The 121,896-nt window shown below is 41.9% G+C and overlaps 8 protein-coding genes and 2 pseudogenes across 10 annotated transcripts; 8 read left to right on the forward strand and 2 right to left on the reverse strand.

The window, feature by feature from the left end:
- Positions 1-1,107: 1,107 nt before the first annotated feature.
- Positions 1,108-2,317, reverse strand: LOC115638376 (olfactory receptor 6N1-like). Its single transcript, XM_030539968.1, has 2 exons — positions 1,400-2,317; positions 1,108-1,119 (listed from the first exon to the last, which is right to left on the reverse strand). The coding sequence occupies exons 1-2, from the start codon at positions 2,315-2,317 to the stop codon at positions 1,108-1,110; spliced, it is 930 nt and encodes a 309-aa protein (XP_030395828.1).
- Positions 2,318-14,922: 12,605 nt separating this feature from the next.
- Positions 14,923-26,279, forward strand: LOC115638377 (olfactory receptor 10A7-like). The gene is made up of 6 exons (XM_030539970.1): positions 14,923-14,946; positions 18,180-18,333; positions 23,282-23,407; positions 24,398-24,474; positions 24,665-25,693; positions 26,250-26,279. The coding sequence occupies exons 1-6, from the start codon at positions 14,923-14,925 to the stop codon at positions 26,277-26,279; spliced, it is 1,440 nt and encodes a 479-aa protein (XP_030395830.1).
- Positions 26,280-31,869: 5,590 nt separating this feature from the next.
- LOC115638321 (olfactory receptor 10C1-like) lies at positions 31,870-32,823 on the forward strand. The gene has a single exon (XM_030539913.1). The coding sequence runs from the start codon at positions 31,870-31,872 to the stop codon at positions 32,821-32,823; it is 954 nt and encodes a 317-aa protein (XP_030395773.1).
- A 22,965-nt stretch (positions 32,824-55,788) lies between these two features.
- Positions 55,789-59,873, forward strand: LOC115638378 (olfactory receptor 10C1-like). Its single transcript, XM_030539971.1, has 2 exons — positions 55,789-56,698; positions 59,743-59,873. Exons 1-2 carry the CDS (start codon positions 55,789-55,791, stop codon positions 59,871-59,873), a joined length of 1,041 nt encoding a protein of 346 aa, XP_030395831.1.
- A 5,947-nt stretch (positions 59,874-65,820) lies between these two features.
- LOC115638379 (olfactory receptor 10C1-like) lies at positions 65,821-66,756 on the forward strand. The gene has a single exon (XM_030539972.1). The coding sequence runs from the start codon at positions 65,821-65,823 to the stop codon at positions 66,754-66,756; it is 936 nt and encodes a 311-aa protein (XP_030395832.1).
- Positions 66,757-78,968: 12,212 nt separating this feature from the next.
- LOC115638181 (olfactory receptor 10C1-like) lies at positions 78,969-79,904 on the forward strand. The gene has a single exon (XM_030539748.1). It carries the CDS (start codon positions 78,969-78,971, stop codon positions 79,902-79,904), a length of 936 nt encoding a protein of 311 aa, XP_030395608.1.
- Positions 79,905-86,734: 6,830 nt separating this feature from the next.
- On the forward strand, positions 86,735-89,014 carry LOC115638182 (olfactory receptor 10C1-like). 3 transcript variants are annotated; one of them, XM_030539749.1, is made up of 2 exons: positions 86,735-86,745; positions 88,093-89,014. In XM_030539749.1, exons 1-2 carry the CDS (start codon positions 86,735-86,737, stop codon positions 89,012-89,014), a joined length of 933 nt encoding a protein of 310 aa, XP_030395609.1. The 3 variants fall into 3 exon arrangements, with proteins under 3 accessions (XP_030395609.1, XP_030395610.1, XP_030395611.1); XM_030539750.1 differs by lacking the exon at positions 86,735-86,745 and adding an exon at positions 87,285-87,292; XM_030539751.1 differs by lacking the exon at positions 86,735-86,745 and having other exon boundaries at positions 88,079-89,014.
- Positions 89,015-90,678: 1,664 nt separating this feature from the next.
- Positions 90,679-93,644, forward strand: LOC115638380 (annotated as a pseudogene).
- A 10,245-nt stretch (positions 93,645-103,889) lies between these two features.
- LOC115637932 (olfactory receptor 10A4-like) lies at positions 103,890-104,639 on the forward strand. Its single transcript, XM_030539516.1, has one exon. The coding sequence runs from the start codon at positions 103,890-103,892 to the stop codon at positions 104,637-104,639; it is 750 nt and encodes a 249-aa protein (XP_030395376.1).
- A 9,163-nt stretch (positions 104,640-113,802) lies between these two features.
- LOC115638381 lies at positions 113,803-114,749 on the reverse strand (annotated as a pseudogene).
- Positions 114,750-121,896: the final 7,147 nt, after the last annotated feature.

Raw genomic sequence — 121,896 nt, forward strand, 5'->3', positions numbered from 1 at the left:
AATCTGTTTTTTCTTATCCTCCCTTTCCCCATTCCTCCCTTTTTTTCCAGTTTTTTTTAAAAGAAACAAGAAAAATCTAATTTTGCTTAATTGAAAAACTGAACAAATTCCATGAAAAATATCCCAAACAGATAATTTCATCTGAAAATTTTTCATGTAAAATCCATAACAATTTTTTATTAGACTCAGCTGTAGCCATTTGAAGATCTCTTCATGGTCATTTTTTTGCAAGCTATTCTTTTCACCTGGGAATACTAGCTTTTTTAAAAAAATCTTTCCCTTTTCCACTTAAATAAACAGAAAGAAAAATCCATTGTTGTTTCACTGAAAAATTGAAATAAAAAGTCCATGAAAAATATCCCATATATATTATTTCACTGGAAATTTTTCATGGAATACTTTCAAAAGCCATACAACATAAGATTTGCGGGTCTACGGTTAATGAAAATACAGCCCATTGTGTTTATCACTTTTATTTAAGATTAGGAATCTGCTAACATAAAGAAATATTAATATACGATTGGTAAAACGCAGAGAAATTATCCTTTGCTATTAAGCATCCCTGACTTAGCACCTATCCCTTTATATTAACTTGGCTTGAAACATTCTCAGAATTTAACAACTTTCTCTACCGCTATCTGAATTTACCACCACTACCAAGAAAAAAAAATCAGACTGTAAATATAAGGACCAAAATTTAAACAGTTTGAAAAATAGTAAAGAATGTCTGGTGAAAGTTTTGGAATAAGTTTCATTTTGCAGCTTTCAGAAAGAAGGGATTTTTCATGTATTTGAAACATTTTGGACTTTTTTTTTAACATCTGGTGTTTTTTGTTTGTTTCTCCACTTTGTTCTCCTCTTATTCCCCCTGCTTTCTCAACCCTTAATTCTTTTTTTTTTCATGTTACCACTGGAAATAAGGGAAAAAGAGGTGAAAAATGAGAGAGTGGAACACAAAGAAAGAGCAAACACTGATATAAAAAAAAGCCCAAACTTGAAAACACACACACTTTAATTTTGGGGTGTCAGGAAAAGATTGGAAAAATAATAAAGTATAAAATTTCTGTTTCAAAAAGAAAATTTTCCATGTTGTGTGGGGGTAGACATTCAGTATCTGCTCTGCCAAAAGAGAACACATGTCAGAAATTCTCAGTGTGTCATCACTTTAGTAACTCATCTTTAATTTGGCCTAAGATAGAGATGAAATAATGTGAAATCCAGCCCCACTGAAGCCAAGGGGGGTATTTACCATTGACATCAATAAGGCTAAGATTTTATTTCATAGACTTTGTGCCGATAACTCAGTAAATCAGCTCAGGTCATCTTGGTTTGTTTTCAGCCTAAAAGAACTGGCTAGGGATGTCTGATTTATTGAGAAAGCTACACATTTATGCATCACTCTACTCAGGGCCTCCTTGACCTCCTTGTTTTTCAGGCTGTAGATGAGGGGGTTGATCAGCGGGGTCAGAACAGAATAGAAGACAGAGAACACTTTGTTCAGGTCTCTCAATGTGTCAGATTTCGGTAGCATGTAGACAATAATGATAGTCCCATAGAATGTCGTCACCACAATGAGGTGCGAGGAGCAGGTAGAAAAAGCCTTTTGTCTGCCGCCGGTGGAAGGGATTCTCAGGATGGTAACAATGATATAAACATAAGACAACAGGGTTAACAGAAACGGGAAGAGTGTGCAAAGAGAAGCCAGGAGAAAATCCAACACCAAGATCAGGTTGGTGTCACTGCAGGCCAGTTTTATTACTGGGGTGAAGTCACAGAAGAAATGGTCAATTTCATTGGGGCCACAGAACGTTAGTTGTGACATCAAGCATGATATTATGAGAGTGGCCAGACAGCCGCTTAGCCAAGATCCAGCTGCTAGCTGGAGGCAGAGCCTGCCGTTCATAAGGGCTGCGTAGCGCAGGGGGTTACATATTGCTAAATACCTGTCATAAGACATCGCGGTCAAGAGACAACATTCTGTAGCTGCCAGTGAAGCAAAAAAATAAAATTGTGCTATACACCTAGGAACAGAAATGGTCCTGTCCCTAGTCAAGAGACTGGCCAGCATCTTGGGCAGGATGGCTGAGCTGTAGCAGGTCTCCAAGCAGGACAAGTTCCCCAGGAAGAAGTACATGGGGGTGTGAAGGTGCTGATCAGCCACAACTAGAGCAATGATGAGGATGTTCCCAGCCATGGTCACAACATAGATCACTAGGAACAAAGGGAAGAGAAGGATCTGTAGTTCAGGGACCTTCCCAAATCCCAGGAGGACGAACTCCATGATGGACGTTTTATTTCCCCAGCCTGTGTCTGCCATGGGGTGAATGCAGAGACAATTAAAAAACACCTGCAGTATAATCACAAGAACAAAGTTAAAACAGGACTCAAGTGTCGGCAATTAATCTCATAAATGTTTAAAAACTCATCTACCCCGCATCGTTACCAGTCCATCTTTTGAATCCAAATCACAGAGGCAAATGCTGACTATCTCGTGTCTAGAAACCAAACCTTTATTACCACCTCTATCTCATCAGATCATGAATCAGTGTAACAGCAGCCAAATTCTCTGGTGGCCCAAGTACAGACCTGGCAGCTTAGACCATTTATTGATCATATCCTATTTATTCTGCCATACTGGAGAAGGACAATAATAGTTCAAGCCTGAATAGCTACCTCTCTCAGTGAGTGGAATGTGATGGGCTAGGGAAAGAACAAAACCAATGAATATTAAATGGTAAGAACCATTTTTTTAAAGTATTTAGGCTCCTAACACCTATTAAAATCCATAGACATTAGGTGTCCGAATACCTGTAAAAATCTGATCGTAAGTGACTCTCAATCTGGAGTTACAGCAGAGGTACCCCTCAGCTATAATACCAAATAAGATGAAGATTTTCAAAAGAACCTATGGGAGTTGGGTGTCAAGTTTCACATGACTATTAAGGGAATTTGTGCTGTTAACTCACTTAGGCACCTTTGATATCTCATCTTAAAAAATTTGGATGAACTTTTCTATGTAATCTAGTGGATTTAGACCATTTCTTCCTTGGAAATGAATAGGAATTAATATCTGCCTATAGCTTCTTGGTCAATATGTCACTGTTCTTCTGGAAAGAGTTAATTCCATCCATACTCTCACTAGAGATCATCTTAACATAGAATCATAGGACTAGAAAGGACCTCGAGAGGTCATCTAGCCCAGTCCCCTGCATTCATTGCAGGACTAAGTATTACCTACATAAGAATGGCCATACTGGGTCAGACCAAAGGGCCTTCTAGCCCAGTATCCTGTCTGTCAACAGCAACCAAAGACAGAGGACCAAGAAGGAATGAACAGAACAAGTGAACATGAAGTGGTCCATGCCCTGTCGCTCATTCCCAGTTTCTGGCAAACAGAGGCTAATAGCCATAAACAGAGCCAAAAATCTAGACCATCCATGGCAAGTGTTTGTCTAACCTGCTCTTAAAAATCTCTAATGATGGAGATTCCACAACCTCCCTGGGCAATGTATTCCAGTGTTTAACCACTTTGACAGTTAGGAAGTTTTTCGTAATGTCCAGCGTAAACTGCCCTTGCTGCAATTTTAGCCCATTGCTTCTTGGTCTATCCTCAAAGGTTAAGAAGAACAGTTCTTCTCCCTCCTCCTTATAACAACCTTTTATGGACTTGAAAAATATTATCTTGTCTGTTATCATGACTTATGAGGAGAGGCTGAAGGAACTGGGGTTATTTAGTCTGTAAAAGATAAGAGTGAGGGGGGATTTGATAGCAGCCTTCAATTACCTGGAGGAGGCTTCCAAAGAGGAAAGAACTCAGCTGTTCTCAGTGGTAGCAGATGACAGAACAAAGAGCAATGGTCTCAAATTGCAGTGGAAGAGGTCTGAGTTGGATATTAGGAAACACTATTTCACTAGGAAAGTGGTGAAGCACTGGAATAGGTTACCTGGGGAGGTGGCGAAATCTCCTTCCTTAAAGGTTTTTAAGTCCGGGCTTGACATAGCCCTGGCTGGGATGATTTAGTTGCGGTTGGTCCTGCTTTGAGCAAGGGGTGGGACTAGATACATCCTGAGGTCTCTTCCAACCCTCATATTCTGATTCTATGTCCTCTCTCAGTCTTTTTTTCTCCAGATTATGGAAGCCCATTTTTTTCAATCTTCCCTCATAGGTCTTCTTTTCTAGACCTTTAATCATTTTTGTTGCTCTTCTCTGGCCTTTTTCCCGTTTGTCCGCATCTTTCCTGAAGTGTGGCACCCAGAAGTGGCCACAATACTCCAGATGAGGCCTAATCAGCTCAGAGTAGAACAGAAGAATTACTTCTCATGTCTTGCTTACAACACTCCTGCTAATACATCCCAGAATGATGTTTAGGTTTTTTGCAACGTTAAGAAAGTTTTTGTAATGTCCCAGCTAAAAAGTCAGGTGAAGAATGTTTTCCCCACATGATCACAACCATCTTTAGCATTATTTGAGGGAGAGTTTCTGATGTGTCACCTTTACACTGAAGGAATAAGCATGGCTATTCCCCTCTGCCCCGATTTTGGCCATGAGCAAAATTGGGTTCATTTATTATTTTAACTCTAGAATATCAGTCACTGTTTCAAAATCAGCATCAGCTGCTAAAATACAGACATGAAGATGACAATGGGAAGGAGACATACTGCCCCTAACATCACAGCTGCAGAGATAGTACAGATTTGTTACACTATGGCTTTGATCTAGAAAAAAAATGTATGTTTGGGCTGCACTTCCATCATGTGAAGGGTTTAAATGCTTTGCTAGCGACACTCTTCATTAGAGTTTAAGCCAGAAGGAACCATTGTGATCATGCAGTCTGACTTCCTGCATAAGACAGCCAGAGAACTTCCCCCAAATAATTCCTAGAGCAGAGCTTTCAGATAAACATCCAATCTTGATTTAAAAATTGTCAGTGATGGAGACTCATCCACAACCCTAGGTAAATTTTCCAATGGCTAATTACTCTCACAGTTATAATGTGTGTCTTAATTTCCAGTCTAAATTCTATCTTTAACTTCTAGCCGTTGGATCATATTAGACCTTTCGCTGCTAGATTATAGAGACCATTATCAAATATTTGTTCCCCACATTGCTCCTTAAAGATTGTAATCAAGTAACCTCTTGACTTTCTCTTTGTAAAGCTAAATAGAGTAAGCTCTTTGGGTCTCTCAGTCTCTCACTATAAATCAGGTTTTCTAATCTTTTAACCATTCTTGCGGCTCTTTGAACTGTCTCCAATTTATCAACATCTGTCTTGAATTGTGGACACCGTAACTGACACAGGATTCCAGGAGCAGTCACACCAGTGCACAATACAGAGCTAAAATAACTTCCCTACCCCTACTCGAGGTTCCTTATTTAATTGATTACATCAGTTTTATGGAAATCGATTTAAAAACTGACATAATTAAGCCCTATATGGGCACATCTCTGTTTAAAGCTGTTATTGGTTTGCTTTGCATCTATAAGTACCAACGCAAGCTAAAAAGATATAAGTCAGGGTTTAAATTGAGTTAAAAGTGTCTGTAGTGCACAGGCTGTCTTGTCAAGGAAAATTGGTTGAGTTTAGGTTGTTATGAGCTAACAGATGCTAGCCAAACCTGACCGAAATGTATTGTTTTTTCCTGGAGTAGATGCAAGCTAGAACATTTAGCTCAAATATATACCTGCCCCTGGATATTTCCACTACATGCATCCAACGAAGTGGGTATTCACCCACGAAAGCTCATGCTCCAATACGTCTGTTAGTCTATAAGGTACCACAGGACTCTTTGCTGCTTTTATTTAGCTCTAAGTTATTTTTGTCATATTCTAGCCTAGGCATGGCATGTGTTCAGGAGATAGCGCTAGAGCGTATGTCTGTTAAACCCAGCCACTTTCCCTACTCAATACAAACAGAGGTTTTGCACCAAATTAACTAAATTGATTTTAATTCACACCTGGCACTAAAACAATGCAACTTTTGTGAGTAGAACAGACCTTAATGAGTCAAATTTTTAAAGGTATTTAAAATTATTTCAATGGGTAAATGCTTTTGAAAATTGCACTGGGTGCCTATTGCCTTTAAAAATCTGGCCCGGTGTTGTTAGTTCTTTCAGGTTGCAATTTCTTAATGCTTAGTGATTTAGACCTGTGCAGATAATTCAGATTACTGAGTCAGATTTCCCCAGGCTCTTGCTCTGGTGGAAGGCTTTTCTGAACTCCCGCAGTAAAAGCAAGAACAGCTCAATAAAGTAGAGTGTATTGGAAGATAAAGCTTTTCCCTACCTATTGCATGTTGTTTAATGGCAAAATAAGGTGTGACATGGGCATCAAATCAAATCAAATTTTAAAAAAAGGAAGACATCTATAACTGTATTCTAGGCTCCACCATGAACTTTTGATCAATATCTTCACTTTAAAGCTTGATAATAACAATAACAGGCAGCTGAACTAAAATTGCTAATGTCCCTAAATCTCTTAGTGAGAATGTGTTTTATCAATGCAGTGTCAGGGTAGGGATCATGATTACCTTGAAGCCAATATCAGCTGAGGTTTTTATCTCTTGCTGTTCCTCAAAAAGTCGGATTCTGGTAGTAAAGATACTTACGTATTCCTGACGGATGAACAGGCGCTGCAATCTTGTGTGAAAGATACTCTATTTACAAAGGGCAGAATGCCTTCCTGTATTTGTACCCTTGACAGGCGATAGTGGTGCCTTCCTTGAGTCTACCCCTGAAGGGAACTTGCAGTGCTGGAGTCTGGGGAATTACTGCTCTGTTTCCTGTGCAAACAAGACAAACAACGGCCCTGATGCAACCAGCCTCCCACACTTACAGCACACCTGACATCTGCTGCCTAATGTGCATGACGATTGCTTTGTATGAACATGAGTCAGGCCTGAAGAATCAAGTGCTCAGGGCTTCACAGTGCAATCAACACATAGTACGTGTGACAAAGTTCCTCCTCTGCCTTGGTGGGTCCTGCGCTTTCTGGTGGATTTGCTCATCTCAGAGGTCCATGGCAGCCTTCTGCTAGAGGCTCAGACCTGCCATTCACTCAGCTCACCTCATCACTGCCCAGCATGGGGGAAAGGAAGAACAATCTCCACAGTGTCTGTTGTCCCACCTAGTGTGTCGGGGACAAGCCAGATCCCTTTCCAAATTACACCTTCCCCTATGGTGTTTCTCACAGACCAGGTCAATTCATCCTGTGTCTGATCAGGAGTTGTGGGGGGGAGGGGAACTCGGCCTCTCACTCTACACCGGGTTCCAGCTCAGGGCCCCGTGAATAGCAGCTGTCTACAATGTCTCCTGTATCAGCTGCGTGACAGCTACAACTCCCTAGGCTACTTCTCCATGGCCTTCCCCCAGCACCTTCTTTGTCCTCAGTGCAGGATCTACCTCCTGAAGCCTGATCATGCTTGTACTCCTCAGTCCTCCAGCAGCACGCCTTCTCACTTCCTGCTCCTTGCACACCCTCCATTGACTGATGGGAGGTCCTTTTTAAACCAGATGTCCTGATTAGCCTGCCTGCCATAATTGATTCTAATAAGTTCTAATTGGCTCCAGGTGTCTTAATCATCTTGCCTGTATTAACTGGTTCTAGCAGGTTTCTGATTGCTCTAGGGCAGCCTCTGCCCTGGTCACTCAGAAAACAGAAAACTATTCATCCAGTGGTCAGTATATTTGCCTTCTACTAGAATCCTGTACGCCGCTGGTCTGGGTCTGTCACATAAGTTAAATGTGGTCAATTTAATCCAAGGAACACTCTGCAAACAGACTTTCCCAGCATCAGCTCCAATTCCAGCTTTGTCTTGGTTGTTTACCAGGCTTCATGCCTTGCCTGGGACTCTAGACAGAAACATCTAGTGGGGAACAATGAAAAAATATATTTTCCCTATTTGACTCTGATCTCATTAATATTTATTTATTCCTTCATTCAAGCAGCTCATTAGCTTGCAGCACATTTGCAGTGCATTCCTTAGGCCTGGTCTGAACTATGAGTTTAGGTCAAATTTAGCAGCATTAAATCGAATTAACCTTGCACTCGCCCACACAATGAAGCCATTTACTTCGACATAAAGGGCTCTTAAAATCGATTTCTATACTCCTCCCCGAGGAGGAGAGTAGCACTGAAATCAATGTTGCTTATTCGAATTAGGGTTAGTGTAGGTGCAATTTGACGGTATAGGCCTCTGGGAGCTATCCCACAGTGCACTGTTGTGACCACTCTGGACTGCAATCTGAACTTGGATGCACTGGCCAGGTAGACAGGAAAAGCCCCACAAACTTTTGAACTTCATTTCCTGTTTGCCCAACGTGGAGAGCTGATCAGTACAGGTAACCATGCAGTCTGAGAATCGAAAAAGAGCACCAGCATGGGCTGTATGGGAGGTACTGGATATGATCGTTGTATGGGTAGACAATTCCATGCTAGCAGAACTACATTCCCAAAGACAAAATGCTAAAACATTTGAAAAAATCTCCAAGGGCATGATGGATAGAGGACACAATAGGGATCCACTACAGTGCTGCGTGAAAGTTAAGGAGCTCAGACAAGCATGCCAGAAAACCAAAGAAGCAAATGGATGCTCCGGGGCAGAGCCACAGACATGCTGCTTCTACGCTGAGCTGAATGCAATTTGGGGAACGGGACACCACCACTACCCCACCCCGACTGTGGATTCCGAGGAGGTGTTACTCTCAGCCATGCCTGAGGATTTTGCGGACAGGGAAGATGATGATGATGAGGAGGATGAGCTTGAGGAGAGTACACAGCACACCATTCTTCCCAACAGCCAGGATCCTTTTCTCACCCTGACTGAAATAACCAAGGGGACATTCAGAGGTGGCTGTTCCTACTGGGCTGTTTGCCTGTGGCTGAAGAGAAATCCTTCCTGCAGTTAGCCAAGTGTGCGTGTGTGAATTGGTGCTAAGCTGTTCACGTTTTGCTAGCAGGGACCTTTCCTGATACCAGCCAGGTGGTGAGGGGAGAGTTAAAGAGCTCATCCCAGAGAATTGGATGGGGCAGGGGGTTAGTTTGGTTTCTGCTGCTGCACGTTAACAGAAAAGCCGCAGCACTCAATGGGCTTTGCTTGGTATGTGAAGGAGGGCGCTGCTTTTATGAAGGTTGCAGAAGCCAAAAGACTATGGCTTACAATGGCCACATGCAAGCTGAATTCTGTTGACTGGCCCTGCATCTGTGATCTCTAACACCAAAGCCGCAGGGACTCAATATTAAGATGCAAAATGCGACCTTGTACCAAAATCACATGTGCTATATAATGTGAATAATGTTGTTCACCATGAAAGAATATACCCATTGTTCTGTAAAATGAATCTTTTTAAATACTTCTCTCCCTTTTTTCCCTCTTGCAGCTGCAAATTTTTCAAGCCTCCCTCCTCTGTCCCAAAGGCTGTCTCAGATAAGACGGCAAAAAAACCACATGCCCGATGAAATGTTCTCTGAGATCATGCAGTCTATCCGCAATGAAAGAGGTCATCTGAATAAGTGCAAGGGCACAGTGTCACAGTACAGGAAAGTGGCCAGTGAACGTGAGGACAGGAGGGAAGCTCGAGATGAGAGGTGGCAGCAGGAAGATCAGAGGAAACATTATGCAACACTGGTGCCACTGTGGGAACAAACGGACATGCTCTGGCATCTGGCGGAGCTTCAGGAACGGCAGCAGGATCACAGAGTGCCTCTGCAGCCCCTGTTTAACGGCCCTCCCTCCTCTCCAAGTTCCATAACCTCCTCACCCAGACGGCCAAGAACGTGGTGCCAGGGGAGGCTCTGTGAACCCTGCCACTCCACCCCGGTGGACAGCCCAAGCAAAAGGCTGTCATTCAACAAGATTTGAAGACGCCTTTTCCTTCCCTCCTCTCTGCCCTCCAGGTGTCAGTTCTCTCCCTATTTTTATAATCAATTAATAAAGAGTACATAGTTTTTGAATGAGAGTGACTTTATTTCCTTAGAAAACAAGCTGTGATTGAAGGGGGGAGGGTGGGTGGTTTACAGGGAATGAGTCAACCAAGGGGGAGAGTTTTCATCAAGCAGAAACAAACAGAATGGTCACACTGTACCCTGGCCAGTGATGAAACTGGTTTTCAAAGCTTCTCTGTTGCGCAGCACTTCCTGATGTGCTCTTCTAATCACCCTAGTGTCTGGCTGCATGTAATCAGCGGCCAGGTGATTTGCCTCAATCTCCCACCCTGCCATAAATGTCTCCCCCTTACTCTCACAGAGATTGTGGAGCACACAACAAGCAGCAATAACAACGGGGATATTGGGTTCGCTGAGGTCTGAGCAAGTCAGTAAAGTGTGCCAGTGAGCTTTTAAATGTCCAAATGCACATTCTACCACCATTCTGCACTTGCTCAGCCTATAGTTGAACAGCTCATGACTACTGTCCAGGCTGCCTGTGTATGGCTTCATAAGCCATGGCATTAAGGGGTAGGCTGGGTCCCCTCCCCCATAGGATAACTATAGGCATGTCAACATCCCCAACAGTTATTTTCTGGTCTGGAAAGTAAATTCTTTGCTGCAGCCATTTAAACAGACTAGTGTTCCTTCCCGGCCATCCCACGTTGATGTTGGTGAAATGTCCCTTGTGATCCACCAGTGCTTGCAGCAGCATTGAAAAATACCCATTGCAGTTTATGTATTGGCTGCCCTGGTGGTCCGGTGCCAAGATAGGGATATGGGTTCCATCTATCGCCCCACCACAGTTAGGGAATCCCATTGCAGCAGAGCCATCCACTATGACCTGCACATTTCCCAGAGTCACTACCTTTGGTAGCAGCAGTTCAGTGATTGCTTTGGCTACTTGCATCATAGCAGCCCCTACAGTAAATTTGCCCACTCCCAATTGATTCCTGACTGACCGGTAACTGTCTGGTGCTGCAAGCTTCCAGAGGGCTATAGCAACTCACTTATCAGCTGTGAGGGCTGCTCTCATCTTGATATTCTGCAGCTTCAGGGCAGGGGAAAGCAAGTCACAAAGTTCCGTGAAAGTGCCCTTATGTATGCGAAAGTTTCTCAGCCACTGGGAATCGTCCCACAGCTGCAACACTATGTGGTCCCACCAGTCTATGCTTGTTTCCTGGACCCAGAATTGGCATTCCACGGCATGAACCTGCCCCATTAACACCATGATCTCCAGAGCGCTGAGGCCTGCGCTTTGAGAGAATTCTGTGTCCATGTCCTCATCACTCTCGTCACCGTGCTGCCGTTGCCTCCTCCTCGCCTGGTTTCCCAGGTTCTGGTTCAGCATAGACTGCACAATAATGAGCAAGGTGTTGACAATGTTCATGACTGCTGCATTGAGCTGAGCAGGCTCCATATTTGCTGTAGTATGGCATCTGAACAGGTAACCCAGGAAAAAAGGCATGAAACGGTTGTCTGCCATTGCTTTCATGGAGGGAGAGGGGTGCCTGATAACATGTACCCAGAACCACCCGTGACAATGTTTTTTGCCCCATCAGCCATTGGGGTCTCAATCCAGAATTCAAATGGGCAGGGGAGACTGCAGGAACTATGAGATAGCTATGGGATAGATACTCACAGTGCAGCACTCCAGAAGTTCACGCTAGCCTATGGATGGACACCTCCAAATTAATGTGCTTAGTGTGGCCGCATGCACTCGACTTTATACAATCTTTGCCAAAAATCAAATTCTGTAAAATCAGAGTAATCCCGTAGTGTAGACATACCCTCAGTTTCAAAGCTTGCAAAGACATGGGCATCTGCTACATGAGGCTCCATTTTGAACCAGACACCTGTCAATACAATGAGTCCTTGGGACAAGACCTTGATGGCAGCACAATCTGTAAATCCTTGGACTACTCTTGTTCCACAAGCAAAGACAATCAACATTAGCTTTTAACAGCAGAGAACATGCTTACATGGTATATCTTATGCTGCTAACAGGTCATGCTGATTCTCTTTAGGAGTTGAAGGCAGATCGTCACATGCACAGACTAATCATTTATTTAAAATATTTTGATGTTGTCTGTATAGCCATTGCATTCATCATGGGATTTTCTCCAGAAACTGGTGATCCAGGAGCTGATCTATTTAGCTTAACCAGAGCCATCCCATGATTACCTTGAGAAAAATGTTGGTCTAACCTCTGCAGAATAATAAGATTATACCCATGTATTTTTGACTGTAAAATAAAGTTCTATTATTCCCTCCCCTTTTCAGAGAAGATTTTATTGCAATGGCCTCAAACCTTTCGATAAGTTTCCATTTCAGCCTACCTCCCATTTGAATGATTATTGGTCTCCGAAGCTTTGTTGTTAACAATGTCCAGTGTGGCCTATTTAATTTCATCTCTTTTTTTTAAAGTCTAATAGTCTTTGCGGGGAAAATACTTCAGATAAATGTTTCAGGGATGCTGGTCCAAGTTGCAGTCTCTTATGAAATACTGCTAATCAATACCTAGTGGACATTCCTGAGTAATAATATCTCCCTTCTCATGACATGGCCAAACTGAACTATAATGGTCTCTAAATAACATATCCAACGACTTCACAGTCCTTTACCCTTCCCATTCGCTCCCATAGTGCCTCTGATCCCCAAACAGTGACCAGTATTCCATTGGGCCAGACACTATACAGAAACAGAACCAAAAAATAGCCCCTGCTCCAATGAACTTACAAATTAAAACAAGAGATGGACACAAACAGGCCAATGGGGGAGCACAGAAAGAAAGACAATCTTGGTCTTATCTACTTATACCACTCCCATCACCATGGCATATCAACAACTTCTGGCAATGCATTCAACAACATGAGTAATACACCTTTCTTTCTTTCTTTCTTTCTTACTTTCTTTCAGCAGTGGTTTTCAATGTTGGGTCCGTGGACCCCAGAGGTCCATAGACTATGTCTGAGGGGTCTATGAAAGGTTGTAGTTACCATAGAACAGCAGTTTTCAATCTGTGGTCTGAAGCTTCCCAAAGGTCTATGTCTAAGATTTTCAAAGGGGTCCGCACCTCCATTCAAAAATGTTTAGGGGTCTGCAAATGAAAAAGTCTGAAAATCGCTATATTAAAGTAATAGGCAGGGACCCCAGTCATGGACCAGCAACCCCCATGGCACTATGCACTGTACAAACACAGAACAAAATGATGGCCTCTCCATCAGAGAGCTTCCAGTCTAAGCAAACAGTTATGAGATTGGACTTATTTCCTGAGCGTACTTCTCCATCTGTGTCCTGCAAACCGAGTGGTTGTTGGATCAGCCACGGTGGCTGTTGCTTCACATTGCCTTTCATCAGACCACTGGCGTGCTTCTTCCAGTTTGAGACAGAACAGAAATGTATTGAAAGTATTATCTCTTATGTATGTTCATTGACCCAACCTACATTTATTACCTAAAATAAAGATACCCTGTGTGGTTATGATTGTCACAGTTCCCCTGCACCTGTCCAAGAAAGAACATCTATTCTAGGCTTCCAGCTCCTCAGCCATCACCTCTCTTGGGTGGAGGTTTGTGTCTCTCTCCCTTCTGATTGGGGAATTTCCAGGCTGCACAGATCTTGGCTATATTGTGATATCTCCAGCAAAAGATGAGCTATCTAAGCAGGTCTGCTTCGTTTCTCTCCTCAGAGACGGTACACAGTGTAGTTGCCCACAGAAGTTACCAGACATCTCTTTCTAAGGAAGCTCTTTTATTCTTAAGGTGAAAGCATTACAGAGAAAACACGTTAAAGGCTGCCAAAGAACCTACACCAATGCTAATCAGCAGAGATCACCCCAACTCCAACCAGGCTCCTGTTGGTGGCAGGTCCCTCAAAGCCCATACAGGCCCTCAGTCTTATGGGACGTCAATGGTTTAAAGTCCTACCAATTCTTCACTAAGGATTGGGTTCCCTTTGGAGCAGAGGTCCTGCCCAGGTGCTGGGTCAGGAAGGTGGCCTAACTCAGGCTGTTTAGTTAAAAGTCCTTTCTTGGTCTAGTGGTTCCTGGAGTATTCAGTTTGACCACCCTCTGTGGAAGCTCTATGGAGGTGTACCAGCCTGAGCAAATTTGCCTAATCATTTATCTGACCCTGCCCCCGCCCCGGGCACCCACCCATCCACCATTGTTCTTAGTTCCTGGAAGATCTGTGGTCATCCTCTCCCAAGGAATTACACAGAGTCTCTCAATAGTACACACACATCTGCATTTTTAACACAGTGCACTGTTAAAATACTATAAAATAATAATTCAAAAAGGTTTGTCCAGGATATTGTTGTACCCGTCACAATGGTCTTTTAGCACCAGAACTTCCTCACGTTGCCCCTTCTTATATCAAGGGGGTGTATTTACACCCAATCACAGCAAAATCCCATATTTAGGCACCATTGCGATCCTTAAAACTCCTGCTTGGCTGACACTGAGCCCTGTAGATGCCTAAACTTCATGGGTGCTGAAATTTCCACCTTAAGAGTTTCCTGTTGCTCTATGTTTCTGCCTGTGGGCATGTGTGTTCCTGCCTCACTCTAGATGGCCAGGTGCCTGTTTCCCACCTAAACCCCAGGATGATCCTCAAACCCAGGGAAAGATCGTGGTCCCTCCGCCTACCTCATGTGTGGGGCCTGATCAGGTACACATGTTCTGAGCATGTTTAATGGTCCATAAAACAGCATGGAGCTGGAGGGTGGGGAATAGAGTTAAGAAGACCGACTTAGACTATAATTTCCTAGGCACAATGACTATCTTTTTCTTATGTTAGTACATTGGGTTACTAGGATTCTACTGTCATAATAAAATAATAAGAATAATAATTCATAGTTTCATAGATTCCAAGCCCAGAAGAGACCAATGTGATCACCCAGTCTGACCTCCTGTATATCACAGGCTAGAGAACTACCCCAAAATAAATTCTAGAGAAGATCTTTTAGGAAAGCATCCAATATAGGCTTAAAAATTGCCCATGATGGAGACTCTACCAAGACCATTGGTAAATAGTTCCAATCATTAATTACTCTCTGTTAAAAATTAACGTCCTCTTTCCAGTCTGAATTTGTTTACCTTCAACTTCCAGCCTTGAGATTCCAAAATTGATATAGTTTTACTAGGATCCACTTTTTCTTGTCTTCCATACTTTGGAGCAATTGTTGATGCTGGCATCATCATTGCCATTATTGGGCATCTGAGCTAAAACCCGATAGAAATGCACGGGAAAATTTACCCCTTAAAGAGCTATCTTTGAATGTAGGACTTTTCAAAGCAGCCTAAGCCAGTTCGATACTCAACTTCTATTGAATTTCATTTATCTTTGGTTCCCTGCCGTAGGCTCTCTGCAAAATCAAAACCTGAACTTTGTTACTGAAAATGAAAATCTTGCTGTTTTTTTTTTTAATTAAGATTCCAGTTTTTCTATATAAAACCAGAACATTTTGATCAAATGAAATTTTTCTGTGAATATTTTTGGTTCCATCAAAAATTTTCAAATACAAAAAAAAAAGAGCGTGATGAATAAATTTTACCACTTCTACTCCCAAGACCTATAAAATGTTGTCTAGATGAAGTTACTATAATGCAGTAGGAAGAGAAACTGAGACATAAGCCCTTATATTAGAGGCCTGGTGTGATTCAGGACCTGCTCACAGAATCTGGCAAGAACAGGGCTGATATTGCAGAAATAAACATTCCTAAGAAGCGCTAGTCACAGAGTACTTACGCAAACACATCCTGATATTAAGTGGTACCAGAACATCCCGTTATCAAGGAGGGTACAAAAACATTCCCCAAGGATAACAGGAACATACTGACCCTTCCTAGAAGATAACTTTAGGATGACAGTAGATAATAAAGATGTTTTGACTGAACCAAGGGGACAGAAACTAACTATGTTGAAGGGGTAGTACTAACTAGTTTCTATTGTGGTGTAAAAATGTATTTCAAATGCACTGTCTAGCCTAGGGAGGAATGGAAAGTCCCAATGTTCACTGAGCTGGTCCATTGTTACGGGCATACATGTATTAGTGGTCTGGTAGAGTCTGCAGCATACTAATACCGTGCTTCATTGACAATTAACCTGGCTGTGTGCCTTCATCTCTTAACAGATCATGTGGTCATTGGGTGGTTTGCTCAAGATCTGCCATGCCATCTGTCTGCGCAGGGCTGGGGTGGCACACAAAGGGAACACACACATGCAGCAAAACATCTATCAGCATCTAACCACAGTCGGTACACAAATGATTGACTATACAAAGAGTAGTTATCAATGATTCTCTGTCCAACTGGGAGGGTATATCTAGTGGGATATGCAGGGTTCAGTCCTTGGTCTGGTATAGTCAATATTTTCATTAGTGACTTGGATAATGGAATGGAGACTCTGTTTATAAAATTTGCAGATGACCTGAAGCTGCAAGGCATTGCAAGGTCTTTGGAGGACAGGATTACAATTCAAAACAACTTTGAAAAATTAGAGGACAGATTTGTAATCAACAAGATGAAATTCAATAAAGAGAAGTGCAAAGTACTGCACTTAGGAAAATAGGGAATAACTGGAGAGGTGGTAGTAGTGCTGACAAGGAGCTGGAGGTTCCAATGGATCACAAATTGAATATGAGCCAACAATGCAATGTAGTTATGAAAAGGGATACTATCATTCTGGGGTGCATGACTGACAGGGGTATATGTAAATTTTGAGAAGTAAGCATCCTGCTTTCCTGGACATTGGTGAAACCTCAGCTGGAGCACTGTGCCCCTTTATGGTCACGATGTGGATGACCTGGAGAGAGTTCCAAGGAGAGCAACAAAAATGATAAAATGTTTAAAACACCTGTCCTAAGAGGAAAGGTTTTAAAAAACGGCCATGTTCAGTCTTGAGAAAAGAAAACTGAGGGGGAACCTGATAACACTTTTCAAATATGTTAAGGGCTACCATAAAGCCAATGGTGATCAATTGCTTTCCATGTCCACTAAAGCCAGGACAAGAGGTAATGGGCTTAACCTGCAGCAAGGCAGATTGAGGTTAAATATTAGGAAAAGCTTTCTAACTCTAAGGATAGTTCAGCACTGGAACAAGTAACCTAGGGAGGCTGTGGAATCCCCATTACTGGAGGAGTTTTCAGCACAGGTTGGACAAACACCTGTCAGGGAGGGTCTAGGGTTACTTGGTCCTGTGGTGGGAGGCCTGGACTTCATGATATTTCCAGGTTTCTTTCAGCCCTATATTTCTATGAAAATGCCAGGGGGATCTGGGTTTTGAACTCCCTGAGGGCTTGTCTACACTTACTGGGGGATCAACAAGTGGCGATCAGTGGTCAATTTAGTGGGTCTAGTGAAGACCTGTTAAATTGACCACAGATCACTCTACTGTTGACTCCTGTGATCCACCAGAACGAGAAGAGTAAGGGGAGTCAATATAGCATAGTGCAGACCCGTTGGTAAGTAAATCTACGCTACATTGACTTGAGTTACGCTACTAATGTAACTCAAATTGCATAGCTTAGATCGATTACCCCCTTAGCGTAGAGAAGGCCTTAGTCTCCTTTGGAATCCCAGCCTCTAAGCAGATGAGCAGTGAAGAAGACATCACCAGGGTCCAGTCCTTGTTCATTCCAGGAGAGACACAGGAATACCTCAAGTGGTGATACAATGGTGCACAGGGTGTGTAAATGTCTCAGGTCCAGAGATACACTGGGTCTGTCTGTGTCCAGCTGCTATTATATATTCAATACCATGAGGAGCAGTTCAGTGAAGTTTTGGTCAAAGGACATTTAATTAAAAGGTGGTAAATTCAATGTTAATCAAAGGAAATACTTCTTTACAGAACACATTATTAAACTGTGGAACTCTTCACCACATGATGTTCTTGAGGCCAAGAGTTTAGCAAGATTCAAAGAGGCATTGGACATTTATGTGGATGATGAGAATATCCAGAGTTAATGCAAAGCAAAGGTTTTGGAAGGTTTAAGCTCATGCTTCATGGTTTAAGCCCGTCTCTATTGGGAATTAGGATGAGACCTTCATGGGGGACAGATTTCCTCACACCTTCCTATGGTGGGGTTCTTTCACCTTCTTCTGAAGCAGCTGATGTTGAGCATGGGTAGAGCAAGGATGTTGGAGAAGATAGGCCGTGGGTTTGCAATTCCTATGCTCCTATGTCACAGTCCTCTTTCAAGGGCGAATTCTACCACATATTTTCTATTTAATCCCCTCTCTCTTTTTTTGTGGAATTAGGTTGTTCATGAGTCCTGTGTTGGTCCAAAGGGAATGCCCAACAGACTAATGGTCAAGATTACTCAGCAGATACTGACAGATATTGACAAATATATTCACAGGAATCCAGGTGATGGGGAATGGGAACTGAGGAGTTACTGGGAGAAGAAGAATGGTAGGGCAAACCAAATAATCTTTTCCACAATGCGCCTGCTAATCAGGTATCTTAGAATGCAGTTTTGAAAAGCACCTAAGACATGGGGTTTGAAATATATTTAAGTAACTAAAATGGAGCTAGGTGCCTAGTGGGATTTTGATTTCCAGAAGTATAGGTTCTTAATTCTCATATTAGGTGGCAAGGAGTTTTTGAAAATCCCATTGGGCCTCTATCAGCTCCTTTAGACACCAAAATGCCTTTGAAAAGCTGGTCCTTAGGAATCTAAGTCTTATTGAAAATAAATTGGAGTCAGGTGCCTAACTCACTTAGGGACTTTTGAAAATCACACTCAGTTTATATCTGTATCTTTAGATGTCCAAAGACCTTTAAAAATCAGGCCCTCCATCAGGTTTGAAACCATCCTGCAGTTTGCATGGTCCCCTCTACCAAAAACTGTGCATAACAAAAGCTAATAACAACATAGCATATCCTCCCAACACTGAACATTTGCTCATACACTGAGAAAAATAACTTTGAATACTATGTGTAACAGCACTACTAATGATGTCCGCCATAACACTATTACTCCTTATTGAAAGTCAACAGGATTTAGGCCTAAGTGCTTAACGGCCAGATTTGTAAATGTTAAGGTGCCTAAAGATGTAGATAGACACCTAACTCCTTTTGATTTCAGTGGGAGGCATCTCAGGCTAGACTCACAAAAGGTTTTAAGAACATAACAGCCTCTTTAGGCACCTAAATATCAGAATCAGGTCCCAATGGGATCCACAAAGTCCTTGCTCAGCTGCACCCAAACTCTGTAGCTGCCTAACCTGGTGCAGTGTCTACATGGTCTAGATAAAACTTAGTCCTGCCATGAATGCAGAGGACTGGACTAGATCATGTCCCTTCCAGTTCTATGATTCTATGATTTTTGCAGCAATTTTCCCTACGTGCCTATGTTTCTACCTCTGAGTATGTGCACTGCAGTCCCATACTGGGCATCCAGATGCCTAAGCCCCAGAGGGATTCACAAACCAGAGGAAAATAGCTGTTCCTCTGCCTAACTTGCCTGCGGGCTCGATCTGGTAGACATTCTCAGAGCTTACCTACCGAATCAGCGCCCTGTAGATGAGCATAGACAAAAGGGTGGTAGTGGTGGTGGAGGGGAAGGATCTCCCTCAGAACTTTTAGCCCAGTGGGTAGGGTTCTTACCTGGGATGTGAAAAGCCTCCGATGGAATTTCTTGCTCTACCTGAGGGAGAAAAAGGATCTACCACCACTCACACAAGTACCCTAACCATTTGGGATATTCTGTTTGGGGGCTCCCTGAATGTATCTGGTTGAAGCATTATTTATCCACTGTGGATAAATAATGAAAGAATCCTTGGGACAGAGAGAGGAAGTCTACCCATGCACAAGAATAACTCCATATCCTGTTGGTCGGACTTGACAGCCAGAGGTGGTAGACCCGGAATCCAGTCCCCTGATCTAATGAAGTTTTAAATGATATATCCACAGTGGCACAGCTTCAAGAGGAAAGATTGTGGTAGGATGACCAGATAGAAAGCGTGAAAAATTGGGACACTTTTTTTTCAGGGGTGGGGTATAGTAGTGTCTATAAGACAAAGCCCCTGATATCAGGATGGTCTGGATAATATCAGGACATATGGTCATGCTAGGTTGAGGGAGCCCTGCATAAGAATATCCCATAGTTCAATAGCTAGGACATGTACTTGAAAGGTGATAGGCTCCCGTTCAAATCCCTTCTCCCACTCTGCCAGAGGAAAGGCCTTGAACCAGGCATTGCCCACATCCTGAATGAGCACCCTAATCCCAGATCTAAGGATTAGCTGCTTCCAGTATAGGCAACACCAAGAGCGGGTTTGTATTTGAGCATCTCAAGCAGAAGGAGGCGCCTATCTCCAAGATAGGGGCATCTTCCACTGGCTAGCTTAGGCAAGGAGCTGCCCAGAGTGCTGTTTTTTGTGGATCGAAATCTAAGGCACAAATTTGTCCCGTTTCATTGTACAGGGAGCTAGTTGAGTGTTACCTTGATGAAGTTTCTTTGAGACTCTAGCCAACAGTTCCCAAACTTTTTGCCAGCACCAGCCCCCATTTTAATGAATTATTTCTTCCTGGTACCCCAGACAGCATGAAAGATGCCTTTCTGGGGGGCAAAATGGCATCTTTCACACAGTACGACCTCACAGAGAATTTTGCTCTACAAAATGAATTCCTCCACATGATTGGGATGACCATGACTCCCTCTGCTTAATGACATGACCCCACTGGAGGTCACAAGTCAAAGTTTGGGAACCATACCTAGGTGCTCTTGAAAATCTGCCCCCAGGAAAATTTTACCCTTAATGTTAATGTTCTTTGTATTAGCTAAATTTTTCATGGGGAAAATATCTCATCTATTCCAGCCTACTCTAATTCCACATTCCAGTTGAATCAAGGTGATTGTTCCTCTACATTATCAAATCAAGCAATGATGTCATGAAGACTGGGACCAACCTAAGGAAGGTGCACTGAACTGGGAGCCAGGAGATTCTGATTTCACCTCTAATAACTGATGTTGTGACAAAGTTCCTTCTCTACCTTGGTGAGTCCTGCACTTATTGGTGGATTTGCTCACCTCAGTGATCTTCCCCACAGTCTGGATCAACTCCTCCTGTGTCTGATCAGGAGTTGGGAGGTTTAGGGGGAACCCAGGCCCGCCTTCTACTCCAGGCTCCAGCCCAGGGCCCTGTGGATTGCAGCTGTCTATAGTGCCTCTTGTAACAGCTGCATGACAGTTACAACTCCGTGGGCTACTTCCCCATATCCTCCTCCAAACACCTTCTTTATCCTCACCACAGGACCTTCCTCCTGGTGTCTGATAACGCTTGTACTCCATAGTCCTCCAGCAGCACACCCTTTCACTCTCAGCTCCTTGCACCTCTTGCTCCCAGCTCCTCACATGCACTTCCTCTCCTCTAGCTCCTCCCTTTCTAACTAGAGTGAGCTCCTTTTTAAACCCAGGTGCCCTGATTAGCCTGCCTTGATTGGCTGCAGGTGTTCTAATCAGCCTGTCTGCCTTAATTGGTTCTAGCAGGTTCCTGATTACTCCAGTACAGCCCTTGCTCTTGTCACTCAGGGAACAGAAAACTATTCAGCCAGTGACTAATATGTTTGCCCTCTACCAGACTCCTGTACTACACTGGCCTGGATCTGTCACAATATCTCTATGCACTTAAGGGACTTTGTTGAGGGATAAGGCCTCAGGCCATTTCCTAGAAGGCAGTCAAATATCAGCACCTTGGGTCACTCATGTACTTTATTAATAACTAATTGAGATGTTTCAAAAGGCCATTCCTGGGAAAGTAGAGACTTGATCCCAGATCTCTCAAATGACAAACCCAAGCTTCATCTTTTTAGCCACACTAAAGAAGCTGAGAATGAGTGACACGAGCAGGATCATTTGATGATTACCTGTTCTGTTCATTCCCTCTGAATTACCTGGCATTGGCCATGGTCAGAAGATAGGATACTGGGCTAAATGGACCATTGGTCTGACCCAGTATGGCTGTTCTTATGTTCACACTATCTTTCAAAAGGTGGACTCCGAGCCAATGGGAGCTGGGTGCCTATCCTGCTTAGTCACCTTTGCAAACCTCACTGGGCACCTTTCTGAATCTCTTGGCACTGAAATACTTTTGAAAATCTGGTCTTCCTCTCTAAACATCCTCTGTCTTGTCCACAATATCCTCCATACCACCTTCCAGATACCTGATGTACAGAACTCTATTGCTGTCTAAAAAAACATTCATGCTTCACTAGTAGAGATCTGTGTTGAGGACCTGAAAGCCCAGGGTTCAAACCCTGTTAAAAATATGTGCAAGGAGTCCTACTAGATCCACATGATGGAATTTGCTTCACGAGTTTTTGTTGTTAAATGTTTGGTTGTGTGTGTCCTCCCTGTGTGCTGTCCCAGCTCTGTGTAGACAGCTGGCATAGCAGACCTCAAGTGAACCGCCCAATGACCACAAGATCCATTAAGATTCAAAGGTGCCCAGCCAGGTTTATTGTCAGTGAAGCACAGTAATAGCAAGTGGTAGACTCTATGAGGATACTAAGACTTGTATGCCTGTGACAATGAATGCAGCTCACTGAATAGCAGGACATTCCACTGCTCCCTTGGCTGGACAAAGATACTCTCTCAGAGTTACCGTATTATACTCTGATACAAGCAAGTTTGTACTGCCCCTCTGACGTAGTTAGTTACTGCCCCCTAATATGGCTAGTTATTACCCATCTCCTTGTACATGTTGGTTGGATGAAAACATCTCTATTTATTACACTGTCATCATGACCTTATCTTTAAGGAGGGGTCAGTGTGCTCCTGTTATTCTTGGGGAATGTTTTTTTCTTTACCATCTTTGATACTGAGTTGTTCCGGTACCTCTCTTCTGGAATGTGATTTTCTGCAAGATCAGCCCTGTTCTTGCCAGATTCTGTGAACTTGCAAGCAGGCAGAGCCTAATGTTTGTTCACAGCCTGACTTTTGTTAACTTTGCTTTATATCAGTAAAGCTTGCCCACTGCTTTAGCACAGGCCTCATAGCAGGCCTTTGACACAAGTTATATCTCAGGCTCTCTTCCTCCTAGTGTTTTCTTTTGAAAATCTGGTATATTTAATGTGCACAGTGAGAAGACGTACCTAAAAACAACTGCATAGTTTAAAACAGCTATGTTGAGACACACAACAACAACCACAACAACAACTATGTTGAGACACACAACAAAAACCAAGTGTTTTGTATTTCATCACCAATTTGGATTGCTTGTTTCAACGTTGAAAGGTCAGACCATGGTGGAAAACTCTAAATTTATGACTTGTGTTGAGTTACTCTCTATTAAGCTGATGTACTTGAAAATCATGCCACTTGGTTACATATTTAGAACACGTTTTGTTCCTTTAGTATTGGAGTGTAAAATGATCGTGGTGTCATTTCCCAAGAGTACATCTAGCATGATTAAAAGAACTGTGCCTGTACACAGATACCGTGCAAAGTCAGTGAAGATGTTTCCCTGTGATCCAGAGGAAGGTAAGGAATATTATATTTTGGGGAACCCAAGCAAATGCTAGTTATGGGTAACACTTTTAAAAGCACCTGATGTAATTAAGCACCCATTTCCCATTGATTTTCAATGAAAGCAAGTGATTCAATGATTTACAAACCACAGTCAATTTCAGGAAGACTGTCATTATGTAGATGCCATTCCATCATCTATGTCTGAATGTCTCACACTGTTATAGGGTCGCTGATGCAGAACAATCTTCATTCACTAGTAAAAAGTAAAGGTAGTTATATTTTTCTTTCTTTCTTTCTTTCTTTCTTTCTTTCTTTCTTTCTTTCTTTCTTTCTTTCTTTCTTTCTTTCTTTCTTTCTTATAAAAAAAGGCACTCATCACACAACCCTGGATCTCCCTGACATAAGTGGCCAGCAAATGCAATTTCTGATCTTTCCCCATGCTGAAGCTAGGAGGGACGATAGTCAGAGGATGATGAAAATGACAAGCAGGGACCCATATTGTGTGGAAACCAAGGACGGAACTGACAAATGGACCTGATTCCTGTGCTGAAGCCAGGATATGGGGGAATTAACTATAGTAACTCTCTGCCTTCATATCTACCTACTGTGACAGAGTATCTCTCTATCTTTTATAATATATATATTTTCTATAATATCTAGATGCCTTACAAAGAAATAACTTCCATAGTTGGAAAATGAACTAATTTCACCCCTACTCCCCAGTGGCAATTTAACTAAGAGAAGAATGTTCTTTCCTCTTCAGACAGTTGCTATTGAACAAGGTAAGGTAAGAACTGATCCAAGTAATTTATCATGCACATTTTGCCTCTTTTTCTTCTTAAGCAGTATCTGGGAGCAGACTGTGCTTTCCTGGAGTGGCTTTAAGATTTAAATGTGTCAAATGAATTATTTTATTTGGATGACTCACTCTGACAGGGCCTGATTCCTATGTACAGAATAGTTTAATAGATTCAGAGTTTAAGGCCATATGGTCCCCTACAGTTTTTGCAGGTGCCAGTATGGATGATGACTATAAGAAAGATGACCACCATTTTCCATTATTGATAATAGAAGTGAAGGTAAACTGCCCTGAGTCAAGATGGCTTTGATGACCAAGTGTGGCCCAGGAAGGGCACAGGGGAAGATTCAGGCTGAGGGGAAGGGAGATAAGCAAGGGGATAGGGAAAGAAAGGGACAGAATGGAGCTCCCTGCTTGTATAAGTTATCTAAGCAGCTTTGCTGTTTTTCCCTATCTGTCACTACATTCAGAAATCTGTACTATATTGGCTTCTATCTTTCCTCAGCAATAAATACTGTCCTGAGGAACTCAGAGCCCAAATGGCAGGAAGGAATCACACCGTTATCACTCAGTTCATTCTCCTGGGACTTTCTGACCTTCCAGAGATACAAGCTTTATTCTTCCTGGTGTTTCTAGCTACCTACGTGATCACTCTGACTGGAAATCTTCTTATATTCACCCTGACATTGGCTGATCCTACCCTCCACACCCCTATGTATTTCTTCCTCATAAACCTGTCCTTTCTGGAGATCTGCTACACCTCGGTCACCCTGCCTAAGATGCTGGCCAACCTCCTCTCGGAGGATAAAACTATTTCCTTCACTGGCTGTGCTGTGCAGATGTATTTCTTTCTATTTCTAGGGGGCACAGAATGTTTTCTTTTGGGGGCGATGGCTTATGACCGCTATGTTGCGATATGCTACCCGTTACGCTATATGCACATTATGAACAATACCAGATGCTCAGAGATGGCTGCTGTGTCATGGATCAGTGGTCTCCTCACGTCCTTGGGACATACCTCAGTGATATTCAGCTTGCCTTTTTGTGGATCCAATGAAATTAACCATTTCTTCTGTGACATCCCCCCAGTACTGAAGCTGGCCTGTGGGGTCACTTACATGAATGAAATCGCTGTCTTTATGGTTGCCCTGCTATTCATAACATTTCCTTTTGTGTTGATTCTGGTCTCCTACCTTCTCATCCTCCTGACCATCCTGAAGATGCCCTCGGCTCAGAGTAGGCATAAGGCCTTCTCCACCTGTTCCTCACATCTTCTGGTGGTAACATTGTTCTACGGGACAGGGATTGTCACATATATGTGCCCCAATTCTGCATATACACCAGTTACCAACAAAGTACTCTCTCTCTTCTACACAGTCATCACTCCCATGTTCAACCCCCTTATCTACAGCCTGAGAAACAAGGAGGTGAAGGGGGCTCTCAGGAGAACAATGGCCAGAAATTGCTTTCTTAAAGGAAACAAAGCAGCAAAGAATCCTGTGGCACCTTATAGACTAACAGACGTTTTGGAGCATGAGCTTTCGTGGGTGAATACCCACTTCCTCAGATGCTTTTACAGATCCAGACTAACACGGCTACCCTCTGATACTTAAAGGAAACACATGTATTACAATTATGGGGCCAGGTCCTCAAAGAGTACAAATAGGTATGTGTTTACAACATCTGAGGGTCTGACCCATAGTTCAGAAAAGTCAGCAATTATGTAGAAATTTTCAAACAAAGGGGATTACAGAGCATGCTTGCACAAAGCCTGTAGATATAATGATGAAGATATAGAGATGAGGGCTATACAGTCAGTATCAGTCCTTTACATGTCTGCTTTGTTCAAGACAGGATTAAGAGATATCCCTCTTGATAAAACCAGTAGAGCTGAGTGTCAACATTTTTCTGCTAAAATGTTTCTCTCCCTGCCAATTGGAAATGGCATTTCTTTTAAAGAGAAATTTTCACTCCTACCCAAAAATATTTCCACCACAATAGGGGGTCAGTGGAAAAGCCTAAAATATGAAAATGTTTCTCTTTCCTGTTACCAAGTTGCAAAATATCAAAATCTACAACAAATAAAGAAATATATTTTTCGGTTGCCAAAAGTACAACAAAAAATGTATTTTAGAGTTTTCAGTTTCTCAATAAAAAAATAAAAACAATTATTGAACAAAAAGTTTATTTTTGGTATTTCCCACAGAACCCCTCCCCCTTCTCTGCAATAAATATATACAATTTGTGACCAACTCTTGAAAGCTGGCAGCAGAGATAGGGAGCCAGAAAGTCAGCAGAAACTGTAGGGTCTGTCTGTGTCCCGCAGTATCAATAAAGAATCTTTTCTACTGTGAAGTTCATTATGGTGGGAGGAAGTTTTGGGCAAAAGAGGGTATGAAAGAGGTGGAAGATGCCTGTAATATGTAATAAATAAAATATGTACATCTCTGCATTAGATTTTTATTGCATTGTTTGCTAGATAGTTATTAAGAGTTAAATCAGAAACAGCCACAGGAAAGGAGGTCACATCTAAGGGCTTGTCTACATCACAAAGTTGCAGCGCTGGTGAGGGGGTTACAGCGCTGCAATTTAGGAGGTGTACACATCTGCAGGGCATCACCAGCGCTGCAACTCCCTGTTTGCAGCGCTGGCCGTACTCCCATTTTGTCTCGGGTGTAGAGGATCCAGCGCTGGTGATCCAGCGCTGGTAATCAAGTGTAGACACTTACCAGCGCTTTTCTTGACCTCCGTGGAATAAGCAGGTATCCCAGCATACCTGAGGAAGCCTCTGGTAATCAAGCTGGTCTCCTTCCCCGGTTTGCTCTCGCGTTCCCTGAACCCCTAGCAAGCAGGTCTCCTTCCCTGCGGTTTGCAGGGTGGTTCGGGGAATGCGAGAGCAAACCGCGGCGAAGCTGGTCTCCTTCCCTGGTTTGCTCTCGCGTTCCCCGAACAAGCAGGTCTCCTTCCCTGCGGTTTGCAGAGTGGTTCGGGGAACGCGAGAGCAAACCGCGGCGAAGCTGGTCTCCTTCCCCGGTTTGCTCTCGCGTTCCTCGAACCTCCGTGCAAGCAGGTCTCCTTCCCTGCGGTTTGCAGGGTGGTTCAGGGAACGCGACAGCAAACCGCGGCGAAGCTGGTCTCCTTTCCCGGTTTGCTCTCGCGTTCCCCGAACCCCCCTTGAAGCCGCCCAACAGCGCTGCAGTGTGGCCACATCTAACACCACTTGCAGCGCTGGTTGCTGTAAGTGTGGCCACTCTGCAGCGCTGGCCCTATACAGCTGTACTAATACAGCTGTAACAACCAGCGCTGCAAAATTTTAGATGTAGACATACCCTAAGATAGGAATTCCTCAGTAACACTCTACATTCATTTTCTATGATATGTTATGTCTGCTTAAACTGGTTTGCTCAGGCTAAAGAGACACAGGGACTACTGAGACAACCCCGTTTCCCAGAAGTGGGGGTGTCTGGCTAAGTCAAGTGAAGTCATGATTATTAATAGCCGCTCAGCCGTAGGCAAATGCACCAATAGCAAAATATATTAAAATAAGACTTAAAAACTAACTCCAGTATTAAAAAAAATATTAATATATATCTAAAACCAACATAAAGCATTATATCATATATTATCACCATGCTACTTGCTTTTTCTTGATTTTAGTGGCTGACCATGCAAAACAGGCAACCACTTGGATCACAGATATATTGCCAGTACCTAGTAAATATTCCATTTTCTGAGCAGTCGAAAAACATGGAAAGTCATTTGATCTCAAGTGGCAATACAAAGTATAATCCAATAAAAAAATTCAGTAGGTTTTCCACCTGCCCAGAGTCTGAGGGACAGAAGTAGTTTCATTCCTCAGTGTCTGTATATCAGCCTCCTAAGTAAGCTGACCGCATAGATTGAAAGCAGATAGCTGTAACTTGACTTTAGCAAAGCTTTTGATATGGTCTCCCACAGTATTCTTGCCAGTAAGTTCAAGAAGTATGGGCTGGATGAATGGACTATAAGATGAATAGTAAGCTGGCTAGTTCCTCTGGCTCAACGGGTAGTGATCAATAGCTCCATGTCTAATTGGCAGCTGGTATCAAGCAGAGCACTCCAAGGGTCAGTCCTGGGGCTGGTTTTGTTCAATATCTTCATTAATGATTTGGAGGATGGCATGGATTGCACCCTCAGCAAGTTTGCAGATGACACTAAACTGGGAGGGGTGGTAGATATGCTGGAGGGTAGGGATGGGATTCAGAGGGACCTAGACAAATTAGAGGATTGAACCAAAAGAAATCTGATGAGGTTCAACAAGGACAAGTGCAGAATCCTGCACTTAGGAAGCAAGAATCCCATGCACTGCTACAGACTAGGGACCAAGCAGCTAGGCAGCAGTTCTGCAGAAAAAGGCCTAAGGGTTACAGTGGATGAGAAGCTGTGTATGAGTGAACAGTATGCCCTTGTTGCCAAGAAGGCTAATAGCATTTTGGGCTCTATAAGTAGGAGCAATGCCAGCAGATTGAGGGACATGATCATTCCCCTCTATTTTGCATTGGTGAGGTCTCATCTGGAGTACTGTGTCCAGTTTTGGACCCCACACTACAAGAAGGATGTGGAAAAATTGAAAAGAGTCCAGCAGAGGGCAACAAAAATTATTAGGGGGCTGGAGCACATGACTTATGATGAGAGGTGGAGGGAACTGGGATTGTCTAGTCTGCAGAAGAGATGAATGAGGGGGAGATTTGATAGCTAGTTTCAACTACCTGAAAGGGAGTTCCAGAGAGGATGGATCTAAACTGTGGTACCAGAAGACAGAAGAAGAATAATGGTCCAGTTGCAGTTTGGGAGTTTTAGGTTGTATATTAGGAAAAACTTTTTCCCTAGGAGGGCGGTAAAGCACTGGAATGGGTTACCTAGGGAGGTGGTGGAATCTCCTTCCTTAAGGTTATTAAGGTTAGGTTTGACAAAGCCCTGGCTGGGATGACTTAGCTGGGGATTGGTCCTGCTTTGAGCAGGGGGCTGAACTAGATGACTTCCTGATGTCCCTTTCAACTCTGATATTCTTTGATTCTAAGGGAATGAGGCATCTCTCATTTAATTTCATATACATACTGGTTATTGTTATGACTGTGAGAATAAGAAGGAAGAGAAGATGATCATGGTACATTTTATTTTTTTCTCATCTTCATTTTGTCTCTAATCCTGATATTTATTCCCATATGTTTTGTGCAAATAAGAAATTGCGCCCTACTGGAAGGAATGAGACCTGCTCTCTGTATGTGTGCATGATATTTTCTTGATGTGTATGGATGTCTCATTTCTGTACCTGTGGGGAGAGAGAGGGGACTGGGAAATCAGAGAGCTGTAAATAAGCAAAGACTTAGAGCCACAAAGGGTTCACATGAGCAATTCCATCAGGGACAACAGGAATAAACACAAGCGTTTACACATGAATGTCCTGAATCTGGCTGGTGCTGGTAGCACGATGTTCCCATTGAGGTCAGTGGGAGATGAAGGCCCTCCATCCAACCACTCAGAGTATAGTATCTTCTTATCTGTTGGGTTTATTTTTAAAGCTGAAGGATAAACGACAATTTACCTTTATAAGATACCTAATTAAACCCAAAGTATTTAAGGGAACCTGTCCCTGGAGACTCAGAAAACAGCTGAAATACCTCTAATCTACCCAGACCTTCATTCACAGCAGACGCAGGAGTGCTGCCTGGATGTAGAGGTAAATCTGTGGTGGTTTGAATTTTATCTGAGGGTTTGATATTCAGGGATCTGTTCTGTTCTGCTCCTAGTTAGACCGATTCAACCTTGCTAGGATTGTCCTAGTCACCCGTGTAGCTGGGAGGAGAACACGGGACATTTAATTGAGAATGAAACACAGTGAAATCAATGACAAAGCCTCAGCCTCTGCTCTTAGTTATTCGAGTGTGTTGCATGTTCTAAGTCAATGACGACTCGCAGTTGCTGAACTGGGATTATTTAAGCAAAGATTTATCAGTCAGAGATTATTACAGCACAATACAAAAGGGTAGTTACATCACCACCCTTGATGTAAAATCAAGAGCTGGGTCTGTGTCTGTTCTTCACTGTAACTGGAATGACACCCACATCCCATACCTGTTCCATTATATAGGGCATCCAAACAAAGAAAACCTCTTTGCTAAAAGAAACACACATTCTGATGTTATTTCTATACATTCTTAGATTACCTGATTTATGTGTGAAGGCATAATTATTTACAGCTGAGAGGACTAACTCTTCAAGATAATATCTTTCAATGGGTCTTTCTTCCCTCATAATCATTCTTCCCTATCTGAGGTAATGATATGTTAGTATTTTATACGTGTGTGTGTGTGTGTGTGTGTGTGTGTGTGTGTGTGTGTGTGTGTGTGTGTGTGTTAAGGGGATGGTTCCCATGAATATCTGGAGTTTTATAGAGATAGAGACACTATGGATTATTATATTCAATCTAATGCACAGAATTCCTTAACAGGGTTACATATCAGCCAGGGAGCAGTGTTCTATGCCTTAGAATTCAACATACTCTTTGTTAATATCTGAAAAAATATAAAGAACAGTTAATCTAGAAATGAATCAATTATAGAGAAAAACAGGACTAAAAGGGTTAATGTTTACTAACAGATATTCACAAAGGTAATCACTGAGTAACTACTCTGAATTGGTGTCAAATATCAGAGGGGCAGCCCTGTTAGTCTGGATCTGTAAAAGCAGCAAAGAGTTCTATGGCACCTTATAGATTAACACATGTTTTGGAGCATGAGCTTTCATGAATGAATACCCACTTTGTCGGACACATGAATCTGACGAAGTGGGTATTCACCTATGAAAGCTCATGCTCCAATATGTTTGTTAGTCTATAACATGCCATAGAACTCTTTGCCGCTCCCACTCTGAATTGAAATGTCTGATTCCAGATTTACACTGTGGCAATGTGAGTCTCAGAGCAGGGTTTGTATTTTTCTTTTAATGGCATGTTGTTAACTAGCTAGATGTACACATGGCTAGCTAGCTAGCTAGCTAGCTCGATGGTGATGTACATAGGCACAGCTTTCTTGAAGTCAATGGGGCTACACCAGTGTATCCCAGTTTATGAAACTAAAAAGACCGAGGGCTAGATTTTTAATGATATGTAGGTGCTGAGTGGGATTTTCTAAAGTACCTAGGCACCAAACACTTCTTGATTTCAGTAGCTGTTGGGTGCACAGCTGCTTTTGAAAATCCCACCAAGCAACTCAATAGCTTTAAAAAATCCAGCTATAAAAGACTAAGACAGCTTGGCTTGTTTAGCTTAGTAAAATGCATGCTGAGAAGGGTTCTGATTGCCCTCTATAAATGCACATAAACATGAGGCAGAGCAAATGCTGGCACAAGAACAAATGGAGATCAACTGTCTGTGAGTACATTTAGTCCGGAAATTAGAAGAATATTTCTAACCATCAGAGGAGGGAGGTTCTGGAACAGCCTCCCAATAGGGCCAAACAATCTAATTAGTGTTAACACGGAGCTGGATCCTTTTATGATTGGGATTGTACAATGTGGCTCCCAGTGAAAGCAGGGAACTGGACTTAATGAGCCAGGAGGTCTCTTCCAGTCCTATGTTCCTATGAGTTGGCCCATAATGACCATATGGAAATTCTTTTTTCTCCTTCTTCCACAGATGAGCTATACCAGTGAAAGTGCACAGCGGAATCACAGCATGCTGACTTCCTTCATTTTCTTCAGATTCTGGAGACATCCAGAGACCCGAGCAATACTTTGTGTAAGTTTCTCAATTATCTATACCATTGCCCTGACAGGAAACATCCTCATCATCTTCATGACAGTACTGGACCCAGCCCTCCACACTCCCATGTATTTCTTCCTTCGGAACCTATCCTTCCTGGAGATCTGCTACACTTCAGTCACCATCCCCAAGATGCTGGTCAATTTAATCTCTGAGGAGAGGGCCATCTCCTTCAGTGGATGTGCTGCCCAGATGTATTTCCTCCTTTCTCTTGGGACGACAGAATGCTACCTGCTGGCTGCCATGGCGTATGACCGCTACAGAGCCATCTGCTCCCCTCTGCACTACACCCTCCTTATGAACCATAGGGTCTGTGCCAAGATGGCCGCTGCCTGCTGGCTCTGCGGAATTCTGATGCCTCTGGGCAATGTGGCTTGGATCTTTTCCTTGCCCTACTGCGGGCCCAATGAGGTCAACCACTTCTTCTGTGATATCTACCCAGTGCTGAAGCTGGCCTGTGGGGACACCTCGAGGAACGAGGCCTCCATCCTAGCCCTCAGTGTTTTGATAAATCTGTCCCCCTTCTTGCTGGTTGTGGTGTCCTATGCTCAAATACTTTCTAGCATCCTGAAGACCCCATCAGCTGAGGGAAGGCAGAAGGCCTTCTCGACCTGCTCCTCTCATCTCACCGTGGTCACCTTATTCTATGGCTCAGCCTGTGCTATTTACCTGCGGCCGAAGTCCAACCACACAGTGGAGGTCGATATGTTGATCTCTCTTTTTTATTCTGTCCTTGCTCCAGTGCTAAACCCCGTGATCTACAGTCTGAGGAACAAAGAGGTGAAGAGTGCCCTGAGCAGACTCAGGGGCAGAAGGAAGTTTTCATAAGTCATGGAAAAATATTGGGGCTGTCCAGTTCAAAATAGGGCTTTAAAAATAAAGTTACCAAATTATTGAATCTGCCCAGGTTTTTCTATGAAATGCATCATAGGTTCACTTCTCAGTTCAGCCACAGACTCCCTGTGAGATATATAGCTCCACAGGGAGACATGGTGGGGGAGGTGATATCTTTTATTGCACCAGGTTCTGTTGAGGAGAAAGGTAATCTTTCAAGCTCACACAGAGCTGTTCTTCAAATCCTAAAGAGACAGGCAAAGAACATATGCAACTCTAAAGCTCTATCCACTAGGCCACATTGCTTATCTAGTTGTATGCTGGCCTCCTTGTCTACCTGAAGTGTCCTTCTAGTGATGACTAGAGATCCAGAACAGCCCAGAGAGTGGTTCCAACATGGTCTTCTGGTAAATTTATCAGTGGGCTTGATCCCAAAACTAAATTGCTGTCCTTCTCCTTTGTGATGTCAATGTCAGATTCACTATTGGTTTCCATGGAGCAAGCTGAGTTTACAGAGATCAAATCAAATGTCAGTTAAACCAAGTTCTTAACCAGATATCGAGACCTCCTGTAATCACACACCTTCCCCTAATCCCCTGACATGTGCCTCAGAAATGTTTGTGAATACACTACAATAACCCTCCATATGTACACCTTCACACAGCTGCGGCCCCTTAACATTTGTACCATGTGTGCAAACAAAAATGCCCCGGCACTTCTACAAACGTGTACATACATAAATTAATCAGCTGTATACATGTCAAGAAATGCACACACATGTATTCGTGCTGGTGTTCAGAAATGTAGCCACAGTTCCCCTAAAACACACACACACATTATCCCTCTCCCAATTCTTCAAACACCACACCCCCTGCAGCCCACGCAAATACATCCCTGAGTGCACTCTCTCTCACACATGCCTTATTAAAACAAAAAATTAGAGGAGGGTGTGAGGTGCTAAATTTGCAACTGGATATCCAATAATCCAAAGGCTGTGGGGGTATTTGCATCTCCAGGTTTAGTTTTGTATATTGTAGTTATAAGGGCCAGCTGTGAATCTCAGATCTAGTTCCAGGTGTAGGATGCAGCCTCCCTAAAATTTCAGAGCTGGCATTTTGGTTAAGCCTCATGAATATTTGTCCAAGAAAACGTGTACACCTGTGCTAGACATGAATGTGTTTCTGTATATGGCATGGCCCTGAAATGATGCGATCTAAATTAGCTGTTCCCACTCAAGGAAGATTTTGGAGTCATTGTGGATAATTCTCTGAAAACATCCACTCAATGTGCAGTGGCAGTCAAAAAAGGTGAACAGAATGTTGGGAATCATTTGGAAAGGGATAGATAAAACAGAAAATATCATATGGCCACTATATAAATCCATGGTATGCCCACATTTTGAATACTGTGTGAAGATGTGATAGTCCCATCTCAAAAAAGATATATTGGACTTGGAAATGGTTCAGAAAAGAGCAACACAACTGATGAGGGGGTATGGAATAGCTTCCTTATGGGAATGATTAATAAGATTGGGACTTTTCAGCTTGGAAAACAGAAGACAAAGTGGGGATATGATAGAAGTCTATAAAATCACAAGGAGTTTTATTTACTCTGTCTCATAATATAAGAACTAGGGGTCACCAAATGAAATTAATAGGCAGAAGGTTTAAAACAAACAAAAGGAAATATTTCTTCACACCGCACATAATCAACCTGTGGAAATCTTTGTAAGAGGATATTGGGAAGGCCAATTCTATACCAGGGTTCAAAAGAGAACTCCATAAAACTGTTGGAAAATAGGTCCATCAATGGCTATTAGCCAGGATGGGCAGGGAAGGTGTCCCTAGCCTCTGTTTGCTGGAAGCTGGGAATAGGCAACAAGGGATGGATCACTTGATGATTACCAAAGACAAGGTCCTTATGGCACCTTGGAGACTAACACATTTATTTGGGCATAAGCTTTCATGGGCTAAAACCCACTTCATCAGATGCATGGAGTGTAAAATACAGTAAGCTGTATAAATATTACAGCACATTGATGATTACCTGTTCTGTTCATTCTTTCTGGGGCACCTGGCAAAGAGAGAATCAGGGAACTGAATAATCGTAAATAATATCAATGCATTTGACATCAAGAGAAAAAACTGGCAGCTAGTCTAGTGCAGAAGGAACTGGACTGGAATTCAGAAGAATGGGATTAAATTCCCAACTCTGCTACTGCCGTGTGACCTGGAGCAAACTTCATTCCCTTTACATGCTACTATTTCACTTCCTAGTCTCACACTTTGTCTCTTAGATTGTCCGCTCTTTCTGTGGGGGCATCTTTTTGTTCTATGTTTGTACAACTCCTAGGATGATAGCATCCCACTCCATGACTGGAGTTCCTAGGATCTACCACAAAACAAATACTAAATAATAACAAACAATAGTTTGATTGTAAAGCCTATCTCTCCCTATGTATTTGGAGAGTGAACTCGGTTGAGGTTAGAGCTAGAGAAAGCTTTTTGATTGTAAGGAATTCCTGAGGATGTATGGGGCTCTATGTAAATTGATTTTTTAAATGGGAAAAGGTTGATTTCTATTAACTATTCCATTTTATTAATGGGCAAATTCATACCAAAAGGTTTCAGTTTTAATTGACTCTTTGGAAGTGCGGTCTGGTTTACATAGAAAATTTCAGAATATTCCACTGTGACATTTCCAAATTGAACCATTACTGAACGTTTAATTCTGCAAAGCATTTTTGATATTTTGACTCTTTGGGATGAAAGCAAATGCCAGAATATTTCCCATGGGACAGAAATTTCCAGCTAGCTCCAGGTTGGGTTGCTAGGTGGTATCGTCATACAAATAAGAACAACAATAATAAAAGAGAGAGGTTGGCATTATTCAAAGCAGCAGAAAGATATTTGAATTTCAGTTCATTCTGGGTGCCTTACGCCCTTTGACCACTTTGAAAATTTCAGCCTGACTCAATATAGGTAGGATTAACCCAAATACACCTATGTATACTTATGTGTAGGAAGGTAAACAGCCACTTAATGAGTTATTGTGCTGTCCTAATTAATAGTAGAAGGGGGCATAATGCTGGAGCTGTCCCAATGGTGACTTGTTAGATCTTGAATAAGGCAACTAAATCTTCTCTGCATTGGAGTTAGTGAAGAACCTTTATTCACTGAGAGGTAGGTAAGGGGTTCCTGGGTTGGGCTCAGCAAAATTCTCTTCATACAGGATCAGATTGTGGTACTCTTACACAGGTGAGCAGCCCTCTTGACTTCCATGAGGATACATACATGAAGAAGTACCTCATCAATAAGAGTAAAGGTGTCACAGGTTGCCTACAGAAGATTTTGCAGGTTTCAACATTATAAGAGCCATTGGCATCATCTAGTGTTAAATCAGTGATTTACCTTATTAAACAAGAGAAATCATTCCAATTTACCACACATTTATATTTTCCACCATCTTTAACTTACCTCTTTATTGTTATGACTGTTTGCAGTGATGTTGTAGCCATGGTGGTGCCAGGATATGAGAAAGACAAGAAAGGTAAAGAAATATATTTTCTTAGAAAAACTTCTGTTGGTGGATGGTACAGGCTTTTGAGCTACACGATGCTCTGCTTCTGCTCTGGGGAACTGCCCACTTCATTTCAAGTGCCCGCTTCCAACATGTGCTACCCCTTCTGCTTGATAATCTGCCCCAACTTGTATTTAGCTCAGACACTATGCTTCCTTCCCCAGACTGGAAGAATTGTTTTATGTAGCTCAGAAACTCATACCTTCCACCAACTGAAGTTGGTCCAATAAAAGATACTACTTTCTCTATCTATTGTGATAGACCCAAGCCAGTTGGGTACAGCAGAGTAGTAGAAGGCAGATATACTGGCCACTGGATAAGCAGTTTTCTGTTCTCGACCAGAGCAGGGGCTGCTCCAGGCTATGGTAGACACACGACTGCAATTAGCCTGCAAAGAGTCAGGTGAGGCTGTTAAGCTAATGTAAACACCTGATTCTAATTAAGGCCCCTCTGATACTGTAAAAAGGCTCCTTCTGGTCAGGCCAGGGAGAGCCAGGGAACAGAGGAGAGGAAGTGGGACTGAAGGGCTGGGTAATAAAGACACCCTCAAACCACTGGAAAGGGAGGCCTAAGGTAAGAGTGAAGAAGTAATTAAGAGAGAGAAGCGGGAAAGCTGTGGGGAACTGACACAGGGAAGTGATGCAGCTTTGGCGGTGAAAAGTTGGCTGCCAACAGCTGCTACCATTAGGGTCCCTGGGCTGGAAGCTGGAGTAGAGGGCGGGCCCGGGTTCCCCCCAATCCGCCACTACAGAAACACCTTCTGGGAGGGGAAGTCAGGCCCCTGTCAGGACAGGAGGCTAAACTGTTCTGAAACAAGCCACTAGGGACAACAGAGACTGTGGGAGTTCTGTCACCAACATCCTTGCTGGATTATGATGAAAAGGGCTCAGTAGATTGTAATCTTGACCCTAGAGAGAGAAGGGCTATATAGAGGGTTGCAGTGAGGCTAGCATAAACTGCCTGGAAGTGAGGGACCCACAGGGACAAGTTCAGAGCACTGCCACCCTATCTATCTATCTATCTATCTATCTATCTATCTATCTATCTATCTATCTATCTATCTATCTATCTATCTATCTATCTAATCTCCCCCTCCCCCCTACTCCTGCCCCCACTCTGCCCCCGCTTACCCTTACTTAGAGCAGGATGGGGACAGGACAGGGCTCAGAACAGAGAGAGCTCGCTGGCCACATCTGCTGTCTCATCTTCCTGAATTTTTTAAAGGCAATATACTTAGAATGGGGTCAGCATGCTTAAAGGGGCAATGGATATCTCTCTCTCTCCCACACACAGGGTATGTGTCTCTGTTTCTGTCTGCCATGCTGTCTCCCTTCCCTCCATTTGTGCTGCCTTGTAGAGTGTAATGTAGAGGCTACATTAACAACGTGTTAGCCTTTGAGGGCTCAGCTGAATGCTAGTTGTCTTTTTGCAGTAAGGTATTCCCTGGGAAATATTCCACCCTCTTCTACCCTCTGACTTCACCTCAACCAAGCTTCACAATCATTATTGCTGTGTACAGTATTAAATTGTATGTTTAAAACTTATACTCTGTGTGTGCGTGTGTATATACATATATATAAAAATAGTTTTTTTGTCTGGTGAAAAAAATTTCCCTGGAACCTACCCCACCCCCATTTACATTAATTCTTATGGGAAACTGGATTTGTATAACATCATTTTGCTTAAAGTCACATTTTTCAGGAACAGCAACAAAGAGTCCTGTGGCATCTTATAGACTAACAGACGTTTTGGAGCATGAGCTTTCGTGGATGAATACCCACTTCGTTGGATGCACGGGTATTCACCCACAAAAGCTCATGCTCCGAAACGTCTGTTAGTCTACAAAGTGCCACAGGACTCTTCGCTGCTTTTACAGATCCAGACTAACACGGCTACCCCTCTGATATTTTTCAGGAACATAACTACAATGGTAAGCGAGGAGTTACTGAATGTGGTTGCTTCGAATAACTGGAATCTACCTCTGTTTGCAATGTATTTTAAGATCGAGGCTATGGTATACCCGTTAGTGAGTACATATGTTTTGTCTTTCAGTAGATAAGTAACATAATGAAGTCTGCAGGATTTTAGCATCCATGTTAAGTAATGATGCATTGGAAATTGATTTATTATTGTTATGATTATTGTTATTATTATTGCATAACCCAAAACTAACAAGAAGATTGTCGATCTTTCCAAATGTCAAAATTTTGTTAGCATATAGGCCTAAACTCCAAGATGCTAATGGAACTGTTATCATATAGGTAAGACTTCCTGAAGCTTTGGAAAAGTAATATGGAGAGAAGTAATAAATACTTTACTAATAAGTCGAAAGATATTGCTTATAGAGGAAAAATATGTTTAAGAGCCAATTTCATAACAGAATTTTAAGATTGTTTTCATGACTGGGATTGGCTAATAAAGCTGTAACTGAAACCACGATGTAAGTGATAAGTAGGTAGACACATTATAAAAGGAGAAGCAATGGAAATTGCTAGCCAAAGAGTTTTATTATTGGGACTTGAATCGTCTTGTGGAAAATGTTAAGTAGAAACTGGGAATGCCTGAGACATTACACACATTTAATCTATTTCCTGGATGTTAAGTATCCTCACAGCTTCTTCTCAAACTGTCTTAAATGGGCTATCTTGATTATCACTACAAAAGTTCTTCTTCTCCTGCTGACAACAGTTCATCTTAATTAATTAGCTTCTTAGAGTTGGTTGGGCAACTCCCACCTTTTCATGTTCTCTGTATGTATATGTATTGTAGCTAATGAAGTTAATCTGAGGCGCGATTAGTGCTAGTTGAAATATCTCCTCACTATATGTTCCATTCTATGCGTCCAATGTAGTGGGCCATAGCCCATGAAAGCTTATGCTCAAATAAATTTGTTAGTATCTAAGGTGCCACAAGTACTCCTGTTCTTTTTGTTAAATTTTAGTTTATTACCAACCATAAAGAGCAAAATCAAATGAGTGATTAAGGCTCTTGTTTTGAATCCATGCTAAGCTCTTGATAAATACATCAAAGTAGTTCCAGTTCTTTGGAATTGGAAATTGAAGTCAATCCTATCTTTCAGGATGTCACAGTTCAAGGCGAGATGCACTTTCAACTCCTTTCAGTCTCCCTGAATGCATTCTTTCAGGTGGAAAATCCTGATCCTTCATCTCTATGGAGCAAATCACACAATTCTCCCACTCTTTAGACAGGATCCTTGGGATGCATCCTCTGTGTACCAACCAGGATTACTCTGCAGAGCTTACCGGATTTGGCTTCACTGCAACACTTCCCTTTGGGAGCTGTGACCAATGTGAACAGAATGACAGAAAATAGCTTTTTCCAAAGAGTGTACTCTTTAAAATCAAGAGTAAGAAAACAGGCGTTTCAACACAACAAACAGCCTACAGGCATATGTGTGAACTTAGGGTGGCTTTGTTTATCCAGAGGGCACCGCTCCTCCCACCTTTCTGGTACTGTTGGAGACAGATTCACTTGCTCAAATATGGGTATAAGAAATCTTTATTAAAGAAAAACACTCAGAAAGTGATGATCAAATATTTACAAGTGGAATGCAAGTCAGGACTATCTTATTACAGTTGCAGGCAGCACCAGATAATACAGCTTCACAATCTCTCTTTGTTACACTGACGTATTTATGCTTTTTATAATTTTTTCTTTTCTTTTATGTATGTATTAGTCTCTCATTTCCATATTAATTCTTCACCCCTGTCAGGACAGGTTTAGTGTGAATTCACACCACTTTTTTCTGGCTTTTTAGTTATTTTATCTTTTATTTTCCTCACAGACATGATTACTATGCCATATCTTACACATATGGAGTTCTGCTTATGGTTATACTGCTAAATATTATTAGAACAGTCTCTTGAAATTCACGGCAGGCTTCTTTCAGGCCTATATTTGCTTTCACTCCCAACATTTTCAGTCTGCTGTCCCACAGTTCCTGTGTTTCCTGCCTTCTGTTTTCAGGAGAAGAAATGTTATCCCCTTCAAGTTCCTTTGTCTGTGTAGAGCCTCCTGAACTTGGTCAGATGAGTTTATTTAACCCAAGAGGTGGTAAGGGATAGACTAGACTTCACAGTTCTAAGCAGTGTTCCTGTTGAATTTCAATGAGAGTTGGATACCTAGTTCACCTCCTTTGAAAACCCCAGTCTTAATCTCTCAGTGCCCTCCTCCATTCCCCATTGATGGGGTAGACTTCTTTCTCCAGTGCTTCCGCTTGTCTTGCAGATTATCGTTTCTCAGGGACTCTCATTATCTAGATCAGGTATTATCCACATTTACCACAGTATCTGAGTACTTTGTGATCTATAATGATTTTCAGAACATAAAAACTGACATACTGGGTCCATACAGCCCAGCATGCTGTCTTCCCACAGTGGCCACTGCCAGGTCCTTCAGAGAGAATGAACAGAATAAGCAATCATTGAGTGGCCCATCCCATTGCCCATACCCAACTTCTGGCAAATAGAGGCCAGAAGCCATTGATGGACCTATCCGCCATGACTTTAGCTAGTTCTTTTTTGAACCCTGTTATAGTCTTGCCATCCTCTGGCAAAGAGTTCCACAGGTTAACTCTGCGTTGTGTGAAGAAATATTTCCTTTTATTTGTTTTAAAAATGCTGCCTATTAATTTCATTTGGTGGCCCCTAGTTCTTGTGTTATTAGAAGGACTAGATAAAACTTTCTTATTTACTTTCTCCACATCAGTCATGCTTTTATAGACCTCTATCGTATTCCCCCCTTAGTTTTCTCTTTTCCAAGCTGAGATAAAAACTGGGGAGATAGAACATCCCTGGCCCCAGTGTGTGATCTTGGGGGGTGGGGTAGCTGGGCAGTCACCCTGTTCTGGCCCTGAAAGAGTTAAAATCCAGCCCTGTGAGAGGGCTGGGGCTGAGGGCCAATAGGAGAAGGCTGAGAGGCAGCCAATCAGGACCAGGCTGGGCCCTATAAAAGAGGTAGAAGGCAGAGGTCAGTTTCACTCCAGCCTTGGAGTGGGAAGGACCTAGGATCACAGGGTACCTCAGGACAAGCAGTGCTGGGGAGCTCCAGCCTGGCAACTTCCCAGGTTGAGGTCTTGTTAAAGGCGTAAGGAGGTACTGGGACTGCAGAGATGCAGCCTTGGGACAGTTGGTCCCACCCCCTTGCCAATGATGAGTGGGCATTACAGATTCCAGTGGGCTCCAGAGAAAGAGGGCTAGATGACAACTGGCAGTAGCCACTGAGACAAGGTAGTCATAGGAGGAGGGGGTTCCCTTGAGAGAGGAGACCCAGAGAGTGGGGGTACTGCAGTGGGCAAGGAAAAGGGTAAGTGGAGGCAGGTAGGCTCTCCCAGGCTGGAAAAGAGAGAATTCCCAGACTGACCAGCAGGAGGTGCTGCAGCAGTGAGTCAGTGACCTACTACACTGATAATTCTGTTGATTACTATAATTTCTACCATTTTGCCTGGTACTGAAGTTAGGCTTACTGGTCTGTAATTGCCACGGTCACCTTCTGAGCCTTTTTAAAAAATTGGTGTCATATTTGCTATCCTCCAATCATCTGGTACAGAAACTGATTTAAATGATAGGTTACATAACACTATTAGTCATTTTCCAATTTCACATTTGAGTTCCTTTAGAATGTTTGGGTGAATCCCATCTGATCCTTGTGATTTATTATTGTTAAATTTATCAATTTGTTCCATAATCTCCTCTAAGGACACCTCAGTCTTGGGCAGTTCCTCAGATTTATCACCTAAAAAGAATGACTCAGGTTCAGGAATCTCCCTCACATCGTTTCTGAACCCAGTTATAGTGTTGGCCTTCCGAACACTGCCTGACAATGAGCTCCACAGGTTAACTGTTGTGTGAAGAAGTTCTTCTTTTTGTTTGCTTTATCCTCACAACAGGCCTATGTGCTATGGCAGTGCTGCTATTATCCTCATTGTACAATTGTGGAACTGAGCCTGAGGGTCAGCTTTCTAAAGATATTTAGGTGCCTAGTAAGATTTTCAAAAGCACCTAGCTTCCTATCTGTGGATGAGCAGACTCACTTCTGCAGCGCCTCCTGCTGATGACTTCCAGGAATTAGCTTGATTCAGCTCCGGAGCGCCCTCTGCAGGCCGGTGATCCACCTGTCCTCTGGCTCCCGTGTCCCTCCCTGGACCCGGTGCTCTTTTACATGGGGTGTTTCCCCTTGGCAGTAACCCCTTTCTCTCAGGGTCTCCCCTCCCCGGGAAACCCCCATCCTCTATCCCCACCTCATCTCAGTATATGGCTACTGCCAGTCATTGTCTAGCCCCACGCCCTGGGGCAGATTGCAGTATCAGCCTACTCATCACTGGCAAGGAGGGTTTGGACCCTGCCTACCCTTGGGCTGCCTTCTGCAACCCCCTGTACCTTTTAGCCCAATGCTAGGCTGCAGCTTGGGGCTTTCCAGGCTGGAGCTTCCCAGCACCTCAGCCTGTCCTCAGCCCTGCTCCACTCAGGTACTTTGTCTCTAGCTCCCTGCAGCCAGGCCCTTCTCCCTTTACAGGCAGAGGGAGACTGTTTGTGCTTCTGGCTCACAGCCTCTTACAGGGGCCAGCTGGGCCTGACTGGGGCATGGCCACAGCTGAGCCTACTTGCCCCAATCAGCCCAGGCTTCTTGCCCCAGCAACAGCCCTCTCCTCGGCTGTTTCAAGCCCTTCAGGGCAGGAGCAGGGGACCACCCTGCAACACCATCTCATGGACATTTAATGGGAATTAGAAACCTAGGTAGATGCCATTGAAAATCCCATTAGGCACCTGGCTGCATCTTTAGGCACCTGAATCCTTAAAAAAAATCTGTCTCATACATAAGTTGCCCAAAGTCAGAAAGGGAGCCTCTGGTAGAGAAGAAACTTGATCTGAGGTCTCTCAAAGCTTAGGCAAATGCCCTAATTACTGGGCAAGCCTTCCTCTCTAGAACAGACTGCCCCCAGTCTCTACTGGAGCATTTAGGCGCCACTGCAATGTGAAGGAATAATACGAAGTCTTCATCATGCAGCAAAGCAGGATGTCGTCCTTAGGATGGCAAGAGCAGAGCATGGAAGCAGCGAGCCTTTAAAGAGTTGAACCAGTTTTCTGCAGTATGAAATAAGTGCCCCACAAGATCTACACTACATCCAAGCCAAGAATCCATTCCACAAAGGCCACCAAAACCTAGCCTGGTTCTACCACCAGCCCCACCAGCCAGATGTTGCCCCTTGGCAACATCACATGTGGAGTAGTATCTTTCTCCATTGGTAGTCCTGTTGAAATCAGTAGGACTAATCACAGAGTGAGGTGCTATTCCATGTGAGTAAGGAAGGCAGAACTGGACCTTTAAATTGCTTGTGGCTGCAGTGCTAAATAAAGGCCAGATTGTTAATCCTTTGCTCAAACTGGTAAACAATTACTCTCATCATTAGCTCCCTTGATTTCAAAGGGACTATTTGCCTGAGTAACTATTCTCCAGTATGCAGAAGGGTTTGACAATCTAACCCTCAGCTAGCACCGACAACTGGTCACTAGCATCCTAGTAGACAGATATTAACCAGTGTGACGTAGATTTGAAATACCATGTGCAACCTGTTCCCTGAGCCGTGCAGCCGCTTAGCTGTTCTGAGGGCTCTCCTGAAAGCATTACGGCCAAACTCATCTCTGGTGTAATCCCACTACCTAGAATGGCGTCACTCCAGGGATGATTTTGGCCCTTTGATGTTTACATAGATCTGTCTAGATTCCCCTTGCTGCCCTTTGGAGTAATGATTATCCATAGTTAATAACTGTTTTGGCTCTTCTAAAGACTAATTGTCCATCTCCAAAGACAGCTCCACCACTTGCTACTCTGGGACTCAGTGAGGAGGTGCGTTGGGGATATTCCTCTTGTGAGAATGAAGTCTTCTATCAATTCTACTACACTTAATGGGTCAGATCCTCAGATGATGAAAATTAACATAGCTCCATTGACTACCATGGGGCAATACCAAGACCAGCTAATGATCTTGTCCAGATAGTTTTGTGCTTCTTGTTTCTCAGAAGGTCACTTTTGGTTGCTTAATGTTACATCAATTTTGTTTTAACATTAATTACCACCGGAAAGTCCATAAGCATCGTCTGTTGCTAGCCATTTAATGCCATGGGCCAAATTCATCCTGGATGCAACTTTGTGGACTTCAGTAGTGCTACACCAATTCAGCCTGCTGAGTTTTAACAATCCCCTCTTTGATCTGTTTGAAGCTGAAACTCTGTTTCAGGATCTCAGCAAAGACTTTTTAATAATGCCCAGTGGGAGCCATTATAATTAACCTCCATTCATTGTTAGCTGATTAGCAGAGCTTAATTTTGAAAGGTTACATTGATACAAGTTGTACAGATCAATAAAAGTATTAATAAAAGTCCACATGGACATTAGATCAGGTAGCTATTAAGCTTAGATACCAAGGTGATGGGCACATTATATATACCTAAGCTGGATAGATAAGAAGCCTTTTTCCAGTACATCAATCCTAATTTCAAATGCTGACTGCAGAGCCATTATCTCTGAGGCTATGTGGCTCAGGAGAATGCTAATTTGTCATTTGAACAGGGCACGGCAGCAGTGAAGTTTGTAGAATTGCTCATGTGAGATGAATTGCAGGGTCTCAGACTAGTTCACAGTGGAATGATGGAGTTCGTGAAGGATATTTCCAACAATGGCTATTGGCCAATATGGTTAGGGATGCAACCCCATGTCCGAGGTGACCCTAAACTTCTGGCTACCACAAGCCGAGAGTGAAAGAGAGGGGTAATGCCCCTTTTCTTTACACTCCGTATGATTGGGGGAAACAGGGTACTGGGCAAGATGAACCATAGACTGACCCAATATAGCATCGCTTATGTTTTTATAGAGATGTCTACATAAAAAAAAAGAGACTGGGATTTTTTCAATGGATTAAGGGAATTAAGCATCTGTTTCCCATTGACTTGCAATGATGCTGGGTGCCATACTCCCTTTGGTCTCTTGGAAAAGCCCAGGTTAATTTGACATCACAGTTGACTCTAATTAAACAGCCTTGCATGCAGGTTTAACTGAGAAGCCAGGAGCGCAGCTCAGAGACACAGCTCCCCTCCCACCCTGAAGCTCTGTCCACTTCATGGTCACCATAGTCAGTTCCACCTGTTACATGATTCATTGTGTGCCCACACTTTAGCCATCACAACTGTTTGTTGCACAGTGTGTGTATGTACTAGTCCATTATGGGAAAAATTGTGCAGCTATCCATAATGTCTGAGATGGGGCAGGTATTCCAGAAGGATTCACACGTAGATCTGTACATGGGGTAAACTCTTATGAGATGACTTAATGCACAGAGAGCTGGAAGGAAGGACTGGACATATGGTCAAGGATATGATTAGAAAATGCTTTCTCCACTGCAGAAAATCAGTGTGACAGATCACTTACAGGATGAAAAGCACTGGGCAGCTCATGCATCAGACAGGGGTGACATAATGCTAGCAGTCATTGGCCTGGGTTCTCAGAAGTGACTAGTGATTAAGGGGGCCTCAGAAATTGGCAGCCTATCCTGAGATACCTGAAAAGGATCCTGATCCCCAGAGGATAAGGCCCCTTTAAGGTGTCTCCATTAAGGTACTCCAAATCTCTTGTCACTTTTGAATATATAGGGTGGGATTTTCAAAATGGCAAAGGAAGGCCAATGGGATTTGGACTCCAAAATCCCCTTGGCTCAATTGAAAATCCCAGCCTAAGCATGGAGCATGCAGGTACAAACCATATTTAGAAATACCCATGTCATCAACTCTGTTAGAAGTTGTAGGGTGGGCAGGGATTTTGGGGAGGGGGCACCTAAACAGGATAGAAGCACATTTCGGGAGTATGCCCTGAAATCAGTAGGTGTTAGGTGCCTACGTGCTTTTTAAAATCTCACTAGGTGTCCAAATACATTTAAAATCTGGCCCCAAAATACTTGCTCCAGGTTCTTCAGCAGAGCTGGGAACTCCCATCTCCTGTGTTGAATGTTTTACTAATTAGTTCAGACAACCTCTAGAAAGGAATAGAAAGAAAGGGAATTTAAGTCAAATTAATGCATTTAGGGCCAGATTTTGTAAAGGTATTTATTTTCAGACGTGTGTGTGCTCTGCTCTGTTCAATGTTGATATCAGTTGGCTGCATGCGTGTTTTCCCTCTGTGCGCTGCCCTGGTTCTGCAAATCACTGGCTCAGCAGACCCTGAAAGAACCCTCAATGACCACAGACTCTAATAAGGTACAAAGAACCCGGCCAGGTTTATTGTCAAATGAAACAGTCTCTAGCTTCCCGGATCAGATGTCTAGAGTTCTGCTAGTACATATGTGCTGCCTGACAATGGACTGGCTCAGTCAGTGGAGGGACTTTCAACTGCCCCGTAGGCCACCAAAGATGTCCACTCAGGGATGCATTCTTATACACAGGTACAAACAGTTACACATCACTGAACGCATTGAGGTTCTCATTATGCATTAGGGTGTTGCCTTTCTTCTGGTGGAGGTTGGTTCAAACAAACAAGTCTATCCATCATATTGTCTATCCATCATTTTGTCCTTTTATACTGTCTTTAGGCTGGGTCTGCCTGTTCCTTGCTATCTGTTTGGGATGTGCTCGTACCAGGCTGTTCTGGTGCTGTCCTGGCACATGTTCATCTTATCATTGCTTACATATCTATATGTGTTTTTAGCAGCTTTCCTCTTGCCAACTTCTGTGAGCAGGGCCTGCCTCTGGCTCACAGCCTAACTTTGCTTTATGTTAGCAATGCCTTGACCATTACTTCAGTTCAGGCCTCAGGCCTCATACCAGACCTCGGATACCAAAGGTTTATGTCCCAGGGCCTCATCTTACTACAGTATTTACATGCCTTGTGGGATCTTCAAAACTGCATTTAGGCAGTTAACACTCATAGAAATCGATAAGTTTGAGGCACTAGGGTATTTTTGAAAATCCCAAATAGATTCCTAAATACTTCTAACATTCTTGGCCTTAATCTTAGCCATTTTAAATCCCCTCCCTTCTGTGGATAGCAAAAGCACCTGGATTTTTAAATGGTATGCTTAAAATTTTCAGTGTCTAAGTGGCTTAGAAACCTATGTTCTATTTTCAAAAGTAATTTAGGGCAAGATTTATAAAGGTATTTAGGAACCGTGTATTAGGCTTCTACATACATTTCAAATCAGCCCCCGTAGGAACATAGCAGTCTACATTTAATGGAAAATCATGGATTTTAGGTTCTTAAGTGGCTATATCACTTTTGAAAACAGGATGTTAATTTCCACACATTGGGCTCAGACTTTTTAAAGTATTTAGGCACCTAAAGATACAAATAGGCACCTGGCAGGATTTTCAAAACCACCTAGGAACCTAACTTCCTTTAAAACCAATGGAAGTTGCATACCTAGGTGTTTTTGAAAATCCTTCTAGGCATCTATCTGCTTCTTTAAGCACCTAAATACCTTTGAAAATCTGGCCCTTTGGCAATTTTGAAGATTTTGCACTGTGTCAATATGTCCATTTTATAGATTAGGGAAACACGACTTGATCTAGATCACACATAGAGTCACTGGCAGAGTCAGAAATAAAACTCAGGGGTCTTGACTTTTAGGCCAGTTCCCGAATTATTGTATGAAGTTCACTGTTGCACTTGATGCTGTGGCATGGAAAAAAAGCTACCCCACATGTTTTCTGTTTGAAAACATTGGGAAGAATATAATGTTTAATGCCAGTGGTTAATTCATAGAATCATAGAATATCAGGGTTGGAAGGGACCTCAGGAGGTCATCTAGTCCAACCCCCTGCTCAAAGCAGGACCAATTCCAACTAAATCATCCCAGCCAGGGCTTTGTCAAACTTGACCTTAAAAAACCTCTAAGGAAGGAGATTCCACCACCTCCCTAGGTAACCCATTCCAGTGCTTCACCACTATCCTAGTGAAAAAGTTTTTCCTAATATCCAAACTAAACCTCCCCCACTGCAACTTGAGACCATTACTCCTTCTTCTGTCATTTGGTATCACTGAGAATGGTATTTCGAACCCCCTTTCAGGTAGATGAAAGCAGCTATCAAATCCCCCCCTCATTCATCTCTTCTGCAGACTAAACAATCCCAGTTCCCTCAGCCTCTCCTCATAAACCATGTGATCCAGCCCCCTAATCATTTTTGTTGCCCTCCACTGGACTCTTTCCAATTTTTCCCACATACTCCTTGTAGTGTGGGACCCAGAACTGGACACAGTACTCCAGATGAGGCCTCACCAATACCGAATAGAGGGGAATGATCACGTCCCTCAATCTACAGGCATTGCTTCTGCTTATAGAGCCCAAAATGCTGTTAGCCTTCTTGGCAACAAGGGCACACTGTTGACTCATATCTAGCTTCTCGTCCACTGTAACCCCTAGGTCCTTTTCTGCAGAACTGCTGCCTAGCCACTCTGTCTCTAGTCTGTAGCAGTGCATGGGATTCTTCCTTCTTAAGTGCAGGACTCTGCACTTGTCCTTGTTGAACCTCATCAGATTTCTTTTGGTCCAATCCTCTAATTTGTCTAGGTCCCTCTGTATCCTATCCCTACCCTCCAGTGTCTCTACCACTCTTCCCTGTTTAGTGTCATCTGAAAACTTGCTGAGAGTGCAATCCACGCCATCCTCAAGATCATTAATGAAGATATTGAACAAAACTAGCCCCAGGACTGACCCTTGGTGCACTCCGCTTCATACTGGCTGCCAACTAGACATGGAGCCATCGATCATTACCTGCTGAGCCCGAGGATCTAGCCAGCTTTCTATTCACCTTATAGTCCATTTATCCAGCCCATACTTCTTCAACTTGCTGGCAAAAATACTGTAGGAAACTATATCAAAAGCTTTGCTAAAGTCAAGGAATAACACGTCCACTGCTTTCCCCTCATCCATAGATCCAGTTATCTCATCATAGGAGGTAATTAGGTTAATGAGGCATGACTTGCTCTTGGTGAATCCATGTGGCTGTTCCTGATCACTTTCCTCTCCTCTAAGTGATTCAAAACCGATTTCTTGAGGACCTGCTCCATGATAGTTCCAGGGATTGAGGTGAGGCTGACTGGCCTGTAGTTCCCAGGATCCTCCTCCTTCCCTTTTTTAAAGATAGGCACTACATTAGCCTTTTTCCAGTCATCTGGGATCTTCCTTGTTTGCAATGAGTTTTCAAAGATAATGGCTAATGGCTCTGCAATCACATCTGCCAATTCCCCTTGATTTGTCATACATATACATGTCTGTGTTTGTGTGTCTCTCTACAGTTGGCACAGTGTCATGGAGTCTTATGACCCAAATCTACCCACTCCCCAGCTTTTGACAAAATGCCTTCCCTGTGGTGTATTGTGATTCCATTACTGAACCCCACTATTTATAGCTTGTGGAATGAGGAAACTCAAGGAAAATGGGTTTTGTATGAATATCAAATAGAGCTGGACAATATTGTCAATATTTTGACATTTGATGATATTTTTCATTATAAATTTCATTTTCTATGAAAATAAACTCCGAATAAATTTCAAATAATTTTTTTATTGGAAATCAGTGAAGTTTGTTTGACCAGCCACATTGCTGGTCAATTATTTTTCAATGATCGTAGAGTTTCATGAAATCTTTGAAATGTTAATTAACATTTTTCAAAATTTTGAAAAACAGGATTTAAACAAAATCCTGTGTGTTTTTCCCTGCTTTTTCTTTAGTTTTGATTTTTTAGCAGTTCTAATGTCAAAAAGACTGTCTAATGCCTAAAGGACCAGACTGGTAATTAGTTTATGTGAACAGACTTTACAATAGAGTTACTGCTGGTTTGTAAGTATTTGAAAGAACAGGCCTTGTGACTCCAATGAAGCTACTCCTCAGTTACTCCTCTGAATGAGAGGAGAATTAGGCCTGAATTTTCACCACCTGTAAAGGATTTTACAATATTGATGGGGACAATGAGGGCTTATGTCAATATAGCCATCATCTTCTGGGGAGATAGTGTTCCTACACTGGCAGAAAATGCCTTCTGTTGGTGTAAACTGCATCTATACAATGGTGCTAGGTAAGGAGTGAATAAAAAATAAGGGCTTGAAAGATTGTCCCTCACGCATCACTTCATTGGTACTATTTACACAGATCTTAAAACCATAAAAGAAATTGGAGAAGAAAAAAGAAATATTGGTCATGATTAATGAATGAAACTACTGTTTTATGTTCATGCAGCTCATCTCAGTCAATGGATTTCCAGCAGTGTAAAACTGGAATAAAGCTGTGCAGCATTAGAGCCTAATGTAAATAATCTGGCAATGCTGGCTGGTATTTGGCTCACTGACTCCAGTAAAGAACTGATTTTCCCAAATGTGGATCTGCTCCAGTGACTTCAGTGAAGGTACACCAATTTGAATTAGATGGGGGCATGGTTTATTGACTTTAGTTAATTTACTATGTTAATTTACAACATCTGTGGATCTGGGACTATTGACTTTTAGGGATGGAAACTGATTTACACCAGGTGGCATCTGGTCCAAGGACACAGAAACAAGTTAAATGCCAAGTCTATTCCCACTGAAGCCAATAGATGTTTTGGCACTGATTTCAAGGGGAGAGAGAGTAGTCCCTTAACATAACTATTATGTATTCATATAAATGCCTTCTGTTGGTGTAAACTGCATCTATACAATGGTGCTAGGTAAGGAGTGAATAAAAAATAAGGGCTTGAAAGATTGTCCCTCACGCATCACTTCATTGGTACTATTTACACAGATCTTAAAACCATAAAAGAAATTGGAGAAGAAAAAAGAAATATTGGGCGTGATTAATGAATGAAACTACTGTTTTATGTTCATGCAGCTCATCTCAGTCAATGGATTTTCAGCAGTGTAAAACTGGAATAAAGCTGTGCAGCATTAGAGCCTAATGTAAATAATCTGGCAATGCTGGCTGGTATTTGGCTCACTGACTCCAGTAAAGAACTGATTTTCCCAAATGTGGATCTGCTCCAGTGACTTCAGTGAAGGTACACCAATTTGAATTAGATGGGGGCATGGTTTATTGACTTTAGTTAATTTACTATGTTAATTTACAACATCTGTGGATCTGGGACTATTGACTTTTAGGGATGGAAACTGATTTACACCAGGTGGCATCTGGTCCAAGGACACAGAAACAAGTTAAATGCCAAGTCTATTCCCACTGAAGCCAATAGATGTTTTGGCACTGATTTCAAGGGGAGAGAGAGTAGTCCCTTAACATAACTATTATGTATTCATATAATGGGGAGTCTGAGATGGCTCAAAGACCAGTTCCCTAGGGCTGCTAAAGAAGCTGTTAAATATGCCAGTTCCATCCATGATTGAATTCTTTGGTAAGCAGAGAGATGAGACCAATGCGAGTTGCACAGGTAGGTGAGAAATTTCTTTACTTTAGTACAGTCATGTTGAATTCCTTTGGATTATTCTGAAGGATGAATCTAAATGAGCCTTGTTATGTTCCCTTTCTCCCTTGGACTGAAACGTGCACTGTTTTTAAGTCTGAAGCCCTGATTCTTGTATCACAGTGAAGGTTTTTCCATACAAACACATAGTTCATGGACAGCTGTGGTGTAGATCAACCTTTCACTAGCCTGCCAAATACTACTGCCCAGGTGGACCCAGCAGCCACACACTAAACATTCCTTAGTACACTTTCACCTACTCCCATTTCAAACCAGGGATGGTGAAAGTGCACTCATGAAATTGTAGCGTTTGACTCCAGGGTCCACATGGGTTGTCAGAAAAGAGCAGCTAGCACAAAATAGATTTGCACTCCAGCTTGCTGCAGACTAAGGATGTTTACATTTGAGCTAGGGGATGTGATTCCCAGCTTTCATAGATGTACCCTTGCCTGACCAGGTGCCTAAAAACACAAGTGTGTCCAGAGTGGCCCGGGCAGCTGCTCTAGCTAGCAGCCCTATGCAAAATCCCGTCTGACCTCTTGGGTGCATAGCTGGAGCTGCTGCCTCTGCAACCACAGACACTGCACTAGCTCAAACAAAGCTAGCAGGAATATATCTATGTGAGCTGAGAACCACATATCCCAGCTCAAATGTAGACATACCGTATTTATTCTTATAGATAAATAGGACTGGAAGGGACCATAATAGGCCATAAAATCTAGCCTAGGAACTGAGACAGGACCATGTTTACCTAGACCATCCCTGAGAAGTGTTTGTCTAACCTGTTCTTAAAAATCTCTAATGATGGGAATTCAACAACCAATAAAAGCCTATTTCAGAACTTAAGTACCCTTAGAGTTAGAGAGTTTTCCCCTAATATCTAACCTAAATCTCCCTTGCTGAAGATTAAGCCTATAACCTTTTGTCCTACCTTCAGTGGACAGTTGATCACCATTCATGATGATTTAGTTGATGATTTAGTTGGGGTTTGGTACTGTTTTGAGCAGGGGGTTGGACTAGATGACCTCCTGAGATCCCTTCCAACCCTGATATTCTATGATTCTGTTTGTAGCAGCCCTTAACTTACTTGAAGACATTTATCAGATCTTCCCTCAGTCTACTTTGCTCAAGACTAAACATGTCTAGTTTTGTTTTTTAACTTTTCCTCACAGATCAGGTTTTCTGACCCTTTGATCATTTTTGTTGCTCTCCTCTGGACTCTCTCTAATTTGTCCACATCTTTCTTAAGGTGTTTTGCTCAGAAATGGATACATTACTCTTATTGAGGCCTCATCTGTGCTGAACAGAGCGGGACAATTACCTCCCATGTCCGAAATACAACAATCCTGTTAATACACCACAGAATGATATTAACCTTTTTCATAACGGCATCACATTATTAAGGGACAAGGTGGGTTAGTACTATTTTTTACTGGACCAACTTCTGTTGGTAAAGACAAGGTTTTGACCTACACAGAGCTCTTCTTCAGGTTCTGGGAATGGTACTCAGTGTCCCAGCTAAATAAAAGATTGAACAGATAGTTTAGCCTAAATAGTAAGCTCATATTTTAAAGGACCATTCAAGGTGAAGTGGCTCATTAACATCCCTGTAGTTATAGGACAAAAAGGGGGTTAGTGGTTACAGATTGTTGTAATAAGCAATAAATCCAGTGTCCTTATTCAAACCAGGATTTTTAGTGTCTAGCAAAATTATGAACTTAACGAGTAGCTCCCCTGGAGATAATAGTAGAATTGCTGGAAAAAATTCTAGCAGAACAGTTTTCCATCCAAAAATGCTGTTTTGATGAAATCAGAACATTTTACATGGGAGTATATTCATTACATCTACATTTTCAAGAGGAAATTATAAAAATGTTTTGACTATAAAATAATATCAACAATAAAGTTGAAACAATGATTCAACCTTATGACAATTAAACAAACAAGCCTCATCTAAATGCCACAGGCTAGGAATGGGCAATGGGATGGATTACTTGATGATTACCTATTCTGCTCATTGTCTCTGAAGCACCTGGCACTGGCCACTGTCAGAAGACAGAACACTGGGCTAGATGGACCTTTGCTTTGACCCAGTGTGACCATTCTCATGTTCTTATGATTTGTTCAGACTTCATCAAAACAACGTTTTGATAAGGTTGAAATGAAATATTTTCAGATTATTTTGTTTTGCAAAAAAATCTGAGCTTTAGTTTTTTTGTCCTGATTTAACATGAAATGAAATTTCAAAATTTGAGAATTTACCATGGGTTGTAAATTCTGTTGTTCAATCAGATGTAGTTGATTGCATGAAACCCCACCCATCTCCGAAACACAAGAATTGCTCTATTCTGATCTCACTTACATTACTAACATAGCCACATTGATTTAAGTGAAATGATTATCTACATCACCTAAAGATCTGCTCTGAGAGACAGATCCACCACACCATTACTCCTGTTTTACATATAACAGAATTTATTTCAATGCACTGCATTAGCATCCAACTGTGGTATCAGTAATTTATCATAATTCCTTTCTGTTTGAGAAAGAGGAAAATCAAGCTGCAAATAATCATAGTTACACAAAGTTGTGGGAGACTGTACAAATATTTTTTATATAATTATGGAGGTTGGGATTTTCATAGGACATAGGACTGAAAGGGACCTCCTGGGTCATTGAGTCTGATCCCCAGCTATGGTAGGCAGCCCTGTCAATTAATCCTGTTAGTAAATGTGTCAGGCTTTAACTAGTTAGGTTGTTTGTCCACATTATTTCTACCAGGAGGCTTTTCAGAACATCACTCGTCAATGGCTAGAAACATTCTTAATTTCCAGCCTAAATGTATCTGTGGCCAGTTTATTTCCATTTGTTTTTATGCCAATAGCGTCCTTTAGCTTCCACTGCTCTTCTCCCTCCCTGGTATTTACACCCCTGACATATTTGTTGAAGGCAATCAGGCCCCCTCTCAGCCTTGATTTAGGCTAAACAAGTCAAGCTCTTTTAGTCTTGTCTTGAAAGATAGGTTCTCCATTTACCTCTTCATCCCAGGAGCCCTTGTCTGCAATTTTTCCCATTTGAATGAGTCTTTCTTGAATTTGAGTGACCAGAATTGTACACAGTATTCCAGATGAGATTTTTCCAATGTTTTGTATGATGGCATTTATAATTGTCTATATCTAGCAGAAATATGTTACCTGATACATCTTAGAATCACGTGTTGTTTTCACAGACATGTCACATCAGTGGCTCATAGTCTTTCTGTGTTTTACTAATACACCATGGCCTTTTTTCTCCTCTCTCACTTTCAGCTGATGAGCTCACAGTTTATTTCAGAAGTCCGTGTTATGGGCTCCTCAGTCTACGACCTTTCACTTTATAATATTAAATTTCATCTCATTTCCATTACTCTGGCCCTCAATGTTATCCATTTCTTTCTGTATAGTATTCTGATCCTTCTCAGTATTAACAATGCCTCCCAACTCTGTGCCATGAGGAAATTTCATGCCACTCATGATAATATTAAATAAAATCAATCTCAAGACTGATCCTTGAGAAAGTCCAGCAGTAACCTAATTCAAGTCCAGTGATTCAGCTTTCATCAGAACCTGTTGTCTCCCTTTTACCCAGTTTCTTACCTACGTTAAAATTCTTGTACTAAACAAAGTCCTCTCCAATTTAACTAATATTTCCCATGTGCTACTATCTCAGATGCCTTGATGAAATGCAGACATTTTAGATTTAACCCAGTCTTCTTGTTTAATAATCAGTTATTTATAAAGGAAAGATATCATATTAGTCTGGCATGACTAACAGATATGTAGATATAGAGGGGGTATATGGGAATAGATAGAGGGTAATTTTACTTTACATATATCAAACTTATGTGTAGCCTTTCTTTTTAATTCTTAAGACGAAATATGCTGAAGAAGAGATGAAAAATGACACCTCCATGGCCAAATTTGTCCTCCTGGGATTCTCTAACTACACAGATACAAATCTCATTCTCTTTGTGGTGTTTCTATGCATTTACGTGATCACAGTGCTGGGAAACGTCCTCATCATCATCGTCATAAATGTCAATCCAGCCCTTCACACACCTATGTATTTCTTCCTCAGGAACCTGTCATTCCTGGAGGTCTGCTACACCTCGGTCACTCTGCCCAAGATGCTGGCCAACCTCCTCTCAGAAGACAAAACCATCTCCTTTGCTGGCTGTGCAGTACAGATGTATTTCTTTCTATTCTTTGCTGTTACTGAGTGCTTTCTCCTTGCGTCTATGGCATATGACCGCTACAGTGCCATATGCAACCCTCTGCGCTACACAGCCATCATGGACAAGAGAGTTTGCATCCAGCTGGCTATGAGCTCATGGATATGTGGCATCCTGGTGGCCCTGGGGCACACAACGTTTGTATTCACACTTCCTTTTTGTGGGTCCCACTTGATCAACCACTTCTTCTGTGAGATTCAGCCGGTGCTGAAGCTGGTGTGTAGGGACACCTACTGGAATGAGATCCAGATCATTGTGGCTGCTGCCTTCGTTCTCATGATGCCTTTCATGCTGATCCTGGTATCCTACATCTGTATCATATCCACCATCCTGAAAATGCAGTCCGCCGAAGGCAGGCGCAGAGCCTTCTCCACCTGCTCCTCGCACCTCATTGTTGTGACCTTGTTCTATGGGTCGGCCCTTATCATGTACGTGCGCCCCAAGTCCAGCTTTTCTCCAGATGTGACCAAATTACTCTCTCTGTTCTACTCAGTGGTGACTCCGATCTTGAACCCCATTATCTACAGCCTCAGGAACAAGGAGGTGAAAGATGCCTTGAGGAAAACAGGGATGAAGATGTTCCATCCACAAAAATAGACATTTTTCCTGCAACTGGATTATTTCCTGGGGAATATCTCTGCTCTCAAGAGACTCTACAGTGCTAAAGAGACCAAGAGACAGCTCAACATTACATAGCAATTTATCACATCAAACATAGTGTTGGTCTATTTTTTCTGAAATTTGTATTTCAATGAAATTTTTGCATTAAGATTTTGAACTTCAACAAATAAATATGTGAATCTTGTGGAAAACAAAAATAAAAAAAATGAAATTACATTGCTGCCTCCTCCCATGGTTTCACCAGTTCTAATTGAAGTATATCTGCAGTTCATAGACTCTCTCCCATACACATTTTAATTGGAGTTGGTTGAAACTTTCTGAGTTTCCCAAATATTTCTCCTCCCAAAAGTTAATGACAGAAATGGGTAGAGGAACTGGGAAACGTTTTGCAATTCTCTTTGCCCTCAGTAGATTAGTTCAATTTTTTAGAAATTTCCATTAAATTTCAAAAAATACTTACAAAGGAATTTCAGATATCTCAGAAAGAATGTCAACAATCACTGTCTCCCATTTGTCGATCTTTTCTAATTCAGCAACATCTCAGTTCTAGACCAGAATATCCTTAACCATAAGATTGCACATGGGTCATCTGAAGTCTAAGAGGAAACCTCTGTTGCTGGAAAACTCATTTTTATCATTCTCTGGTCCTGGGACATGCAAAATCATTAATCACAGCATCTTTCCTCCCAGGAATTCATTGTGAGTAAAGGCTACATCCAGTGGGATTTTTTTCTCCCTCTCACAAGACCTAACTTTTAGGTTCATAGAAAATGATCTGTATTCATAAAGTCTGGGTTAGGGGTCCAGGTTTCCTACACAATGAGTGGAGGTATATAGGTGCCAAATAATAGGATCCACAAAAGCCAGGATGGTGAGTGGGGAGCTGCCTAAACTAGCTAACAGGAGATACTGAAGAGAGCACTGTATGCTAAACCTTGCCCCTCAACAGAAGCCTGGCACCTAGGTCCAGGCTGAAGTGAAGTGCATATATTTGGTTGGGGTCTACAGCAGGAACTGTCTCATGGAGGTAGGTTCCTGAGGGGTTTCTTGCATGAAACAATGTAGGAGGAGTTGGTGCTGCAGCAGCGTCCTCATAACTTTTAGCTTGAGTCCCCCCAGTTCTATTCCCCCTCTGTCTGATGAGGATAAGGTATTTATAGAGGAGGTTTCCCACTTTACGGGTGAGTGCCTTAACCATTGAGCTGTGGGATATTCTGCTGGGGGATTCCTTCAGCCTTTCCTAGTGAATGAAGCTCTGCTTTACATAGATAATTAAAGAGTTGTCAGAGCAGGGCAGCTGGGTCCTGGGGCTGCCACCTTCCAAGGGTGTACATGAACCATCACACTAGAGAGTCATTTTCATGTGCTCTCTGGCCCAGTTAATATGCAAGCTTTTATTTAAAAAATGAAACAGCTGTAACAGGAGAGATTGAGGGGAACCTCTGTTGGAACATCCCATAGTCCAGTGTTTAGGACACTGCCCTAAGAGGCAGGAGATACATGTTCAAATCCTTTCTACTTGTTGTTTGTTAGCCAGTACAGCAGACGGTGATCAAACTACCCAAGAAGTCCACAGACTCAGTTCAAAGGTGAAGGCACTCAGCTTCGTTAACAATAGACTTGGCCTGGTGCTAGTTCCCCGGCTCAATGGTTACAGTTACAGTAACACACATATGCTCGTTACAATGGAAAAGCTCAGTGAGCAGCAGGACTTCCCACTCCCACCTAGGCCAGACTAAGCGTTAAGGTGAGGCATCCCAACACTTATAGACGGAGACAAGCAATCTGGGATAAACAATTTATGTGCCACATTACATGTTTCATGACGTTTGTTACCTCCTATTGTACCTTTCACCTGATGTTTCAGACAACACACCCCTATTCATCACTTCAGTCAAACCATTTTATCGTATTCTAGGCTGGGATGTTCTTGTGCTGGCCTGCTGGAATGTGTTTGTGTTTTAGTGATGTTAGCAATACCTGTGCCAAGTTCATGAACCGGACAGTGAACCTTCAGTGAGACATCTGTTTTGTAATGGGCCTGACTTTTGCTCATAGTCTGACTCTCGCTAACTGAGTTTTATATCAGCAGGGCCTGACTTCAGGTCAGACTTAGGCCTCATGCCAGGCCCCATGTTTCAGGCTCTCTATTTCCACCACACTTGTGAGGTAGAGGAGGACTAGAGCAGTGGCTGAGCCCTATGGCAACTGGGTATCCTAACGACTGCACTGAAAGTTATGAGGGCTGTCCTCCTCCTTGGCTGTTTTGTGTGGAGCTAGGCAGCCTACTGGATTGGGAGCCACAAGCAACGTTGGTGAAGCTATGCCTGTCTTTCCCAGTTAGTGGGTCACACTGGACCTTATGCATAATATAGTATTGATAGTACATAACATTTTTATTAAAAAAAAATAGAAAGATAAACAATTAAGATGGCTGACACTAAATGCATTAAAATCTGGCCAATTGTTAGATCTCAAAATGTAACTGGGAATCATCACTGAGTGAGAATGTGTGTAGCAGGGTTCCATACTAGTCAACATTTTTATCAATGACCCGGAAAAAAACCATAAAATCATTACTGCTAATATTTTCAGATGACACAAAAAATAGGGAAGTGGAAAATAATGAAGAAGATAAGTCATTGATTCTAAGAGGGCCAAATCTCTTGGTTAACAGTGCATAAGCAAACAATTTGCTTTTCAATGTAGCTAAATGTAAATATATATTTCTAGAAACAAAGAATGTTGGCCATACTTACAGGATGGGGGACTCTATTCTGGGAAACAGTGACAAAGAAAAATTTGTGGTGGTCAAAGTAGAAAATCAGCTGAACATGAGCTCCCAGTGCAATGCTGTAGCTAAAAGAGCTAATGTGATCCTGTGGTGCATAAAAAAAAGAATCTGGAACAGGAGTAGAGAGGTTATTTCACCACTGTATTTGCTATTGGGGTAACCACTGCTGAAATACTGGGTCTAGTTCTTCTGCCCACAATCCCAGAAGGTTATTAATAAGTTTGAGATGTTTCATAGAAGAGCACTGAAAAGGATTAAAGGATTAGAATACATGCCTTACAGTTATAGACTAAAGGAGTTCAGTCTATTTATCTTTAGAAAGATAAAATGAAGGGATGACTTGATCACAGTGTACAAGTATCCACATGAGGAACAAATATTTAATAATGGGCCCCTCAATTTAGAATAAAAAGATATAACATGATGGAATGTCTTAAAGTTAAATCTACACAACTTCAGACCGAAAGTAAGGCATACATTTTTAATAGATTCTTCATAACTGACTATTATAAAATCAGGATTAGGTGTTTTTCTACAAGATCTTCTCTATGAATTATTTTGGGGACGTTTTATGGCCTGTGCTCTACAGGTCAGACTAGGCAATCACAACAGTCCCTTCTGCTCTTGGAATATATTAATTCAGCCTTGGAAAGACACCCAAGTGCTCATGGCCAGAGCCAGACAGATAGGCACCTAGGGAACTTTGAAACAAAAAACTGAGCTGTTGAGTAAGTTCACATGCCTGCAGGGTTATTCAGTGGTGAGAGAGGGGTTTGTGAACACCTGTGATAGATAAATTTGGGATGTAGGCACCTAATATGCACCTAATTCTCTTTGTGAGTCTATCCCTTAGTCTTCCTCACAAGGAGAATATGTGTGTTAGGGTAATATTTTCACGGTATCATTGGCTTTCAGTAACAGACAGACTTTCAAAGGTATTCAGGTGCCTAACTCTCAGTCAAGTCACTGGGAGTTAGGCACTTAAATACCTTTAAAAACCATGGCCCTGGGTGCCTAAATCACTTTTGCACATGACACTTAAGCTGGCAAATCACTTAGATTATACAGAAAATGTTACCCCCATCATGAATAGGAGGGAAGGGTAGTAACCTTTATGCAGTATCATAAAATCCCTCCTTGGCAGCTGTACTGAATTGCCTTACCTGTAAGGTGTTAAGCAGTTTAAATAACCTAGCTGGCATCTGACCAGAAGGATCAATGAGGAAAGAAGATACTTTCAAATCTGCGGAGGAAGGATTTGTTTTTTGTTGTTCTCTTTTGTTGTTCCCTCTCTGGATGGAGAGAGAAGCCAAACAGGTATAATATATCCTAAAAATATACCTGGAATAATCCAACTAAAACCATAGAAACTGTGAGTAGGGCAAGAAGATGCATTAGATTATCTTTTGTTTTGGCTTGTGAATTTTCCAATGCCACAGAGGTTATTTTATTCCTGTTTTTGTAACTGTGAAGTTGAGCCCAGAAGGGAACCCTCTGTACTTTGAATCTTCTTATTATCCTGTAAAGTTACTTTCCATCCTGATTTTGCAGGTGTGATTCTTTTATTTTTTTCTTTATAAATAAAGTTCTTCTTTTAAGAACCTGATACATTTTTAGTGTCCTGAAGACAAAGGTCGGGTCTGTGTTCACATTGTTAAGACAATTAGTTGGTATATTATTCTCAAGCCTCCCCAGGAAAGGGGGTGAAAGGGTTTGGGGGGATATTTTGAGGTGATAGGGATTCCAAGTGACCCTTCCCTGAATTTTTGTGTAAATCACTTGGTGGTGGCAGCAATACCGTGCAAGGACAAGGAAAGGAATTTGTGCCTTGGGGAAGTTTTAATCTAAGATGGTAGAATATAAATTTAGGGGGTCTTTCATACAGGTCCCCACATCTGTACCCCAGAGTTCAGAGTGGAGGGGGGAACCCTGACATCGCCTATTAATTAGGGTCAAGTAAGGGTAATCTTATTCACCTTGAAAATAATGGGGCCTCTCTCAATGAAGGAACTATTCATTGTGTTTTAGGAATCCTCCCTTTGCCCCGGTAGAGGCGTCATTTATTGAAACCATTATGAGCTCAGTCCTGTAACTGTGATGTGTCGCAACCTTTCTGCCCTTGTCCTTGGGTGGGAATTGTATGCACTCAATGGTATTTTGCTGAAGGCAGCCTGCATTTGGACCAAATCCTGAGGTCCTTGCTTAGTTATGAGGCATGAAATTTGGAAGCTTAAGTGACAGCTGGATATCTGTCCAAAGACACAGAAATTCAATGCCATAGTCTATCCTTTTGAAATCATTAGATGTTTGACACTGATTTGAATGGGAGGAAGATTATTCGTTTAACAGTTATGTTATGGCTTCATATAATGGGTCCTCAGACGTATCGCAAAACCACATCCCTGGGGCTTCTAAAGAAGCTGTTAAATAGTACAGTTCCATCCGTGACTGAATTCTTTGATAATCACAGAGAAGGCTACAGAGTAGGTGAGACATTTTTTGACTTGACTAGAAATATGTTAATTTCCTCCGGATTATTCTAAAAGAGCTGACTCTAGATGAGGCATGTTAAATTCCTATTATTTCTTAAATGGAAATGTACTCTGTTTTAAATTTTAAAGCCATGATAATTATATCCCACTGTCTCTAAAGTCACAAGTGACTACACTGCTGTTAACAGCAGAACAGGTGGAAAATATTCCATCAGAATAATTTGCCATTAGAAAATACTGATTTGACTAAATCAAAATATTTTACATGGGAATACATTGCTTAGGTCTAAATGTTGATAGGATGTTATCAGAAAGTTTTGGCTATTCTATTCTAGTCAAAATGATACCATTGAAAGATATTATTTGAAAATGCCAAAATGATATTTTGCTACCTTTTTTAAATGAAATATTCCATGTGTTTATAAGGTTCCAACAAACTATTCTTGGAATTTTAAATTTTTTTAAGAAAACCTGTTGGTTCATCCTAATTTATAATCAAATGAAATTTTGAAATCATACATTTCCCCTGGGGTATAAATTTTGTTTTTTGAGCAAATGCAGTTAATAATATGAAAAATCAAATGGATCTCATTTCCCTGAGTTTACACCGATGAAACTAAATTGATTTCAATTAAATGACTGTGCACATGAGAAGACGGTATAGCTGTTAAGTCACCATAGCTTTCCTTCTGTTTTTTGACAGTAATTGAATTGATTGTAATAATTTATACAAGGATATACTGGGATATCGGTGGTTATTCAAGATTTACTTCCATGTTAGAAAGGAGAATCATGCCCTAAATAACTGTAATTTGAGAAAGAGATTTCAGAGTCTGTCAATATATTTATTCTATAAAAATACATGCTTGTATAATGCTGATAGATGCCAGTTGTCAGCAGGCAGGATTGAACTTGGGACCTCTGGAGCTTAGTGCATGATCCTCCACTGCAAGAGCTAAAAGCCAAGTTCCTTTTAGCTAAGGCTGTAGAGCAAACTTATTAATTTTGTTCTCACACTCTAAGTGGTCTCGGTGCCACTAGATGGGACAGAACACCATACCTAGGAGGTGTGTGGGTTAGACTTAGACTTTCAGTGGAACCTAAGGGTGTTAGGCACTCATCTCAATTTCAGGGAGGAACAGACCTCATATGATTTTATAAATAAAATAAAAACTGCACTCAATTATACTTATTCCTTTGTGATGTTCAAATTCAGGATGACAATAATCATTTACTAGCATCATCTAGATGTTCTACATAGGCACAGACACATGTTGTGATCTTCCTTACTGTAGCACAACATTGGTGCTTCTCACTTGGCTCCAGTGAAGCTACTCCTGATAAATCCTAGTGTAAGTAAGCTCAGCTTAAAAAAAACAAGTAAGGAGGCAATGACAGAGGTCTACACAAGTAAGGTCTACACAATCATGAGTGGTGTGCACTAAGCAAAAAGGGAAGCGATATTTACCCCTTCACATAATACAAGAACCAGGGGACACCCAATGAAATTAACAGGCAGTGGGTTTAAAACAAACAAAAGGAAATACTTCACACACTGGACAGTCAACCTGTGGAACTCATTGTCATGGAATGTTGTGAAGGTCAAAAGTATAACTGGGTTAAAAAAAGAATTAGGTAAGTGCATGGAAGATAGGTCCATCAGTGGCTATTAGTCAAAATGTTAAAGGATACAGCCCCATGCTTGGGATGTCCCTAAGCCAAATTTGGGACTAGAATATAGGGAAGTGATGGGCAACCTTTGGCCTGTGGGCCACCCACAGCCCTTCAGGGTAATCTGCTGTCAGGCTGCAAGATAGTTTGTTTACATTGACCTTCCTCAGGCATGGCCTCCCGCAGCTTCCAGTGGCCACGGTTCACCATTCCCAGCCAATGGGAGCTGCAGGAACTGGCGCGGGCCACATTGACATGCTGGCCACTGCTTTCCGCAGCTCCCATTGGCCAGGAATGGCAAACTGTGGCCACTGGTAGCTGCGGGCAACAATGCCTGCAAATGATCGATGTAAACAAACTGTTTCATGGCCCACCATCAGATTACCCTGAAAGGCCATGTGCGGAGGTTGCCCACTACTGATGTAGGGGATGCATCACTTCTTAAAAGCCCTGTTCTCTTCATTTCATCTGAATAATCTAGAACTGACCATTGTTAGAAAAGGAGATATTGGGGTAGATGGACCATTGGTCTGTCTCAGTATGATCCTTCTCATGTTCTTTTGTAAAAGTGAAATTGGTGGAAATAAAGTGGATTAGAAGAGATTTAGCATATGGGGAAAAGAGAAACATAAATGGGTAGATAAAGTGGGGTACAAATGTTACCCAGGGTGTTCAGAACCCACAGCAGTGGCAACTTAATTATTTCACTCCAAGTGGTGACAGGAATAAATCAATGGGAACACAGCAGTTCATCTGATCAAAAGATTAAAACAAGTAAGCATGCTTTAGTCTAAAACTGCAGTTTATTAGATTTAAGCACACAGACATAAGCAATAGGTTTAGAACATCCCAGATATTTACCTAAGTTCTGAGAGATGGTATTGAGTAATCAACCGTGGGTCAGCGCTGGCCAAACACGTCACTGACAGGGAGTAAATGTATCAGGAAAATTGTCTCCCCAAGGATAGACACAGAGGACTGCTCCAAAGTACATTATTATCTAGACTTCTTATAACTAACTTCTACAAAACACATAGATCATAATGACCATTACTGGATCATCACTTTCCCTAACTTTCAATAAACTTCTAATATCAGAGGCACCTTGACTCAAGGCTCTCCCTTCATGCATCTTCTTTCAGTCTATTTACTTTTCTATCCCCTCTTCCCATTCTGATTAGCAGTAACTGCAGCAAGTTTTGACCTTCCTCTAAAAGCCTGTTTTTAAATTAACCCTTAACTATGTGTCCTATTTCAGTAATTCATGGCAGCTGATTGCACATAATATGGTTGTAATTAGCTTGATCAGATTCTGGAGTATACACACCTCTCAAATCCAAGGTAACACAAACAGAGGTGAAGGAGTGAAGAAAGAGCAGATAAAGTAAATGAGATGAGGATTATGGGCAATGAAGTCAATGGACTGTTGTTGGTCTCATGGAAAAGAGAGGAGAAGCAGGCCATCTCTGCAACACAGTGCATAACATAACTCCTCACATGTATTTTCCATGTAGTTAGATGGAATTGCCATGCAGTGAAATTATGATAAGTGAATCTATATTCTCAGATTATCTATATCAGTCTAACTTCAATGATTGTGCCACACACCAGCCAAGAATAACACAAATGGTGGTATATTAATTTTATGTTTCTTTATTTTAACATAAGGCTCCAAGAAACTAGAAGGCAGATTTTGATGTCTGTTCCATCAGTGCAAATCGATTGAAACTGATTCTGATCACACCAGTGTTTTATCCAATTATAAATTCATTGTTCTCAGTTACCCTCCTTCTGATACTGGTATGAAACAGATCATTTCCATTGAGGTGAGAAACATACACCAATATAAAGATGGTCTAACTGAGAGGAGAATGGGAATTGTTGACTTTAGTAAACTTACTCAGGATTTATAGATTTGTGACAGGAGAATCTGACCAAAATTATATTGGGCCTGAGCCATATAATATGGACAGAGTGATGGATGCATGGAGAAAAAGGTGAAAAGACAGAGACAGATAGATAGATAGATTATGCCAATTTGTCTTGATTTAAAGTATCAAACTAACATGTCATTTTTCTTTTTAATTCTCAAGATGAAATATGCTGAGGAAGAAAATGAGAAAAAACAGCTCTGTGACTGAGTTTGTCATACTGGGATTCTCTAATCACCCAGACACGAGTTTCATTTATTTTGTGTTATTTCTGTGCATTTACATCATCACAGTGCTAGGCAACATCCTCATCATTATCATCATCAATGTTGATCCGTCCCTTCACACCCCCATGTATTTCTTCCTCAGGAACTTGTCCTTCCTGGATATCTGCTACACCTCAGTCATCCTGCCCAAGGTATTGTCCAACCTCCTGTCAGAGAATAAAGCCATCTCCCTTGCTGGTTGTGCAGTACAGATGTATTTCTTTCTATTCTTTGGTGTTACTGAATGCTGCCTCCTTGCATCTATGGCGTATGACCGCTACAGTGCTATATGCAAACCACTGCAATACATGACCATCATGAATAAGAGGGTTTGCATCCAGCTGACAGGTGGCTCGTGTATCTGTGGCACCCTGGTGGCTGTGGGACACACAACCTTCGTCTTCACACTTCCCTTCTGTGGGTACAATGTGATCAACCACTTCTTCTGTGAGATCCAGCCAGTGCTGAAGCTGGTGTGCGGGAACACCTACTGGATTGAGATCCAGATCTCTGTGGGTGCTGCCTTTGTCCTCATGATGCCTTTCATGCTGACCCTGGTGTCCTACATCTGTATCATCTCCACCACCCTTAAAATTAAGTCCGCCGAAGGCAAGCGCAGAGCCTTCTCCACCTGCTCCTCACACCTCATTGTGGTGACGTTGTTCTACGGGACGGCCCTTATCGTGTATGTGCGTCCCAAGTCCAGCTTCTCTCCAGATGTGAACAAGTTACTCTCTCTGTTCTACTCAGTGGTGACTCCAATCTTGAACCCCATTATCTACAGCCTCAGGAACAAGGAGGTGAAAGATGCCTTGAGGAAAACAGGGATGAAGGTATTTCATCCACAAAAATAGATATTTTTTTCTCCAGCTAGATTATTCCCTGGGGAATATCCCAGCTCTCAAGGGAATCTATATTGCTAAAGAGACCAAGAGATAGTTCAGCATTACAAATAAATTTATCTAATCAAATGTACTGCTGATCAACTTTTTCTGAAATTTGTATTAAATGACATTTTTTCTTTACAAATTTGAATTTGAACAAAATAAATGAGGATTTTATTCTATTCCCTAACAGAATAAAAATCTGGCCTAAAAATATGTGCATCTTCTAGGAAAGAAAAGAATATGAAAGTACATTGCTTCCTCTTCCCATAGTTTGATGATTTCCAATTCAAATATTTCTGCCTTTTATATAAAAATCTCTCATATTTCAAGTAGAATTGATTGAAATTTTCTAAGTTTCCCAAATATTTCTCTTCTCAAATGCTAAAGACAAAAACATGCATTGGATAGAATAGCTTGAAAATGTTTTGCTATTATTTTTTCACCCTCAGTAGAGGTAAGTAAATTTTTTAGAACTTTGTAATTAATTTTAAAAAATACTTTCCAAGAAATTTCAGATATCTAAAAAACCATGTTATTAATCATTCTCTCCAAATTTTCAATACATTCTAATTCAGAAACATTTCAGTTCTAGACTAGAATGCCATTTATAATAGGATCATACATGGGATATCTGAAGTCTAAGAGGAAATCTGCATTGCTGGTTATAGCATATTTGTTGTTCTTTCATCCTGGAACATGGAAAACCATTAACCACAGCATTTTTTTTTCACCACGAACTCACTGTTCATCAAGGGTACATCCAGCATGAAGAATCTGTCTCTTTCTCACAACACCTAATTTTTAGGTCTACAGAAAATCATTGGAATTCACAAAGCATGGGTTTGGGGTTCAAGTTCGCTACACAATGAGGGGAGGGAGATAAGCACAAGTGAATGGGATCCGCAAAAGCCAGGAGGTTGGGTGGGGAGCTGACTAAACTAGCTACAGGAACTCTTCATTTAAAGTCGGCCTGGTTAATGTTGTTTCAATGTTAAGTTGCTGATCAATTAGGGAACATGCTCGTTTATAGCTGTGCAATGCTTCCTCCTAAAATTGTTTGGCAGCTGCCTCTTTTGTCCACTGATTGCAGGAAGCGCAGTCCTTTGCAGCTAGCTGGTGGGTGGTTGGAACCAGGGTGGACCAGAAGCTCCCCTATCAGCTCCCCCTATCAGCTCTCCACTTCCCTAAGTTCCCTGTGCACAGGGCCAGTGCAAGGATGTTTCACGCCCTAGGCAAAATTTCCACCTTGTGCCCTTCCCTGTCCCCGAGCCCCCACCCTGAGGCCCCAACCCCTGCAGCAGCTCCCCCCCTCCGCCCTGAGGCATCCTCCTGCCCCAGTTCACGCCTGCCCCGCCTCCTCCCGGAGCATGCCGTGGCTGCTTGACTTCTCCCTCCTCCCAGGCTTGCGGCGCCAATCAGCTTAGGCGCCGCAAGCCTGGGAGGCGGGAGAAGTCAAGCAGACATAGCGTGATCGGGGAGGAGGTGGGGCAGGGGTGAGCTGGGGCAGGGAGTTCCCCTGCGTGCCCCCACTCCCACTTGCTGCAGGCAGCCCTCCCTGCGCTCCCCTGCCCCAGCTCCCACCACCTAAATGCTGGCGGCAACTGGCGTGGCTGAAGATCCAGCTGCCGTGGTCGCTGCCGAAGAAAATGCAGCCCCCCAAATCCTAGTGCCCTAGGCGACTGCCTAGATCACCTAAATGGTTGCACCGGCCCTGCCTGTGCAGCAGCTGTCCCTCCTCCCACTGCCATGTGCTGCTCCTACCCTCTGCCGTGGAGCTGCTCCCAGAGACTCCTGCTTGCTGTATGTGGGGAGGGAGGAAAAGGGGGGCTAATGTCAGGGTGTCTTCCCTTCCCCCCTGCTCCTGCACCCCACTTACCCCATCTTCCATAGAGCAGGGGGACACACCACGGAGGGAGGGAGTGTCTAGGCAGTAGCTAGTGTCTCAGGTTCCAGCAAACTGGTTTCATTAACAAGGCTGTATACTTAAGCCTGAGGTCATCTACTTAAAGGGGAAATACAATTTTTTTTCTCTCAGACACAGGGTGTGTGTCTCTGTCTGCCCTCCCACCTTTCCTACTGCATTCTAGAGTGTTGTGAGAGCTAATCCTTTAGGTCTCAGTCAATTGCTGTCAATATGATGGGGGCTAATTCAATATGATGGGGGCTAATTTAGCTACAAGAAGTCAGGAAAAAGATCTTGAAGTCATTGTGGACAGTTCTCTGAAGATGTCCATGCAGTGTGCAGAGGCAGTCAAAAAAAAAAAAAAGCAAACAGGATGTTAGGAATTATTAAAAAGGGGATAGAGAATAATACTAAGAGTATATTATTGCCCTTGCATAAATCCATGGTACGTCCACATCTTGAATACTGCATACAGATGCGGTCTCCTGATCTCAAAAAAGATATACTGGCACTGGAAAAGGTTCAGAAAAGGGCAACTAAAATGATTAGGGGTTTGGAGAGGGTCCCATTTGAGGAGAGATTAAAGACAGTAGGATTCTTCAGCTTGGAAAAGAGGAGACTAAGGGGTGATATGATAGAGGTATATAAAATCATGAGTGATGTGGAGAAAGTGGATAAGGAAAAGTTATTTACTTATTCTCATAATACAAGAACTAGGGGCCACCAAATGAAATTAATAGGCAGCAGATTTAAAACAAATAAAAGGAAGTTCTTCTTCACGCAGCGCACAATCAACTTATGGAAATCCTTACCTGAGGAGGTTGTGAAGGCTAGGGACTATAACACCATTTAAAAGAGAACTGGACAAATTCATGGTGGTTAAGTCTATAAACGGCTATTAGCCAGGATGGGTAAGGAAATGTGTCCCTAGCCTCTGTTTGTCAGAGGATGGAGATGGATGGCAGAAGAGAGATCACTTGATCATTGCCTGTTAGGTTCACTCCCTCTGGGGAACCTGGCATTGGCCACTGTCGGTAGACAGGCTAGATGGACCTTTGGTCTAATCTAGTACGGCCATTCTTATGTTCTCCAAGTCAACCAGGCTTCACAATCATCATCACTGGGTACCAGTATTAAATTGTTTGTTTAAAACTTATACTGCATGTATGTGTGTGAGTGTGTGTCTTCTGTCTGGTGAAAAAAATTTCCCTGGAACCTAACCCCCCTATTTACATTAATTCTTATGGGGAAATTGGATTTGCTTAACATCATTTTGGTTAAAGTTGCATTTTTCAGGAACTTAACTACAATGTTAAGTGAGGACTTCCTGTACTAAACTAGCAGATGCTGAGCTGAGGCGTGTGTGCTAAGCCCTGCCCCTCAACAGGAGCCTGTACCTAGGTCCGGGCTGAAGTGAAATGCCTATCTCTGCTTGTGATGTACAGTGATTTCTTGCAAGAAACAAGGAGGAGGAGTTAGATGCAGTAGCAGTTGCCCCATAACTTTTAGCTTAGAGGCTAGGGTACTAAACTCGGAGCTGGGAGACCCCCACACACAGTTCATTTCCCCATGTGTGTGAAGAAAAGGGATTTGTAGAGGAGGTTTCCACCTTCCAGATGAGTGCCTTAACCACTGAGCTCTGGGATATTCTGTTGTGGGGTTCCCTCAACCTCACCTGTTCAATGGAGTTCTAATTTACAGAAATAATTAAACAGTCATCAGAGGTGGACAGCTAGGTCTGGGATTTGACACTTTCCAGGGGAGAAGCCCAAGCACCACTCTAGGTAGAGTTTCTCATACACTATCTGACCCAATGAATATACAAATATTTATCAAAAAAGGACTGAGAGGTCGGAAATGACTGCTCAAATTATTTGCCCTGGTCAAGGGGAAGGGGAATTGAACAAGGGCTGTCCCATACCCCAGGTGGGTATCCTAGATGTAGGCACCCTCTACTAGTGAGGACTCTGAAGTGACTTGGGATTGTTCCAGTTGGGAAGATCCTGAATGCGGTAATCCAGTCTTGGAGACTACAAGTCCTATTATGTTTTAGGGAAGGGAGAGAAACTTCTACTTCCAGGGGATGCAGGGAGAGTATGTGGTGGGCTCCATCTTGATGGGGATGCTAGATCCTGGTTTGGGGTGGGGGGATGAGATTTCTTTGGTGGAGCTCCTTCCCATTCAGGAGCTGCTGCTAGAAAGCCAGAGGCTGCTATTGAGACTCTGCTGGGACTTTGACCTATCAGAGAACCATGGGAGCTATTGCTGGGCTTCATTGGAGCCAGAGAAGACTGTTGCTGTGCCAAGAATTGACTGAGGTTGCCCTGCCATGAAGGCAGCTCTGCTGTTTGGGAAAGTGCTTGCAAGGGAAGAGGACTGTAAAGAAGCAAAGTGACTGTAAAGCATTTCCCAAGTTTGAGACGAAATTAAGAGGTGTTATCATCCAACTAGGTCCTAGGGTTACTGATCTCTGGTTATACCAACTAGCACTTTCAGAGGGCTTCTGCAGCTTGTAATGATCCCATGTTAGCATCTGTCTGCCCCTTGTTGCCAGGGCTGGATGGCTTTATTGGACCAGCAGAGTGTTGTCCCCAGCTTCAGCATCTTCTAGCACACCCACACAAGCAAGTGTCTGGAACTCTGAAGTTGAGAGGAGTGCACACTTGGGATGGAGGGGGGAGTGTGGGGCTGGTGCCAATGCAAATGTAAACTGGTTAAGTTTCATGTACTGCTGCAAACTGTATGTATCGATTTATTGAAGCGACTCCTGCTGTTTTAAATTGGTTGGGATATTTTAATTAATCTCAGCCTGTTATATAACATTTTCTTAAGTTGTTAACTAAAGGTGTGTTTATTCTAATCTAAGTATATATTGTTTATAATTGGAAACTTTGAGTAAGACCCATTGCACAGATTAGCTCAGGTTTCTTCCTGGAGGTTCCCAAGGTATGCCGTTGAGTGGGTACAGGGCCCAGCCAGGTTGGAGAACCACCAAGATTCTTTCTTAGCCGGTTTGTGGGATGCACTGAGACTTGTGCACAACATTGTCTTCGTACTGCACCACATTTTTATTTGAAAAAATTGAACAACATAAAATTAAGACAGCTCACATTAAATGGATTAAAAACTGGCTAACTGTTATATGTCAAAATGTACCTGTAAACTAGGAATCATCATAGAGTGGAACTGTGTCTGCAGGGGTCAGTATTTAGCCCTACACCAAACAAAATGTTCCCCAATGACCTGGATAATATTTGCAGGTGAATGAAGAGGATAGGTCACTGATTCTGAGAGATCTGAATCTCTTGGTTAACTGTGCACAAACAATTTGCTTTTCAATATGGCTAAATGTAAATGCATACTTCTAGGAGCAAAGAATGCTGGACATACTTACAAGATGGGGGACTCTATCTGAGGAAACAGTGACTGTGGAAAAGATTTGGGGGTCATAGTGGGAAATCAGCTGAACATAGAATCATAGAACTGGAATGGACCTTGAGAGGTCATCTAGTCTGGTCCCCACCACTCAAGGCAGGACTCAATATTCTAGAGCATCCCTGACTGGTGTTTGTCCAAACTGCTCTTTAAAATCCCCAATGATGGAGATTCCACAAACTCCCTAGTCAATTTATTCCAATGCTTAATCACTTTGACAGTTAGGAAGTTTTTCCTAATGACCAACCTAAACTGCCCTTGCTGCAATTTAAGTCCATTGCTTTTTGTCCTATCCTCAGAGGTAAAGAAGAACAATTTCTCCCCTTGAAACAAGCTTTTATGTACTTGAAAACTTCTCTTCTCCAGACTAAACAAACCTATTTTTTGTTCAATCTTCACTCATAGGTCATGTTTCCTAGACCTTTAATGATTTTTGTTGCGCTTCTCTGGAATTTCTCCAATTTGTTCACATCTTTCCTGAAATGTGGCACCCAGAACTGGACACAATACTAGAGTTGAGCAAGGAGCAGAGCAGAAGGATTACTTCTCGTGTCTTGCTTATAGTACTCCTGCTAATACATCCCAGAATGATGAGAGGTTTTTTTCAACAGCATTATACTGTTGACTCATATTTAGCTTGTGATCCACTGTGAACTCCAGATCCCTTTCCACAATACTTCTTCCTAGGCAGTCATTTCCCATTTTGTATGTGTGCAACTGATAGTTCTTTCCTACGTGAAGTACTTTGCATTTGTCCTTATTGAATTTCATCCTATTTACTTCAGACCATTTCTCCGGTTTGTCCAAATCATTTTGAATTTTCATCCTATCCTTCAAAGTGCTTGCAATCCCTCCCAGCTTGGTATCATCCACAAACTTTATAAGTGTACTCTCTATGCCATTACCCAAATCATTGATGAAGATATTACACAGAATTGTACCCAGAACCAATCGCTGTGGGATGCCACTCATTATGCACATCCAGTATGACTGTGAACCACAGATAACTACTCTCTGGGAACGATTTTCCAACTAGTTATGCACTCACCTTATAGTAGCTCCATCTAGGTTGTATTTCCTTAGTTTGTTTATGAGAACATCTTGTGATACAGTATCAGAAGTCTTATTAAAGTCAAGATATGCCACATCTACTGCTTCCCCCACATCCACAGGGCTTGTTACCCTGTCAAAGAAAGCTATCAGATTGGTTTGACACGATCTGTTCTTGAGAAATCCATGCTGACAGTTATTTATCACCTTATTATCTTCCAGGTGTTTGCAAATTGATTGCTTAATTATTTGCTCCATTATCTTTCTGGGTACAGAATGAGCTCCCAGTATGATGGACAAAAGAACTAATTCCATCCTGTAATGTATAAACAATGAAATCTTGAGTAGGAGTAGAGAGGTTATTTCATCACAGTATTTGCTTCTGTTGTGACCACTGATGAAATACCATGTCTAGTTCTTCTGTCCACAATTCCATAAGGCTATTGATAAATTTGAGAGGTTTCAGAGAAGAGCCATGAAAATTATTTAAGGGTTAGAAAACCTACCTTATAGTGATAGACTATATGAGCTCAATCTGTTTAGCTTTAGAAAGAGAAAATTTATGGGTGACCTGATTACAGTGTACAAGTATCTACATGGGGAACAAGTATATAATGATGGGCTCTTCAAACTAGAATCAAAAGTTCTCACATGATCCAATAACTAGAATTTGCAATAAGACAAATTCAGACCAGAAATAGTGTGTCACATTTTTAACGGAGGAGGTAATTAACCATTGGAACAATTAAACAAGAGTCATGGTGGATTGTCCCTCACTGACAATTTTAAAATCAAGGTTGGATGTGTCTGAAAAAAAGATCTGTTCTATGAATTATTTTGGGGAAGTTCTGTGGACTGTGTCATACAAGAGGTCAGACTGTGATCATCACAGATCATCACAATCGTTCTTATGTTCTTGGAATCTTTGAATCCAGAGGCCTAGAGAGAGGCTGCTCTGCTCACGCTCAGAGCCTTATAACCAGGTACTTAAGGAATGTTGACACCAAGAAACTGAGGTTCCTCCAGGATTTTGTGAATATCAGTGGTAGCTGAATCTGGGACTTAGGCCTCTAAAGTATCAGTTAAGATAAGTCCAGACTACCTTTGTGAATCTAACCCTAACTCTCCCTCACAATGAGAATATGAGTTGTGGGGTAATGTTTCCATTGACTTACTTTAAAGGCCAGATTTTCAAAGATATTCAGGTCATTCAGGTGCCTAATTCTGAGTCAAGTCAAAGGGAATTAGGAAGGTACATACCTTGATAAACATGGGCCCAGCTGCCTAAGTCACTTTCAAAACTGGTACTTAAGCTTGTAAATCAAAAAGATGTTTCAAAAATTATTTAGATTAGATTGGTTATCAGACTTCACCCTTGATTAATTAGGAGCAGGTTCTGGCAATCTTATTCACGCTGAAAATAATGGGGCTTCTGCAGATGAAGGAACAATTTATTGTTTTTAAGAATCTTCCCTTTGCCCATTTGAAGTTGTCATTTGTTGAAAGCAGCATTGGCTCAGTCCATTAATTGTGATGTGATGTGAGCATTGTGCCATTGTCCTTGGGTGGGAATTGCAAGTACTCAGCGGCATTTTGCTGGAGGCGTCCTGCACTTGAACCAAACCCTGAGGTCCCTGTAGGGTATGAGAGGTGGAATTTGGAAATGTGTCTATGGATTTAGGAGCCTAAGTGCCAGCTGGATATCTGTCCCAAAAATGCAAAATATTCAATGCTGTATTCTACTCTGTTGAAATCATTAGATGTTTATCACTAATTTCAGGAGAAGAAAGAGTACAGTATTCCCATTATAATGATGTTATCACTTCATGTAATGAGACATCCGAGGTGTACCAAACCCCAGGTCCCTGGGGCTTATAAAGAAGCTGTTAAATATTGAAGTTCAATCCATGACTGAATTCTTTGGTAACTACAGAGAGGAGATGAATGTGGGACACAGAGCAGGTGAGAAATTCCTTGATTTGTCCAGAGTTATGTATATTTCCTTTGGATTCCTCTAAGTGATCTCAATCTAGATGAGTCCTGTGAAATCCCTATTATTTCTTAAGTTGAAATGTGCTCTGTTTAAAAGCCCTGAGTTCAATCCCACCTAGCGTAAATGCTGGGTAACTCTACTGCAGTTAATTGTAGAACTGTTTGAAAATATTCCAGCACAACAATTTTCCATCAGAAAATGCTGGTTGGATGGAACCAAAGCCTTTTACATGGGAATATACTGATTTTGTCTACATTTTGAAATAACATTATCAAAATGTTTTGTCTATTCTATTCTTTTCTATTCTGTTCCAGTTAAAACGATAACTCTGAGAGATATTATTTGACCTTATTAAAATGAAACATTTTTACATTACTGAAATGAAACATTCTAACATGCTTGTAAGGTTCAAAGAATTTTTTTTGATTATATCATTCTTCATTTAAAAAAAACTCTGAACATTTGCCTTTCATCTTGATTTGTGATTTAGTGAAATATTGAAAACTTAGCATTTACCATGGGTCATAAACAGAAGAAACATGCCCTAAATAATTGTAGATTGACAAAGACATTTGAGAAACTGTCAAAATATTTATTCAGTTAAATTTGAGACTTCCAAACGAGCATAAGGAAGTTAAATTTCAGTGACGAGTAGGCCTCATACAGATGATAAAATAAAACAAAATAAAAATAAAAACTGCACTCAGTAACACTGATTCCTTTTTAAAGTACACTTTCAAGAGAACAGTAATCTTTTCCAAGCATAATCTACATGTCTTTCATCAAGTCTTTGTCTTCACTGGTGGCACTGGGTATGGTACAGGACTATGTCTATATCTATATGCCACAATGAAAGGAAGTCCGTGATCACAGTTCAGTGTGTAGTTATTAGGACTGTTGATTAATCACAGTTAACTCACATGATTAACTCAAAAAAATGAAGTGGGATTAAAAAAATAATTGTGATTAATTGCATTGTTAAACAAAAGAATACCAACTGAAATTTATTAAATTTTTTTGATGTTTTTTGCATTTTCAAATATATTGATTTCTGTTACAACACAGAATGCAAAGTCTACAGTGCTTACTTTATATTATTATTTTTGATTACAAATAGTTGCATGTGAAATGATAAACAAAATAAATAGTATTTTTCAATTCAGCTCATACAAGTACTGTAGTGCAATCTCTTTATTATGAAAGTGTAACTTCGAAATGTAGATTTTTTTGTTCCATAACTGCACTCAAAACCAAAACAATGTAAAACTTTAGAGCCCACAAGTCCATTCAGTCCTACTTGTTCAGCCAATTGCTAAAACAAACAAGATTTTTTTTTACATTTATGGGAGATACTGCTCACTGCATCTTATTTACAATGTCATCTGTAAGTGAGAACAGGTGTTTGCATGGCAATTTTGTAGCTGGCACTGGAAAGTATTTACTTGCCAGATATGCTAAACAGTCATATGCCCCTTCATGCTTTGGCCAATATTCCAGAGGACATGCTTCCATGCTGATGATGCTCATTAAAAAAAAAATACATTAATTAAATTTATGATTGAACTCCTTGAGGGAGAACTGTATGTCTCCTCTTCTGTTTTACTTGTATTCTGCCATATATTTCATATTCTTGCCATCTCAGATGATGACCCAGCACGTTTGTTTTAAGAACACTTTCACAGCAGATTTGACAAAACACAAAGAAGATACCAATGTGAGTTTTCTAAGAATAGATACAGCACTTGACTCAAGGTTTAAGAATCTGAAGTGCCTTCCAAAATCTCAGCTGTGTGGAGAATGTTTTCAGATGTCTTAAAAGAGCAACACTCTAATGAAGAAACTACAGAACCCAAACCACCAAAAAAGAAAATCCACCTTATGCTGGTGGCATCTGACTCAGATAATGAAAATGAACATGGGTTGGTCTGCTCTGCTTTGGACGGTTATTGAGCAGAACCCGTCATTAACATGGACACATGTCCCCTGGAATGGTGGTTGCAGCATGAAGGGACATATGAAGTGCATCTGCACATAAATATCTTGCGATGCTGGCTACAACAGATCCATGCAAATGCCTGTTCTCACTTTCAGGTGACATTGTAAACAAGACGTGGGCAACATTATCTCCTGCAAATTGTAACCAAACTTGTTTGTCTGAGCGATTGGCTGAAGTAGGACTGAATGAACTTGTAGGCTCTAAAGTTTTATATTGTTTTATTTTAGAATGCAGTTATTTTTTGTACATAATTCTACATTTGTAAGTTCAACTTTCATTATAAAGAGATTGCACTACAGTACTTGTATTAGGTGAATTGAAATATACAATTTCTTTTGTTTTTTACAGTGCATATACTTGTGATAAAAATAAATATAAAGTGAGCACTGTATGCTTTGTATTCAATGTCGTAATTGAAACAAGTATATGTGAAAATGTAGAAAACATCCAAAATTATTTGAATAAATGGTATTCTATTGTTGTTTAATGGTGCAATTAATTGCAATTAATTTTTTTAGTCGTGATTAATTTTTTTAATTGCTTGACAGCCCTAGTAGTTATATGCGGCAGTGAAAGGCTCCAGCAGTGGGAGACTGTGAAGAGATGCAGGATTTTTCCCCATTTCCACACTCATTCTCTGTATTGGGAAAGGCTCCAGCAGGTGGGAGTTCACAGGACACCACACTGCTAAAATAGAAGTGTAGATGGGGGAGAGATTGATAAGGTATGTAGGGAGTCAAGTAGGATACATACCCTAAGGATCATGCATGTCTTTACTCACCTAAGTCACGCTTTGCCATCTCCACTGCCAAGCTAGAGGGTCATACCATGTATGCCTCCCTAAGTACAGTGCAGTATTAATGTACCCATATAGAGAAATATGGACCCTAATCTTCCTTACCATACTGTAATATTCATGCAACCCAGTTAGGTCCAGTGAAGCTACTCCTAATTTATCGTGGTGTCAGTAAAAGGACAATTAGTAGAAAAGAAATGGATTACAAAAGGTTTAGAATGTGGGAAATAGGGAGAGATTAATGGGTAGATAAAGAGAGGCACAAACAGAGGTACAGGCATGAATGAAGAGGGGACTAAGTGAATAAAATCAGAATTAAGGGCACTGAAGTCAATGGACTGTTGCCAATGTCGTGGAAAGGAGAGGAGAAACAAGCCATGTCTGTAGCACAATGCATAACATAACTCCCACATGTATTCCCATGTAGTCTGTTGGAATTGTCATGCAGTGAATATATGATAAACAAGTCTATGTTCTCAGCTGATGTATATTGGCCTAACTTTTCTGATTGTGCCACACATCAGGCAAAAATCTGCTATATATTATCTCAACATACATGCCCCAAAAGACTTGGAGGCAGCTTTTGACATTTAATTCCATCAGTGTAAACCCACTGAAGCTGTTTCTGATCACACTCATGGTTTACACAAGTACAATTTCATCGGTCAAAGTTTTTTTTTTCCCTTTTGATGCTAGTAAAAAAGGTATATTTACACTGAGGTTAGGAAGATACCCAAGTATAAACCTGTTGGAACTGAGAGAAGAATGCAAACCATCAACCTTATTGAAGTTATTCTGGATTGACAGTGTTCTGACAGGAGAACTGGAGCAAAATAGTGTCGGTCCTGATTCATATCAGAGAGACAGAGGGATGTATGTGTGGAGAGTTAGTGGACAAGTCATGATAGATAGATAGATTAGATGCCAATTTGACTTGATTTAAGGTATCCAACTAATATGCAGTTTTTCTTTTTAATTCTCAAGTTGAATTATACTGAAGAAGAAAATGAGAAAAAACACCTCTGTGATTGAGTTTGTCATACTGGGCTTCTCTAATTACCCAGACCTGAATCCTGGTTTGTTCATGGTTTTTCTATGTATTTACATCATCACAGTGCTGGGCAACATCCTCATCATTATCATCATAAGTGTGGATCCTGTTCTTCACACTCCTATGTATTTCTTCCTCAGGACCTTGTCTTTCCTAGAGGTCTGTTACACATCAGTGACTCTACCCAAGATACTAGCCAACTTGGTCTCAGAGAGTAAAATCGTGTCCTTTGCCAGTTGTGCTGTACAGATGTATTTCTTTCTATTCTTCGGTGTTACTGAATGCTTCCTGCTTGCTTGTATGGCCTATGACCGCTACAGTGCCATATGCAATCCATTGCACTACACTGCCATCATGAATAAGAGGGTTTGCATCCAGCTAACAGGTGGCTCATTTATCTGTGGCACCTTGGCAGCCATGGGACACACAACTTTTGTCTTCACACTTCCTTTCTGTGGATCCAATGTAATCAACCACTTATTTTGTGAAATCCAGCCAGTGCTGAAGCTAGTGTGCGGGGACACCTCTTGGATTGAGATCCTGATAATTTTGGGTGCTGCCTTCGTCCTCATACTGCCTTTCATGCTGATCCTGGTATCCTACATCTGTATCATCTCCACCATTCTTAAAATTAGGTCCACTGAAGGCAGGCGCAGAGCCTTCTCCACCTGCTCCTCACACCTCATCGTGGTAACATTGTTCTATGGGACGGCCCTTGTCATGTACATGAGTCCCAAGTCCAGCTTCTCTCCAGATGTGAACAAGTTACTCTCTCTGTTCTACTCAGTGGTGACTCCGATCTTGAACCCCATTATCTACAGCCTCAGGAACAAGGAGATGAAAAGTGCTTTGAGGAAAATAGGGATGAAGATATTTCTTTCAGAAATATAGATAATTTCCCTTCAGCTGGGTTATGCCCTTTCAAGAAAATCTACAGCATGGAAGAAACATCTCAACATTATGAAGAAATTTATCTAATCAAATGTGGTGCTGGAAAACTTTTTTTGAAGTTTGTATTTCAATTAGTTTTTGTAATTAAAATTATGAATTTTCAGCAAAAGAAACGAGGATTTTTTCAATCCCCTTCTGTCCTAAAAATCTGTGACTATTTAGAAAAGAAAAGAAGAGAAAATTACACTGCTCCCTCTTTGCATTTTTCGACCTGTTCTAATTCTAGTGTATCTAAATTTTGTAGAAAAATCTCTCATATTTAAATTAGAGTTGGCTGAAATTTCTAAATTCCTCAAAGATTTCTCATCACTAGACACAAAGAAAAAAACATGTATTGGGTGGAGGAGCTTGAAAATGTTTTGCTATTATTTTTTCAGCTTCAGTAGAAGTATTTAAGTATTTAAAACACAGCTACCCCTCTGATATTTATAATTAGATTGCACATGGTATATCTGAGGTCTAGGAGGAAATCTGCATTGCTGGTGAACTCATACATATCATTCTTTGGTCCCGGGACACGTAAAACCATTAATCACAACATCTATTTTTCACTAGGAATTCATTGTTCATCAGGGGTACATCCAGTGTGATTAATATGTCTCCTTCTCACCATGCCTAAATTTTAGGCATATTGAAAACCACAGTGTTTCACAAAGCCTGGGTTTGGGGCCTAGCTTCCCTGTAGAATGAGAGGAGGGAGATAGACTCCAAACAATGGGCTCCACAAAAGCCAGGATAAACTAGCTAGTGGGAGATGCTGAGTTGAGGCATGTGTGCTAAGCCCTGCCCCTCAACACGAGTCCAGTGCCTAGGTCCAGACTGAAGTGAAGTGTCTATCTCCGCTTGTGATGTCCAGAAAGGAACTGTCTTCTGGAGGTAGGTTCCTGAGGGGTTTCTTGCAAGAAACAATGGAGGAGGAGTTGGGTGCAATAGCAGCTTCCCTATAACTTTTAGCTTAGAAGCTTTGGTACACACCTGGTAAGTGGGAGACCCCCATTCAGTTCCCCATCTATCTGATGAGGAGAAGGGATTTGTAGAGGGGGTTTCCACCTCCCAGATGAATGCCTTAACAACTGAGCTCTGGGATATTCTGTTGTGAGGTTCCCTCAGCCTCACCTGTTGAATAGCGTTCCAATTTACATAAATAATTAAAGAGTCGTCAGAGCAGTGCACCTGGTTCCTGGGGCTGCCACCTTCCAGGGGAGAACCTCAACCACCAAACTAGAGGGTGATTCTCACATGCTCTTTGGCCTAATGAATATGCAAGTATTTATCAAAAAAAGCCATGAGAGGCAGGAAATGTCTGTTCAAATTCTTGGTCCTTTTCCAGGGGAGGGGAACTTGAACAGGGGATGTCCCATACCCCAGCTGGGTGTCCTAACTGTAGGTACCCTCTACTAGAGGGGTATCTGAACTGGTTTGGGTTGTTACAGTTGGGAAAATCCTGAGTGCTGCAATCCAGCCTTGGAGACTACAACTCCCAAGATGCCTTGGGAAAAAGAGAGACACTTCTGCTTCAAAGGAATGCAGGGAGACCATGCAGTGGGCTCCACCTTGGTGGGGAGGTGAGATCCTGCCAGCGGTGTGTGTGTGGAGATTTCTTTGTCAAGCCAGAACTGCTGCTCAGCCGCTGCTAGAAAGCCAGAAGCTGATATTGAGAGTCTGCTGGGACCTTGACCTAGCCAGGAACCAGGGCAGCTAGTGTTGGGCTTCACTGGAGCCAGTGCAGAGAAAGTTGCTGTACCCAGAACTGACTGAAGTGGGTCTGCAGTGAAGAGCGTGTGAGCAGGGTTGTAAACATCTGGTTTTGGACCAGAACTCCTGGTAGAAAAGGGACACTGGCGGCTCCAGTAACCAGTGCTGACCAGGCCACTGAAAGTCCAGTCGGCAGCGCAGCAGGATAAGGCGGGTTCCCTGTGTGCCCTGGCTCTGCGTGGTCCCTGGAAGCAGTGGCATGTCTCCCGTCTGGCTCCTAGGCTAAGGGGTAGTCAAGGAGCTCTTTGTGCTGCCCCTGCTCCGAGCTCCGGCTCCTCAGCTCCCATTGTCCAGGAACCACAGCCAATGGGAGATGTGGGGGTGGTGCCTGCAGATGGTGCATCACGTTGAGCCACCTGGCTGCGTATCCTCCTAGGAGATGGAAGGAAGACATGCGACTGCTTCCGGGAGACATTTGAGGTAAGCGCCAGCTGAAGCCAACACCTCCTACAGCACCTCAACCCCTCAGCCTCAGTCCTGAGCCACTGCTTGCACCTCAAACCCTTCATTACCAGCCCCACTCCAGAGCCTGCACCCCTAGCTGGAGCCCTAATCCCATCCTGTGCTCCCACCTCCAGGCACAGCCCAGAGCTCCCTCCCACACTTGGAACCCCTCATTTCAGGCCCCACCCCAGAGCCTGTACCCCCCAGCCGGAACCCTCACTCCCTCCTACACTCTGAATCACTTGGGTCCAGCCCATAGCCCCCTCCTGCACCCCAATCCCCTCATCCTCAGCCTCACCCCAGAGTCTGCACTCCCAGCCAGAGTCCTCATTGCCTGCCACAACCCAACCTTGTGCCCCAGCCCGGTGAAATTGAGTGAGTCAGAGAAGGTGCGGGAGATGGAGTGAGTGGGGTGGGACCTCAGAGAAGAGTGGGGCTGGGGTTGGGCCAAAACTGTTCAGTTTTCTGTAATCAGAAATTTGGCAACCCTAAATTTGAGTAACCACCATCTTTGTAGTTTGGGAAAGTGCTTTCAAGGGAATGGGGACAGCAATGAGACTGAAAAAGGTTGACTGAGTCTGGGAAGAACTAAAAGGGGGGAGGGTTAGCCCAGTGGTTTGAGTATTGCCCTGCTAAACCCAGGTTTGTGAGTTCAATCCTTGAGGGGGCCATTTAGGGTACCAGGGTAAAAACCTGTCAGGGGATGGGACTAGATGACCTTTTGAGGTCCCCTCCAACCCTAATTTCCTATGAAGGGGTCTTATCATCAATCCAGGGTTATTGATCTCTGGTTGTAAAAACTCCCACCTTCAGCGGGCTTACAAAGCACTTAATGACCCCAGGTTAGCAGCTCTCTGCCCCTTGCTGCCTGGGCTGGATGGTTTTATTGGACCAGTAAAATGTTGTCCCCAGGTTCAAAATCTTCTAGCAGGCCCATGCAAGTGTCTAGAACTCTTACATTGAGAGGAAGGCACATTCCAGGGTGGGGTAACTGGTGCAGGTGCAAATGTAAGATGGTTAAGTTTCATTCACTGCTGTGCACTGTATTTATTAATTGATTTATTTGTGTGCCTCCTGCTGATTTAAATTGGTTGTGACATTTTTAATTATTCTCAGCCCATTATATTACATTTTCTTAAATTGCTAAATAAAGGTGTGTTGTTCTAATCTAAGTGTCTATCAGGTGTTTATAATCAGTGCCTTGAGTAAGATCCATTGCATAGATTAGCTCAGGTTTATTCCTGGAGATTCCTAAGGTATGTCATTGAGTGGATGCAGGACCTAGCCCAGTGGAGGAACCACCAAGATTTCATCTTCGCTGGTTTGTGGGTTTCACTGAGCCTTATATACAGCTTTGTCTTGGAACTAAACAACATTTTTATTAAAAAAATAGAACAACATAAAATTAAGACAGCTCACATTAAATGCATTAAAACTAGCTAATTGTTAGATCTCAAAATGTAACTGTCAACAGGGAATCATCACTTAGTGGGAATGTGGCTAGCGAGATCCTTTAGGTATCAGTACTTAGCCTTTCACTAGTCAAGATTTTTATCAATTACCTGGATTGTATTTGTAAGTGACACAAAAGTTAGGGCTGTAGAAAATAATGAAATGGCTAGGTCGCTGACTGTGAGAGATCTGAATCGCTTGGTTAACTGTGAACAAGCATACAATTGGCTTTTCAAAATGAATGCAGGCCATATTTACAGCATGGGAGACTCTATCCTGGGAAACAGTGACTCTGGAAAGGTTGTAGTAGAAAATCAGGTGAACATGAGCTCTCAGTGCAATGCTTTGGGCCAAACAGCTAATTCCATCCTGTGATGCATAAACAGGGGAATCTCGAGCAGGAGTAGAGGGGTTATTTCACCACTGTATTTGCTACTGGTGTAACCACTGCTGAAATGCTGTCTACTGCTTCTGTCCACAATTCAAGAAGGTTACTGATAAATTTGAGAGGTTTCAGAGAAAAAGAGCCATGAAAATCATTAAAGGATTAGAAAACCTGCCTTACAGTGATGGACTAAAGGAGCTCAATCTATTTTGCTTTAGAAAGAGAATATTAAGTGGTGACTTGATTACAGTGTATAAGTATCTACAGAGAGAACAAATATTTTAATAATGGGCTCTTCAATTTAGAAGAAAAAGATATAACATGATGGAATGACTGAACATTAAAGCTAGACAAATTGAGACCAGAAGTAGGGCATACACTACCATTGGAACAATTAACCAAGGGTCATGGTGGATTTCCTCTCACTGACAATTTTTAAATCAAGATTGGATGTTTTTCGAAAAGATCTGTTCTAAGAATTATTTTGGGGAAGTTCTGTGGACTGTGGTATACAGGAGGTCAGATGGGGTGATCACAACAGTCCCTTCTGTCGTTAGAATCTATGAATCCAGATGCCTAGAGAGAAGCCACAGTGCTCATGCCGAGAGCCTTACAAACAGGTATCAAGGATACATTGACATCAAGAAACTGAGCTGCCTATAAGGCTTTGCGAACACCAGTGATAGCTAAATCTGGGATTTGGGCACCTAAAGTGGCATTTAGGCACCAAACTCTCTTTGTGAATCTAACCCTAACCCTTCCTCACAATGAGGATGAGTCTTGGGGTAATGTTTCCATTGACGTGCATTAAAGTTCATATTTTCAAAGGATTCTGGTCGTTCAGGTGCCTAACTCTGAGTCAAGTCAATAGGAATTAGGAATGTACATACTGTGATAAACATGGGCCTGGCTGCCTAAGTCACTTGCAGAAATAATACTTAAGCTTGTAAATCACTTAGATGTTTAGAAAATTATTTAGATTAGATTGATTAGAAAATTTTACCCTTGATTAATTAGGAACAGGTTCTGCCAATCTAATTCACATGGAAAATAATGGGGCTTTTGTAGATGAAGGTGCTGTTAATTGTTTTTAAGAATCTTCCCTTTGACTTTGTGAAGTTATCATTTGTCAAAGGTAGCCTGGGCTTGGTTCTGTAGTTGTGATGTGATGCAACGATCCTGCCATTTCACTTGGGTGGGAATTGTTTGCACTCAATGGCGTTTGGCTGGAGGCATCCTGTATTTGGACCAAACTGTGAGTCCTTTGCTTGGTTATGAGAAGTGGAATTTCGAAAGGTGCCCACAGGACTTAGAACTTTAACACACAACCAAAGATGCAAATATTCTGTGCCAAATTGTAATCCTATTGAAGTCAACTATTTGGTATTGATGTTAACTGGAGGAAGACACTGCCTGAATAGCCATGATACGGCTTCATACAATGGGGATTTGAGGTGAATCAAAGACCAGGTCCCCAGGGTTTCCAAAGAAGCTGTTAAATTTTCCCATTTCTTCTGATACTGAATTTGGTTTTGATCACAGAAAGGAGATGAACATGACCTATGGAGGAGGTGAGAATTTTTTTGTTTTGACTATATTTCTTTTGGATTCTTCTAAATGTGCTGAATCTAGATGAGTCTCCTTAAATTCCCATTATTTCTTGAACTGAAATGTGCTCTGTTTTAAAGTTCCAAGCACAGATATTCAACTGAGTGCAGAAAATGCTGATTTGATTAAATCAAAACCTTTTACATTGCAACATATTGATTCTGTCTAAATTTGGATAGGACATCAGAAAGTTTTGTCTATTTTATTCAATTCAAAATGATTACATGGAAGATATCATTCAAATGTGCAAAAATGAAATATTGTTAGATGATTGAAATGAAACATTTCATCATGTATTCATAAGATTCCAACAAAATACTTTTGGAATATATAATTTTGTATAATAAAATCAGATATTTTGCCTTTTCATCCTGGTTTGTGATTAAATGAAATTTTGAAATCTTTGTATTTGCCATGGGGCATATAAATTCTGTTTTTTGATCAAAGATAGTTAGTAATATGAAAAAGGAAATTAATTCCTCAGCTCTGATCTCACTTAATTGAGTTTACACTGATGGAACCATGTGGACTTCGATGAACTGACTGTGTACATCAGATAGGGTAGATGTTTGGCTACCGTAGCTTTCCTCCTGTTTTTTACTGGCATGACTGCATTAATTGCAATGAGTTTCATAGGGATGCCATAAATAACTGTAATTTGACAGGTTTCAGAGTAGCAGCCGTGTTAGTCTGTCTCCTCAAAAAGAACAGGAGTACTTGTGGCACCTTGGAGACTAACACATTTATTTCAGCAGAAGCTTTCGTGGGCTACAGCTCACTTCTTCGGATGCAATTTGACAAAGAGACTTAGGAGACTGTCAATATATTTATTCAGTAATAATTCATTATTGGAGTTTTGGTGAAGACTCAGGGTACAATTTTAGTGAGGAGCAGATCTCAGATATAAATGAAATGAAAAAATGCACTCAGTAAAAACTGATTCCCATATATATACACATTCAAGAGGACAATAGTTTTTACAATCATGATCTAGATGGTTTACACAAGGAGAGACACGTGTTCTCATCTTCCTTACCATAATATAATGTTACTGCAACTCATCTGGCTCCAGTGAAGCTACTCCTGGTTTATCATAGTATAATTAAGCTTAGAAAAGGGACAACTAATGAGGGAAATGTTAGACTTCTATCAAATCATGAATGGTGTGGAGAAAATGAAAAGAGAAGTCTTATTTACTCATTTGCATAACATACAAACCAGAGGTAAGTCAATGAAATCAGTAGGCAGCATGTTTAAGACAAGCATAAGGAATTATTTCTTCATATATACACAGTGATCGCGTGGAACTTATTACCAGGCATGTTGTGAAGACCAAAAGTATAACTGGGTTAAAAAAAGAACTAGATAAGTTCATGGAGGATACGTCCATCAATAGCTATTATCGAAGATAGCCAAGGACACAACCTCATGCTCTAAGTTTCCTTAAGTTTCTAACTATCAGAAGCTGGGACTTGATGAGAGGGGATGGATCATTCATTAATGGCTCTGTACTTATTCATCTCCTTTGAATCATCGTACACCTTCCACTGTCAGAAGACAAGGTATTGGGCTAGATGGACCATTGATTTGACTCTGGGTGAGCACCCTTACTTTCTGAAGTAAAAATAGAATTGATGAAATGAAGAGGATTAGTAAAGTTTTATGATGTGAGGAAAATGGGAAAGTTTATGGGTAGATAAAGTTGGGCACAAACAGAGGTGGAGGGATGAAGAAAGAGAGGACAAAGTAAATCAGATCAGGATTACTGGCACTGAAGTCAATGCACTGTTGTCAGTTTCGTGAAGAAGAGAGGAGAAACAGGCCATTAGATTATATGTGTTTGTGATTGTGTGTGCGTGTGTGCTATAGAGTAGCACAGTGAATAGCATAACCTCCACATGTGTTTTTCATATAGAGGGTTGGAATTGCCATGCAGTGAAATTACGATAAATCTGTCCATATGCTCAGTTGAAGTATATTGGTGTAGCTTCCCAGATTGTGCCACATTCCTGTTGAGAATTAAATAAATGGTGATATATTATTTTAATGTACATGTTCCAAGAAACTTGAGTGCAGATTTTGAAATTACTTATACCAGTGTGACTCTGTTCAACCTGATTCTGGTTGCACCTCTGTTTTATATAAGGTCATTGAGCTAAGTATTTTCTCTTCCGATGCTAGTATAGAACAGGTGCATTTCCATTGAGTTTATTAACATACACTAATATAAAGCCAGCGATACTGAGGAAAGAATGGAAACCATTGACTTCAGTGAAGTTACTCTGGATTTACTATCTTGTAATAAGAGAATTGGTCCAAAATGGTGTCAGTCCTGATCAGACAGGCAGAGTTATGGTTCCATGGAGAGAGAGGTGAAAGAACATAGATTAATAGATAAATAAATTTCATTCACTATACCAAACTAATATGTAGTTTTTCTTTTTATTTCTCAAGATGATGTATGTTGATCAAGGAAAAAATGAGAAATAAGACCTCCGTGACTGAGTTTGTCATACTTGGCTTCTCTAACCACACAGACAGGAATATCATTCTGTTTGTGGTGTTTCTATGCATATACATCATCACAATGCTGGGCAACATCCTCATAATCATTGCCATAAGTGTTGATCCAGCCCTTCACACTCCCATGTATTTCTTTCTCGGGAACTTGTCCTTCCTGGAGATCTGCTACACCTCGGTCACTCTGCCCAAGATGCTGGCCAATCTCCTCTCAGAAGACAAAACCATCTCCTTTGCTGGCTGTGCTGTACAAATGTATTTTTTTCTATTCTTTGGTGGAACAGAGTGCTTCCTCCTAGCTGCTATGGCCTATGACCGCTACTGTGCCATATGCAACCCACTGCGCTACACGGCCATCATGAATAAGAAGGTTTGCATCCAGCTGTCTGGTGGCTCATATATCTGTGGCATGCTGGTGGCCCTGGAGCACACAATCTTTATTTTCACACTTCCTTTTTGTGGACCCAATGTTATTAACCACTTCTTGTGTGAGATCCAGCCGCTGCTGAAGCTGGTGTGCGGGGACACCTACTGGAATGAGATCCAGATCATCGTGGGTGCTGCTATCATCCTCATTCTGCCATTGTTGCTGATCCTGGTCTCCTACACCTTTGTCATCTCCACCATCCTTAAAATTAGCTCTGCCGAAGGCAGGTGCAAAGTATTCTCCACCTGCTCCTCACACCTCATTGTGGTGACGTTGTTCTATGGGATGGCCCTTATCATGTACGTGCGCCCCAAGTCCAGCTTTTCTCCAGATGTGAACAAGTTACTCTCTCTGTTCTACTCAGTGGTGACTCCGATCTTGAACCCCATTATCTACAGCCTCAGGAACAAGGAGGTGAAAGATGCCTTGAGGAAAACAGGAATGAAGATATTCAGTTAAGACAGAGATTATTTTCCTTCATCAGGTTTGTCATCCGTGGACTGTCTAAACTCTAAGGGGACTTTACAGCTCTGAAGAGCTGGCATCTGAACTCTACAAAGAATTTCCCTTTATCAAACTGGTCAACCTGTTCTGAAGTATTGTATTTCCAGGAAATTTTTCATTAATATTTTGAATGTTGACAAAAAAAAAGAGGAAATATTAATTAATTTATTCATTTGAAATCCCCTTCTGGCCTTAAAAGCAATTAATTCTAATAAAATAAAGAAAAAGAAAGGAAAAATTTGAAATGTCATCTCTCCCCTTCCCATTGTTTGAGCAGCTGTAATTCTGTAATTCAAGTATATCTGGATTTTATGAAAAAATCTTCCTTATTTTAATCAGAACTGGTTGAAATTTCCCATATGACCTTTTTCTTCTGAAAGCTGACAGAAATGTGTGTTGGGTAGAGAAACTTTCATGGGACATCCGAGGTCTAAGAGAAAATTTGCATTGTTGTTGTGATGCTTGCCTGGGCAATCCAGGGTTGCTTTATAGTTAAATCAAATTTAAGTTTATTAAATAAAGCACAGATATTCAAATGATAGTAGGCAGAAGCATTGGAAACCAATGGTTACATATAAAATAAAATCATAACTGTGATGTAGAAACCCAACACTGGGCAAGAAGGGATTATTTTGGGCTGAGCCAGCACCCCCCTCTGGGTCCCACATGCAGCAAATGCTCCATCTGCTGGAGGCATTCAAAAACAGGGATTTAACTCATTTGAGTGGCAGAGCTGGAGGTGAGCAGACCTGCAGCCCACAGCGCCAGCAGTGCAGAGCAGAGGGAAGCCTAAAGGCTCTCAGACAACTGACCAAAGGGGCCCTCCCTGAGGGAAGGGAGGACCCACCCTAGAGACAACCAGAAAGGGAAGTATCCTGTGGATCTTGGACATTGGTAACCCTCTTCTTTTGGTTTGGATTTCCCCACCAGTGGAAAGCCTTGGATGAAACACTCCGGGGCAGGTGGAACAAATGAGAGGTTGCCAGGGCCCAGGGTTGGAGCACGGTGGAGTGGGAGGACTCAGGCTCCTCTCCTCACAATCATTTTGGCAGTCAGCTGTTGCAGCTATGCCCACTAGGCCATGCTTCCCAACCAGACCCTGGATGAGGACTATTACTTAACACACTCTCTAGAGACTAGATTTAATTAACAACAACCTCAGGAACAAGAAGTGAAAGATGCCTTCAAGAAAACAAGAATGAAGACTGGCCAGAGACAGGACACTAGATGGGGAGGGCTCTGAGTTACTACAGAGAATTCACCATTTACACTAGTTTAAGCTTCCAAGTGACCCATGCCCCATGCTGAGGAAGGCGAAAAAAGTGGCTGGGTCACTACAAAAAGTAATTTTCCCTCTGTTGATACCTCACACCTCATTGTCAACTGTTGAGAGTAGGCCACTTCCACCTGGATCAAATTGGACTAGTTAGCACTGACCCCCACTTGGTAAGGCAACTCCCATCTTTTCATGTGCTGCAATATATATGCTGGTTACTGTATTTTTCACTCCATGCAGCTGATGAATTGGGTTTTAGCCCACAAAACTTATGCCCAAATAAATTTGTTAGTCTCTAAGGTACCACAAGGACTCCTCATTGTTTTTGCTGATACAGACTAACATGGCTACCAATCTGAAAAAAACCCAGGTTCTTTTCCAATCTGACCCAGAGGAAAATTCCTTACTGACCCCAAATATGGTGATTAGTTAGACCCTTAGCACATGGGCAAGACTCACCAGGCAGATACCCGGGAAAGAATTCTCTGTAGTAACTCAGAGCCCTTCTTGTCTAGTGTCCATGATTTGAGGACTTCAGTAACTCAGCCTGAGGTTAGGTATCTCTTACAGGAGTATGTGGATGAGGTTCTGGGGCCTGCAATGTGCAAGAGTTCAGATTAGATTATCACGATGGTCCTTTCTGACCTTATAGTCTATGAGTAACAACTTACTCCCCTGTCCAATAAAATATAACTCTCCAGCACTTTACAGCCAGGCTGGCTGTGACCTCCTGTTTCATGAAACAAAACACAATGTTGGCTTGTCTCCTCGGGGAAGGATACAGGGAATGTGTTGCACCCCTAGATATATTGAACTGCCCTTTGTTCTGTATTCATAAACAAGAGGCCCTCCTGCTGATTGATTATTCCTGCATATTTGCTTTCTTCTAGATATCACAATCTCTTAATCAGCACTTGGCTAAGTATACAAGTAAGTTAAAATTATGAGGCAGACAATATACAGTGCACACATGACTAGACAGGAAGATAAGCATCTGTTACCAACTACCTGAGGGGCCCATGTCCTAGGTGTGTCATCTCCTGGTAACATTCCTTACCTTCAGACTTTAAGAACGTCATTTCCAGTACAGATGCATACGTTTTTAAATATTAGCCATCCATGCATTTCACAAAAATTATGATGTCCACAGGGCTACTTACATGCCACCCGTTGGGGAACTAATATGCAGATATCTGACCTATAGAATCCCTTAAAATACCTCTGCCCCACCCGCCATGCCCTCTGAAATTTAGCAATAAGAGGTTGCTGGTTCACAGTTGGTCAGCTTATTTTTATGATTGTGAGGTCCTGGGACATGAAAAATCCTTCATTACATGATCTTTTTTGCCCCTGGAGAATTCATTGTTAGCCAAGGGTTCATCGAGTATTATGCATTTTTCTCCGTCTGAGAAGGCCTAAGTTGGGATTCACAGACCCTGAGTTAGGGTCCAAGGATCCATGTACAATGAGTCGAGGGAAATAGGCACTAAATAATAAGATCCATAAAAGCCAGAATGCTGAGTTGGGAACTGCCTAAACTAACTAATTGGAGATGCCGAGTTGAGGGATGTGTGCTAGGTCATGCTCCTCAACAGGTGTTCAGTGACAAAGTCTGGACTGAAGAGAGGTACCTCCCATGTCTTGGGTTCCACAACCAGGAAGTCCTCTCAAAGAGTTAGGTGCTTCTGGGGTTTCTCGCAAAAAGACAAAACAAAAACAAAAAAACAACAATGAAGGAGCAGGTTGTGCAGGATAAGCTGTCTCAGAACCTTTAGCTCAGTGGGTAGGGCACTCACATGGGATGTGGAAGACCCTGTGCAGTTCGGTTCCCCATCTGTCTGATGAGGAGAAGAGATTTGTATCAGGGTTTCTCACATCACAAATGACTGTCATAACCCCTGGTTACAGGATATCCTGATGTGGGGCTCTCTTGGTCTCTTCTGTTGGAACTGTTCCACTTGAACAAACAACTAAAAGTCATTGGAGCAGGGGGACAGGAACCCAGGGCACTCAGCTTCCAGGGATTACACTAACCACCACACAGGAGAGTCAGTCTCACACACTCTCTGCCTCAAAGAATATTCATGCATTTAACCAAAGTGAAACAGCTTCAACAGGAAGGACTGCAGCCAGACCATACTGGAGTATCCTATAGGCATTCACGTGAGAGAAGGGGAACCTCTGTTCAATTCCCATCTATTTGTGAGACTCGGTGGTGGGAGGGGGGACTGGAACAGGGTTGTTCCCCATCCCAAGTGGGCACCCTAACCACTAAGCTAAAAATTCTGAAGGATGTCCTCATCCCTGGTGGTTTTTTGGTGGGGTTAGGTGCCCACTGTGACTAAGTTTGTCATTCTCAGCTTCTCTAACCACCCAGACGTGAATCTCATTCTGTTTGTGGTGTTCCTATGTATTTACATTGTCACAGTCCTGGGCAACATTCTCATCATCATCGTCATATATGTCGATCCGACCCTTCACACACCCATGTACTTTTTCCTTAGGAACTTGTCCTTCTTGGACCTCTGTTACACCTCAGTCACTCTACCCAAGATGCTGGCCAATCTCCTCTCAGAAAATAAAAATATTTCCTTTTCCAGTTGTGCTGTGCAGATGTTTTTCTTTCTATTCTTTGGCATTACTGAATGCTTCCTCCTATGGCATATGACCGCTACAGTGCAATATTTAACCCCATTGCACTATGTTGCCATTATGAATATGAGGGTTTGCATCCAGCTGACAGGTGGCTTGTGGATCTGTGGCATGCTGGTGGCAGTGAGGCACACAACCTCTGTCTTCACACTTCCTTTTTGTGGGTCCAATGTGATCAATCACTTTTTCTGTGATATCCAGCCAGTGTTGAAGGTGGTGTGCTGGAACACCTACTGAATTGAGATCCAGATCTTCATGGTTGCCGCCTTCACCCTCATGATGCCATTGTTGCTGAGCCTGGTGTCCTACATCTGTATCATCTCCACCATCCTGAGAATTAGGTCCACTGAAGACAGGCGTAGAGCCTTCTCCACCTACTTCTCACATCTCATCGTGGTGACATTGTGCAACAGGACTGTCCTTATCATATATGTACACCCCAAATTCAGCTATGGTCTGGGTGTGGACAAGTTGTCCTCTCTTTTCTATTCAGTGAGGATTGCACTCTTGAACCCTGTTATCTACAGCTTCAGGAAGAAGGAGGTGAAAGATGCTTTGAGGAAAATAACAATGAAAATATTTTTAAAAAATCAGATAATTTTCCTTCAGTCACACGAGCCTCTGAGAAATATCTACCAAGTAGTGTCTCAATCATAATGGAGATGTTTCCCTTGTGTAATATAGTGCTGGTGAAATTTACTGAATTTTGTTTTTCCATGAAATTTTTTCTTTAATGTTTTAATTTTAACACAAGAAATGAGGGAAAAAAATCATTTTTAGAATATTATTGTATTATTACGTGAATCCTCCTCAGGCCTTAAAATCTATTAATATTTTGGGGAAAAAACAAAATACAAAATAAAGACATTGCTTTACGAGGTCTAATTCACAAACATTTCAGTTCAATAGAAAAGTGTTCTTGGGTGGTTGACCTTTTCTGAATTTCTCAAATATTTTGTCAGAAATGTTGATAACAGAAATTGGTAGGAGGAAAAGGAACTCAAAATATTTTACTTTTTTTTTTTTGATAATGAGCCAGCTCTAACCATTATATTTTATGACACCAGTGGTCCTCTTTCTTATAGGTAGTTTGACTTGGGCTGCTGTAGTGGGGACCTCAGTATTGCATAGGTCATTTTAAAGCAGAGCTGGACAATAATTGGAATTCCTGTCCCCCAGGAAAAGCTGGCATTTCAACATTTGTTTTCATTCCAAGTGAGGATAAAAAAATAAAAGTTTTAAATTTTTCATAGAATTAAAATTCTGAAAAATTGTGATTTGGAAATATTGAAACATTTTATTAAGAACATAAGAATGGCCATACTGAGTCAGACCAATGGTCCACCTAGCCCATTATCTTGTCTTCTGACAGTAGCCAATGCTGGGTACTTCAGAGGGAATGAACAGAACAGATAATCAACAACTACTGAGGCTAGGGACACCATCCCTGCCCATACTAGCTACTAGACAGTGATGGACCTATCCCCATTAACTTATCTAGCTCTTTTTTGAACTCTGTTATAGTCTTGGCCATCACAACATCATCTGGCAAAAGTTCCACAGGTTGACTGTGCATTGTGTGAAGAAATACTTCCTTTTGTTTGTTTTAAACCTGCTGCCTATTAATTTCATGTGGTGACCCTTAGTTCTTATGTTATGAGAAGGAGTAAGTAACACTTCCTTATTTACTTTCTCGACACTAGTCTTGATTTTATAGACCCTTATCATATCATAATACATTTTGAGATTCCAGCAATAAAAATGTTTATTTTTGGTTCATTAAGCTGACCAGATGGCTCCATTCTCCCATCTGAAACAGGCTCATTGAATGTACTATCTCCCTCATAATCCATCCAGAGACATATGACTCCCATGATGCATCATGGAATGTGGGAAGGTGGAATTCCACATTGTATTACCGGTGATGTAGAACTTCAGGGAGCCTGGCCCTTAAGAAAGAATGGGGACTGGAATTACAACTCCCAGAAGGCAATGCACTGATAGGGAAATGTGGTTTAATGTTTTTTTGAACTGCTTTGAAACAAATAATTTTGGGCCAGTTCCAAGAAACGAAATATTCTCATCTGAATCGAACTGACTCAAAACCTAACATTCCCATTTCAAGTTTTCCAATGGAATTCATTGTTGTGGAAACTGCATTTTCTGCCAGAAATCCATCCTACAAAAAATTCCCAAGCATCTCGACTTAAAAACCTTCCCTATTTGACTTTGGTTTTAAATTGCAGCATTGGAGGTTTTTAAAAAAACAGATTAGACAATCAACTGTCAGGGACGCTCTAGATAATACACAGTCCTGCTGTGAGTGCAGGGGACTGAACTAGAAGATCTGTCAAGGTCCCTTCCAGTCCTGTGTTTCTATGATTCTATGATTCTCTGCTATTTCAAAGAGATCACAATTCAATATTTTCTTCCAAGTAGATACTTATAGACAGTAATCAAGTCATTCCTCAACCTTCTATTTGTTAAGAAGAATAGATTATTGTACAATGTATACTGTATAATAGACCTTAGGGTGCAGCAGAGGGTGAGGGATTGAAAAGGGCCGGTTATAATGTATAATGGGTACTAGGTGCAGCAAAGGGTCGGGGTGGGAAAGGGGCAGCTATACTGTATAATGAGCACCAGGAGGCAGCAGAAGATAAGGGAAGAGAAGGGGACAGGCACATACTGTATATTTGTAAGATCATGTCACAAATTGCACAAAACTAGAGGCTGAGTTGAGAAGTTTTTAGAGCAGTGGCTTTCAATCTTTTTTTCATTTGTGGACCCCTGAAAAATTTTGAATGCAGGGGCAGACTCTTTTGGAATTTCAAGCTGTGGTATCCAGACCCCTGCCATAGAAGCCTGTGACCGAAAACTGACTGAACAGAATTCAACTATAAGTGTTGCAAATGTTCAGATGGGTGAGAAAGGGTGCTAAACTGTGGGCATCAATGGTAATGAGAACACTTCGGGTTTTGTCTTGTAGGAGTAGTCACATGCTTTTGATTTATCTGAAAAATTGAATTCCTTTTGTGGGATCTGAAACTTTATTTTCATAGTCACTTTTTGTGGACCCCTTAGACATAGTCTGTGGACCACAGGTTGAAAACCACTGTTTTAGAAAAGTTGGCCCATGAACTATGAAAATAATCCAATCTCTTGACGGCTCCACTTGAAACTTTGAAACAGGAGTAGGCAACCTATGGCATGTGTGCCAAAGGCGGCACGCAAGGTGGCACTCACAATGGCCAGGTCCTGGCCACCGGTCCAGGGGCTCTGCATTTTAATGTAATTTTGAATGAAGCTTCTTAAACATTGTAAAAACCTTATTTACTTTACATACAACAGTAATTTAATTATATATTATAGATTTATAGAAAGAGGCCTTCTAAAAACGTTAAAATGTATTACTGGCACATGAAACCTTAAATTACAGTGAATAAATGAAGACTTGGCACACCACTTCTGAAAGGTTGCCGACCTCTGCTTTGACAGAAACAAAAACAAAAACAAAACCCTTGGTCAAAAATATCTCATTTTCCACCTGAGGCGAATAGACAGAATATCTCTTCAGGGATCACAATGTAATGGATAAAACTGCTTTTGTTCACAGCTACATAAACATGTTTATAGATCCTTTTGGTAGCATGTGCCACAATACTTGTGAGATCCCTGAAACAGGAAGGAGTGGAAGGTGGGAGGAGAGTGAGAAAGAATAAAAATCTTCCGGGTCTTTTTGATTTGAAATTAACAATAACATGAGAGCCTACATCAAAGAAAGAGCTTCTTTCAGGTATGAATGATGACAATGGATCACTCTAATTAGTGAGTATTTATTTAATTATGATTGCTATTGTAGTGCACAGGTACATATGTGATGTCTGTCTTAGACTTAGCTGGATGCAGGATGGATGGATGGAAGCTGTGACCTACATGTGTGTGTGTGAGAGCCATCGAATGGAATATATATGATCACTGTTCAAGACAGTACAGATGAAGTGTCTCTTTCAAAACAGGTAAATTTTTAGTTCTATATTTTTAGTGGAAATTTTCACCAAAATAATCCATTTCCTAAAAGTAAACTAAACTAAACTAAACATATTTTCATTGAAAAAGAGATAATCACCAAAGTGTTATTTTAAAAATTATGTTTGACAACCAAAAACAAAACAAATCAAAACGAAAATTGGAGATTGTGTTTTTTTCAGTGAAAACTCAAAACACTTCAAAAATATTGAAGAAATGAGAAAACACTTTTATTTTCATCAAAATTGTCCATGAGGGAAAATATTTCCCCAACCAGTTCTTTTGTTTCTGGCAAACTTCTCAACTTTGCATTGTTGCATAAGAACACAAGAATGGCCATACTTCATCAGACGAATGGTCCATCTAGGTGCTTCGGAGGGAATGAACAGAACAGGTAATCACCAAGTGATCCATCCCCCGTCGCCCGTTCCCAGCTTTCAGCAAACAGAGGCTAGGGACACTTCAGAGCATGGTTTTGCATCCCTTTATCAAGTTCTTCTTTGAACCCTGTTATAGTTTTGGGCTTGAGAACATTCTGTGGCAAAGAGTTCCACAGATAATAGCTAGAGGCTCAGATACCTCCTCTATTAGCTCCTTGAGTATTCTAGGATGCATTTCATCAGGCCCTGTTGACTTGCAGGCATCTAACTTTTCTAAGTGATTTTTAACTTGTTCTTATTTTATTTTATCTGCTAAACGTACCCCCTTCCCATTAGCATTTTCTACATTTTCCTCTCTTATTATCTGTCCCTTTCTTAATGATTCCCAACATTCTTTTCACTTTTTTAACTGCCGCTGCACTTTAACTGCACTTTTTTAACTGACTCCAAGATCTCTTGCTTGAGTGGTAACAGCAAATTTAGACCCCATCATTTTTATATGTTTAGTTGGGATTATGTTTTTCAATGTATATTATTTTAAATTGTTCCATTCTTGTAATCCTTGTTATTGTCCAGATCTGCACTCCCTCTATTTCTATTGTATCCTCTTTTGAGACGGGGCTAGCAGAATCAGAACACATTCCATTTGGAGATATCTTGTTAGTAGATCAAATGGCATTAGACTATATTCAGTGCTACTCTTCAACACATTACATATGCATCCAGGCTGGGATTGTCAAAGGAGTTTAGGTGACAGAAAGCCATGTGTTGTTCCTTTAAAAATAAAAGCTAGTAAGACACTGCAATAACTTTATACACCTGGGTAAATCTCTTCCCATAGATTCTCAGTTCGTAGATTCATAGATGCCAAGGAACCATTGTGCTCATCTAATTTGACCTCCTGCAGAACACAGGCCAGAGAACTTTCCCGAAATAATTCATAGAACAGAGATTTTATAAAAACATCCAGTCTTGATTTAAAATGGAGTGGGAAACAGAGGGAAACATGTTCCCCTTTCCCCCGTGCTATAGGATGGTTGAATTAACTAATTAATGTTTGAGAGACAACATAGGTGAATCATCTTCTGTTGAACCTCACTCGCCTTTTCTCTCTAATATCTTGGGACCAACCTAGCTACCACAACACTGCATACACTAACTAACGTGTGTGACTTTCACAGTTACAGTGCTAGCTGCATTGTGTGCCTTTTCTGAGAGCCTCATGTCTTGGGTCTCCAACCCTTCCCTGTTCTGGGATGGTATCTTGTGCTTCTCCCACTCTTAAAAGGGGATGGGAGCACACTGCCCTATGCACAAACTACTTAGCACCCTGCAGGGCCATTTGAGCCAGAGAATGAAAATGATGCTGTAGCCTGGTGGTTAACGTGCTCACTTGAGTGAGAGGAGACCAAGGATCACACTCCCTTTGCTGAAATAGATCATACAAAACAGAACAGATACAGGAGAAGAGTTTGAGAGAGAGAGCTCCTCCATAGCCCAGTGGTTAGGGCTCTCCTCCAGTATCCCAATTTCAAATCCCTTCTGCACAGGCAGGGCCGGCTTTAGGAAGTGCAGGGCCCAATTCAAACATTTTCGGCGGGGCCCTGGCAGGGATGACTTAAAAAAAAAGTGGAAAAAAAAGCCTTTCATTTCTTTAATGTATTATTTACTTTCCATAACTATATGAATAATAAAATTATATATTATATACATTGCATCATATATGCTGTTGATTGGCTATTAATGACCACCATTTCACATGTGTGGGTCCCCGCCACTCCCTGGGAGTGTGCACATGTGTTGGTACCAGCTGCTCCCTGCCCCCCTCATTGAAGCAGGTGTGCAGGGTTACTCCCCTGGAAACTGCAGGGCAGCAGTGGACATGGGGCTGGCTGGAGGTAGGGCAGGGGCTGACTGGAGGTAGGATCTGGCTGCAGGCAGGGCAAGGGTGTGGGACTGGTTGGAGACAGGAGGTGTGGGGCAGGCTGGCTTCAGGCAGGGCCGCAGGGGGGTGCAGCAGGGGTTTGCAGGTCTGGAGACAGCGGAGTGTGGAACTGGCTGGCTTCAGGCAGTGGGGTGCAGCAGGGGTTGACTGGAGACAGGGCAGAGGGTGCGGGCTGGGCAGGGTGTGCAGGGCTGGTGTGGGTAGCAGTGTGTGTGGGGCTGGCTGGCTTTGGGCAGGGCTGCAGGGGTGTGTGGTAGGGATTGGCTGGAGACAGGACAGAGGTTTTGGCAGGGGCTGGCTGTGGGCACGGGGTGCAGAGCTGGCTGCAGGTGGGGGGGGCGGACTAGTGTGGGCAGGTCAGGGGGTGGAGCAGAGGCAGCTGGAACCCCAGCCCTTTAAGTAGCCCCCAAACCCCCTTCTACCCCGCCCTGGACCTTTTAAATAGCTGCGGGAGCGCTAGGGAATGCATGGGGGAGGCGGGGCTCCGGCAGCTATTTAAAGGACCGGGGTGGCAAAGGCAGCTGGAGCCCCGGGCCCTTTAAATAGCCCCCGGAGCCCCTCACTGTCCCAGGGCTCTGGGGGCTATTTAAAGGGCCCAAAGCTCCAGCTGGGGTCGCGCCGGCTGGAGCATGGCAAGCCCCGCGGCCTCGCTCTCCGGGCCAGAGAGCGGCAAAGCCTCGCCGCCGTGCTGCCCCGGCCGGAGCGCGGTAAAGCCCCGCCGCCATGCTGCCCCGGCCGGAGCCCCAGCTGGAGCGCGGCAAGCCCCACTGCCCCGGCTGGAGCACTAGCTGTGAGAGCGGGGCCGAGCCGCGCTCCCGCTGGCGCTTCGCTCAAAGGAGCGGGACCATGGAAGACCCCGGAGCAGACCGCAGCCGGGGATCGGGGTAAGTTTAAAAAAAAATTAAAAAGGTGCCTAAGGCACGGGGCCCTTTTAGGCGCGGGGCCTGATTCTCCGGAATCGGTCGAATCAGCCTAAAGCCGGCCCTGTGCACAGATACATTGGGGAATCAAAGTGGGCCTTGCACATTGTGCATAAGTCCCCTAACCACTGGGGTAAAGATTATAAAGAAGTAACCACCATCACCTCCCCTTGGTGCTTTGTGAATTCTTTACTTTACTTTGCCCTGAAAAATGAAACATAAAGTTCTAGATCAAAATGAAATTAAAATTTTGTATTTGACATTGCCGAAATGTTTCCAATGTTTTGGTTCCATGAAAACCATTTGGAGAACTCTGCATGAACTTCAGTCTGCGGTTTTCAGTGAATAAACTATTTGTCTGAAAAATTTCACGAAGCTCTAATTTACACTATTGACAATGTAGAATCACTCCTCTGAACTCGGATCAATAGTGATTCTGGATATACACTGGTGTAACTGAAGGCAGATTTGAGAATGATATACCTGCCAAGCAGGCAGAAGGGGATTTTTACTCCTTCCTTTCTGCTGTTTTCTCCAACACTCCTCTTATATGTGAGTTACTGTCATTTTTCCACAAAAACTACCATGACCAATTGGTGCAAATTGCACTGATTTTTCCTTTTAAACCTTTTTTTCTTTTTTTTTTGGTCACCTTATGCCCAAGGTCTGAGTTTGCTGCCTCCTCAACTGAATTTATAGAAGGGCCACTCCGGTAATTTGGATGAAGTTGTGACATTGTGCAGTCTATATGGGTTTATAAAAACATGGTAGTAAGTGAATATATTATAACTGGAATATGCTTCATGCAAAAAGTTTCTTGTAAGATATCATTACAAAGTTTATAATCTGCTGAGTATGATCATTCTATTTGTATAAATATACCACTCTTGTATCTGGGACTAAAAATATGAAATATAACTCTGAGGGCCAATTGCAATTATGCAAAGTGTGGGCCATTAATGGTGGTTTGGAATCTTAATGGCTCCCATCAACCAGGACAATTGACTGGGGCTCTGTTTGCAAGCAAACCTTCCTGTGAGTCAGGCTGGGAGGAATGAAGGTTTGGGGTCTTACAGTGACATGCCATCAGGTCACATGAACTGGAATCCATCTTTAACCTAGTGCTTTTCCACTGGGGGGGGCGGTGGAAACCAAGAGAGAGACAAAGGATTCCCACCTTATACAAAAAGGGGTGGAACAGATCAAAGGAGGTGAGCCATCATGAAGAATTCCCTAGCTACCACCTGAGCTGGAACAAGAGCTGTACCAGGGAAAAGAATTGTGCCAAGGCGTGGAAGATGTCTGGTCTGAGGAAAAAACTTACTGAAGCATCTCTGAGAGTAAGATTCATAGACTCTAGGACTGGAAGGGACCTCGAGAGATCATCGAGTCCAGTCCCCTGCCCTCATGGCAGGACCAAATACTGTCTAGACCATCCCTAATAGACATTTATCTAACCTACTCTTAAATATCTCCAGAGATGGAGATTCCACAACTTCCCTAGGCAATCTATTCCAGTGTTTAACTACCCTGACAGTTAGGAACTTTTTCCTAATGTCCAACCTAAATCTCCCTTGCTGCAGTTTAAGCCCATTGCTTCTTGTTCTATCATTGGAGGCTAAGGTGAAGAAGTTTTCTCCCTCCTCCTGATGACACCTGAAAACTGCTATCATGTCCCCTCTCAGTCTTCTCTTTTCCAAACTAAACAAACCCAATTCCTTCAGCCTTCCTTCATAGGTCATGTTCTCAAGACCTTTAGTCATTCTTGTTGCTCTTCTCTGGACCCTCTCCAATTTCTCCACATCTTTCTTGAAATGCGGTGCCCAGAACTGGACACAATACTCCAGTTGAGGCCTAACCAGTGCAGAGTAAAGCGGAAGAATGACTTCTCGTGTCTTGTTTACAACACACCTGTTAATGCATCCCAGAATCACGTTTGCTTTTTTTGCAACAGTATCACACTGTTGACTCATATTAACCTTGTGGTCCACTATGACCCCTAGATCTCTTCCTGCCATACTCCTTCCTAGACAGTCTCTTCCCATTCTGTATGTGTGAAACTGATTGTTCCTTCCTAAGTGGAGCACTTTGCATTTATCTTTATTGAACTTCATCCAGTTTACCTCAGACCATTTTTCCAATTTGTTCAGATCATTTTGAATTTTGACCCTGTCCTCCAAAGCAGTTGCAATCCCTCCCAGTTTGGTATCGTCCGCAAACTTAATAAGCATACTTTCTATGCCAACATCTAAATCGTTGATGAAGATATTGAACAGAGCCGGTCCCAAAACAGACCTCTGCGGAACCCCACTTGTTATACCTTTCCAGCAGGATTGGGAGCCATTAATAACTACTCTCTGAGTACGGTTATCCAGCCAGTTATGCACCCACCTTATAGTAGCACCATCTAAATTGTACTTTCCTAGTTTATCTATAAGAATATCATGCGAGACCGTATCAAATGCCTTACTAAAGTCTAGGTATATCACATCCACCGCTTCTCCCTTATCCACAAGGCTCGTTATCCTATCTGTATTCAGTTTGATTAGACATAGATTTGCGGGTTTTATTTTATTTTGCTTGGTGACTTACTTTGTTCTGTCTGTTACTACTTGGAACCACTTAAATCCTACTTTCTGTATTTAATAAAATTACTTTTTACTTATTAATTAACTCAGAGTATGTATTATTACCTGGGGGAGCAAAAAATGTGCATATCTCTCTATCAGTGTTATAGAGGGCAAACAATTTATGAGTTTACCCTTTATAAGCTTTATACAGGGTAAAACGGATTTATTTGGGTTTAGACCCTATTGGGAGTTGGGCATCTGAGTGCTAAAGGTGAGCACACTTCTGTGAGCTGTTTTCAGGTAAACCTGCAGCTTTTGGGCAAGTAATTCAGACCCTGGGTCTTTGCTGGAACAGACGGGAATGTCTGGCTCAGCAAGACAGGGTACTGAAGTCCTGAGCTAGCAGGGAAGGCAGGGGCAGTAGTCTTGGCACATCAGTTGGCAGCTCCCAGGGGGGTTTCTGTGATCTAGTCTGTAACAGAAGTTACTCCTGAAGAGATCAGAATTAACACCATTGACTTTAATAGGATTATTCTTTATTGACATGAGGTGTAAATGACAGAAGAATTAGGCCCATATACTTGAAATGAATGAGGTCACATATATTCAGACTGAAGAAGGTACTTTTCTTCCCTTCAATAATCTAAATATCCATCTATCCCGGTATTAGCTCATCTATGTGTAACCCATGCACACTGAGTGTGGAGCTGTGTCCCCTCTGCTGGTGACTGGGCCATATAGAGGTTGATGGGCGTTGGCTAACAGAGATGACTTTTTTAGCATAGACAGTAGAGGTTCATGTGTTAAGTTCCAGAGGTCTCAGGTCTAATTCCTGCAGCCAATAACCTATCCAGGGCCATGATGCTTCATATCTATCTATTTTATAAGGTTTCCCACCACCATGGTGTCTGAGTGCCTTTTCACTTCCTTAGGAGATGAAACATCCTGACGACATGAAAGGAAGAAACCAATCCACTGCAATAGAGTTCATCCTCCTATGATTTTCTGGTCTATCTAACCTTCCAGTTTTACTCTTTGTGTTGGTCCTAGTTACGTACATGATCATCCTGCTGGGGAATGCTCTCATAATTCTTATAACATTTGCTGACCCAGCCCTTCACACCCCCATGTATTTTTTTCTCCGGAACTTGTCCTTCCTGGAGATCTGCTACACCTCAGTTACTATCCCTGAAATGCTGGTCAACCTCCTCACCAGGGAGAAAACCATCTCATTTTCCAGTTGTGCTGCACAGATGTATTTCCTCATCTCTCTAGGTGGCACAGAGTGCTGCCTGCTGATCCTGATGGCATATGACCGATATGTGGCCATATGCCGCCCGCTAGTGTATACTGCCATTATGAACAAAGGTGTTTGCATGCAGCTTGTGGGCATTGCATGGCTAAACAGCAGGCTTGTGACACTAATGCATGTCACATGGGTATTTAATCTCCCCTTCTGCCCGTCTAATGAGATTGACCATTTCCTTTGCAATGCTCCACCTGTACTTGAGCTGGTTTGTGGGAACACCTACATGATTGAAATTGAAGCCCTTACCTCAACTGTGCTATTTGTCGTGATCCCATTTGCACTGATACTTTGGTCCTACATTTGCATTTTGATCACAATCCTGAAGATGCCATCTGCTGAGGGGCGGCATAAAACCTTCTCTACTTGCTCCTCACATCTCACTGTGGTGGTCTTGCTCTTCAGCATGGCTGGTCTCACCTACTTCCAGCCCAAGTCCAGTAGTTCACCCACAACCAGCAAATTCTTGTCCCTCTGCTACACCATCCTCACACCATTGTAAAACCCAGCTGTCTACAGCCTGAGGAACAATGAAGTGAAAGGAGCGATAAGGAGAACCTTTGGCAGGATATTATCTTCCTGGGGACAGCCGTGATTTTGAGATGAATGACTCTGGACTGAAACTTGTGGATCTGAATGTGACCCCAGAATTGGGATCACAATCTGGATCAGCATCTGCCTTTGCAATTCAAAAAGATTCTTGAAAACTGGTTCCTCTTCATTAAGACTGTGTTGCACAAGTGAGCTATAGAATTGTTCTATTGTCCATCATTCCTTCTTCTGGGATGCTTTCTGCTGGTTTGGGCTCAGAATAGGACTCCCAGGAGTTCCCTCAAAGAGCTTAGCAGCATTCTACTCCTGCTTTTTGCCTCAGTTTGTCTGGGCTTTCTTTTAGCACTGATCAACAAAATTACCTCAAAAATGTTTTTTTACAAAAAGGAAATTTTCACTTAAAGAGTCTGCTTTCCTTGGAAATTTTCCATTTTTTAACCAGGAATCCAGATCCTCCCCAAATATTCCTTTCTTTGGTTGGTTTTGGACATTTTTTGTTTTGTTTCTCATTTGCTGAAAAACAAAACCTTTTTTTTGGATTTTTGACAAAAAAATGAAATTTTTCAAGGGAAAAAAAATTCTGATCCATTGTGATCAAATTTTTTGAAACGCCAATCAAACTTATTCACTCTAAAATTGGAGGAGAAAAAAAAACATGCAGAAGAAGAAAATGAAGTAGTGGTGGATGCAGTCAGTAGAAAGAGATGTGGTACTGCATTTAAGTTCTGGCTGTCTGTCCATCTAGGATATTTCTCTTATTGTTGTTCACTTATTGTAATGATTTATGTCTTTGCTTTTAATTGTATACCTCTCAAAAACTGACAGCAAAATCACACTGGTGTAAATGGGACCAAAATTTCTCGGAACCTGTTTTCTAACTTTTATCCAACATAAAATTTACAAACCCATAGACTTTCATGACATTTACCCTTGCTTACTGTGGATTTGCTTCTGGATAAATTCAGTCATTGATATGAGGAGTTGCATAGGGAAATATGTGTACAAACAAGCATATGCAAATGATGGAAAGAGAGAGAGAGATCATGCTGTTTCTGTCTCCCTCACTCTCTCCTTTTTTCTTGGTCAATAATTCAGATTAGGTGTAGCTCATTGCAGAAACTACAAAATGCTCATTTCTAACCAATGAAAGCAAAATGTTCAAGAGTGTCTATTTAATTTAGGAGCCTAAGTCCCATGTGTAAAAGTGACATAGGTGCCTAAATCCCATCAGCTTTGAATGTTAATTTACAATATTTGTTAGTCTATTTTTCTCAGCCCTCACTGATTCTCTAGCTATCTGTCTGGTCCCTGTCTCCTTGGTATTTAGGTAAGTCAGTTATGTATGTGTGTGTATGTAGCTATGTGGTCAAATGTGTGAGATCCTGTCATGGTATAATTTCCCACTCTGAACCTTAGCGTCCAAAAGATGCGGTACCAGCATGAATTCCTCTAAGCTCAATTACCAGCTTAGTACCTGTAGTGCTGCCACCAACCAGGAATTCCAGTGCCTGGTACACTATGGTCCCCCCAAAACCTTGCCCGGGGACCCCCAAGACCCAGTCCCTCTGGATCTTAACACAAGGAAAGTAAACCCTTTCCCTCACCGTTGCCTCTCCCAGGCTTCCCCTCCCTGGGTTACCCTGGAAGATCACTGTGATTCAAACTCCTTGAATCTTAAACAGAGAGGAAAATTCACCTTCCCCCCCTCCCAGTCTCTTCCTGAGAGAGAAAGTAATCCTAACACAGAGAGAAATTAACCTTTCTCTCCCCCTTCCCTCCTTTCTCCCAACCAAGTCCCTGATGAATCCAGACCCAGTCCCCTGGGATCTCACCAGAATAAAAAAAAAACAATCAGGTTCTTAAACAAGAAAAGCTTTTAATTAAAGAAAGAAAAAACAATAAAAATTATCTTTGTAAATTTAAGATGGAATATGTACAGGGTCTTTCAGCTATAGACACTGGGAACACCCTCCTAGCCTAAGTATACAAGTACAAATTAAAATCCTTTCAGCAAAATATAAATTTGAACTCCTTCCAGCCAAATACACATTTGAACTCCTTCCAACCAAATACACATTAGCAAATAAAGAAAACAAAAATAAGCCTAACTCGCTTTATCTACCTAGTACTCACTATTCTGAACTTATAAGAGCCTGTATCTGTGAGATTGGAGAGAAATCTGGTTGCATGTCTGGTCCCTCTGAACCCCCAGAGTGAACAACAACCCAATTGTAACAGCACACACAAAAACTTCCCTCCCTCAAGATTTGAAAGTCCCCTGTCCCCTGATTGGTCCTCTGGTCAGGTGACAGCCAGGCTTTCTGAACTTGTTAACCCTTTACAGTCAAAAGAGATATAAAGTACTTCTGTTCTATTAACTCCTATTATCTGTTCATGACAGATCCCATGTGTGTGTCATCAGCGCCTTGAGGCAGTCCTTTCTCTCTGGCCCAATAGTTATTTAAATATTTATTGCAAAGTGGAACAATCTCAGCAGGATAGAGCTCTGCCTGAGAATACCCTATAGACCAGTAGTTAGAGCATTCAGCTGAGATGTGGGAGGCTGACATTCAAACCACACCGCTAGAATCAGGCAGAGTGCAGACTCAAACCTAGGTCTCCCACACAGAGCGTAAGCTTGAAGGGACAGAGGTATTCAGACAGAGAAATCTCTGAATTGCTCTAGAGTTGTTCCACCTTGTAGAACTGATGACATATTCATCAGACCAGGGTAAGAATGACTGGTTGAACTGACTGTTTGGACAATCAGCTAGAAAGATGGAGCCTTTGGTTCTAGTCTCCATGCCAGTGAAAGTACAATTAGCTTGCAAAGTGGAACAGCTTCAACAGGGAAGATTGAAAGCCACCTTCAAATACTGTAGTCCATGGATTAGGACACTACCCTAGGAAATGTAGGTGCAAGGCATTGCTTCAGAACAGATTAGACAAGGGTCTCCTGCCATGAGGCTGGCAAACCAAGTGCCACTTCTGGCCATAGGCTAAGCTAAGAACTGACAAACACAGAGCTGGAACCCAAACCAGCTCACCTCTATGTTGCAGGGGGTGCAACAGCTGGGGTTTGTTTGCCCGGTGTGCGTATGACCACACCGGAGTGGAGAAGCAAGTATCTTTATTTGAGTCAAATAAGGTGCAAGGAGATGTAAAATCTCAGATCATGCACGAATCACTATCCGTTGCCATGTCTTATATACCTTACTTGTTTACAAAGATGTTCACAGGTGTTACAATTCGTCATTTACAATTCATTAACTACCGGATCTTTTAATTAACTATATCCTTAACCCATACTACTGACCCCCCCCCCCTTTGATCGATTACATCTTATACCATAAACAAAAGAACACAAGAAAATGACAAATGATTACATGTACTCATGCTAACTTTAAAGGAACATATTGTTTAGCTCGAAAGGCAGTCGTAGGCCTGAGAATGTAAACTTCTGACCCCACGCCATATTGCCAGTTACCTGGAGCCCTGCACCCCCCAACATCTATGTCAGTTTTGTCCAAAATAGTTATTATTTGTATAAGAATGAATTTAGTGTTTAACCTCTATGAAATGTGTGTAGATTGCAGCATGCATTAATCTCACTTGCAATGTCTGTATCTCATGCTCTTAGGAAATACATACATTTTGCTTTTTAACTATGTAAAGGTTTGCTCTGAATCTGTGAACCCAGGCACATGAATCATCTCCCCCTGCCCATTCAGGAGGCCTATCAAGATTCAATGGCCCATTAAGGAACATTGCAATACCAAGGACCAGTGAATGTTTCTACCACACCTTGGAAATGCTACATGCCAGGGAGCAGCTGTCCTGGACTGGAAGGCCAAATGTCAAAGATAAAGCAGGGTCACAAAAATTTGTCATCTCTTTGCTGTTTGAGGACCAGAGGCATTAAACTAAGGCAGCTATCCCCAGGGGTTACGCCTGGATCTGCCCTAAAAGACATTTTGAATGGACAGATGACTACATCTCTATCATCTTTAGGAATCATAGATGGTCACTGATAGCGTTCTTGATAGGATAACGAGCCTTGTGGATAAGGGAGAAGCGGTGGATGTGATATACCTAGACTTTAGTAAGGCATTTGATACGGTCTCGCATGATATTCTTATAGATAAGCTAGGAAAGTACAACTTAGATGGGGCTACTATAAGGTGGGTGCATAACTGGCTGGATAACCGTACTCAGAGAGTAGTTGTTAATGGCTCCCAATCCTGCTGGAAAGGTATAACAAGTGGGGTTCCGCAGGGATCTGTTTTGGGGCCGGTTCTGTTCAATATCTTCATCAACGATTTAGATGTTGGCATAGAAAGTACGCTTATTAAGTTTGCGGATGATACCAAACTGGGAGGGATTGCAACTGCTTTGGAGGACAGGGTCAAAATTCAAAATGATCTGGACAAGTTGGAGAAATGGTCTGAGGTAAACAGGATGAAGTTCAATAAAGATAAATGCAAAGTGCTCCACTTAGGAAGGAACAATCAGTTTCACACATACAGAATGGGAAGAGACTGTCTAGGAAGAAGTATGGCAGAAAGAGATCTAGGGGTCATAGTGGACCACAAGCTTAATATGAGTCAACAGTGTGATACTGTTGCAAAAAAAGCAAACGTGATTCTGGGATGCATAAACAGGTGTGTTGTAAACAAGACACGAGAAGTCATTCTTCCGCTTTACTCTGCGCTGGTTAGGCCTCAACTGGAGTATTGTGTCCAGTTCTGGGCACCGCATTTCAAGAAAGATGTGGAGAAATTGGAGAGGGTCCAGAGAAGAGCAACAAGAATGATTAAAGGTCTTGAGAACATGACCTATGAAGGAAGGCTGAAGGAATTGGGTTTGTTTAGTTTGGAAAAGAGAAGACTGAGAGGGGACCTGATAGCAGTTTTCAGGTATCTAAAAGGGTGTCATCAGGAGGAGGGAGAAAACTTGTTCACGTTAGCCTCTAATGATAGAACAAGAAACAATGGGCTTAAACTGCAGCAAGGGAGATTTAGGTTGGACATTAGGAAAAAGTTCCTAACTATTTGTGTGTATCTGTTTGCTTGCTTTAACCTGTAAACAACTCTCTTATTTCTTTTACCTAGTTAATAAACCTTTAGATAGTTTATTACAGGATTGGCTACAGGCGTTTTTTTGGTGTAAGATCTAGGGTAGCAACTGATAGGGGGTAAGTAACTGGCCTCTTGGGACTGGAAGTGACCTGAAACTTTTGTGATTTTTGGTGTAATTGATCATTTATCATGAAGTCTAGCTTGCTTGGGTGGTAAGATAGACTGGAGAGTCTAAGGGGAACATCTGTAACTCCATGTTAAAACTGTTAGTGATCCAAGAGTTCATATTTGTTTCTGGGTTGGTGAAAGCTAATGACAGAAGACACCAACAGTTTGGGGTGTCTACCCTGTTTTTGATAGTCTGCCCTGAGCTGGGCACCTACAGTCATGACCCACTCCAGGCAGTGCAACACCCACAATTTAGAGGTGTATTCTAAGTATTAGGCTACTGGGTTGAAAGGGGCCCCAGCACCTCCTCCTCTGAGTGGGTTTGCAAATGCCCGAAAACAAAAAATTACAAATTAAAATGTATAAATCTATGAACAGTCTGTGCAGAGGCTTCCTCACAATACAGCATCATGGCCACTGAGAGTATCCAGAGTGAGACAAAGAACAGCAGCATCAGTGCCTAATGCTGTAGGTAACAGCCAATGGAAGCAATTCAGCTCAGTGATGGACAGGACCTTCTTTGTTGAGGTCCACTCCTGAAGGTCATTTAAATTTCTTTGAGTTTAACTCAGAGACTTGACCCTGATTCACCACTCCTGCATTATTCCAGCTCTGTGGGCTCCATGGATTAAAATAGGTTTATATCAGCTAAAAGTGGAACAGCACATTTATGAATCTGGCTCATTTTTTTTCAGAGCATTTGAGATAATTCTACCAGGACTTATGAACTCTGGGCCAAAGTCAGCAGTCGTAGAAGTAGCACAACACCTCAGCAGCCAATGATCATGATACATTTTCAGCATTAGTGTCTGTAACTTCTTAAGCACTCAGATAATGGAATGTGATAGAGTATATGAGCCAGAATCTTGGTTGTTGTAAACTGGCATAACTTCACTCAAGATAATGCTTCATATCTCCAGATAGTGTAAATCAGTGTCTCTACATTGGAGGCAAAGGATGAGACATAGATAATAGGCCCTCTATCTATCTATCTATCTATCTATCTATCTATCTATCTATCTATCTATCTATCTATCTATCTACTGCATGTTATAATTGTTTCCACAATTATTGCAAACAACTCTAATCTCAATGCTTAATTCAATGAACTTCCATTCTCACTACTTGCCACTCTGACATTTAATCAATGGGGCAGGAAGCCCAGCTGATGTCAATCAAGGTGGCCCCAGCGGAGTCTATGGGCCACTTCCCTTGCTGTTGTACATCAGCAGAGCTCCACTGAGGTCAATGGGCCAGATCCCCAGCTTGGGTAAAGCAATGAAGATCCATTGAAGTCAGTGGGCCAGATCCCCAGCTGATATAATCAGTGTAGATCATCTGAAGTCATTGGGCCAGATCTCCAGCTTGGGTAAAGCAACATAAATCCTCTGAAATCAACAGCCAGTGGCCCAGATCCCCAGTATAGTTCCATTGAAGTCAGTAAAGCCAGCGTTATAAAATGGAATTATGGAGATTTGAGAACATGACCCATAGAAGCAGTGCATGGTAGACAGTTACTTCACAAGGAGGCATCTCTGCATAATTTCTGTCTTTGATCCAAATAATTGCTTCATGTAATATTTCCAGGGTGAGGAGAAGTTCAACCCATTGATGGGGTAGCCATCCCTTTGAGGGATTCTGGGACACCACACACACACCCTAAAAACTGGATGGGAGATTGGAGAGGGCAGATCAGATTGCATGTTTTCACTCAAAGGCTTTGAGGTAAGAAGGGTGCATGAAATTGCCTCCCCATAAATACTAAGGAGAAAAATTAAATAGGACACCTGATGCATGGTGGCCTGCTAGCAGAATGTTTATTTTCTGAATAGTTGAAATGTGAAATTCTCTAGGGTCATAGCAAAAGGGTCATCCAGGGAATAAATTTGTCCACTGTCATATTCCCAGAAAGCTTCAACAGGCCAATGTCTGCACTTTGCTTTCTCTTCTAAGGCAATGAATAGTGTAATAGCCTGCAGTGATAAGTTACCACACTGGTCCTTCTAAGCAAGCACATTTATTTTTAAGGTGAAAGCATTACAGGGAACACATATGGAAAACAATGAAAGAATTTAAACACATGCTAAAAAGCTTACTAGAGATCACCTCAACTCCAATCTCAGGCTCTGGTAGGTGACAGTCCTTCAAAACCCACAGCTGTTTTTTCCCTTTGATTACAAGTTCATAATTATCTCAGATTCAAAACAAGAACAACCATGAATAGTTCATTCTTTCCTTTAGATAGCTTGTGTCTTTAATTTTAGCATCACATAACAGGTGATCAGCAGACAATACCATGCAATCACAGTCTCGGTGCTCTGAAAAAGCTTGGAATGAAGTTCAGCTAGGACTCTGGTGCAGCGTGTCTCCTCTCAGGGCACTCTTTCACCAGGGGAAGAAGCCTGCTCAGCTTCGGTGCTTCCTGGGTCCGACCTTGGAGTGTTCAGCCCCCTGTTCACCCTGTGAACTCCCTGCAGCAAGTCTACCTGCATGTCACACCTGAAGAAGCCTTATATGCCCCCAAAGGACCCATCACACCAACTTCGCAGTCAGAAGTGACTCTCAGCCAACATTGTAAAACAGAAGGTTTTATTAGTCGAAGAGAACAAAGCATAGAACAGAGATTGTTAGCACAGAAATCATGAACATTCAGTAAAGTCCATCTTGGGGGGACCCAGAGCTCCAGAGCCCTGCCCTCTCCTCCCTGACTCCCAAGCCAGGAGACTGGTCAGTTTCCAGCTGCCTGGGCTCAGCCTCACCTGTTGCCCCTCCATCCTTTGTCTCTTTCCTGGGCAAATGGGATTACCTGGCCTGCACCTCTCACTTTGCTCTCCAATGCCTCCGGCTGATTCTTGTATAGGATGGGGCCTGGCCATCAGCGGCCAGGCTGCAGAGTGTCAGCCATACTCTGTCCCCAGGCAGCCAGTAGGTAGTCACACCTACCCTCTAGGGTTCCCTACAATGACCACACACCCTTATCCCACCACCTAGATACTTGAGTAATACATGTGGGAAACCGAGGCACACATACAGTATTCAGAAAAAAAACATTAAGAATATTCCTATTTCTTCACATCTCTCCCACCTTCAAGACAAACTGAGTGGGTCACTTTATTTAGTGACTTGGGGAAGTTCAACCTCTGCTCCCCATGACAAAGCCTGGGCTATAACATTTTGGCACTCTCCTTAACATGGACCACTTCCATATCATAATCCTGGAGGTTCAAACTCCACTTCAGCATCTTGGCATTAGCCTCTTTCAATTGGTGTAGTTTTTTAAGACTCCACAGCAGGGCCAGAGAATTGTTCACTTCTCAGAGCATAGCTTAAAAAGGCTGAGTTAGCTCATAACGAGAGGTAGGAATTTACATTCACCTCTTCCTAGAAATTCCTCAGGCAAACCACTTGACACAGTTTGCCTCTAAAGTCCATTATTTTCTGGCCCATTGTTCACTAGAGTCCTTTGAAGTTCATAACACTTCCCACAGTTCACATCCCATCTCCTCGCTGATGAGGGTATGTACAAACACAGCCCAGAATAATATACAAACTTTGAATTAGCACAATGGACTCCAAAGACTTTTAAACTTAATCCAATCAGGTTTTTTCAAGGATTTTGCCGGGACTTACCATATCTGTCCCATGCACAATGCTTAAAGACCACTTCGAAACACATAATTGACTTGGCCTGTAGGGAAGCCTCCCAGAACTGTGTTCTGTTTACATGAGTTTTCATAATGCACCCATCATCACAGTACCTTAGTGCTACCCTGTAGTGCATTAATGAACATCTCTGCAGTTAACTGGAATCCTCCTGTTCATTTAGGAATATGAACCCCTGCAATGGGGAGAAAATATTAACTTATATTAATAGGTAAAAAGGTTCTTGGTGAAGAACATCTTGCTTAAAATTTTGCCCAGAGCTTCTTTTATCTCCTGGTTTCTCAGGCTGTAAATGAGTGGATTTATTATTGGGGAAACCACAGTATACAACACAGCAGCCATCATGCCCTGATACGGGGAAGATGCAGATCCCTGCCTTAGGTACATATATATGCCAGTGCTGATAAACAATGAAAACACAAGTAAGTGTGGCAAACAAGTGGAGAAGGATTTATACCTGCCCTGTGCAGAGGGGATTCTTAGCACAGCAGAAAAGATGTGAATGTAGGACACAAATATTGAAATGAAGAAAAATAAACCCACCAAAGCACTTAATACAATAACCACAATTTCATTAGCGCTTGTATCAGCACAAGAGAGTTTTAGTAGCTGTGGGATATCGCAGAAGAACTGATCAACAACATTGGACCCACAGAAAGGTAATAGGAAGATATTAGCAGTGTGGCACAATGAATAGATACAGCTGCTGATCCAGGAACTAGCTGCCATCCGTGCACATACCCCTCTGGTCGTAATGACCTGTAACGCAAAGGATGGCAGATTGCAACGTAGCGGTCATATGCCATTGCAGTGAGAAGGGTCACCTCCGCAAAGGCAAAGGTGATGCCAAAATAGAGTTGGGCAGCAGAGCCAAAGAAAGAGATCAGCCTGGTGTTGTTTAAGGAGTTCACCATGGACTTGGGGACAGTGACGGAGATGTAGCAGACATCTAGGAAGGACAAGTTGCCCAGGAAGAAGTACATGGGGGTGTGAAGGTGGTGGTCAATGGCAATGGCTATGATGATGAGAAGATTGCTCACCAGGGCTGCCAGATAAATCACTAGAAACACCAAGAAGTGTAAAATCTGCAACTCCTGAACATCAGAGAATCCCTGGAGAAGGAACTCGGTCACAGTGCTTTGGTTGACCATTTCGTGCTGTGTGGAGAGAAATTCAACAGTAAAAACCAGGGTCAGGGTAGAAAAGAAGAAAAAAGGACAACATATGTACTTATTCTTCTGTAGAAAAAAATCTGGTTCCTAGAACTAATGTGGAGGGTTTCCTTCTCTAAGGTCAGACAGATCCAAGAAGAAAGTACTAGCAACAAATTATTCTCAATGAAACTTTTATTCAGATACTTTTTGTGTATTTAATGTTCATGATACGTCCTTCAGTGACTTGCAATTTTCCCAAACTTATTTGCTCTTCGTAATGCTTCAGTCTCATTTACATCTAGAGAAAGCCGTTGGGTCAAATTCTCTGCTAGTGTAATTTTTACCTTCTACAAAACTGTGTCAGCTTACATCAGCAGAGAATTTTTCTGGCTGTTTTCAATATTTATTTTTGTAACTTCACCAGGCAATATCCATGTTAATTTTTAAACATTAGTATTACTGATTTGTATTTTCACAGTTGCAAAAAATGTATGAGTTTTAAGCATTTTTCCTTTGCATTTTATCTATTTAAATTTTCACAGTTGTGGGAAATTATTGGTAGGGTATCATACAATGGGGGGACAGACAATGCTTATTTAATTATATTGAGATTCAAAAAATTGAAGGTTTGTAACCATTAAAATACAAATTGTTAACATCATGTCAAAATATGCAAATTAACTAGCTTTTAATTAAAACTCTACTAAGTTCTCAAGTAGCATTTTTGTTATTTTGCCTAGCTCTATCTTTTGATTGTTATCAATGGAAATATGTTTTGCTGGTTTGTGTGTTTATGGTAAAATTAATATTTACTGATATTTACTAAAAAATCTCTAACTCTTCCAAGCCTGTTTATAATTCAATGCAGAGGACATAGGGAAAAAAAGAATCATAATTTTTATATACAGTACATGTGGAACCACATTTCTTTATAATTCTCTGTTCTCTGAGATCTGGAAAGGAATACTGTCCTGTGATTGTGCCATCAATGACACCCTTGAAAGAGAATTGGCATGAGAATTGGCTCTTGTAGATGCATTTCTATTGAATTGGATCTCCTAATAAATTTGTGCTTTAAGATTTACTGTAAATGAAAACTGGAATTGTTCTTTCAGCCAGGCAGAAATAGACTTGCATGTGCCCTGAAGAAAGCAGTCAAATGTGAATTGAATAATCTCTCATTCTGTTCCCTGGACACTTAGGCTGAGAATTTTTAAAGCGGCCTAAGGGACCTTGATGCCCAATTCCCATTAAATGAGTGGGAGCTGGATGTGCAAATCCTTTAGGCATCCTTGAACATTTTAGCCTTAATCCCGAGGAAGAATTTACTGTTTTACTGAATCTGTCAAACGAGGATAACTTTTCTATCCTTCCCTTCCCATTCATCAGCCCCCTATCCATCCATCTTCACCTGTCCGCATCCTTAACAGCTTCAGCTGGGGTTTTCAAAGTTGCCTAAGAGAGTTAGGGATTCAACTCCATTGACTTCAAGGTGTTTAACTCCCTGTGTCTCTTTGAAATGTATTTCATGAAATGTTTAATGCTTTCTTTCTTTATTTCTCCAATACGTATCACATCCAAACTCACTTCCTATTCCATAAACCACCAAGAAATGAGCTCCTTATCCTGTGCTAGAAAATGACATGCCCAGAATATAAGAAACCTTCTTTCCTCTGCCAAGAAAAATACAATTCACTTGTTATTCTCTGGTAAAATTGCAGCCAGTGCACATGTATTTACAATGTTAATTGTTGTTTTTATGTACTGCCAAAGAGCACCCATTAGCTGTGAGTCTCAGAGCCTACGTCAACTGACTTGGGCTAGTGCCACTGGCTATAAAGAGCAGTGTAGACATTCCTGGATGGCCTGGAGGACCAATTCTAAAACCCAATGAAGTGAAATGTTCTCAGAGCCCGGCTCCAGCCTGAACAGGAATGTCAACCTTGCTATTTTTAGCCCCATAGCCTGAGATCCATGAGCCCAAATCAGTTGACTGAATCTTTGAAGCTTGCTGCTATGGGATATTTTTTTTCTTCGTTTGTTGTATAGACATACTCCTGGTGTCCAAAAGAGCCAGTGCTGTTTTTGGTGGAATAAACATAAGAAAAAGATGGTGGTGATTTGAGTCCCATTCTATCTAATTCCATGGAGCACCTGGAACACAACACTCAGTGCTAGGCATCAACCAAAAAATAAATGAAGGCAGAAGTGGGGAGGAACAGAGTTTTTATAGGTTGGAGGGACTTAATTGTGAGGAAAGTTTATTCTGTCATAGAATCATAGAACTGGAAAGGACCTTGAGAAGTCTTCTAGTCTGGTCCCCTGGACTCATGGCAGGACTAAGTATTATCTATACCATCTCTGAAATGTGTTTGTCTAATGACATGTGTTTGTCTAACCTGCTCTTAAAAATCTCCAATGATGAAGATTCCACAACCTCCCTAGGCAATTTATTCCAGTGCTTAACCACTCTGACAATTAGGAAGTTTTTCCTAATGTCCAGCCTAAACTCCCTTGCTGCAGTTTAAGTCATTTGCTTCTTGTCCTATTCTCAGAGGTTGTAGAAGAATAATTTTTCACTCTCCTCCTTGTAACAACCTTTTATGTGCTTGAAGACTGTTATCATGTCCTCTTTCAGTCTTCTTTTTTTACAGACTAAACAAACTCAGTTTTTAAAATCTTCTCTCATAGGTCATGTTTTCTAGGCCTTTAATCATTTTTTGTTGCTCTTCTATGGACTTCCTCCAATTCGTCCACATCTTTCCTGAAATGTGCTGCCCACAAGTGGACACAATAGTTCAGTTGAGGCCTAATAAGCTCAGAGTAGAGTGGAAGAATTACTTCTCATGTCTTGCTTATAACACATCCCAGAATGATGTTCGCTTTTTTTGAAAGAGTGTTACACTGCAAAAAGAACAGGAGTACTTGTGGCACCTTAGAGACTAACAAATTTATTTCAGCATGAGCTTTTGTGAGCTACAGTGTTACACTGTTGACTCATATTTAGCTTCTGGTGCACCATGACCCCCAATTCCCTTTCCGCAGTACTCTAGACTCCTAGACAGTCATTTCCCATTTTGTATGAGTTCAATTGATTGTTCCTTCCTAAGTGGCATAGAATTTCATCCTATTTACTTCGGACCATTTCTACAATTTGTTCAGATAATTGTGAATTATATTCCTATCCTTCACTTGCAACCCTTCCCAGCCTCATATCATCTGCAAATTTTATAAGTGTATGCTCTATGTCATTTATAAATCAGTCCATCCGCGAAAGAAGCTATCTATATAGCAATCCATCCATCTCCATAATTATCTATCTATCTATCTAAATCTGCTTTGTCTTTTACATGACACAACACCATCTTCTTGAATCAGACAGCACAGGACATCAACATATACCTTGGTAAATTATCCCACTAAAAGAATATTGATAGAAAGACAGATCTGGATGTCAGTGCAGAAATAAATTCAAGATTTACATTGGCTGGCGCTGAAATCAGAATCATATTCAGTTACGTGATAGGAAGCTTACCTGCTGGAATCCCAAGGTGAGATGCCCGTATTTTTTAAGATTGTATAAAACTGTAAAATGAAAATAAAACACTGAAAACATGCATTTCTGTATCTTCCTGCCCCCCTAAGTCTGCGACCAAAGAATTACTGATGACTGGGAAAGGGAGACTGACTCATAATGCAGCTGCTTAGAATTGGTTAATAATGTTGATTATAGTTCACCTGTTTCTTAATCAAAGCAAGCAATTCCCACCCTACCAGTACTCTGGAGTCACCATCAGATATCATGGAAATATATTAAGACAAGATCTGCTTTTGATATGGTGGGTACCCAAGCCGAACCTTCATAGCAGTGAGCCACTGATGCCTTGCCAAGGAGATTTATCCAGGTGAATTCTCTGACGTGTATCAGGGTTGTTATTCCCTGGAGGCCTGCAGAGCTCAGAAGCAAGGACACAGGAGGAATCTGCCTTGTAATCAAGAATAAAAACAATTAGATCACTAGGACTGGTCCCAAAAAATTAGAGTGAAACCTTTTCTTGTTGGAAAATAAGTTAGCATTGCCAGTGCCAAATGTTCAAAAATGTCTCCTTCGCAAAGTATTCACATTGGCATAAAAATCTAATTTAATCTATTCTAAGGCCAGAAAGGACCATTGTGATCACAGGTCACAGAATATAAGGGGGTCTATTCCCTTCCTCTGGGCCAGCTTTGTTGCAGATGAGGTCGATGGTAAAACTCTCTTTGATTTGAATGTCAATTAGATTGAGTCCTGAGTTCTCTATACACAATATAGGTAGGCCTGTATTATATGGGAGGTGTGTCTACTTAATGTAATGGTTCCTTCCGGCCTTAAAATTTACAAATCTATGCACACCCAGTGCAGAGGCTTCCCCACAATACAGCATGATGGCTCCTGAGTGTGTCCAGAGTGAGACAAGTAACAGAAGCATCACTGCCTAATGTTGTAGGTCATGGCTGTGATTAGATGTTAATAGTTGTTTGTCTCTGTGCATGTTTTTGGCCGCATATGAAGGTCACCAGTCTGATTAGATGTTAATAGGTGTTTGGCTGCATGTGTGTGTTTCCTTTGTGTGTCCCCACAGCCCAGTGCAAACAGCTGGCATGTCAGATCTTGAGTGAACCACCTAATGACTACAAGATCTGTTAAGGGACAAAGGCATTAAGCCAGGTTTATTGTCAACAAAGCACAGCACTAGTATTCAGCGGAATCCACTGGCGTATACATGTATACTCGTAACAACAGTGAAAGCAGGGACATTCCATTCCTCCTAAGGCAAACAAAGATACTCTCTGAAATGTATCTTTGTATCTCGATACAAACATGATAGTACTGCCCCTGTGACATAATTACTGTAGTTACTTCCCCCTAACATGGCTAGTTATTTTTCATTATCATATACATGTTGATTTAATTAAAACTTTTTTTTACATACTGTTATCCTAACCTTATCTTTCAGGAGGGGTCAGTACATTCCTGTTATCCTTGGAGAATGTTTTTGTACCATCCTTAATATCGGAATGTTCCGGTACCTCTTCATATCAAAACGTGTTTGCATAAGTACTCTGTGACTAACACTTATAGAATGTGTGTTTCTGCAATATTAGCCTAGTTCTTGACAGATTCTGTGAGCAGGTCCCTGCTCTATAAGAAAAAGACCCAAAAATCAGGACTGTCCCTATAAAATCGGGGCATCTGGCCACCCGAGTGGGAAATGTCCTTGTAAAGTGTACGACAGCTGCTTGGGAGATGACAAAGGTACCTACAGACAGGAAGCAGGTGAGAGTTCTTCCCACAGTTTCTGACTCCCTGATGTCCTGCAGAAGGTAAAGGATCCTGAGCTGGGTGGGAGAGGAAATCTGCTCTCCTTGCCTGAGTGTGTGGGGAACAACAGGCCACCCCAGTGGAGTGAGGAATCAATAACCTTCCTATTTGCCTCAGTTCAGGCTATCAGAGTTCCTGGGCCCTGATGGCCAGGGAGTTGGGGCAGAGAGAGGAATTTAGCCTATGGGAAGGTTTGAATAATCTCCTTTGCTAAACCCCTCTGTTGTTACAAGCAGTGCATTGTGGAGAGCCACTTCACAGGGACACATCTCAGCCTTATTTCTGCTTTTAGTTGAGATAATTGCTATGTGTAATATTTCCAGGGCGGAAAGAAGTTCAACTAATTTAGAGGCATCCATCCCCATGGGGGACAGCAGGACATCATATACAAGACTTCAAACTGGATGGGAGATGGGAAGGGGAGGATCAGGTTGCATGTTTACACCGACAAGTTTTGAAGTAAGAAGGGGTCATGAAGTCTTCACTCCACAAGCACTAGACATAAAAATTAAAGACGGGGGCTATCAAACGATGTTGCATGGGTTTCTGCTGTCTGGTGGACTGCTAGTAGAACGTATATTATCTGAATAGTGAAAATGTTACCTAATGGAATGTCATGGCAAAAAAGTTCTCCAGGGAATAAACCTGTCCAGAAAATCAATCAATGGGTTAACGAAGGTGCTTGTCATCAGCCTAGTTTCACCAAGTCTTTACAGGATAGGTATATGTCACAGTTTAGAGTAAAAATCAACAGAGAGTCCTGTGGCATCTTTAAGACTAACAGATGTATTGGAGCATAAGCTTTCATGGGTGAATACCCACTTCGTCAGACATCTCTTAGTCTTAAAGTTGCCACAGGACTCTCTGTTGATTTTTATAGATCCAGACCAACATGGCTACCCCTATGAGTTTAGGGTAATTGATTCTGTGTTCCCCCTCAACAGTTCCTTGAGGGCAGCTACTCCCAGCTCCTAACTATCACCTTTCTTGAGCAGATGCTCTCTCTCCCTCCTGACTGGAGTTTTTCCAGGCTGCACAGCTCCTTGACTACACTGCGATATTCCCAGAAAACTGAAACTGGCCAGCGTCTGGACTTTGATTTCTGTTTTAAGGCTGTGAACAGCACAATAACCTACAGTTATAAGTTACCACCAAGTCTTTCTAAGCAAGCACATTTATTCTTAAGATGAAAGCATTGCATTGAAAACATTTCAAAAACAATGAAAGAATTTACACACATACAAACCTTAGCAAAGCTGATCCTACCTCCACCTCAGGCTCTGGTAGGGATGAGTCCTTCAAACCCACAGCTGGTTTTTCCCTTTAGTTACATGTTCATAATTGTCTCAGATTCAGAACCAGAACCACCATGAACAGTTTAAACTTTTATTTAGACAGCCTTGGCTTTTAAACTAAGTGTCATGTTGTGACGAAATGGGAATGTTCTTGATGTTTCCTCTGAATACTGTGTTGGTGCCTCAGTGTCCCCTATGCAATTCTTAAGTATCTAGGTGGTGGGATAAGGGCATGTGATTGCTGAAGAGCAAAGGGACAGTGCACCTAAATGCCTGGCACTCTGTTGCCTAGCAACTGATGGCCTGGGCCCCTTCTCTGCAAAGGTGCCAGCTGAAGGTGTTGGAGACAAAGGGATCAGGTGACCTCCTGGCCCAGGAAAGGAGCTGAGCAGAGAGGAGGAGCTGGGAGGGGTTGTTAGTCTGGAGCTGGATGGGGACGAGGGTGGAGGGCAGATCTGGGGGTCTGGCTCACTGACCCCCAGAATGG

Source organism: Gopherus evgoodei, chromosome 21, assembly GCF_007399415.2.
Source record: "Gopherus evgoodei ecotype Sinaloan lineage chromosome 21, rGopEvg1_v1.p, whole genome shotgun sequence".
Classification (NCBI taxonomy): Eukaryota; Metazoa; Chordata; order Testudines; family Testudinidae; genus Gopherus; species Gopherus evgoodei.

Bases quoted from the DNA above. Each gene is read 5' to 3' on its own strand.
- LOC115638376 (XM_030539968.1), bottom strand. From the start codon at position 2,317: ATGGCAGACACAGGCTGGGGAAATAAAACGTCCATCATGGAGTTCGTC.
- LOC115638377 (XM_030539970.1), top strand. From the start codon at position 14,923: ATGGAGACTCTACCAAGACCATTG. The intron at 23,408-24,397 runs GTAAGGAATATT...GGTCCCCTACAG, and splicing joins TCCCTGTGATCCAGAGGAAG to TTTTTGCAGGTGCCAGTATG. The intron at 24,475-24,664 runs GTAAACTGCCCT...CACTACATTCAG, and splicing joins TATTGATAATAGAAGTGAAG to AAATCTGTACTATATTGGCT.
- LOC115638321 (XM_030539913.1), top strand. From the start codon at position 31,870: ATGAGCTATACCAGTGAAAGTGCACAGCGGAATCACAGCATGCTGACT.
- LOC115638378 (XM_030539971.1), top strand. From the start codon at position 55,789: ATGAAAAATGACACCTCCATGGCCAAATTTGTCCTCCTGGGATTCTCT. The intron at 56,699-59,742 runs TGAAGATGTTCC...TCTGCCCACAAT, and splicing joins TGCCTTGAGGAAAACAGGGA to CCCAGAAGGTTATTAATAAG.
- LOC115638379 (XM_030539972.1), top strand. From the start codon at position 65,821: ATGAGAAAAAACAGCTCTGTGACTGAGTTTGTCATACTGGGATTCTCT.
- LOC115638181 (XM_030539748.1), top strand. From the start codon at position 78,969: ATGAGAAAAAACACCTCTGTGATTGAGTTTGTCATACTGGGCTTCTCT.
- LOC115637932 (XM_030539516.1), top strand. From the start codon at position 103,890: ATGATCATCCTGCTGGGGAATGCTCTCATAATTCTTATAACATTTGCT.